Genomic DNA, 144,179 nt, shown 5'->3' with positions numbered 1-144,179 from the left:
GGCCGCACAGGCACAGAGGAGGCGGAGACAGCTTCACCTGGAGGGACACGTTCATAGTAAGGTTTCAATAAGTTGACATGACACATCTGGACACTCCGTCTACGATCAGGCGTAGCAATGATGTAGTTATGTTCAGACGTTTTTTTCTTTATTTCATAAGGACCTCCATACTTCGCCTGAAATGGAGAAGTAATGATGGGAAGTAACGCCAAGACCCGGTCCCCCTCACTGAACACACGCTTCTCAGCCCTCCGGTCATACAGTGTCTTCATCTTACTCTGTGCAGTACCCAAGTTTTTCTTTGCCAATACCCCTGCAGCATACAAACTATGACGGAACCCATTTACATAATCAAGTACATTTTCTGGTGGAGCAGCATCCTTCCATTGCTCGCACAAAAGATCCAGAGGGCCGCGCACAGTGTGCCCAAACACCAAATCGTTGGGACTGAACCCTGTGCTCTCTTGGGACACCTCCCTCGCCGCTAACAGTAACCAGGGCAACCCCTCCTCCCAGTCTCCGTCCAGTTTCACACAATATGTACGTAACAACGACTTCAGAGACTGGTGAAAACGCTCCAGGGCCCCCTGACTCTGAGCGTGATATGCCGATGCTTTATTGTGTTTAACCCCCAACTGTTTCAAAACTTGTGAAAACAGGTGAGAGGTGAAGTTTGATCCGCGGTCAGTTTGAATCACCTTCGGGATACCGAATATAGCAATGAACTGTGTCAGGGCGCGCACCACAGAACGCGCTGTGATCGTGCGTAAAGGATACGCTGCCGGATAACGGGTGGTTTGACACATGACCGTAAGCAAATAAACAGCACCCGACTTGGAACGTGGCAACGGACCCACACAGTCTATAATAAGGTGTTCAAATGGCTGACCCACAGCCGGAATCGGAAACAGAGGAGCTGGTTTAATCACCTGATTTGGCTTCCCCGCAAGTTGACAGGTATGACAGGTTTTCACATACTCAGACACATCCCTCTTTAATTTAGGCCAAAAAAAAGTGTTTCAGCACTCGGTTGTATGTTTTTCTCACCCCCCAGTGACCCGAGTCATCATGGGCCCGGCGAAGCACCGTCTCCCGGAGCTTCGAAGGCAGGACAATCTGGAGGACGGGATCCCCTACAAAATCGTCCCCGTGAGGCACCCATTTTCTCATGAGCAATCCCTTCAACAGAAAGTAACAGTGAGAGTCGTTCTTTACCTCCGACGCAGGCAACACCATGTCAAACAGTCCCTTCAGGGACGCGTCGGCTCGCTGTTCACTCTCCAACTCTTCCTGCGTAACTGAAAGGGAAACATCAGACAGGGAGAAACACCACCCATCTACTGCCTCACCATCACCCACGCCACACTCAGGCGGCTCTGGTGGAGAATGTTGGGACATAGACCGCGTCACCGCACACGCTGTGAACACTTCGGGGAAACTTATTTCATCCTCATCAGGCTGCTTCCTCACCAGGGGAACTGAGGAAACCACTGGAGACGGGGCCACATCACCCCACACACGCTCACCTGCAGCACCGTTACCCAGGATCAGAGTGACCCCCTCAACAGGCAGCGCCGGCCTCACACCCACAGCTATCTCGCCCTGGAAGAGATCAGAGTGTAATGTGATTTTGTGCAGAGGGACTTGCAAAACATTCATTTCCATACCTACAACAGGCACCCAACAACCTGTGTGAGTCTCAGCGGAAAAAGGCAGCACAGAAGCCTGAATGAAGGAATCAAAGGCCGCTGTGTCGCGCAGTATTTTAACTGGCACCTTCAACCTGCCCCCCACCAGAGAAACATGGCCACCAGAAATGAACGGCAGAAAAGACGCCAACCCCACAGACACGGATTCACCCCGAGCTGGCACACCCACCTCACTCACCGCTGGTGCGCGAGGCAACGAGACAGCTCAGCAAGCACCTTTTGGCTGCGCCATAGGACCCCCCTGGGGAACCCTGGGTTTAAGTGCCTAACAATCAGCTCTGAAATGACCTCTTTTATGACAATAACTGCAGGTTTTTTCAAAACCCCTCGAGTTACGTTCCCTGGCATCGGATTTACTTGAACGACCAACATAACTCCCCAGAGCTGCCTCAGCACGCTCTGCAAACGGTCCACCACGGCTGCCACTATGCGCGCGCCACTCACCAAAAGAGCGTTTATGCGTCAACACATAGTCATCTGCCACTGAAGCAGCTTCAGACACACGTCTTACCTTGAGATCGTTAATGTGTTGTGCAATGTTTTCAGGTATGGAATTTTTGAACTGCTCCAACACAATTAACTCGGACAAATCCTCAAACGTCTCCACTTTTAACGCGGCACACCAACGCGCAAAATGACCCGTCAGGTCACGAGCAAACTCGAGGTGCGTCTGCTTCTCCACTCTCTTCCATGAACGAAAGCGCTGACGATAAGCCTCCGGCACGAGCTCGTACACTTTCAATACGGCAGACTTTACACACTCATAATCTTGGCCATCAGCCACCGACAGAGCAGAATACGCCTCCTGCGCACGGCCAGTCAGTGCGCACTGGAGCATCACCGTGCGGGCTGACTCAGGCCACTTCCGTGACTCAGCCACACGTTCAAACAAAGAAAAAAACGACTCTGGATCCCGCTCATTAAACTTCGGAAGTAACCGCAGATTGCCAAGCACATCAAAACACTCACCTCCGCCCCCGGGACGAACGGAGGAACTCTCCTGCGCTCCCGAGGCGGCTCCACCCGAAAATCCAGCCCTCAGCAACTCCAGCCGAGACTGCTCTACCGACAGCTTCGCTTGCTCCGTCTGGTAGCGGAGTTTTTCCACTGCAATCTGCTTCTCTATTTCAACTGACTTCAACGTCTTAGCATGCTCCAACTGCAACAACAGTAACTCTTTCTGCTGCTCAAACGTGAGGTCACTCGCGCTCGCAGCCAGTGGAGCCAAACTCTCCACCCTGGCCTGGGGAGGACGCGCAGCACCCGACAATATACCCAACTCGCATAATGCAGCAAACAAAACATTCTGAATTGTCGCGTCTTTCACTCTTCTATCTGGGATATCGATACGATAATGCTCCGCTATTTTAAACAATAGTTCCCGCGTGCACTTATCCAGCAACTCCTCCGACGGAGCCTGAACAAAAAACGCCACATCCGCCATACTCTACACACAGTAATACAAAACTCCAGGACACTTACTTTTGCTGCTACTTACCAGGTAACTCCCAAACAAGGAGCTACGAAAAAACACAAGCCGAGACACCCCAACCCCTAACTACCTACCACAATACTTACTAAACCTCACGTAGTCTTCGTCGGCTTGCCGAGCTCGAAGTGACACCAACCGCAGGAAATTACATCTGACCGAGACTGGCCAGCTGCAACAACCCAAAGCCAGCGCACTCCCTCCTCAGGGTTACCGACCAAAACAAAAAAGGCAAAATAATAAAGTGGCGAGATCTGCTCACCCGGCGGCTAACTGATCAGGATGCCCGGACAAAACAATTATCTTCAAGCAGCAACAAAAGCCAAGTGACCCAGAGAAACAACACAACCATGGCCCAAAATCTACTTACGCAGTTCACAGCTAAACCGTGGCGTACAAACCACACACACAAGCCCTCGCGACTTCCGGGTTCCCACGCCACTCAATAGTAACGCCGCCAAAACGGTTCCATTCACAAACTCCCGTGAGTTCATTCACAACTCTGGCTTACTAGCGCACACGGACAACGAGACGAGCCCCCACATTTGTCACGACCCGGCTCATGGTCGGACAAATAAAAGGAACTGCGCAGGTAAAAGTAACAAAAGGATAATTTATTTCCCTAACACAAGGGACCAAAATGACGGCAAAGCAAACCAAGAGAACACAATAGAAAACGAGGGGCTGCGGCGGAGCGGCACACCGCTCTCCCTCCGGAGCCAGGCGATGTCAGGAAGAGACTGAGGCAGGAGGAAGGACCAGCTTAAGACAGGTTTGGGAATTGGCCACGCCCACCAGCTCATCACATGCAGGTTGACAAAGCAGAGGCCACCATACACGCATACACAGGCAGGAGGCCGTCACAGACCCTTTTCACATGGTATATATTCCATGGTATTTTTATTGTTACTTATTTGTTTATTTGACAGGGACAATGTACATCTCCTTAGCAGTAGCAGGGTTAGCTACAAGCAAATTTTCATGTGCAGTCACTGCGCAGGATTATTGAAACACGGCAGCAATAACAACAATACAATACAAATTGTTAACATTAAAACACCACCACCACAGCAACAACAATAAAAGCACAACATTAGGTCACCACAAAAACAACAAAAACAGGAATTCACAACATTAGGATCAACTGTCTGGGTTTATGTGTGATGGGTACATGATTGGGTGGATTTTAACCATGATCTCATTTTTTATTTAAAACCAGCAAAGCTTTTCCACTCTCTTCTCTCGCTTGGAGCTGAGTTCCAGTCGTTTGTGGCTCTAACAGAGAAGACTGATCTGCCAAGTTTAGTTGATCTGTGCCGTGCTGCACAGTCACCTCTGTCGGTCCTAGTTCTCCTCCCATTGTCTGAGTGCAGTGATATGAATTCTTTTGATGGAGGAGCAGCCAGATCCTTGATCATTTTATACTCTAGAATAACATCAGCAAGAAACACAGAGCTGTCAAAGGGCAGGAGGTCATAACTTTTAATGATGTTACATTGGTGACAACTTGCTGGCTTTTTGTCCAGCACTTTGAGTGTTTGTTTGTAAAGTGTTTGCAGTGGAGCAAGTGTTGTTTTCCCAGCTTGTGATGCAGCATGACATGTGTGAATAAATCCTTGAGTGCAGGTGTAGTTTTGCTGCATCTAGAGGGAGCTGGTTTCTAATATACCTCAAGTTCCTTAGATTGAATTTGACAGTTTAACACAGCTGCTGAGAGACAGCTGGGAGTCAAGAGTTGTTACCAGATAGTGAAAATGAGATATGTTGAATTATGTCATTATCATAAGTAAAACTCTGTCAGTTGGATTCTGGCAAAGGGATGGGCTGTCTGAAAGGTAAAAAGACAGTTAATGAGCCAAACACGTATATTTTGATATGCTCAGGGCAGGTTTACACAGTCGTCTGTGAAGATACTCAGTCATCAAGCTCATGTTTGTCCAAAACTGGTTCCATCATTAGCAACTGGACTTGGTTGTAGATACTTGACAAAGTTTCACCTTTGTTGAATGAGACGTCTTGGATGAGAAATGAAATGTCCTAAAGCATAAACCCTTCTGCTCCTGCACAGTCTATTCCTATAGGGCCTTGTGAATCTTGTTCTTGGTTCCCAGAGGAGTCCAGTCTTAGTTTATTATTTTCACTGTTGATCCAATACCATGTTTTCTACAACACTGAGAGACAATAGTAAAGTGAAGAAATTGTCCTTGAATGTAAATTTTGACTGACTGAAATGTCTTCTAACATCTCTGGAGGTTTTCTCAAGGAACAAGTTGTTAGGCTGAAACATCAACTTGTGTATCGTACAAAATTAGCTGAAGAATGGAAATATATAAAAAGTGTACTTAAATAGGAAAAGACCCAAGTTGACAAATGTTCTCCTTTATCTGGTTTGACCATGATCCTTGTGCAATTTGTTCCGACGAGGATGAAGGAGACAAGTTGTGAGTTACAGCCAGTTCTCATGGTAATTATTCATTATCTAGTTATCATATTATTCCAGGGTAAACAATGTTCCATTGCTACGACAGATTTCCTTCAGTGTAGATGTGAAGGAGAAAAAAAGTGACGGGCAGTTTATTAACTAAAAGACATACATTTTGTCATATCAATCAATATAATATTAAATAAATAAATAATTAATAGAATAATGTTGAAAGATTAAGTATTTTATATGTTCAACATAGAGACTATCAATACCACTTGCTTGAGCTGATGACAGCAGCAATAGAACCCTCTGGTGGTGGTTTGTCTTAAGGTGTGAGAACAATCTACTACTCGTTAATTATGGTTTTCAACCAAATCTATTCAAAATTGCTGATATTTAACAGTGAAAGAATGTTTTTTGTTACTCATTTTCTAAGTTTTAATTTGGAGATTGAAATAATTAGGGCCTGAGCACTGACAGGCACTGACAGACATGAGGCCCTATTGAAATTGTAAGGATTATTATTATTCAGGCAAATGAATTGGCTTTTTAAGGGCTTTAAAATGCTAAAATTCTTACCAAAATTTGCAGAAAGTTAGAAAGTGATAACAATTTATGTATTCTGGAGGAATTTTCAATGGGCGTCGCAAAATGGTTCAACGGTGCCCCCCGAGACCCCCGGAAGGTGTTCACATTGACAGATCTTCACAAAATTCGATACACATGTTTATCATGACCAGACAAACAAAAAATCTTAGGAGACATTTGAAAAACACAACAGGAAGCTTGCTTTTGTGCATTTAGTGGCCATTTTGGCCGTATTCCACATTTTTACGTTGAGGTACTTGTACCAGGGATTACATCAGATCAACTTCAAATTGAGATGAGTGTCATCAAAACAAGATGGAGATACAGACTTATTAAAAGAATGATTTTTTCCTCACACGTTGTGACCGTGGCATGGCGTCAAAGTTTGATTACACGCCATTAAAACACGATGTTCTGTATCGCGGACATACATGGACCATGAATCCTTTGATGCTGAGCCGTAAACAAACAACTCCACTCCTGCAGTGTCAGTGGTCAAAGATCAAAGGAATCTTTATGTCCTGCAAAGGTTATGTCTCTCTCTCTCTCTCAGAATTGGGACATTTCCTCAAACCGTGTAAACATTGAGGTACGGCGAAGGTTCATCCTTCGCCAAAGGAGCTGATGTTGTCATAACTCCACTGTGCATTGTCCTATCACCACCAAACTTATGAATCATGATCAGAGTCCAAGCCTGAACAGCTGTTTGTGTCAATATTTACTCAGCCATCATTTATTTTTTTCAGGCAAAACGCATGCAACGCTTCAAAATGCATGTGCTCGGGCCCGCCCAGGGCTGCTTTGCAGTCCTAGAAATTTTAGAAATTGTATTTTATAGTTGGTACTTTTTAGGGTTGAGCAATTCTGGTTAATTATGTTTTGGATTAAAGTATGTTTTTAAATTGCGTTTTGGATGAACTACAATCTACAACTAGACAACAGCACAAGTGCTGATAAAGAAGATAAAACAGGGTTTGAATGTTATTTTGCCACATTTGAGGTGTTGAACGCTTAAATCAATCAATCAATCAATCAAATTTTATTTGTATAGCCCACATTCACAAATAACAATTCGTCTCATAGGGCTTTAACATGGTGTGACATCCTCTGTCCTTAACCCTCAGCAAGAGTCAGGAAAAACTACTAAAAACCCTTTTAACAGGTAAAAATATGTAGAAACCTCAGAGAGACACATGTGAGGATCCCTCTCCCAGGACGGACAGAATGCAATAGATGTCAAGTGTAGGAAAACATCATCGGGATTAAAGTTTTTTAGCAGCATCAATGAGGGAAAACATTTTTGAAGGATAACTTCAATACTATTTATCAAGTAGTCTGCTGCATCATAGTCTCTGGTCAGCAGCCAGCAAGATCACGATCCAGCATCAGGATGAGATCCACTATAGTCCACAGTCAGTAAATGATTGTGTTGCCATATAAATTATATGAAGGTAAATATGGAGGAAGAGCATGTCATAACAGAGAGCAAGTCCTGTCCAAACAAATGTAAAAAATAAGATGTGGTAGACAACACCAATATACTTTGAGAAATAAAGAAAACGTAACAATATTTCAACACAAAGATTTTATATGAAATGCAAAATCTCTGAATAGATTAGAAAATGAAAAGGCAGGTTTTGACAGGCAACCCTTACATTTTCCATCATTAGGTTGTTGACTTACAAAGCTCCAGTTGAACCAGTCTGAAATATGCATTATACTAACGACTGGAATTAAATTAGAGACCAACCCATTTCCTCCTATTTCACTCCTCCCCTCCTCACAGGTGAGCAGATATATAAGACAAACCGTCCTGGGTCTAAACATCATTTTGGACACAGTTTCAGAAGAAAGAATGTCTCGTTGTCGTGTTGCTGTGTTGGCGGTCGTCGTTCTCATGCTGCTTTGTGGTGAGTCTTGATACAAATCTGCATGTTTTTGCAGCTCACATCTGCACATTTTTACAGTTATTTTATCAAATTCACATCTGAAGGATTTGAATGAAAACATTGTAATGTTTATCTGTGTTTTTAGTTGCAGAGAATGAGGCAGCCAATAAAAAGTTGACGTGCTCCCAGGCTAAGGGGGTCTGTAGAGACAACTGCCTCCCAACAGAGATCGTGGTTGGAAAGGCTCCCTGTGAGGGAGATGCTTCGTAAGTTCAGATGCTCATAAGTCGCAAATGAATAAACATTGTATTTTTGTTTAATTATGGAATTTAAGTTTGTACTGTTTCTTTTTTAGGACCAAATGTTGCTTAACCAAACCAACCAAACCAGAGAATGAGGCAGGCGATCAAAAGTATATGTGCTCCCAGGCTAAGGGGGTCTGTAGAGACAACTGCCTCCCAACAGAAATCATGGTTGGAAAGGCTCCCTGTGAGGGAGATGCTTCGTAAGTTCAGATGCTCATAAGTCGCAAATGAATAAATATTGTATTTTTGTTTAATTATGGAATTAAAGTATGTACTGTTTCTTTTTTAGGCCCAAATGTTGCTTAACCAAACCAACCAAACCAACCGAACCATAATCCAGCCAAGCTACAAGACTTGCCGAGTATCACAGATGATGGGACAGACAGAAGACATCGTTGTGGAGGATTTGCTTCGGCTGACTTGTTGCTGATTTGAATGCAGCTGCAATGGCTGAATAAATATTACATTGAGCATCTACATCCCATCATCTTTCATTCATTTTGATGTGAAAACATCTACATATCTGTCTCGTCTCAAAGTTCATACTTTATTTTCACTGGTGATTGCTTCTTAACGTGATTTGTGGTTCATATGAAACATGGTTGGCAGAAGCAGACAATCATTTTGGGTCCCCAACAAAAAGGAAATGAAAACATGACTTTAACCAAAACATTAACATAGAAATAACAATTCTAGATTGATGTGGTGATAAAACATAATTCACAACATACTACCTTGATATGTCACCTAAAAAGTGTTAATTTTGCCAAATAGATATAATTTCGATCAACCAATGGAGACAAGAGGTTAAAGTAGGAATCTCAGTTATCTGAGAAAAAACAAGTCTCTCGACAGTCGACTTTGGTCTTCCTAGGATCCTCAGTAATACAAAAACCAAAAAAGTGACATTCACTGGAGTTCATTAGATAACTTAAGTTTTTTAAGGGATAGTTCACTGAAAAATGAAATCATCTATTATCTAATCACCACGATGCAGAGGGAGTGGTGGGGGAAGTATTTGAGTTCACAAAACACTTCTGGAGTCTCAGGGGTAAACAGTGTTGCAGCCAAACTGATCTTTATTTCTTGGTCTGCAGAGCCTATGTGATCCTCAAGCCAAATCTTTCTTTTCCTCTCACAAACCCTTTGTACCTTATTCCCTAACTGAAGAAGTTGGTTTATGATCATTCTTCCATTATGTGAATGTGTTTGATGCGGTGTCTCCTGGACTTTTTTTTAAAGGGCAATAGTTAAGTCACTTGTTTGCATTGGATTTGGATCATGGGTGTGAGAGGGGAGCTCTGAGTTTTGTATCAGAGAATTGTGACATAACAGAGTTTCAGCCAAGCTGGAACCATCAATTTATCCATAACAAGAATACCATTCTGCTTAATAAACTCAGATAACTGATAATCCCACACTCATACATTTCATTTAAAGTAATTCCACACACCAACAGTCACATTTTGAATAGACTAAGACAACAATCACTGACATGGCGGAATCACCTCGTGTCTGTCATTTAATTTTCTTCACAACTACTCATCCAAATTTAATTTAAACGTGGTGCGTCGAAATTGAGCTGAGGGCCCTTGGAGGTTCAATGCCGACTTTAACGTCGTTTTAAAGTACGATCCCTGAAACACCAACCTTAACCCTAAACCCCCAATTATTCATATTCGCTCTTGAGAACCAGCCATAGGAAATACTTCACAGTCGACAGTAAACTTCCAAATATCCTTAGCAACACACCCACAGAGTTTGAAGTTTGTAGATTAAGCTGTTGATGAGGAAAAAAAATGGAGAGACAGATGGAGAGACAGGAGAGCTGTTGTAAGTGTGACCCTTTTCACATGGTATATATTCCATGGTATTTTTATTGTTACTTATTTGTTTATTTGACAGGGACAATGTACATCTCCTTAGCAGTAGCAGGGTTAGCTACAAGCAAATTTTCATGTGCAGTCACTGCGCAGGATTATTGAAACACGGCAGCAATAACAACAATACAATACAAATTGTTAACATTAAAACACCACCACCACAGCAACAACAATACAAGCACAACATTAGGTCACCACAAAAACAACAAAAACAGGAATTCACAACATTAGGATCAACTGTCTGGGTTTATGTGTGATGGGTACATGATTGGGTGGATTTTAACCATGATCTCATTTTTTATTTAAAACCAGCAAAGCTTTTCCACTCTCTTCTCTCGCTTGGAGCTGAGTTCCAGTCGTTTGTGGCTCTAACAGAGAAGACTGATCTGCCAAGTTTAGTTGATCTGTGCCGTGCTGCACAGTCACCTCTGTCGGTCCTAGTTCTCCTCCCATTGTCTGAGTGCAGTGATATGAATTCTTTTGATGGAGGAGCAGCCAGATCCTTGATCATTTTATACTCTAGAATAACATCAGCAAGAAACACAAAGCTGTCAAAGGGCAGGAGGTCATCTCTTTAATGATGTTACAGTGGTGACAACTTGCTGGCTTTTTGTCCAGCACTTTGAGTGTTTGTTTGTAAAGTGTTTGCAGTGGAGCAAGTGTTGTTTTCCCAGCTTGTGATGCAGCATGACATGTGTGAAAAAATCCTTGAGTGCAGGTGTAGTTTTGCTGCATCTAGAGGGAGCTGGTTTCTAATATACCTCAACTTCCTTAGATTGAATTTGACAGTTTAACACAGCTGCTGAGAGACAGCTGGGAGTCAAGAGTTGTTACCAGATATTGAAAATTAGATATGTTGAATTATGTCATTATCATAAGTAAACCTCTGTCAGTTGGATTCTGGCAAAGGGATGGGCTGTCTGAAAGGTAAAAAGACAGTTAATGAGCCAAACACGTATATTTTGATATGCTCAGGGCAGGTTTACACAGTCGTCTGTGAAGATACTCAGTCATCAAGCTCATGTTTGTCCAAAACTGGTTCCATCATTAGCAACTGGACTTGGTTGTAGATACTTGACAAAGTTTCACCTTTGTTGAATGAGACATCTTGGATGAGAAATGAAATGTCCTAAAGCATAAACCCTTCTGCTCCTGCACAGTCTATTCCTATAGGGCCTTGTGAATCTTGTTCTTGGTTCCCAGAGGAGTCCAGTCTTAGTTTATTATTTTCACTGTTGATTCAATACCATGTTTTCTACAACACTGAGAGACAATAGTAAAGTGAAGAAATTGTCCTTGAATGTAAATTTTGACTGACTGAAATGTCTTCTAACATCTCTGGAGGTTTTCTCAAGGAACAAGTTGTTAGGCTGAAACATCAACTTGTGTATCGTACAAAATTAGCTGAAGAATGGAAATATATAAAAAGTGTACTTAAATAGGAAAAGACCCAAGTTGACAAATGTTCTCATTTATCTGGTTTGACTATGATCCTTGTGCAATTTGTTCCGACGAGGATGAAGGAGACAAGTTGTGAGTTACACCCAGTTCTCATGGTAATTATTCATTATCTAGTTATCATATTATTCCAGGGTAAACAATGTTCAATCGCTACGACAGATTTCCTTCAGTGTAGATGTGAAGGAGAAAAAAAGTGACGGGCAGTTTATTAACTAAAAGACATACATTTTGTCATATCAATCAATATAATATTAAATAAATAAATAATTAATAGAATAATGTTGAAAGATTAAGTATTTTATATGTTCAACATAGAGACTATCAATACCACTTGCTTGAGCTGATGACAGCAGCAATAGAACCCTCTGGTGGTGGTTTGTCTTAAGGTGTGAGAACAATCTACTACTCGTTAATTATGGTTTTCAACCAAATCTATTCAAAATTGCTGATATTTAACAGTGAAAGAATGTTTTTTGTTACTCATTTTCTAAGTTTTAATTTGGAGATTGAAATAATTAGGGCCTGAGCACTGACAGGCACTGACAGACATGAGGCCCTATTGAAATTGTAAGGATTATTATTATTCAGGCAAATGAATTGGCTTTTTAAGGGCTTTAAAATGCTAAAATTCTTACCAAAATTTGCAGAAAGTTAGAAAGTGATAACAATTTATGTATTCTGGAGGAATTTTCAATGGGCGTCGCAAAATGGTTCAACGGTGCCCCCCGAGACCCCCGGAAGGTGTTCACATTGACAGATCTTCACAAAAATTGATACACATGTGTATGATGACCAGACAAAAAAAAATGTCTTAGGAGCAATTTGAAAAATGCTACAGGAAGCTTGCTTTTGTGCATTTAGTGGCCATTTTGGCCGTATTCCACATTTTTACCTTGAGGTACTTGTACCAGGGATTACATCAGATCAACTTCAAATTGAGATGAGTGTCATCAAAACAAGATGGAGATACAGACTTATAAAACAATGATTTTTTCCTCACACGTTGTGACCGTGGCGTGGCGTCAAAGTTTGATTACACGCCATTAAAACACAATGTTCTGTATCGCGGACATACATGGACCATGAATCCTTTGATGCTGAGCCGTAAACAAACAACTCCACACCTGCAGTGTCAGTGGTCAAAGATCAAAGGAATCTTTATGTCTTGCAAAGGTTACGTCTCTCTCTCTCACTCAGAATTGGGACATTTCCTCAAACCGTGTAAACATTGAGGTACGGCGAAGGTTCATCCTTCGCCAAAGGAGCTGATGTTGTCATAACTCCACTGTGCATTGTCCTATCACCACCAAACTTCTGAATCATGATCAGAGTCCAAGCCTGAACAGCTCTATGTGTCAATATATCCTCAGTCATCATTTATTTTTTTCAGGCAAAACGCATGCAACGCTTCAAAATGCATGTGCTCGGGCCCGCCCAGGGCTGCTTTGCAGTCGTAGAAATTTTAGAAATTGTATTTTATAGTTGGTACTTTTTAGGGTTGAGCAATTCTGGTTAATTATGTTTTGGATTAAAGTATGATTTAAATTGCGTTTTGGATGAACTACAATCTACAACTAGACAACAGCACAAGTGCTGATAAAGAAGATAAAACAGGGTTTGAATGTTATTTTGCCACATTTGAGGTGTTGAACGCTTAAATGATTTTGTTGCCATATAAATTATATGAAGGTAAATATGGAGGAAGAGCATGTCATAACAGAGAGCAAGTCCTGTCCAAACAAATGTAAAAAATAAGATGTGGTAGACAACACCAATATACTTTGGGAAATAAAGAAAACGTAACAATATTTCAACACAAAGATTTTATATGAAATGCAAAATCTCTAAATAGATTAGAAAATGAAAAGGCAGGTTTTGACAGGCAACCCTTACATTTTCCATCATTAGGTTGTTGACTTACAAAGCTCCAGTTGAACCAGTCTGAAACATGCATTATACTAACGACTGGAATTAAATTAGAGACCAACCCATTTCCTCCTATTTCACTCCTCCCCTCCTCACAGGTGAGCAGATATATAAGACAAACCGTCCTGGGTCTAAACATCATTTTGGACACAGTTTCAGAAGAAAGAATGTCTCGTTGTCGTGTTGCTGTGTTGGCGGTCGTCGTTCTCATGCTGCTTTGTGGTGAGTCTTGATACAAATCTGCATGTTTTTGCAGTTCATATCTGCACATTTTTAAAGTTATTTTATCAAATTCACATCTGAAGGATTTGAATGAAAACATTGTAATGTTTATCTGTGTTTTTAGTTGCAGAGAATAAGGCAGCCGGGGCAGCCGATAAAAAGTTGACGTGCTCCCAGGCTAAGGGGGTCTGTAGAGACAACTGCCTCCCAACAGAAATCGTGGTTGGAAAGGCTCCCTGTGAGGGAGATGCTTCGTAAGTTCAGATGCTCATAAGTCGCAAATGAATAAATATTGTATTTTTGTTTAATTAAGGAATTAAAGTATGTACTGTTTCTTTTTTAGGACCAAATGTTGCTTTACCAAACCAACCAAACCAACCAAACCATAATCCAGACAAGCTACAAGACTTGCCGAGTATCACAGATGATGGGACAGACAGAAGACATCGTTGTGGAGGATTTGCTTCGGCTGACTTGTTCCTGATTTGAATGCAGCTGCAATGGCTGAATAAATATTACATTGAGCATCTACATCCCATCATCTCTCATTCATTTTGATGTGAAAACATCTACATATCTGTCTCGTCTCAAAGTTCATACTTTATTTTCACTGGTGATTGCTTCTTAACGTGATTTGTGGTTCATATGAAACATGGTTGGCAGAAGCAGACAATCATTTTGGGTCCCCAACAAAAAGGAAATGAAAACATGACTTTAACCAAAACATTAACATAGAAATAACAATTCTAGATTGATGTGGTGATAAAACATAATTCACAACATACTACCTTGATATGTCACCTAAAAAGTGTTAATTTTGCCAAATAGATATAATTTCGATCAACCAATGGAGACAAGAGGTTAAAGTAGGAATCTCAGTTATCTGAGAAAAAACAAGTCTCTCGACAGTCGACTTTGGTCTTCCTAGGATCCTCAGTAATACAAAAACCAAAAATGACATTCACTGGAGTTCATTAGATAACTTAAGTTTTTTAAGGGATAGTTCACTGAAAAATGAAATCATCTATTATCTAATCACCACGATGCAGAGGGAGTGGTGGGGGAAGTATTTGAGTTCACAAAACACTTCTGGAGTCTCAGGGGTAAACAGTGTTGCAGCCAAACTGATCTTTATTTCTTGGTCTGCAGAGCCTATGTGATCCTCAAGCCAAGTCTTTCTTTTCCTCTCACAAACCCTTTGTACCTTATTCCCTAACTGAAGAAGTTGGTTTATGATCATTCTTCCATTATGTGAATGTGTTTGATGCGGTGTCTCCTGGACTTTTTTTTAAAGGGCAATAGTTAAGTCACTTGTTTGCATTGGATTTGGATCATGGGTGTGAGAGGGGAGCTCTGAGTTTTGTATCAGAGAATTGTGACATAACAGAGTTTCAGCCAAGCTGGAACCATCAATTTATCCATAACAAGAATACCATTCTGCTTAATAAACTCAGATAACTGATAATCCCACACTCATACATTTCATTTAAAGTAATTCCACACACCAACAGTCACATTTTGAATAGACTAAGACAACAATCACTGACATGGCGGAATCACCTCGTGTCTGTCATTTAATTTTCTTCACAACTACTCATCCAAATTTAATTTAAACGTGGTGCGTCGAAATTGAGCTGAGGGCCCTTGGAGGTTCAATGCCGACTTTAACGTTGTTTTAAAGTACGATCCCTGAAACACCAACCTTAACCCTAAACCCCCAATTATTCATATTCGCTCTTGAGAACCAGCCATAGAAAATACTTCACAGTCGACAGTAAACTTCCAAATATCCTTAGCAACACACCCACAGAGTTTGAAGTTTGTAGATTAAGCTGTTGATGAGGAAAAAAAATGAATAAACAGATGGAGAGACAGAAGAGCTGTTGTAAGTGTGACCCTTTTCACATGGTATATATTCCATGGTATTTTTATTGTTACTTATTTGTTTATTTGACAGGGACAATGTACAGCTCCTTAGCAGTAGCAGGGTTAGCTACAAGCAAATTTTCATGTGCAGTCACTGCGCAGGATTATTGAAACACGGCAGCAATAACAACAATACAATACAAATTGTTAACATTAAAACACCACCACCACAGCAACAACAATAAAAGCACAACATTAGGTCACCACAAAAACAACAAAAACAGGAATTCACAACATTAGGATCAACTGTCTGGGTTTATGTGTGATGGGTACATGATTGGGTGGATTTTAACCATGATCTCATTTTTTATTTAAAACCAGCAAAGCTTTTCCACTCTCTTCTCTCGCTTGGAGCTGAGTTCCAGTCGTTTGTGGCTCTAACAGAGAAGACTGATCTGCCAAGTTTAGTTGATCTGTGCCGTGCTGCACAGTCACCTCTGTCGGTCCTAGTTCTCCTCCCATTGTCTGAGTGCAGTGATATGAATTCTTTTGATGGAGGAGCAGCCAGATCCTTGATCATTTTATACTCTAGAATAACATCAGCAAGAAACACAAAGCTGTCAAAGGGCAGGAGGTCATCTCTTTAATGATGTTACATTGGTGACAACTTGCTGGCTTTTTGTCCAGCACTTTGAGTGTTTGTTTGTAAAGTGTTTGCAGTGGAGCAAGTGTTGTTTTCCCAGCTTGTGATGCAGCATGACATGTGTGAATAAATCCTTGAGTGCAGGTGTAGTTTTGCTGCATCTAGAGGGAGCTGGTTTCTAATATACCTCAAGTTCCTTAGATTGAATTTGACAGTTTAACACAGCTGCTGAGAGACAGCTGGGAGTCAAGAGTTGTTACCAGATATTGAAAATGAGATATGTTGAATTATGTCATTATCATAAGTAAACCTCTGTCAGTTGGATTCTGGCAAAGGGATGGGCTGTCTGAAAGGTAAAAAGACAGTTAATGAGCCAAACACGTATATTTTGATATGCTCAGGGCAGGTTTACACAGTCGTCTGTGAAGATACTCAGTCATCAAGCTCATGTTTGTCCAAAACTGGTTCCATCATTAGCAACTGGACTTGGTTGTAGATACTTGACAAAGTTTCACCTTTGTTGAATGAGACGTCTTGGATGAGAAATGAAATGTCCTAAAGCATAAACCCTTCTGCTCCTGCACAGTCTATTCCTATAGGGCCTTGTGAATCTTGTTCTTGGTTCCCAGAGGAGTCCAGTCTTAGTTTATTATTTTCACTGTTGATCCAATACCATGTTTTCTACAACACTGAGAGACAATAGTAAAGTGAAGAAATTGTCCTTGAATGTAAATTTTGACTGACTGAAATGTCTTCTAACATCTCTGGAGGTTTTCTCAAGGAACAAGTTGTTAGGCTGAAACATCAACTTGTGTATCGTACAAAATTAGCTGAAGAATGGAAATATATAAAAAGTGTACTTAAATAGGAAAAGACCCAAGTTGACAAATGTTCTCATTTATCTGGTTTGACTATGATCCTTGTGCAATTTGTTCCGACGAGGATGAAGGAGACAAGTTGTGAGTTACAGCCAGTTCTCATGGTAATTATTCATTATCTAGTTATCATATTATTCGAGGGTAAACAATGTTCCATTGCTACGACAGATTTCCTTCAGTGTAGATGTGAAGGAGAAAAAAAGTGACGGGCAGTTTATTAACTAAAAGACATACATTTTGTCATATCAATCAATATAATATTAAATAAATAAATAATTAATAGAATAATGTTGAAAGATTAAGTATTTTATATGTTCAACATAGAGACTATCAATACCACTTGCTTGAGCTGATGACAGCAGCAATAGAACCCTCTGGTGGTGGTTTGTCTTAAGGTGTGAGAACAATCTACTACTCGTTAATTATGGTTTTCAACCAAATCTATTCAAAATTGCTGATATTTAACAGTGAAAGAATGTTTTTTGTTACTCATTTTCTAAGTTTTAATTTGGAGATTGAAATAATTAGGGCCTGAGCACTGACAGGCACTGACAGACATGAGGCCCTATTGAAATTGTAAGGATTATTATTATTCAGGCAAATGAATTGGCTTTTTAAGGGCTTTAAAATGCTAAAATTCTTACCAAAATTTGCAGAAAGTTAGAAAGTGATAACAATTTATGTATTCTGGAGGAATTTTCAATGGGCGTCGCAAAATGGTTCAACGGTGCCCCCCGAGACCCCCGGAAGGTGTTCACATTGACAGATCTTCACAAAATTCGATACACATGTTTATCATGACCAGACAAACAAAAAATCTTAGGAGACATTTGAAAAACACAACAGGAAGCTTGCTTTTGTGCATTTAGTGGCCATTTTGGCCGTATTCCACATTTTTACGTTGAGGTACTTGTACCAGGGATTACATCAGATCAACTTCAAATTGAGATGAGTGTCATCAAAACAAGATGGAGATACAGACTTATTAAAAGAATGATTTTTTCCTCACACGTTGTGACCGTGGCGTGGCGTCAAAGTTTGATTACACGCCATTAAAACACGATGTTCTGTATCGCGGACATACATGGACCATGAATCCTTTGATGCTGAGCCGTAAACAAACAACTCCACTCCTGCAGTGTCAGTGGTCAAAGATCAAAGGAATCTTTATGTCCTGCAAAGGTTACGTCTCTCTCTCTCTCTCAGAATTGGGACATTTCCTCAAACCGTGTAAACATTGAGGTACGGCGAAGGTTCATCCTTCGCCAAAGGAGCTGATGTTGTCATAACTCCACTGTGCATTGTCCTATCACCACCAAACTTATGAATCATGATCAGAGTCCAAGCCTGAACAGCTGTTTGTGTCAATATTTACTCAGCCATCATTTATTTTTTTCAGGCAAAACGCATGCAACGCTTCAAAATGCATGTGCTCGGGCCCGCCCAGGGCTGCTTTGCAGTCCTAGAAATTTTAGAAATTGTATTTTATAGTTGGTACTTTTTAGGGTTGAGCAATTCTGGTTAATTATGTTTTGGATTAAAGTATGTTTTTAAATTGCGTTTTGGATGAACTACAATCTACAACTAGACAACAGCACAAGTGCTGATAAAGAAGATAAAACAGGGTTTGAATGTTATTTTGCCACATTTGAGGTGTTGAACGCTTAAATCAATCAATCAATCAATCAAATTTTATTTGTATAGCCCACATTCACAAATAACAATTCGTCTCATAGGGCTTTAACATGGTGTGACATCCTCTGTCCTTAACCCTCAGCAAGAGTCAGGAAAAACTACTAAAAACCCTTTTAACAGGTAAAAATATGTAGAAACCTCAGAGAGACACATGTGAGGATCCCTCTCCCAGGACGGACAGAATGCAATAGATGTCAAGTGTAGGAAAACATCATCGGGATTAAAGTTTTTTAGCAGCATCAATGAGGGAAAACATTTTTGAAGGATAACTTCAATACTATATATCAAGTAGTCCTGCTGCATCATAGTCTCTGGTCAGCAGCCAGCAAGATCACGATCCAGCATCAGGATGAGATCCACTATAGTCCACAGTCAGTAAATGATTGTGTTGCCATATAAATTATATGAAGGTAAATATGGAGGAAGAGCATGTCATAACAGAGAGCAAGTCCTGTCCAAACAAATGTAAAAAATAAGATGTGGTAGACAACACCAATATACTTTGAGAAATAAAGAAAACGTAACAATATTTCAACACAAAGATTTTATATGAAATGCAAAATCTCTGAATAGATTGGAAAATGAAGAGGCAGGTTTTGACAGGCAACCCTTACATTTTCCATCAACAGGTTGTTGACTTACAAAGCTCCAGTTGAACCAGTCTGAAATATGCATTATACTAACGACTGGAATTAAATTAGAGACCAACCCATTTCCTCCTATTTCACTCCTCCCCTCCTCACAGGTGAGCAGATATATAAGACAAACCGTCCTGGGTCTAAACATCATTTTGGACACAGTTTCAGAAGAAAGAATGTCTCGTTGTCGTGTTGCTGTGTTGGCGGTCGTCGTTCTCATGCTGCTTTGTGGTGAGTCTTGATACAAATCTGCATGTTTTTGCAGCTCACATCTGCACATTTTTACAGTTATTTTATCAAATTCACATCTGAAGGATTTGAATGAAAACATTGTAATGTTTATCTGTGTTTTTAGTTGCAGAGAATGAGGCAGCCAATAAAAAGTTGACGTGCTCCCAGGCTAAGGGGGTCTGTAGAGACAACTGCCTCCCAACAGAAATCGTGGTTGGAAAGGCTCCCTGTGAGGGAGATGCTTCGTAAGTTCAGATGCTCATAAGTCGCAAATGAATAAATATTGTATTTTTGTTTAATTATGGAATTTAAGTTTGTACTGTTTCTTTTTTAGGACCAAATGTTGCTTAACCAAACCAACCAAACCAGAGAATGAGGCAGGCGATCAAAAGTATATGTGCTCCCAGGCTAAGGGGGTCTGTAGAGACAACTGCCTCCCAACAGAAATCATGGTTGGAAAGGCTCCCTGTGAGGGAGATGCTTCGTAAGTTCAGATGCTCATAAGTCGCAAATGAATAAATATTGTATTTTTGTTTAATTATGGAATTAAAGTATGTACTGTTTCTTTTTTAGGCCCAAATGTTGCTTAACCAAACCAACCAAACCAACCAAACCAACCGAACCATAATCCAGCCAAGCTACAAGACTTGCCGAGTATCACAGATGATGGGACAGACAGAAGACATCGTTGTGGAGGATTTGCTTCGGCTGACTTGTTGCTGATTTGAATGCAGCTGCAATGGCTGAATAAATATTACATTGAGCATCTACATCCCATCATCTTTCATTCATTTTGATGTGAAAACATCTACATATCTGTCTCGTCTCAAAGTTCATACTTTATTTTCACTGGTGATTGCTTCTTAACGTGATTTGTGGTTCATATGAAACATGGTTGGCAGAAGCAGACAATCATTTTGGGTCCCCAACAAAAAGGAAATGAAAACATGACTTTAACCAAAACATTAACATAGAAATAACAATTCTAGATTGATGTGGTGATAAAACATAATTCACAACATACTACCTTGATATGTCACCTAAAAAGTGTTAATTTTGCCAAATAGATATAATTTCGATCAACCAATGGAGACAAGAGGTTAAAGTAGGAATCTCAGTTATCTGAGAAAAAACAAGTCTCTCGACAGTCGACTTTGGTCTTCCTAGGATCCTCAGTAATACAAAAACCAAAAAAGAGACATTCACTGGAGTTCATTAGATAACTTAAGTTTTTTAAGGGATAGTTCACTGAAAAATGAAATCATCTATTATCTACTCACCACGATGCAGAGGGAGTGGTGGGGGAAGTATTTGAGTTCACAAAACACTTCTGGAGTCTCAGGGGTAAACAGTGTTGCAGCCAAACTGATCTTTATTTCTTGGTCTGCAGAGCCTATGTGATCCTCAAGCCAAATCTTTCTTTTCCTCTCACAAACCCTTTGTACCTTATTCCCTAACTGAAGAAGTTGGTTTATGATCATTCTTCCATTATGTGAATGTGTTTGATGCGGTGTCTCCTGGACTTTTTTTTAAAGGGCAATAGTTAAGTCACTTGTTTGCATTGTATTTGGATCATGGGTGTGAGAGGGGAGCTCTGAGTTTTGTATCAGAGAATTGTGACATAACAGAGTTTCAGCCAAGCTGGAACCATCAATTTATCCATAACAAGAATACCATTCTGCTTAATAAACTCAGATAACTGATAATCCCACACTCATACATTTCATTTAAAGTAATTCCACACACCAACAGTCACATTTTGAATGGACTAAGACAACAATCACTGACATGGCGGAATCACCTCGTGTCTGTCATTTAATTTTCTTCACAACTACTCATCCAAATTTAATTTAAACGTGGTGCGTCGAAATTGAGCTGAGGGCCCTTGGAGGTTCAATGCCGACTTTAACGTCGTTTTAAAGTACGATCCCTGAAACACCAACCTTAACCCTAAACCCCCAATTATTCATATTCGCTCTTGAGAACCAGCCATAGGAAATACTTCACAGTCGACAGTAAACTTCCAAATATCCTTAGCAACACACCCACAGAGTTTGAAGTTTGTAGATTAAGCTGTTGATGAGGAAAAAAAATGGAGAGACAGATGGAGAGACAGGAGAGCTGTTGTAAGTGTGACCCTTTTCACATGGTATATATTCCATGGTATTTTTATTGTTACTTATTTGTTTATTTGACAGGGACAATGTACATCTCCTTAGCAGTAGCAGGGTTAGCTACAAGCAAATTTTCATGTGCAGTCACTGCGCAGGATTATTGAAACACGGCAGCAATAACAACAATACAATACAAATTGTTAACATTAAAACACCACCACCACAGCAACAACAATACAAGCACAACATTAGGTCACCACAAAAACAACAAAAACAGGAATTCACAACATTAGGATCAACTGTCTGGGTTTATGTGTGATGGGTACATGATTGGGTGGATTTTAACCATGATCTCATTTTTTATTTAAAACCAGCAAAGCTTTTCCACTCTCTTCTCTCGCTTGGAGCTGAGTTCCAGTCGTTTGTGGCTCTAACAGAGAAGACTGATCTGCCAAGTTTAGTTGATCTGTGCCGTGCTGCACAGTCACCTCTGTCGGTCCTAGTTCTCCTCCCATTGTCTGAGTGCAGTGATATGAATTCTTTTGATGGAGGAGCAGCCAGATCCTTGATCATTTTATACTCTAGAATAACATCAGCAAGAAACACAAAGCTGTCAAAGGGCAGGAGGTCATCTCTTTAATGATGTTACAGTGGTGACAACTTGCTGGCTTTTTGTCCAGCACTTTGAGTGTTTGTTTGTAAAGTGTTTGCAGTGGAGCAAGTGTTGTTTTCCCAGCTTGTGATGCAGCATGACATGTGTGAATAAATCCTTGAGTGCAGGTGTAGTTTTGCTGCATCTAGAGGGAGCTGGTTTCTAATATACCTCAACTTCCTTAGATTGAATTTGACAGTTTAACACAGCTGCTGAGAGACAGCTGGGAGTCAAGAGTTGTTACCAGATATTGAAAATTAGATATGTTGAATTATGTCATTATCATAAGTAAACCTCTGTCAGTTGGATTCTGGCAAAGGGATGGGCTGTCTGAAAGGTAAAAAGACAGTTAATGAGCCAAACACGTATATTTTGATATGCTCAGGGCAGGTTTACACAGTCGTCTGTGAAGATACTCAGTCATCAAGCTCATGTTTGTCCAAAACTGGTTCCATCATTAGCAACTGGACTTGGTTGTAGATACTTGACAAAGTTTCACCTTTGTTGAATGAGACGTCTTGGATGAGAAATGAAATGTCCTAAAGCATAAACCCTTCTGCTCCTGCACAGTCTATTCCTATAGGGCCTTGTGAATCTTGTTCTTGGTTCCCAGAGGAGTCCAGTCTTAGTTTATTATTTTCACTGTTGATCCAATACCATGTTTTCTACAACACTGAGAGACAATAGTAAAGTGAAGAAATTGTCCTTGAATGTAAATTTTGACTGACTGAAATGTCTTCTAACATCTCTGGAGGTTTTCTCAAGGAACAAGTTGTTAGGCTGAAACATCAACTTGTGTATCGTACAAAATTAGCTGAAGAATGGAAATATATAAAAAGTGTACTTAAATAGGAAAAGACCCAAGTTGACAAATGTTCTCATTTATCTGGTTTGACTATGATCCTTGTGCAATTTGTTCCGACGAGGATGAAGGAGACAAGTTGTGAGTTACACCCAGTTCTCATGGTAATTATTCATTATCTAGTTATCATATTATTCCAGGGTAAACAATGTTCCATTGCTACGACAGATTTCCTTCAGTGTAGATGTGAAGGAGAAAAAAAGTGAGGGGCAGTTTATTAACTAAAAGACATACATTTTGTCATATCAATCAATATAATATTAAATAAATAAATAATTAATAGAATAATGTTGAAAGATTAAGTATTTTATATGTTCAACATAGAGACTATCAATACCACTTGCTTGAGCTGATGACAGCAGCAATAGAACCCTCTGGTGGTGGTTTGTCTTAAGGTGTGAGAACAATCTACTACTCGTTAATTATGGTTTTCAACCAAATCTATTCAAAATTGCTGATATTTAACAGTGAAAGAATGTTTTTTGTTACTCATTTTCTAAGTTTTAATTTGGAGATTGAAATAATTAGGGCCTGAGCACTGACAGGCACTGACAGACATGAGGCCCTATTGAAATTGTAAGGATTATTATTATTCAGGCAAATGAATTGGCTTTTTAAGGGCTTTAAAATGCTAAAATTCTTACCAAAATTTGCAGAAAGTTAGAAAGTGATAACAATTTATGTATTCTGGAGGAATTTTCAATGGGCGTCGCAAAATGGTTCAACGGTGCCCCCCGAGACCCCCGGAAGGTGTTCACATTGACAGATCTTCACAAAATTCGATACACATGTTTATCATGACCAGACAAACAAAAAATCTTAGGAGACATTTGAAAAACACAACAGGAAGCTTGCTTTTGTGCATTTAGTGGCCATTTTGGCCGTATTCCACATTTTTACGTTGAGGTACTTGTACCAGGGATTACATCAGATCAACTTCAAATTGAGATGAGTGTCATCAAAACAAGATGGAGATACAGACTTATTAAAAGAATGATTTTTTCCTCACACGTTGTGACCGTGGCATGGCGTCAAAGTTTGATTACACGCCATTAAAACACGATGTTCTGTATCGCGGACATACATGGACCATGAATCCTTTGATGCTGAGCCGTAAACAAACAACTCCACTCCTGCAGTGTCAGTGGTCAAAGATCAAAGGAATCTTTATGTCCTGCAAAGGTTACGTCTCTCTCTCTCTCTCAGAATTGGGACATTTCCTCAAACCGTGTAAACATTGAGGTACGGCGAAGGTTCATCCTTCGCCAAAGGAGCTGATGTTGTCATAACTCCACTGTGCATTGTCCTATCACCACCAAACTTATGAATCATGATCAGAGTCCAAGCCTGAACAGCTGTTTGTGTCAATATTTACTCAGCCATCATTTATTTTTTTCAGGCAAAACGCATGCAACGCTTCAAAATGCATGTGCTCGGGCCCGCCCAGGGCTGCTTTGCAGTCCTAGAAATTTTAGAAATTGTATTTTATAGTTGGTACTTTTTAGGGTTGAGCAATTCTGGTTAATTATGTTTTGGATTAAAGTATGTTTTAAATTGCGTTTTGGATGAACTACAATCTACAACTAGACAACACACAAGTGCTGATAAAGAAGATAAAACAGGGTTTGAATGTTATTTTGCCACATTTGAGGTGTTGAACGCTTAAATCAATCAATCAATCAATCAAATTTTATTTGTATAGCCCACATTCACAAATAACAATTCGTAGGGCTTTAACATGGTGTGACATCCTCTGTCCTTAACCCTCAGCAAGAGTCAGGAAAAACTACTAAAAACCCTTTTAACAGGTAAAAATATGTAGAAACCTCAGAGAGACACATGTGAGGATCCCTCTCCCAGGACGGACAGAATGCAATAGATGTCAAGTGTAGGAAAACATCATCGGGATTAAAGTTTTTTAGCAGCATCAATGAGGGAAAACATTTTTGAAGGATAACTTCAATACTATTTATCAAGTAGTCTGCTGCATCATAGTCTCTGGTCAGCAGCCAGCAAGATCACGATCCAGGATCAGGATGAGATCCACTATAGTCCACAGTCAGTAAATTATTGTGTTGCCATATAAATTATATGAAGGTAAATATGGAGGAAGAGCATGTCATAACAGAGAGCAAGTCCTGTCCAAACAAATGTAAAAAATAAGATGTGGTAGACAACACCAATATACTTTGAGAAATAAAGAAAACGTAACAATATTTCAACACAAAGATTTTATATGAAATGCAAAATCTCTGAATAGATTAGAAAATGAAGAGGCAGGTTTTGACAGGCAACCCTTACATTTTCCATCAACAGGTTGTTGACTTACAAAGCTCCAGTTGAACCAGTCTGAAATATGCATTATACTAACGACTGGAATTAAATTAGAGACCAACCCATTTCCTCCTATTTCACTCCTCCCCTCCTCACAGGTGAGCAGATATATAAGACAAACCGTCCTGGGTCTAAACATCATTTTGGACACAGTTTCAGAAGAAAGAATGTCTCGTTGTCGTGTTGCTGTGTTGGCGGTCGTCGTTCTCATGCTGCTTTGTGGTGAGTCTTGATACAAATCTGCATGTTTTTGCAGCTCACATCTGCACATTTTTACAGTTATTTTATCAAATTCACATCTGAAGGATTTGAATGAAAATATTGTAATGTTTATCTGTGTTTTTAGTTGCAGAGAATGAGGCAGCCAATAAAAAGTGGACGTGCTCCCAGGCTAAGGGGGTCTGTAGAGACAACTGCCTCCCAACAGAAATCATGGTTGGAAAGGCTCCCTGTGAGGGAGATGCTTCGTAAGTTCAGATGCTCATAAGTCGCAAATGAATAAATATTGTATTTTTGTTTAATTAAGGAATTAAAGTATGTACTGTTTCTTTTTTAGGCCCAAATGTTGCTTAACCAAACCAACCAAACCAACCGAACCATAATCCAGCCAAGCTACATGACTTGACGAGTATCACAGATGATGGGACAGACAGAAGACATCGTTGTGGAGGATTTGCTTCGGCTGACTTGTTGCTGATTTGAATGCAGCTGCAATGGCTGAATAAATATTACATTGAGCATCTACATCCCATCATCTCTCATTCATTTTGATGTGAAAACATCTACATATCTGTCTCGTGTCAAAGTTCATACTTTATTTTCACTGGTGATTGCTTCTTAACGTGATTTGTGGTTCATATGAAACATGGTTGGCAGAAGCAGACAATCATTTTGGGTCCCCAACAAAAAGGAAATGAAAACATGACTTTAACCAAAACATTAACATAGAAATAACAATTCTAGATTGATGTGGTGATAAAACATAATTCACAACATACTACCTTGATATGTCACCTAAAAAGTGTTAATTTTGCCAAATAGATATAATTTCGATCAACCAATGGAGACAAGAGGTTAAAGTAGGAATCTCAGTTATCTGAGAAAAAACAAGTCTCTCGACAGTCGACTTTGGTCTTCCTAGGATCCTCAGTAATACAAAAACCAAAAAAGTGACATTCACTGGAGTTCATTAGATAACTTAAGTTTTTTAAGGGATAGTTCACTGAAAAATGAAATCATCTATTATCTAATCACCACGATGCAGAGGGAGTGGTGGGGGAAGTATTTGAGTTCACAAAACACTTCTGGAGTCTCAGGGGTAAACAGTGTTGCAGCCAAACTGATCTTTATTTCTTGGTCTGCAGAGCCTATGTGATCCTCAAGCCAAGTCTTTCTTTTCCTCTCACAAACCCTTTGTACCTTATTCCCTAACTGAAGAAGTTGGTTTATGATCATTCTTCCATTATGTGAATGTGTTTGATGCGGTGTCTCCTGGACTTTTTTTTAAAGGGCAATAGTTAAGTCACTTGTTTGCATTGGATTTGGATCATGGGTGTGAGAGGGGAGCTCTGAGTTTTGTATCAGAGAATTGTGACATAACAGAGTTTCAGCCAAGCTGGAACCATCAATTTATCCATAACAAGAATACCATTCTGCTTAATAAACTCAGATAACTGATAATCCCACACTCATACATTTCATTTAAAGTAATTCCACACACCAACAGTCACATTTTGAATAGACTAAGACAACAATCACTGACATGGCGGAATCACCTCGTGTCTGTCATTTAATTTTCTTCACAACTACTCATCCAAATTTAATTTAAACGTGGTGCGTCGAAATTGAGCTGAGGGCCCTTGGAGGTTCAATGCCGACTTTAACGTCGTTTTAAAGTACGATCCCTGAAACACCAACCTTAACCCTAAACCCCCAATTATTCATATTCGCTCTTGAGAACCAGCCATAGGAAATACTTCACAGTCGACAGTAAACTTCCAAATATCCTTAGCAACACACCCACAGAGTTTGAAGTTTGTAGATTAAGCTGTTGATGAGGAAAAAAAATGGAGAGACAGATGGAGAGACAGGAGAGCTGTTGTAAGTGTGACCCTTTTCACATGGTATATATTCCATGGTATTTTTATTGTTACTTATTTGTTTATTTGACAGGGACAATGTACATCTCCTTAGCAGTAGCAGGGTTAGCTACAAGCAAATTTTCATGTGCAGTCACTGCGCAGGATTATTGAAACACGGCAGCAATAACAACAATACAATACAAATTGTTAACATTAAAACACCACCACCACAGCAACAACAATAAAAGCACAACATTAGGTCACCACAAAAACAACAAAAACAGGAATTCACAACATTAGGATCAACTGTCTGGGTTTATGTGTGATGGGTACATGATTGGGTGGATTTTAACCATGATCTCATTTTTTATTTAAAACCAGCAAAGCTTTTCCACTCTCTTCTCTCGCTTGGAGCTGAGTTCCAGTCGTTTGTGGCTCTAACAGAGACGACTGATCTGCCAAGTTTAGTTGATCTGTGCCGTGCTGCACAGTCACCTCTGTCGGTCCTAGTTCTCCTCCCATTGTCTGAGTGCAGTGATATGAATTCTTTTGATGGAGGAGCAGCCAGATCCTTGATCATTTTATACTCTAGAATAACATCAGCAAGAAACACAAAGCTGTCAAAGGGCAGGAGGTCATCTCTTTAATGATGTTACAGTGGTGACAACTTGCTGGCTTTTTGTCCAGCACTTTGAGTGTTTGTTTGTAAAGTGTTTGCAGTGGAGCAAGTGTTGTTTTCCCAGCTTGTGATGCAGCATGACATGTGTGAATAAATCCTTGAGTGCAGGTGTAGTTTTGCTGCATCTAGAGGGAGCTGGTTTCTAATATACCTCAAGTTCCTTAGATTGAATTTGACAGTTTAACACAGCTGCTGAGAGACAGCTGGGAGTCAAGAGTTGTTACCAGATATTGAAAATGAGATATGTTGAATTATGTCATTATCATAAGTAAACCTCTGTCAGTTGGATTCTGGCAAAGGGATGGGCTGTCTGAAAGGTAAAAAGACAGTTAATGAGCCAAACACGTATATTTTGATATGCTCAGGGCAGGTTTACACAGTCGTCTGTGAAGATACTCAGTCATCAAGCTCATGTTTGTCCAAAACTGGTTCCATCATTAGCAACTGGACTTGGTTGTAGATACTTGACAAAGTTTCACCTTTGTTGAATGAGACATCTTGGATGAGAAATGAAATGTCCTAAAGCATAAACCCTTCTGCTCCTGCACAGTCTATTCCTATAGGGCCTTGTGAATCTTGTTCTTGGTTCCCAGAGGAGTCCAGTCTTAGTTTATTATTTTCACTGTTGATCCAATACCATGTTTTCTACAACACTGAGAGACAATAGTAAAGTGAAGAAATTGTCCTTGAATGTAAATTTTGACTGACTGAAATGTCTTCTAACATCTCTGGAGGTTTTCTCAAGGAACAAGTTGTTAGGCTGAAACATCAACTTGTGTATCGTACAAAATTAGCTGAAGAATGGAAATATATAAAAAATGTACTTAAATAGGAAAAGACCCAAGTTGACAAATGTTCTCATTTATCTGGTTTGACTATGATCCTTGTGCAATTTGTTCCGACGAGGATGAAGGAGACAAGTTGTGAGTTACACCCAGTTCTCATGGTAATTATTCATTATCTAGTTATCATATTATTCCAGGGTAAACAATGTTCCATTGCTACGACAGATTTCCTTCAGTGTAGATGTGAAGGAGAAAAAAAGTGAGGGGCAGTTTATTAACTAAAAGACATACATTTTGTCATATCAATCAATATAATATTAAATAAATAAATAATTAATAGAATAATGTTGAAAGATTAAGTATTTTATATGTTCAACATAGAGACTATCAATACCACTTGCTTGAGCTGATGACAGCAGCAATAGAACCCTCTGGTGGTGGTTTGTCTTAAGGTGTGAGAACAATCTACTACTCGTTAATTATGGTTTTCAACCAAATCTATTCAAAATTGCTGATTTTAAACAGTGACAGAATGTTTTTTGTTACTCATTTTCTAAGTTTTAATTTGGAGATTGAAATAATTAGGGCCTGAGCACTGACAGGCACTGACAGACATGAGGCCCTATTGAAATTGTAAGGATTATTATTATTCAGGCAAATGAATTGGCTTTTTAAGGGCTTTAAAATGCTAAAATTCTTACCAAAATTTGCAGAAAGTTAGAAAGTGATAACAATTTATGTATTCTGGAGGAATTTTCAATGGGCGTCGCAAAATGGTTCAACGGTGCCCCCCGAGACCCCCGGAAGGTGTTCACATTGACAGATCTTCACAAAAATTGATACACATGTGTATGATGACCAGACAAACAAAAATGTCTTAGGAGCAATTTGAAAAATGCTACAGGAAGCTTGCTTTTGTGCATTTAGTGGCCATTTTGGCCGTATTCCACATTTTTACGTTGAGGTACTTGTACCAGGGATTACATCAGATCAACTTCAAATTGAGATGAGTGTCATCAAAACAAGATGGAGATACAGACTTATAAAAGAATGATTTTTTCCTCACACGTTGTGACCGTGGCGTGGCGTCAAAGTTTGATTACACGCCATTAAAACACAATGTTCTGTATCGCGGACATACATGGACCATGAATCCTTTGATGCTGAGCCGTAAACAAACAACTCCACTCCTGCAGTGTCAGTGGTCAAAGATCAAAGGAATCTTTATGTCTTGCAAAGGTTACGTCTCTCTCTCTCACTCAGAATTGGGACATTTCCTCAAACCGTGTAAACATTGAGGTACGACGAAGGTTCATCCTTCGCCAAAGGAGATGATGTTGTCATAACTCCACTGTGCATTGTCCTATCACCACCAAACTTCTGAATCATGATCAGAGTCCAAGCCTGAACTGCTCTATGTGTCAATATATCCTCAGTCATCATTTATTTTTTTCAGGCAAAACGCATGCAACGCTTCAAAATGCATGTGCTCGGGCCCGCCCAGGGCTGCTTTGCAGTCGTAGAAATTTTAGAAATTGTATTTTATAGTTGGTACTTTTTAGGGTTGAGCAATTCTGGTTAATTATGTTTTGGATTAAAGTATGATTTAAAATGCGTTTTGGATGAACTACAATCTACAACTAGACAACAGCACAAGTGCTGATAAAGAAGATAAAACAGGGTTTGAATGTTATTTTGCCACATTTGAGGTGTTGAACGCTTAAATCAATCAATCAATCAATCAAATTTTATTTGTATAGCCCACATTCACAAATAACAATTCGTCTCATAGGGCTTTAACATGGTGTGACATCCTCTGTCCTTAACCCTCAGCAAGAGTCAGGAAAAACTACTAAAAACCCTTTTAACAGGTAAAAATATGTAGAAACCTCAGAGAGACACATGTGAGGATCCCTCTCCCAGGACGGACAGAATGCAATAGATGTCAAGTGTAGGAAAACATCATCGGGATTAAAGTTTTTTAGCAGCATCAATGAGGGAAAACCTTTTTGAAGGATAACTTCAATACTATTTATCAAGTAGTCTGCTGCATCATAGTCTCTGGTCAGCAGCCAGCAAGATCACGATCCAGCATCAGGATGAGATCCACTATAGTCCACAGTCAGTAAATGATTGTGTTGCCATATAAATTATATGAAGGTAAATATGGAGGAAGAGCATGTCATAACAGAGAGCAAGTCCTGTCCAAACAAATGTAAAAAATAAGATGTGGTAGACAACACCAATATACTTTGAGAAATAAAGAAAACGTAACAATATTTCAACACAAAGATTTTATATGAAATGCAAAATCTCTGAATAGATTGGAAAATGAAGAGGCAGGTTTTGACAGGCAACCCTTACATTTTCCATCAACAGGTTGTTGACTTACAAAGCTCCAGTTGAACCAGTCTGAAATATGCATTATACTAACGACTGGAATTAAATTAGAGACCAACCCATTTCCTCCTATTTCACTCCTCCCCTCCTCACAGGTGAGCAGATATATAAGACAAACCGTCCTGGGTCTAAACATCATTTTGGACACAGTTTCAGAAGAAAGAATGTCTCGTTGTCGTGTTGCTGTGTTGGCGGTCGTCGTTCTCATGCTGCTTTGTGGTGAGTCTTGATACAAATCTGCATGTTTTTGCAGCTCACATCTGCACATTTTTACAGTTATTTTATCAAATTCACATCTGAAGGATTTGAATGAAAATATTGTAATGTTTATCTGTGTTTTTAGTTGCAGAGAATGAGGCAGCCAATAAAAAGTTGACGTGCTCCCAGGCTAAGGGGGTCTGTAAAGACAACTGCCTCCCAACAGAGATCGTGGTTGGAAAGGCTCCCTGTGAGGGAGATGCTTCGTAAGTTCAGATGCTCATAAGTCGCAAATGAATAAACATTGTATTTTTGTTTAATTATGGAATTTAAGTTTGTACTGTTTCTTTTTTAGGACCAAATGTTGCTTAACCAAACCAACCAAACCAGAGAATGAGGCAGGCGATCAAAAGTATATGTGCTCCCAGGCTAAGGGGGTCTGTAGAGACAACTGCCTCCCAACAGAAATCATGGTTGGAAAGGCTCCCTGTGAGGGAGATGCTTCGTAAGTTCAGATGCTCATAAGTCGCAAATGAATAAATATTGTATTTTTGTTTAATTAAGGAATTAAAGTATGTACTGTTTCTTTTTTAGGCCCAAATGTTGCTTAACCAAACCAACCAAACCAACCGAACCATAATCCAGCCAAGCTACAAGACTTGCCGAGTATCACAGATGATGGGACAGACAGAAGACATCGTTGTGGAGGATTTGCTTCGGCTGACTTGTTGCTGATTTGAATGCAGCTGCAATGGCTGAATAAATATTACATTGAGCATCTACATCCCATCATCTCTCATTCATTTTGATGTGAAAACATCTACATATCTGTCTCGTCTCAAAGTTCATACTTTATTTTCACTGGTGATTGCTTCTTAACGTGATTTGTGGTTCATATGAAACATGGTTGGCAGAAGCAGACAATCATTTTGGGTCCCCAACAAAAAGGAAATGAAAACATGACTTTAACCAAAACATTAACATAGAAATAACAATTCTAGATTGATGTGGTGATAAAACATAATTCACAACATACTACCTTGATATGTCACCTAAAAAGTGTTAATTTTGCCAAATAGATATAATTTCGATCAACCAATGGAGACAAGAGGTTAAAGTAGGAATCTCAGTTATCTGAGAAAAAACAAGTCTCTCGACAGTCGACTTTGGTCTTCCTAGGATCCTCAGTAATACAAAAACCAAAAAAGAGACATTCACTGGAGTTCATTAGATAACTTAAGTTTTTTAAGGGATAGTTCACTGAAAAATGAAATCATCTATTATCTAATCACCACGATGCAGAGGGAGTGGTGGGGGAAGTATTTGAGTTCACAAAACACTTCTGGAGTCTCAGGGGTAAACAGTGTTGCAGCCAAACTGATCTTTATTTCTTGGTCTGCAGAGCCTATGTGATCCTCAAGCCAAATCTTTGTAAATAAAAAATATTTATTAGGGCCTGAGCACTGACATCAAAGTCAGTATGGTGAGGCCCTATTGAAATGTAAGGATTATTATTATTATTATTATTCAGACGCAAGGCTTTAAGGCTTTACCATGCTTACCAAAATTTGCAGAAAGTTAGAAAGTGGTGACATTTTTTTTTTTTTTAATTAGCATCATGTGACGTGACCCACTGACTCTTATTTAATATTAATAATAGTTTTTAGAAAACACATTTTTTGAATAGCTTCCAGGTCACGTGATCCACTGACTCCAAACCTCTGCTGAATTATTTTATTACTCCAGATTAAACAGGAAACGCCTCTTTTGATTAAATATTAGTGTTTTTTAATTTTACATCAATATAGATATATATATTTTGTAATAACTTTTTTTTGTCAATAGTTTCCGTGTCACGTGATCCACTGACTCCAAACCCATCATAATTATAATATTACTCCAGATAAACAGGTTAAAGCTCTTTTTATTGGATATTAGTGTTTATTTGATCTCCTATGAATTTTAATAATTTAATATATCTTGTTTTTGTCAACAGCTTCCGTGTCATGTGACTCCAAAACCACTACGTGACTGTTTTATTAAACCAGACAAACACTGAATCCAGTAAAAATAAAAGTGAGTTCCACCTGAATTAAATATCTTTAGATCACAAAGTGTAAAACCTGAGGAGGTGAAGATTTAAAATCATTTCTCCGAGAGACAGCGGGTCTGCGCGGTGCACACAGTGTGCATGTGTCCCACGGTCCGTGAAGGCGTCCTGGGTCGTGTGCATGTGTCCCACGGTCCGTGAAGGCGTCCTGGCTCTCGGTTCTGCGGCTGTGGACCCGGAGCGGCGGCCCGCTGCACCTCAGTGCCGAGCATCTCTCCCCCGGAGCCGGAGTCATGGCCCCGGACAGTAAGTACCTGCTCCTCCCGAGGCTGCATGCTGCCACAGGTTCGATTCCCCGTCTCCTCCTGCTGCCTCCTGTAGCGAGCAGGACGAGGAGGCCTCTTCATCCTCATCTTCCTCCTCTTCCTTCTCTTCCTCATCCTCCTCCTCATCCTCCTCTTCCTCCTCTTCCTCCTCGTCTTCCCCTTTCTGCTGGTGATCGTCTCTTGTGATAGAAACACAACGAAGCTGCTCCAGGATCAGCTGATCGCGTTCAGTCTATTTATACATCTCCTGCATCACAACAAGACTTTCTGATCCAGAAGCTGCTCTTCACCTCTTCATCACTTCATCTCTTCATCACTCCATCTCTTCATCACTCCATCACTCCATCTCTTCATCACTTCATCTCCTGCATCACAACAAGACTTTCTGATCCAGAAGCTGCTCTTCACCTCTTCATCACTCCATCTCTTCATCACTCCATCTCTTCATCTCTTCATCACTCCATCACTCCATCTCTTCATCACTCCATCTCTTCATCACTCCATCACTCCATCTCTTCATCTCTTCATCTCCTGCATCACAACAAGACTTTCTGATCCAGAAGCTGCTCTTCACCTCTTCATCACTTCATCTCTTCATCACTCCATCTCTTCATCTCTTCACCTCTTCATCTCTTCATCTCTTCACCTCTTCATCTCTTCATCACTTCATCACTTCATCTCCTGCATCACAACAAGACTTTCTGATCCAGAAGCTGCTCTTCACCTCTTCATCACTCCATCACTTCATCTCTTCATCACTCCATCTCTTCATCTCTTCATCTCCTGCATCACAACAAGACTTTCTGATCCAGAAGCTGTTCTTCACCTCTTCATCACTTCATCTCTTCATCACTCCATCACTTCATCACTTCATCTCTTCATCACTCCATCACTCCATCTCTTCATCACTCCATCTCTTCATCACTCCATCTCTTCATCTCTTCATCACTTCATCTCCTGCATCACAACAAGACTTTCTGATCCAGAAGCTGCTCTTCACCTCTTCATCACTCCATCTCTTCACCTCTTCATCACTCCATCTCTTCACCTCTTCATCTCTTCATCACTCCATCACTTCATCACCTCATCTCTTCATCACTCCATCTCTTCATCTCTTCATCTCTTCATCTCTTCATCTCTTCATCTCTTCATCTCTTCATCTCTTCATCTCCTGCATCACAACAAGACTTTCTGATCCAGAAGCTGCTCTTCACCTCTTCATCACTCCATCTCTTCATCTCTTCATCACTCCATCTCTTCATCTCTTCATCACTTCATCTCTTCATCTCTTCACCTCTTCATCACTCCATCACTCCATCACTTCATCTCCTGCATCACAACAAGACTTTCTGATCCAGAAGCTGCTCTTCACCTCTTCATCACTCCATCTCTTCATCTCTTCACCTCTTCATCACTCCATCTCTTCATCTCTTCATCTCTTCATCTCTTCACCTCTTCATCACTTCATCACTCCATCTCTTTATCTCTTCATCTCTTCATCTCTTCATCTCTTCACCTCTTCATCACTTCATCACACCATCTCTTCATCTCTTCACCTCCTCATCACTTCATCTCTTCATCACTTCACCTCTTCATCACTCCATCTCTTCATCTCTTCATCTCTTCACCTCTTCATCACTCCATCAATCCATCACTTCATCACTTCATCACTTCATCTCTTCATCTCCTGCATCACTACATCTCTTCATCTCTTCACCTCTTCATCACTCCATCTCTTCATCTCTTCATCACTCCATCTCTTCATCTCTTCATCTCTTCATCTCTTCACCTCTTCATCGCTCCATCTCTTCATCTCTTCATCTCTTCATCACTTCATCTCTTCATCTCTTCATCTCTTCATCTCCTGCATCACAACAACACTTTCTGATCCAGAAGCTGCTCTTCACCTCTTCATCACTCCATCACTCCATCTCTTCTTCATCTCTTCACCTCTTCACCACTTCATCTCTTCATCTCTTCATCACTTCATCACTTCATCTCTTCATCACTTCATCTCTTCATCACTTAATCTCTTCATCTCTTCATCACTTCATCTCTTCATCACTTCATCTCTTCATCTCTTCATCTCTTCATCTCTTCATCACCTCATCTCTTCATCTCTTCATCACTTCATCTCTTCATCGCTTCATCACTTCATCTCTTCACTTCATCTCGTCATCTCTTCATCACTTCATCTCGTCATCTCTTCATATCTTCATCACTCCATCTCTTCATCACTCCATCTCTTCATCTCTTCATCACTTCATCACTTCATCTCTCCATCTCTTCATCACTTCATCACTTCATCTCTTCATCTCTTCATCACTTCATCTCTCCATCTCTTCATCACTTCATCACTTCATCTCCTTATCTCTTCATCACTCAATCACTTCATCTCCTCATCTCTTCATCACTTTATCTCGTCATCACTTAATCTCTTCATCACTTCATCTCTTCATCACTTCATCTCTTCTTCATCTCTTCATCTCTTCATCACTTCATCTCTTCATCACTTCATCTCTTCATCTCTTCATTCTGTCTCATCTCAACGGCCGTGAATATAGAGTTTAATGATCATATCGTTTGTGCTTCATTAGAATAACTTTAGTGAAGATGAATTTATATAATCAAATGTTTGATCGGTGGGAAAATGCTGCAGCTCGTTTATGAGCTAAATATTAAATATGTCTGTTAGCGATTCAGCAGCAGCAGGATTTATGGCACTGAACCAGGAGCGTTTCAAGAGACTTCAGGGTCCCAGAGAAATGTGACCTGGGGCCCCTGCACCCCCCCCCCCCCCCTCCAAGAAAGACACTGATACCAAACTACCTTCAAATGACATTAATACATAAAGTACACACTGTAAATACTCTTAAGTAACAGTAATGTACAAACCTCCACCACAACAAAAGTTGAAGTTTTATCAACATCAGGGTTTTACTTGTTTTCCGGTCGTTACTGACAATAAGTAAATTTGTATTTTCATTCAGATAATATTTGTCTAACAGCTGCTGCAGGCCCCGTCAATATTAACTTTAGCACTGTTGATTTCTAATTTAATTTAATTATATTTTAATACATAATATACTGTGTCGTGTTTTTCCGACACAACATGTCGGAAAAATCTTGTATTTTTGACTCATATTGCTGCACTTTAACTCTAAACAGGTTTTTTCAGGTCAAACTGAAAAGTATCATTAACAGAACTTCATATCATGATTTGGGTGTTCGACAATAATTTAATTTAAGAACATTAGAGAACGTATGATAAAATAATAATAAACGTCCAAAGCAAATATCCTGTCATCTTACTCCAGCAGCAAATATAAACCTGCTCTGAAAAGTGGTTTAAATTATTATAATGATACAATTAATTTCTAAGTTGACGATGAGAGTATTGAGTGTTGCGTTTATTTGCTGTTTCTTGAAACTCCAAACATTACTATAACTCTTACTTTGCTCATTAAACATTAAAATATGATCATGTGTGATGATGGACAGGTGTGTTGACAGGTGAAGGATCAGAGGTTCCTGGATGTGAGATGAACGACCAGGTTCTGAACAAAGGGAACACTGATCAGAGTTTTTCTCGCTGCGGCTAAAAACACGACTTCAGGAAACATCTTCAGTTGAAAAGTAATGATACTTCATAGTATATATATTATACTTTAAGTTGTGTGTACTTTAAACCTCACGCGGACGCTAGCTCTGATCCTGTGTGAGCGCCTGAGCAGCTTCCCCCCCCGTGCTCCATTAAACAGGAGGGAGCAGTCGGCCATTGTGGTTCCTGTGGCCTAGTTACAGACTGGTTCGATGTCTAATTCATGGTTCTCTCCTCCCCACGTTGGGCCCCGGCTGCCGGCTGATAGGCTGACAGATGCCTCATGGGTAATCCTTGATGCTTGTGTGCGTGTGCATATCATTAGCTGCATCAGGAAACTGAAAAACCACGTTTGTTCCTGCTTATCTGAGATCTGTGGAAACTTCATGATCTGTCGTCGGGGGGGGGGGGGGTGGTGGGGTTTAAATTACAATGAGCGTTGATGAACACACTCAATCCTTGTATGTTGTCCCCTTATTATGAAGTTGTCAAACAGTTGTCTCCTGCAAACAGTTGGAGAGCCGTTTGTGTCCCTTATGAATCTAGATGAAATATTCCATCTCTTTTTGCTCCGTTTTCGTCTCCACCACCATTCACTTTATCCTTTGCTCTCAGGTTTATGACCAGCTGGTGAAATTTAGCTTTTAAAAAGCAGACATTTACTTCCTATGACGGTTGAGTCAAAAGAAACAAACACACAACAACAACAAATGAGTTATTGTGTTGCTCTGTAGCTGCTCGATGTGGAAATAAACAACTGCTTGAAATTAAGTTCAGTTATTTAAGGTTTCACCAAATGTACTGAATGTGCTAGAAAATTAAAACTATGAGCTGAAAGAGGCTTAAATAGAGCTGACACATGTAGGAACTCTTTCTTCAGGGTTAGAGAAGTTAAGGTTTTGTTTCCTGACACTGAGGTTTGATGCTTTTAATCAGAAAATCACAAACGAGTCAGTTTGTTTCTTGAGCTTCAAATGATCAAACTTCATCGTCTTCCTTCTCTCGTTGCTGAAAATGTTCCCAGACTTTTCAGCACTTTATTCTCCGACACTTCCGGGAATAAGGGGCCACGTTCTGCACCTTCCTCCATGTTGTTGTGTCTCGTTGGTGTTTCAGGAAGGGAACGGCCGCCTCACCCAATCAGGAGGCAGGAAACACACGATGATTGACGGCTCGCGCAGGAAAACGGCGAACAGCTCAGACCGAAGAATCAGATTTCGTAGAAAGGATAAAAGATAAAGTTTAGAGTTAAGAGGAGGAGGCGAGTTTGTCTCCGTCTGAGTTGGAGAGTTTTTATTTCTCTAAAAGAGCCGCGACATGTCCAGAGAAGAAGAAAATCCTCCAGCAGCAAAATCCAATGTTTCAACACCTGAATACTGTGAGTTTTTCATCTGAGGGTTTGAATCCTGGTTCGACCGAGGTCTGCTGACATGTTGTCCCCGTGTTTCTGTGGGTTTATACAGATGTAGGTGTTGGGTTTATGGGAGATTAATTAGTTGGAGGATGGTCGTGAGTCTCTGTGAAAAATATAAAAATGCTTCATAATATTGTTTCATTTTCATCTGAATTGATTCACAGACGTTTTCGAGTCGATACAACTTATTTCATTTCTGTGACGTGAGCGTTTTAAACTGGGTCTTGTGTCAAATTCTGCTTTTTGAAAGTTTTGCAGATTTATTCGTTGAGATGAACGTGAACACGTTGAAGTTTGAGAAGATGGATTATATAAGAGCAGTGTCTTTGTATTTTCCTTCTACTGTATAGTTAGTTTTATGTCGCTTGCAGTTGATCTGAACATCTTAGTGGTCGTTTTGCATCTTTTTCTGGTGTTTCTGATTCATGATGAAGTTCTGACGAAGCTCAACCCACAGGCCTGTGATCCGCTGGGAGCTGAGAACCAGACAGAACCAGGGTTCCTCAGGGTTCAGGGCTCGTCTCAGAATGATGTCTTCAAAGTCCAGTCACTGATCTGTGGCTTTGCTCAAAGCGTCAGAGCTGAAAGAGAACGAGGACTGTTCGTGCACTTTGCTGAATCAGAGTTACTCCACATTCTGTCTAACTGGCTCCTCTCTATGAGTTATGGTTCCTGGTTTGAGTTCTAGTTCCACTTCTGTCGTGTGCAGCTGCAGTTTAGTCTTTCACCAGCAGGTGGCGCCTCAGCATCACTCGTGTGAAGACACTGGTTCTCCGCCTCCTCCGGCTCTGATCAATAATTCAGAATAACTGATGGTGCTGTTGTGATGACGCATGTTTTATTTCTGACGCATTAGGAAGACGTGAAAATCTGAACTATTAAATAAAATCCTATAGATTCTAAACAAATATATATATATATATATATAAAATACTATGTATACATTAAATATTGTTGTGGTTAAATATATAGAATTCCACAAATAACTTTTGTGTAAATCAAAGCATGATATTTTACAGCAGTAACCTTTTATTATCAAAGATGACAGTAACTGTAATTAAAGATTAAACATAAGAATAAGAGGACGTGTATTATCACATGAACCTCATTGGACGCTGTCGTTTCCAGTGGTGCATGAAGGCATCGTTGGTTCACTTTACATTCAGTGAAGGTTTGAATGTTTTGGTGACTTGAGCTTCTCTCCTCTTCATTATCTCTCCTCTTCATCATCTCTCCTCTTCCTCATCTCTCTTCCCGACCAATCAGGACAAACTGACTGACAGCGCCATGGTAACATGAGACCTTCTTACGTGTGGGTGGGAAAAGGCAAACTCATTATACCTTAATAGAGCCTCTGGGTTGTTTCCAGGGAAACTATGATTTTCAGGTGTGTGTGTGTGTGTGTTAGTGTGTGTGTGTGTGTGTGTGTGTGTGTGTGTGTGTGTCTTGTGGTCAGTGGGTTTGAATCCGGCTGAAACACGATGTGCTGATGTTTCTCGATTGATTCGACCTCGTGTCCCAACAACAAGAACACCGGCTGTTTGTGTGTCGAGTGCATCAGGGTCAGTGAACGTCACATGGATCTGGAGGGGAACAGAGTTTCTAAAGGGGCTGTTCAATATGCTGATTTTATATATATGTGTTTATATATAGGGTTTAAAAAATGATTTCATATTATGTTCTGTAGTTTAACATCAGAAACACTTAAAGCGTCACTCAGATAATAAACAGGAGAATCTCTGTCCGTCCGTCTCGTCTGAATCCAGATTTTCTCCGAAACCACTCGTCCGATCCGACTCAGCGTTGTCTTGCTTAGGATCCCAGGACGTGTGTCAGTTAACGTGAAGTTAAAGTCAGAACCGCTACAAAAGCCGTGCAGCGTGAAGAACATTCATATCACACACTTTCCAGGGTTCGATGGACGATGGAACTCAACCGTCGACGACACAAAGAACAGAACTGTAGCTGTGTCCAGCGGCTGCAGAGGAATCTTTGCGTTCGGTCTACGAAGTCGGGTCCGACTCGCCGGGTCTACGTAGCGTTTCCTGCCCTTTCTGTTGCATCGTATACTTTGAGTCACACGCAGAGCTAGCTAGCTGGCTAGCTTCATCGCCGGCGTGCAATGAAACCTGGCATAGATTTGACTGATCCACCCGTTGGATCCTTCGCTCCTCAGGACACTTTCTGGCTGCGTTTGAAGGAGCCGTCAAAATGGCGTCGCCCAGTGGCTCTGCCGGGTTATCGCAGAGGAGCAATCACCTCCCCCCCCCCCACAGGCACAGGTTGAACGGGCACTTCACTCGTGGTAATAATCTGCAGAAGGAGCAGGAGACACACGCAGACTCCTACGAGTAATTACCAGCGTTAACGAGTGACCTGAGAACGAACTCTTTTATTCAATCGCTCAAAAAGAAGAAAGAATCGAGTACAAAGCCGCGTGTTCGTCCTTTTCGGGAAGTCTTGTGTCTCTCGTTAATGAGCGGTAACGTCGTGGCCTTCTCCTCCGCCGCTGCCACGTCGCCGTCTTCTTCTTCTTCTTCTCCACCCCCCCCCCCAGCCTAATCTAACACTCACATCAAAGTGCTCTCTTCTCCCTCTTCTGGAGATCCTCACTTCAAAGTCGGGTTGGAAAGTCAGCAGCTGCATAGTAATGAGGGGATCAGGATTAAGAATTCACACACACACAAACACAAACAGGCTTTCAGCTTCGTGTTTGTCGCAGATTAGATATCGTGAATCTTTTATTGCCGCTGCTTCGTTCTCTGCGTCTCGTTGAGTTCTGGGTCAAACGCCTCCTCAGTTCATTCATTCTCCATATTTTACGTTGGGTATGTTTGCATCATGTTTCATCAACGCAAATATCAGGACAATCTCAATCCAGTTTCTTGTGCCAGCCCACTCGTAAAAAAATCGTTCCTCCAATGTGAGAATACAACAAGAAATTCTGCAGAGAATTCTTAGTGAACTCATCGTTGACGTATTTAACGAGAATCGGGTTAAAAAAGAGAAGTCATAATGTCTATAACTTGTATTTCAAGAGTTTGTGTTTGAAAACTGTTATTGTTAGTCCTGGTTTTCCTTCCACAGAGAATAATCTAGATCGATCTATTTAGCGGTTAAACCTGAAACTGAGAGAGAAGTTGTTTTTGGCCCTAATTCTAACGTTTGTGTGAGTTTTATTATTATGATGTTTTTGGAATTTCCTTATTTCCTCAAAACAGACTTGTCCTTCCTGTTAGTTAATGGTTCTACACCATGTGAGTGAGTTTAGCATCGAGCTTCATTATTTTACTCATCGAGTTCAAGAGCGTTGAACAACGTTTCAGACTCTTTCTCCACATTTCGTTAAAAGCACAAGATGACGAAGCGTTTATCCACTTGGTGAAATCTGGTGAACGGGGATGGAAGCGACGTGTGTGAGACTCAGAGAAGAAGAGATCGCAGGGTTTTATGGATCAATATACAGATTATTTGCAATTGAACAAAAGATAAGAGGATATTGAAAAAGATCATTGTATCTCTAATAAATGTGAAGCGTGAGGAGATGTGAGGAGCACATGGAGTTGAATGAAGGGCAATCGAGTGTCTGTGTGTCTGTGTGTGTGTCAGTGTGTGTGTGTGTGTGTTTGTGCGTGCAGCAGGTGTGAGGCCAGACTTTGACCCGGGGTGTCTTCCTGTCCATCTGGGTGCAGACAGTAGGAGCCTCTGAGTCTCCAACACTGAGCTCAGTGTCCGACTGTCAGAGCAGCTGAGAGCGAAGCTCCGCTTTACGGCTGCACCCGAACACACCGTCCTTTACTGTAGTTCAGACCCTCAGGGAAACAGATCCTCATCGTCTCCTCGCTGCCGCCGGCGTCACAGACGTGTCGGCGAAGGAAAGAGTCGCTGGTGGTGATGTTTTGGTTAAAGAGTCAAAGTCAGAAAGGGTTATAACGTGTAAACACTTCCAGACGTTCCTCTGTGGGCGAGAGCAGCAGCAGCAGAGAGTCACACTCACATTAACTTTTATTTATAAAACAGCCTTCAACACAAAGTGCAGCTCAAAGTGATTTACACTCAGATCAGACACATGAGAAATAAGAAGATCAACAGGAACACGATTAAAAAAGACATAAAACTTAAAGACAGTTTGTAAAATACTTCAACATCATCAGAATCAGCTGCAGCGAGTTGAAGAGTGAAGCTGAACTGGGATCAGTGAAAAAGACTCAGAGGTTATTAAGAACCAGAGTTTCAAATATGAAGGACACACTTGTATTTGATAAATAAACAATAATAAGCAAAAAATTCAATTCATTTCTTGTCATGCAGTAACTGAATAACACACACACACTGTTACACACACACACACTGTTACACACACACACACACACACACACACACACACTGTTACACACACACAGTGTTGCTTGGTGACGTGTTTGACGCAGATTATTATAAATTCATTATTAATTAGGCTCCTCAAGTGTGTAGCTTCTTAAAACTGAGACAGAGAAAGTTATTAAAAGATTGTTATTGAAATAAGTAAGAGATAATAGTATTTACACAGACACACACACACACACACACACACACACACACACACACACTGTTACACACACAGCCTGTTGCTTGGTGACGTGTTTGACGTAGATAATTAATTAATTATTAATAAGGCTCCTCAAGTCTGTAGCTTCTTAGACAGAGAAAGTTATTAAAAGATTGTTATTGAAATAAGTAAGAGATAATAATATTTACACAGACACACACACGCACACACACACACACACACACACACACACACACACACACACACACACACACACACACACCTACGCTGTGGAGTCCTGTCTCTGGCGTCTCTTCTCAGTTGGATGTGTACTCGTCTCCATTTGCTCCCATTGATTCTCTTCTCTGCTCTGTGAAATGTTACCGTGGAAACAGGAGACGGCGCCCCCCCCCCCAGCCCCCCCGCTGTGCAGTTCTATTCATCGCTGTTGAAGGAGCCTCAGACGCCTCGTTGAGAGCAGATCCTCACGTTATCGCTCCACGTCTCTTCTCTACCTCCTCTCCTCTGCGTCTGGTTTCTATCTGTTTGCTTCTCGCCTCGGCTGATCTCTTCTTCTTCATCTTCCTCTTTTCTATTTTGCAAAATCTGTCTTCACTCCATCTTCACAATTCTTTTCAGATCTCCACAAATATTTATTTTCAAAAATAGGGTGGTACTGGATTCCTTCTTGCCAATCTCTTCCTGGCAAAAACTGTTTTTGATTCGGAATGAGTTTTACCAGCAGCGAGTCTCATCCACCAGTGAGGAACATTGTGGTTTCAGTTTATCGTAACCAATTGAAGACACCACACACAATTCCCATCCTAGAAATATGAATCCATCTACACAAATACCAGAATCTGATTTCATGTGAGAACTAAGAAATGAAAACCAAAACTGAAAAAGGGAAAAAAGTAAAGGTAAAAAACTGAGAAACACGAAGCAGAGCTGAAAAGCATGAAAAGAAAAGCTGAAACACAAAAGACAGAAACAAAGAACAACAAAATGCAAAGAAATACTGACGCACAAAAATATAACACAAAGAAAAACTGACTCAAATAAAAACTGCAAAACTGAATTGTCCATGTAGCTTTAGCCTCAATCTTTTATCATGATATCATATATGTAATAATGCCTGTATTTATGTACATATCTATATCTATCTATATAGATATTTGTACATATGTATATATATATATATATATGTATACTTGTCATGTAAATAAACGTGTGATTAGCCTCCAAAGCTAAAGTCTCATCACTGTTGCCACGGTTTCAGGCCTTAGCTGCACATGTGTGTGTCCTTCACAGTGAATAAGGGGGCGGGGCTTTTTCTTTTCATGTTACTCAGTGAAATTCTCACAATTAATAATAAAAATAAAATGTTTCAGTTCATTTCTTGATGCAGTAAACTGTTGCACTGACCTGCTGATGAGCAAGGCACTGAAGTGAACTCGTACTAAAGTGTCACTCGTTCTGTCTGTGTGTCACATATACCATGCGTACTGTGTGTGTGTGTGTGTGTGTGTGTGTGTGTGTGTGTGTGTGTGTGTGTGTGTGTGTGTGTGTGTGTGCGGGTGTGTGTCCAGGCTGTCTGTTTGTGTGGTCTGATCAGTGTGTCATTGTGTGTCCCCTCTCCCTCCTCCTGCCAGTCACCCCAGAGGCCATCGGCTTCCTGTCCGCCGTGGGCGTCTTCATCGTGGCGTTGGCCGTCCTCTTCCTCTTCATCAACAAGAAGTTGTGTTTCTCACGCGTGGGGGGGCTGCCCTGCCTGGAGGAACATGGCCGCCGCAAGAAGGGACGCCAAGGAATCCGTCAGGGTCTCGGTGAGTGAGCGACTCCAGAAGTCCTCTTCTTCTTCTTCTTCTTCTTCTTCTTCTTCTTCTTCTTCTTCTTCTTCTTCTTCTTCTTCTTCTTCTTCTTCTTCTTCTTCTTCTTCTTCTTCTTCTTCTTCTTCTTCTTCTTCTTCTTCTTCTTCTTCTTCTTCTTCTTCCTCTTCTTCTTCTTCTTCTTCTTCTACTGTTTAATTCTGTCTCTACCATAGATATAAACACTAGATGACTCGGCCGCGTTGCCGGCCAACGGAGCCGGACGTCACCACATGGCGGCCATCTTGCTAGGGGGCAGCTCGCTCACCCATAACATTGTGTTGGTAAATAACCACAACTTGCTCAATTTTCCACCGATTTTGAAACGGTTTGGTTTGTTATACACGTCAGATATCTAGTTATGACACTGCATAAATTATTATTTCTTTTTAGAAAATAACATAATTATTCATAAGTGTGCAGTGTCATAACTACATCTCTGACGTTTATAACAAACCAAACCGTTTCAAAATCGGTTGAAAATTGAGCAAGTTATGGTTAATTACCAACACCATGCTATGGGTGAGCGAGCTGCCCCGTAGCAAGATGGCCGCCATGTGCAGACGTCCGGCTCCGTCGAACGAGACATCTAGTCTTTATATATGTCTATGGTCTCTACTTCCTGTGATTGGTCCAAAAGTCCAAACTTTCCAAAAAGTGTTTTCACTGCAAAGCATCAGAACCGTGGAACCGTTCACACCTGGTTTATATTTATGTAAAAAGTCTGAAAGTCCGAAACAAACAAATACACAACATGTGAGATCCACCGAGATGAGTGTGTCTGTGTGTGTGTGTGTGTGTGTGTGTGTGTGTCTGTGTGTGTGTGACCCCAATTAAACTGTTGTGGAGCAGAGACAGAACGTGAGTGAGTGTGTTGTTGTGCAGCAGGTTTCTGTGGGTGTGAGTTTGTGTGTATCGAGTGAGTCAGACACACACACACACAGCTCATAGTATAAAACATTATCTATAAAACCGACGCACAAAACACTCTTCCATGCTTTTGTCTCTTTGCGTCGCCCGGTGACACTGTGTGTTTCCTCCCACTTGTCAAACAGTGAGAACACACAGAGCAAAGGTCACGAGAGGTCAACTGAATATCACACCCTTAAGGAGCAACAGGAGCTGAGTGTGTGATTTGTGCTCGTTGCGTTAATCGTCTCAAACAAAATGAACAACACATCCAGCTGTGCAGCTTCAGTCGCTGCTGCTCAGCCCAGATGTTCCCCAGCCGGTCGGAGCCGGTTCCAGAGGCTTCGTTATCGGATCTGAAGCGACAGCAGCAGCAGGACGCTGGAGCCCGGAGTGGGCGGAGTCTGAGAGTCGACCTGTGAGCAAACAGCGGGTTGTCGGTCGTCCCCCCCCCGCCCCCCCCGCAGCAGGTGCAGCCTCTGGTATTTCCAGTCGGTTTTTCCTGAGCAAACAAAACCCTCGTGTGTGCAGTCGCTCTGTAACGTTCACAGCTGGAAACGCTCCGGAGCAGGAGGAAGCAGCTCGGGATCAAAAGCTCAAAGTGGAAACTTCGCTTTAACCGAATCGATGAAACTCACTCGTCACTTCCAGGTAATTTGTGTTTTCTGTGTTAAAGCAGAAAAAACACTTGTGGGAAAACTCCTGCGATACTTTTCAGCTGAATGTTCTTGTTTTTCGGTTCATGACTCATCATGTTTTATGTTTTTATTTTTCAGTATTTTATTAAACTCAGTGGTTTCAAGTGAAACTCATTGATTGTTATATTAAATTGAAATGAATTAAACCTTCAGCATTTTTATCAGAAAATGGTCAGTGGGTCATTTTTGATGCCAATTCACTTTTTCACATAATTCTTTTTTGATATATTTGATTATAATGACATTTGTTCGATACTATACTTTAGTTTCTTTGTGATTTCGGCTTCATTCTGTTTATCTTCGTCATGTTGTCTGGTTGTTTCTCCGTCTCATCGTCATGTTCACGATATCTCCAGAACGCCACGAGGGAATTTCTTTCAATTTGGTACAAACTTTGATTCGGACTCACAGATAAATCACTGATTAGAACCTGGTGGTCAAAGGTCAGAGGTTAAGCTTTAAGACACCTTTTATAAATGATGTATTTTGTGTTGTGAACGCAACATCTCGTGAATCCCTTCGAAGGGAATTTCATTAAATTTTGTCAAACATTCATTAGGACTCAAAGATGAACTGATTCGATTTCAGAGGTCAAAGGTCACAGTGACCTCCTATGAATCTGGAACCGTCTTTATGTCGACTAGAGCTGGACTGATTGACCCAGGGATACAGCTGCAGTATGTGTAGGTGTGTGTGTGTGTGTGTGTGTGTGTGTTTGTCTGTGTGTGTGTGTGTGTGTGTGTGTGTGTGTGTGTGTGTGTAACAATCACTGATCCACGTCACTTCGCTGCCGTCTTTGAAAAGCTGAAGAAGACAGAAGTAAACCGACCAATCAGCCGTCGCTCGCCCACTCACAGAGCGGCTTCCTGTAACCATGGCGATCGCTCAGGTAGCGACGCTGACCTGCACTTGAGGGGGGGGGGGGGGGGGCGCGTCATTCATTCAGCTGTTGCTATCCAATTATGGTCATGTACATGTGATCATCAATCAGCTGCTGGAGATTCAAAACTGTAATAACTAATAACTACGGTTGACAGATCATTTACGATTCTACTACTGCTGCATTTATTTTGAAAAGGTTTGGAAAAGGTTTCGACTCTGAACATGTCTACACAACATGTGCATTTGTTTTGGAAAAAGAAGACACACATCTAAAATATTAAATTGAGAGAAACCAATTGATGTTTCATAACCAGTTCCCTGTAAAACCTTTAAGAATGATCCTTCTCAGTCTGTCCAGGACCCAGCGATGAACGCTGAGGATCCTGTTTGAAACTCACTCCGCTCTCATGCTCTCCTTCCTCCTGGATTTCCTCTCCTCTCTCTCCTCTCTCTCTTTTCTCTCACTCCTTTATCCCCAAAGCTCTTCCCGGTGGTCACCCCCCCCCTCTCCCTGTGTTTCTCCAGTGGACAGCTTCGGGGACGACGACGGCCTCAGCTCGTCCGACAGCGAGGACGAGGTCCTGAAGCAGTTTGAGATCTCCGTGTCGCGCTCGCAGAGCTTCCGCTGCACGGCGCCCGGCGGCGGGGGGGCGGAGCAGCCGGCGCAGACGTCCCAGCTCGCGTTGGGTCGACGCCACAAGTTCACACGCCTGTCGGACCAGGAGGAGGGGAGCACCGAGCCGTCGGACTGTGAAGGTGAGTCTCTGATCTCCTCCATAACTCCAACTTCCTCAGGAAACATTACAGCACCAGCACCATCAGGGGGGGGGGAGGAGCCGGGAGGAGAACCTGGGGCTGGGAGGAGCCAGGAGGAGAACCTGGGGCTGGGAGGAGCCAGGAGGAGAACCTGGGGCTGGGAGGAGCCAGGAGGAGAACCTGGGGCTGGGAGGAGCCAGGAGGAGAACCTGGGCCTGGGGGGAGCCTGGAGGAGAACCTGGGCCTGGGAGGAGCCTGGAGGAGAACCTGGGCCTGGGAGGAGCCTGGAGGAGAACCTGGGGCTGGGAGGGGCCGGGAGGAGAACCTGGGGCTGGGAGGAGCCGGGAGGAGAACCTGGGCCTGGGAGGAGCCGGCAGGAGAACCTGGGGCTGGGAGGAGCCGGGAGGAGAACCTGGGGCTGGGAGGGGCCGGGAGGAGAACCTGGGGCTGGGAGGGGCCGGGAGGAGAACCTGGGCCTGGGAGGAGCTGGGAGGAGAACCTGGGTCTGGGAGGAACCTGGAGGAGAACCTGGGCCTGGGAGGAGCCGGGAGGAGAACCTGGGCCTTGGAGGAGCCGGGAGGAGAACCTGGGCCTGGGAGGAGCCTGGAGGAGAACCTGGGCCTGGGAGGAGCCTGGAGGAGAACCTGGGCCTGGGAGGAGCCTGGAGGAGAACCTGGGGCTGGGAGGGGCCGGGAGGAGAACCTGGGGCTGGGAGGAGCCGGGAGGAGAACCTGGGCCTGGGAGGAGCCGGCAGGAGAACCTGGGGCTGGGAGGAGCCGGGAGGAGAACCTGGGGCTGGGAGGGGCCGGGAGGAGAACCTGGGGCTGGGAGGGGCCGGGAGGAGAACCTGGGGCTGGGAGGGGCCGGGAGGAGAACCTGGGGCTGGGAGGGGCCGGGAGGAGAACCTGGGGCTGGGAGGGGCCGGGAGGAGAACCTGGGGCTGGGAGGGGCCGGGAGGAGAACCTGGGGCTGGGAGGAGCCAGGAGGATAACCCGGGCCTGGGAGGAGCCTGGAGGAGCACCTGGGGCTGGGAGGGGCCGGGAGGAGAACCTGGGGCTGGGAGGGGCTGGGAGGAGAACCTGGGCCTGGGAGGAGCCGGGAGGAGAACCTGGGTCTGGTCGGAACCTGGAGGAGAACCTGGGCCTGGGAGGAGCCGGGAGGAGAACCTGGGCCTGGGAGGAGCTGTGAGGAGAACCTGGGTCTGGGAGGAACCTGGAGGAGAACCTGGGCCTGGGAGGAGCCGGGAGGAGAACCTGGGCCTGGGAGGAGCTGGGAGGAGAACCTGGGGCTGGGAGGAGCCGGGAGGAGAACCTGGGCCTGGGAGGAGCCGGGAGGAGGACCTGGGGCTGGGAGGAGCCGGGAGGAGAACCTGGGGCTGGGAGGAGCCGGGAGGAGAACCTGGGGCTGGGAGGAGCTTGGAGGAGAACCTGGGGCTGGGAGGAGCCTGGAGGAGAACCTGGGGCTGGGAGGAGGACCTGGGGCTGGGAGGAGCTGGGAGGAGAACCTGGGGCTGGGAGGAGCCTGGAGGAGAACCTGGGGCTGGGAGGAGCCTGGAGGAGAACCTGGGTCTGGGAGGAGCCGGGAGGAGAACCTGGGGCTGGGAGGAGCCGGGAGGAGAACCTGGGGCTGGGAGGGGCCAGGAGGAGAACCTGGGGTAGACACAGAACTTACTGGAGGTGAAACGTCTCCCATCAGGCCTCTGGACACCTCGGTACTCACCAGTTCATCAGGACTAAAACGTGAACTGATTCGATTTTGTTGTCAAACGCAAAAAAAATCCTTGAGGGTGGTCAGAGGTCAAAGGTCAAGGTCACTGTGACCTTACAACACAACGTATATGAGCAGCTGGTTGTTGAAATTGTTTTGTGCAAGACACTTATGTACAAGGTAGAGTACACACACACACACACACACACACACAAACACACACACACGGGCTGGTGACTCACTTCAGCTGGTTGCCATGGTGACCTCCTCATGCAGCTGTGGATGTAACACTTAGAAGAATCTTAATGACAATGAATTGGAGATAATTGCTTTAGAACGGTTTGAGGTACGACCTGTTCCCCGAGTTCTTCTGTCTCCTGAAGGCCGACGTGAGACAGGTCACATGACAGGTCACATGACAGGTCACATGACAGGTCACATGACAGGTCACATGATCACACAACCAGGTTCAGGAAGCTTCTGATTCTCACTCGATCGTCTCCTCTGATAAAACATCAATCGATTTCTAGCAAAGTAACAATTCCTGTTTTGTTTTTTTGTTAAATCTTTACTTGTACAGAATATAAACACAACTTCTGTCGTTATATTTGTGTGAATGTGTTTCCTGGACCGTCGGCAACACATTCTCTGCATATATCTTTATAAGGTAAATTATAAAATGGAACACATATTTGCTGTGTGTTCACAAAGCTGCGTCACCATCCTCGTAGTGGTTACCTAGCAACACGGCTGAAGTTAGACAAGTTTTAACACATGTAGTGTTAACGTCTCAGAATGGTTGAAGCGTGAATGAGTCCTGGGATAGGTCGAGCCGAGAAGGATCCGCCCACTGGAGCCGAGTCGAGCCGCTGAGATCTCCCCCTGGTGGTTGTCATAGTGAATTCCCTTGTGTGGCTGCAGGGGGCGCTGTTGCTCAGTTACTGTTACGTCGTGTTGCTTTAATACGTCACCTGAAGGCCACTCAGAGCATCGTAACTTGTCCCTCGGTTCAGTCGACTGTACGTACAGAAGCTAGCGGGACATGCCCCCTCCCCCCCCGTGAGAAGACGTCCTTCCCGTCAGTCAGTTGTCCTTTGACCCGCAGGTTTAACACCAACCACCAGGGGGGCTAATGCCGACTTTCCCACCCTGTTGCCTTCCCTGTGCAGAGATGGCGGCTCAGAACCAGTCGGGCTTCCAGGACCCGCTGTCGGCCGCGGTCGAGGAACTGGAGAGGGCGTCGTCCGCCCCCCCCGACCACCCGTCTCTCCACGACACATCGGACGCCAGGGAGAGTCCCGCCCCCAGCACGAGGCGACCGGCCGCGGACGGCAGCGAGGACACGCAGCCGGCGGCGCAGGATCGCGACCAACATGACATCACGGACAGCTCCTCCACCTGGAGCCCCGAGGTACTGCAGCCGGACACTTAGCATCATTGAAGCTTTTATCATTTACAGTTTAACAGATAAACATAAAAAAGATCAGAAATGAATTGTTTCCCACGTTAAACCAAATACACCCGGGGGATTATTTAACGGGGTCACAGAGCTGTTTACCCATCATGCTTTGCAGAGGTGTCATCATTCAGCCGAGGATTATCACTCGTTATCCAATCAGGTTCATTTGGACACGAACCAATCACGGATCCAGGTTTTATATAAATAGTTGATATTTCCTTCACTCTCACTACGAAGCTTTGGGGAATAAACACAAGCTCATGAATAATGTGCACTGTGTGTGTGTGTGTGTGTGTGTGTGTGTGTAAGAGTGTACAAGTAAATACATAAATACATGCACTACATGTATTTCTGGTGGATGCTATTTTCAAGTGGGTATTTTTACACAAGTCCAGGGTTTGTCTTGTCTTTGTGTGTCTGTTTTTGTGTGCATGTGCGTGCTTTCAGTCACCAAACCACACTTGGAAATTCGGAGCAATCCTCAGGAAACCACGTTGGAACAGTTTATTTTTACAGTTACATAACAACAGTGCGACTGCAGCTAATAATACTAGAACCTCTACTCTGATTACTGCCACTGTAAGTACTGTACTTTATTACTGTGGTAATAGTACTTTAACAGATGCTGCTTCCTTTCAAAAACACAACACACTGTACCTTACGCTCAGTAAACGTTGACATATTGAACAAAGTGACACCGAGGGACACAAACATATCAGCAAAGATTCAAAAAAACTAACAATATATTGATTGAAAAGCCCATAATCAGATCAGATCCATATTATTAATATATATCTATTGAAAACGCACTGTATAGATGTTGTCTATTGGTAATAATGGAAGATAAGGAAATAATAATTAAACAGGATAGATAGAAAGTGAGGAGGATAAAACAAAAATATCTCTCTGCTGTTCGATGTAAAGTCCGTCTGCTGCTTGTGAGTTTCTGGTTCTGAACAATAAACAACAAATAATAAAACATAACTGGAGTGTTTCAACACCTGCACATAAAAGATAAATCCTCCTGAATCTGAAACGTTTGGGTCTATGGGGACGAGCGTGAATCTGTTCTTCGAGCCGAGGAGATTCTGTTCAGAAGGTCTTTGTGCTGGGAACACGTGGGCTGAAGGAATCAATGCTCGAAACCGTTTCTTTGTTTGCTCTCGTTCGGCTGCGTCTCTCTTCATCTCTCAGCCAATCACGTGTCCAGGTGTAAAGGAAGCGCCTCACCAGGCCGGTGGGAACGTTCTCTCTGTCGCTGGAATCGATTCTCACCTGATTCACTGATGCTTGGTTTTAATTCAGACGTTTTTCTAACCTGTGAATGTAAATATTCCATCTGGTGTTGGCCTCTTGTTGTTGTTGTGGTGTTTTGCTGGTTCCCGTGTTTCTGTTCCTTCCCAGATGCTTCTGACGTTAGCCTCATCGGAGGTTTACTGTAAATCGCTAAGCCTCTTTGTAGATCCTAGCTTTTGTTTCAACAACACGAAGAAGCCAGCGACTTGTTCCAAACCTCAAACTGTAACAAACCAGGAGTTCGTTTCAGCTTTAAAAACAGAAACTATCCGTGATGCTCTGGTTTGTCTGGATGGTTTCTCTCTTTGACTCCGGCTGAAACACAAAGGAACAGGTTTTTTAAATTCTCTCTTGTGACCCTCCTCAGCAGGAGCAGCCTCCCAAAGAGGAGGTCTCGTCCCAGCCGGTCAGCTCCTTCCGCCCCCCCATCTGCACCTGTGGAGACCTGGTCCTGTCGCTGGAGTACCGGCCCGAGGTGGAGAAGCTGCTGGTGTCGGTGGTGGCGGCCCGGGACGTCCCGGACAAGGCTCGCAGCGGGATGGACTCCTGGCAGGTGCACATGGTCCTGCTTCCCGCCAAGAAGCAGCGGCACAAGACCTCGGTGCAGAAGGGTTCGCTGCCGCACTTCAACGAGACCTTCCGCTTCTCGCGCCTGGAGCCGGCCGACCTGCAGATGTCGGCCGTCAGGTTCCGTCTGTACGCTCTGGGAGGCAGGATGTCCCGGGAGAAGATGATGGGAGAGAAGGTTCTGCGTCTGGGGGGACTCCACCCGGGAGGAGGGACCATGGAGACCACGCTGGTCCTGGAGCCGCGCAGTAACCTCAAGGTGGGACGGAGTTCTACTTGTTTTGCTTTGGACTTAACTTAAAGGAACGATATGTAACATTTAGAAAATAATTTTGAATGAATGACGCCCCCAGTGGTCGTTAGGTGAACTGCGGTCGGCATCCTGTTCCGTGCTCATACTCACGTTGTGTAGCCTCGTTGTTTTATCAGCTGCTTCACACAAGAACTAATTAATTCGACCACAAGGGTCACGACCTTGTTTTTAGAAACCAAGGAAGTCAAGGAAGGTTTAATTTTAAAAGTTAGGTTCACACAATTGTCATTTACAGGACATGTAGTTCAGTTTCCTACATAAAGTATAGAACCGTTGTCATTTGAGAATTATGAGAATAATAACAGATAATGAAACTATACATATACTACAAAGAATAGATAGATAGATAGATAGATAGATAGATAGATAGATAGATAGATAGATAGATAGATAGATAGATAGATAGATAGATAGATAGATAGATAGATAGATAGATAGATAGATAGATAGATAGATAGATAGATAGATAGATAGATAGATAGATAGATAGATAGATAGATAGATAGATAGATTACTTTTTTCATCCCCGAAGGGAAATTAAGTTGTCATAGCAGCCGGTATATTTGAATACAATAAAATACAATACAATAGAATAAAATTAAAAATAAAAGGTAGAAAGAATAAAAAAACAGAAGCACAAGATAAAAATACAATAAAATAGGTAGATAAGGTGCAGTGGCAAGATGATGGTAAAAGTACTGATGATATGATGGTAATGTTATTGTTAGACAGTATATAAGAATAGTACAGTATATATAGTATATAATATAATATATATTTATATATGATAGTAATTATACCAATATAAAAGCATATGAATATGCAAATACGCACATTTTTTTGGTGCAAAGTGATATTTGAACCCCCCCCATTGTAGTGAGACCTGCTCCCTGTGTGTGTGTGTGTGTCCCTCAGAGCGTGGACTCGCTGCTCAGTCTGTCCGCGGTGTCTCAGAGCGACAGCGCCTCCTCCACTCAGTCCCTGACGCACGGCGGCGTCCCCGAGCTGCTGGTCGGCCTCTCCTACAACGCCACCACGGGGCGCATGTCGGTGGAGCTCATCAAGGGAAGCCACTTCAGGAACCTGGCCGTCAACAGACCCCCAGGTGAGACCCCTCACCGACAAACAGGTCAACCAGTGCCGCTGCTGGCCATGTTGGTGCCCTAAGCATAACTCCTTTATGATGCCCCGCCCCCCCACCTCCCGAGAAAAAAACGTTTGTTTCTGCCAGTTTAACATTTTATTAAAACGAAAAAGGAAAATCTACTTTGTAAACACAGAACAGCCAAAACATACATACACACAAGTATTGGGATGTGCAAAATCTTCGTAGAAATTAAATAATCATCCATAAATACAAACTTAAAAGCAGAAGTATACAAGTTAGCAATCTTCTTCAATAAAGCAAAGATTTAGAAGCAGAAAATTCCCACAATTTTACTTTACTTTGTAAACACACTGTGTAGAACAAACACACACATTCAAGTATTGAGAAAATCTTCACTGCTTTGCTGACTTTGTAAACATATTATGTAGAATAGCCAACACACACTATACATTTGAAAGTGCAAACTTTTCTTCAGTAAAGACAATCGTATCAAAATAATTATTGTTGAGGGTTGATTTGTATTTCCTGTTCTAAGCGGGTTGTTGGTAGTGACTCTTATTTTGAAACGGGGGTTTTAGAGGAAGTGGGTTCTGTGATGAGTGAAGTTGTAAAGTGAGCGGAGAATCAACGGGTGTGCTGTCCCGAGCGCATGATCTGCTCTCGTGTCCTTTGAGGTCGGACCTATGATAGAACCAAACGCTCGGCTACATAATTATTATAACTATGATGATTTTTCAGTTTCCTATTTTCTGGTGCCCCCCCCCTCAGGACTTGGTGCCCTACGCACGGCGCGTAGTTCGCGTTCTGGGAGCGGCGTCGCTGAGTACAACACAAAACAACAAGATCACTCACATCTGTTCTCTCTCTCCTCTTCTTCTCCTCCGGTCCAGACACGTACGGGCGTCTGTCTCTGCTGAACTCGATGGGTCAGGAGATCTCTCGCTGTAAGACCTCGGTGCGCCGCGGCCAGCCCAACCCGGTCTACAAGGAGACCTTCATGTTCCAGGTGGCGCTGTTCCAGCTGTCGGACGTCACTCTGCTGGTGTCCATCTACAGCCGGCGCAGCATGAAGCGCAAGGAGATGGTGGGCTGGATCTCTCTGGGTCAGAACAGCAGCGGCGAGGAGGAGCAGCTGCACTGGCAGGACATGAAGGAGAGTCGAGGTCAGCAGGTCTGCCGCTGGCACGTCCTGCTGGAGGCGTAACGCCGGGCCGGAGCCGGGTTCTGATCTAGGTGGAAGTTTATTCTTTATGAGAGGAAAGAAAAGGACTGACAGGACGATGCATGTGGAGCTTCACCTCCGTCCAAACCTGGAGGGGAATCCAACCTTGTTCTGTGGAGACCTGAACAAATTCATCTGCTCCTGGAGGCTGATGGACCTTCAGAATAAATACATATTTACTGATGAATCAAATTAACTAAATCAAAGACAGATGTTGCACAATGAAGCTTTTGAATTTGGATTCTGTTGCACGATTCTCCAACTTTCTTTTTGTCGTCCAATCGTTAATGTTTCTGTAGACTTGAAGGTTTAGAGCAGAAATGGTTTTAGCTCCATCAGCCTCAAGGAGCCGGGAACTCGTCCTCTTCTGTCGTTGTCTTTGTTTCTGTCACAGGATCCTTTCAGAGACATATTTCCGTTAAAAACAAAAGCTGTAGTTTAGTTTGGGAAACTTCTGGAAATGAATGCAAGTCAAGTTATGTCCCCGAAAAAATGACCTGCGATAAGATTTGCAAATCAAAGATGCACAAACGTGCACAGCAACCGGCTCTCAAACGGTTCAAGTCTCCTGCAGAGCCACCGGGTCTTTATCAAACCGCCTGAACACAAAGAGACCGAGAATGAAATGAACGAGACCAATGAGGACGGAGATACTTTAGCTTTTTGTGCATGAGCATGTCGACTGCTTCATGCTCCCGTCGGTTTCTGCACATCCTCAAGAAGTCCACATAGACACTCGCAAAGAGAATGAAGCTGTTTTGAGACTGTTTTGTTACGTTCGTGCACGGCAACAAACCCTCAGTCGTCTGAGCTGTTATAATAAAGAGAAGAAAGTCCGTAAGATGGGATAAAAAACACACAAAATATTAACAGACAGATGTTAACAAAATCAAAAGCAACAGATTTGATGAAATGTCTGAAACGTTTCCTGATCTGAAGTCAGTTTAAAAAAGATCTGGACTTTTAAAACGATCGGATGAATAACACGAGAAATGTTTAGCCGGGTGTCCTGGTTCCTGTGGAAGGAAACGCTGGAGAGTGGAAGTATGAGGAAGAGGAGATGTTTCATGAGGAAGAGGAGGAGGAGGGGAAGGAGGAAGAGGAGGAGGAGGAGGAGGAGGAGGAGGAGGAGGAGGAGGAGGAAGAGGAGGAGGAGGAGGAGGAGGGCGTCTCATTCATATTCAACATTCATTCATATCCTCCTGACACTCGTGTAACTGCAGGAAGACCAGCAGCTGGAGACTCTTAACCCCGATGGGATGAGAGCCCTCACCCCCCTCATCCTCCTCACCCTCCTCACCCCCTACACCCCCTTCACCTCCCCCCCCCCAGTCATCAACACTGAACCATGTTGTTTGGCTGCGTCTCCTTCACGAGTCGGAGCTCATTCCAACACCGTCCACACTGAGCTGAAAAGAGGCTTTAAATCTCTCACTGCAGCTGTGAATAACATGCAATGAATTACCCTGTGTGTGTGTGTGCGTGTCTGTGAGTGTGTGTGTGTGTGCGTGTCTGTGAGTGTGTGTGTGTGTGTGTATCTGTGTGTGTGTGTGTGTGTGTGTGCGTCTCTATGTGGTAATTGGTACAGTTACAGCTGTAGCATTGTACAGTGCGATGCCATTAAGGCTCATCCTCTTTCACTCTTGAGTCATACGCAGCAGCTCAGCCCAGAGGAGGGGGGGTGGGGGGGGGGGTGGGGATTATAGCTGTTTACTGTAGTTACTCCAAAACCCTCGGGGGTTCAAACACCCGCCGCAGCAGAGATGTTTGTGTGAGCGTCCGCCGCTTCCACACCCGTGACGACGAAGCCTCGGTGGTAAATTCATCATCTTCTTCAAAAAGGAAACAAGCTAAATAACACAAAGTCCTTTCAAATCAAATACAACAAATTAGAAACGACAGATGAGATGATAACAAATCCCAAATGATATCGCACAAAATCAATCATTTGAAAGTACTGGCAACACAACAGGATAAAAAAAAAAGCACAACTAATATAAAAGAAGTACACGTTTCAACCAGAGAACAAAGGCATTAATTTGTTTTAACCATCAAACCTCAGCTGAGATTCTTCTGATCCGTTCGTCTCATCGTGGATCCGATCAATCAATCAATCAATCAATCAATCAATCAATCAATCAATCAATCAATCAATATATTCATTCAGCCCATAATAACAACGACTCCTTCAGGAATAAGTGAAGCACGCGTGGAGAAGTTCTTTAAATATAAAACTATTTCATATCACTTTGTTTATATCACTTTTGTCTTCATCATCTTCATCGAGGAAGATGAGTCTTATGAGCTGTTATAAGATTTTAAAATCAGCTTCAGACGTGAGTGCGAACCATCGACTGTGAATAAATATGGACGACACATCGAGAAACTAAAGACACAACGTCCCAGACACGAGTCACGTGGAGCCGCCACACGCTCTCGACCAATCAGGAGCCAGTCATCAGCCGGTTTATGATCAAATAACTTATGAAAACCACACTTATTAGGGACTTGAACACTTGAACAAACATCAGTGTGATCAGAACTTCCTAAAATTCATTCAAAGAGTACTTCTTAGATGTTTTAGTTGGGTCCATGTCCCATCTGCTGACATGGAGGAGGCGGAGCTATGACCTTCAGAACGTGGCGTCCATCTTTGTTTCCAGTCTGATTCGTGTTCTCTGCATGTCCACTTGTACAGAATCTATAATATCTATTCTTTATATTTTTTAAATGGTCGATGTCGAGTGTTCCTGAACGTCTCCAGGATTCCTCTGGTGGTTGCACATCTGCATGCTGCTGTGTACCCCCCCCCCCCCACCACACACACCCCCCCCGACTCGTATTACAGATGTGACACAGCTGTGCAGACTCTGATGAAGTGCCTGTAACATTTCCAGATGAATCGAATCCACACAGAAGACGTTTGCATGAAGCCTCCGTCCTCCTCCATGTTGTTGTCCCGTGGGACGAGGACGTGTTGACCCGTGGCTCCTCCCCCCTGGCCCGGGCCGCCGTGCATGCCCCCCCCTCCCCACCCACCCCCCCCCCAACCCACAGCATCCACAAAAGCACTTTTTGTACCAAGTTTTTTGTCGTTGCCAATAAAAGCCAGAAGCCCCCCCCCCCCGCTGAGGGCCGGTCTGTCTGCCATCTGCTTTCTCCTTTTTCCTTCTGTCCGTTCTAATCTCTGCTCAGATGTCTGAGTTCTGAGGCTTTGATGCTCACACAACACAACACCACACAACAATAAACAACTAAACACCCACACACCCCCCCTCTTTGTTGGTGGTGGAGTAGAGATTTCCAGTTTTAATTCTTTGGAGAGAGTAGACGAGAGATTACAGGAAGAATCTCGTGTGTTTTTAAAGACAGTTAAATCAAATCTCTGGCAGCAGAAGCTTCGTTAGATTCAGTTTGTTTCTGTTTCTTCATTTGTTCATGTTGGAAAAATCACGTTTTGTCTTTTTCAGTTTCATGTTACTTTTCAAAATGGCTCATGAAAACCTCATCAATGTTCATTTGTCGTGACGTTAATGTTCCGACGTGATCTTTCCATTATACTTTTAGAAATAAGATAAAGACTTAGATCAAAGTATTTAGATTGAGGATAAATCAGCTCATTTAGATCCTTCTAAACATTATATTTGTCATTTTATTGTCAAAATTGTCAAAAAACGTTTTATCTTATTTTTCACATTTATTTCAATGTAATATGCAAAACAACCACAGATGCTAAAAATTAAAAACGCACAACATTAATGAAGCAAAATGATGCAAAATGACGATAAACAATGCTTTAATAAATGATAAATGTAAGAAATACAAGTGACCAATCAATCAGATGTCACTTGTTTAGCTCATATTCACTTATAGAAGCTGTGACGTCTTCTGCTCTTTATCAACAAGAGAGAAACTACAAGAAATAAAACTACAACAGGGAAAAACCTGCCAAAGAAAAAGATGAACGTTGCTCTTCCTCTTCGTCTTCTCCTCCTCATCTTCATCGCGTTCTGCTGAAGTCAGGAAACCTTCCTCTCTGTCGCCGGAGAGATGAGGAGGCGCTGACTCTGTCTCCTAGCAACAGGACACATCTGCCTCCGGCTGGACCAATCAGGGCGCGGGGGGAGCGGGATATTTCAGGATGCTGCTCGCTGCTTCCGTCCGTGTGTCTGCAGGAAGCCACCGGGGGAGGCCACGACTTCAGGCCGAGCGGGAGCGTCGCTGAGTCGGGGAGAGGACGGTGGATGTCTCGCCGAGGACCGGAGGAATCAGGAGGGAGGGACCGAGAGACACCTGCTGCTGGACGGAGGGACGGACAGGCTGTGGAGGACAGAGACAGGAGGACATTGTTCGGATGTATCGGCTGCAGCAGCTGCATGTTAAACCGCAGTGAAGGTAAGTGTATCTATGATGCTCATTTCACAGGAAACAGAAATGCACAAGGACAACACATCATTTTAAAAATCAAAGTCTTTATGGAATCAAAGAAACAGAAAAACATTTAAAAACCCAGAAATAAACATTTACTCTCAGAAGTTAAACCTTAAAAATACAAAATGTGAACCTGCACAAATCCAGTGATTGTTGTTAAGATAAACAATTTGTTCACACAGACACACAAACAGGTGGTTTGTCTCACAAGCAGCTTCGTGTTCTGCAGATTGTGTAAAAAACATAATTTTAATTCTGATCTTTATCGTTGAGTTTTTCCTCTTCTGTGTGTTTCACCTGAGCTGTGACACAGAAAGACCAGTTTCTAAAGAAGGAAGCTCATTGGGAATTTATGATTCTGCTTTCATATCTGCTGCAGAAGGAGCCAGAGCATGAACACTCACACACACATACACACACAGACACACACACACACACAGACACACACACACTTCCCACGCACCCTCACTGTCTCCGCTCACACTCGTCCATCATCGTTCTCCCACAGATTAAATATTCAGTTGCATGTTAAAAACTGTGTTAGTCACTGCAGCAGCTTCAGGGAGCGAATGTTTCTGTCAACGATAAAGCTTCATGATTGATTTATGGCATTTTAAATAACCGCACACACACACACACACACACACACACACACACACACACACACACACACCCTCCTATCTCTCCTCCCTCAGCTCTTTCATGAATCCAAATCAGCTTCTGAGGGCAGCAGATTATTTGGGTTTGTTCATTTCGAGGTAAAGATGTGAATAAACGGATAAACAAGGACGTTCCAGTTACACACTTAATGTGCAAATATACACAATACACACAATAAACAGCACACTAACAACTTACGGATCAAATCGAGTTGCTATTCATTTTTTTAAATGTGCAAATAAACTAAAAAAAAGAGCAAATATTGAGAAACATAATGAAACAAATAAAACATTTAATAAAATAGTTTTATTTGTGGTTCCTTTCATTACTTATGAATAATTTTAAATACTGTTTTTTTGGGTTTTTGAGGGCTGTTGTCTGCTTTAAGTTATATGTAAAATCAGGAATTCAATATGTGTATATGTATATATATGTATATGTATGTCCAGGTTTCACAGGTTGGTCATTGTGGGATAATAAGTCAAGTTCCACATATCAAAGATCACATGTTGACACCAATGGGACGACAGAGGAGTTATTTTTACTTTCTGTGCCTGTTCAGATGTTTTGGTTCATTCAGTCTCATCCTCTTCCTCCTCTTTCTCTTCCTCTCCCTCCTCTTCCTCCTCCTCCTCCTCCTCCTCCTCCTCCTCCTCCTCCTCCTCCTCCTCCTCCTCCTCCTCCTCCTCCTCCTCCTCCTCCTCCTCCTCCTCCTCCTCCTCCTCTCTGGACTCCTGCAGGATCCTGAGGGTGATGTGGAGGCTCAGATCGGATCAGACGCTCTGATTCACCCTCTCGTCTGCAGAGCTGAGCGCCGGCTGAGGACCCCCAGCAGCAGGTGACCCTCGAGTTTCTCCAAATTAACACTATGCATGTTCACGTGGACCTTACAGGGACCCCTAGTGGCCACTTGGATTCATTTGTCATTCATTGTTTGAGTTTAAAATGAACAATACACTGTTTAATATATGCATTGTGGATCGAGTTTTTGGTTGATACAGATTTACTCAAGAAAATCAACATGTCTATTAGTGTCTTTAAATCCAACTCAGGTTTAAAAAGTCTAGTTTAGCTCCGTCAGACTGTAAAAGTTCCTTTGCCGAGCGTTTAGATATTTCAACATGTTTCCCGATCTTCCTTCTGTCGGATGTGTCGTCTCATCCGTGTTTTCTCGCCCTCCGCAGCCTCCTTCCCCGTGAGAGAGAGAACCAACCATTCAACAACGTCGAAAGTTGCCTACTTCAAGAGGAAATATGCGGAGGAGGAGGATTTACACGGAGGCCTACATAGATATTTTCAAAAAGTAAGAACAATCTTCAGCGTGATTTGATTTGCTGTGTTCAGGAACCCTGAGCTGAAGCTGCTGGTTCTTCATCTCTATGGATTCAACCTTTATATTCATCACAATAAAATCCAGATCATGTGTCACAGGGATAGTTACAGGACAGATATGATCAATTGAACCTACTGTGATGAGTAGGAGGTTCCTCAGTAGAGCTCGTTTCTCCACCAAGGCCCATTTTATTGGATATTAAACCTCTATGAATTATTCTCTGGGAAATCTGTTAAGAAACATCAAACTACTTATCGTGTGATGTTAAAGAGTAAACCTGTGTGACGTGTAGGGTTGCAAAATTCCGGGAATATTTAACGGGAATTAACAGGAATTAACGGGAATATACGGGAATAAACTGGAAATGTTGTGGGTAATTTATACTAACTGTATTTACATCGTCATACATAAATATAAACATTTTGTTGTGTCATAGGCTGATTTGAGCCCTGAGGAAACTTTGGGCACTTGACTATATGCTTCTGCATCGTTGTGTCATTCTTAACATAGGTCTTTGCACAGTATTTGCAAATGTACACAGCCTTTCCTTCTACATTGGATGGGGTGAAATGTCTCCACACATGAGAGAGTGCACGTGGCATTGTTCTGTAGAATAAGATGAGAAAAAAGTTTGTAAAAAAACACTAATGCAATGCCAGAGATATAAATAGTTAGCCAAACAATTGGAATCGTCTGTAAACATATTTTACAATTGATGGATAAATGAATGGAAATAGTCTAGATGAACAGATGAACAATCCTCAATCAGCATGCTAATATATTTCCCCAGTAATATCATGGAAACTTACCTGACTAGTCCTTCACTCTACAGCAGGCCTCAGTAGCCCTGCTGTAGAGTGAAGGATGCTGGGAGTTATCTGTGCATGTGATGGAAGAATGACCAGTGGAGGGTTGAAACTCAACGTTCCATACATCTTTAAAATAGAGTTTTGAATGATGTTTTTATTGCTCAGCGTTAAATTTGCGTAGTTTTCTTTTTTCAAAATTCCAGAGCTTAACTTTCCGCCCCTAGTGACGTGCCACCTTTGTTTGTTTGGACTCTCTGAACTGTTCTGGTTAAAGTTGCCAAGTCTCCAGTTTAAAACCCGTAACCGATCCCCCGATGTGTTCTCGGTCCTGCAGCACCTGATCCTGCAGGAGGACCGCGGCTGCATCCTGAAGCTGTCCCTGGAGAAGCTCCGGTTCCTGGACGACCCCGAGGCTTACCTGCGGCGCTCCGTCCTCATCAACAACCTGCTGAGGAAGATCCACCATGAGGAGGAGGAGCTGGAGGCTGAGGAGGAAGAAGAGGAGGAGGAGGAAGAAGATGATGTAGAGGAGGAGGAGGAGGAGGAGGAGGAAGAGGAGGTCCTGGGGGCGGGTGGGCAGCGGCGGCTGATGTACCCGGACAGGAAGCGGGTGAAGGTGCTGGTGACAGACCGCTGCTCTCCGGCGTTCGGCCTGGAGGACCTGCAGCACTACGGCCTGCTGCCCTGCTGCCCGGCGGCCGGGTGCCTGTACGGCCTGGGCTCGGGTCCCGGCCCCCCCCCGGGCCACCAGGTGCTGCTCTACAACCTGGACGACCACGGCTGAGTCCACACAGCTCCTCCTCCGCCAGGCCTTCACCAAGTCAGGAGGAAAGACGAGCACGCACCGTCGGCTTGAGGAGAAGCTGCTGACCTTTCACCCCGTGGGGTCGCGTGGGCGTCGGCTCCTTCCTGGGCGTGGCCTCCTCTCGTCTCCTCGACAGGAAGCAGCAGCAGAGGAATCGTCTCCTGCCTCGGCATCAACAGGTTCCTCAAGTTGATGTCAATAGTATCCGTGCAAATGTGAAGGACTTTGATCTTTGATTGAAGGGCTTTGATCTGATTTGATTGAAGGACTTTGATCTGATTTGATTGAAGGGCTTTGATCTGATTTGATTGAAGGGCTTTGATCTGATTTGATTGTCTGTTGCTTTTCATTGTATCCGTTGCTCATGTGGACATTGAGCATCTTCAGGGATTTACAGGCTCTTCTTCGGATGCACCTCCGCTTGTCCACGGACGATATGCACTCGTTCGCTTCTGTTACCTTTTGATGCTAACGTGTGATTTATGAAATATTCTCTGGATCCTCATCCCTCTGAGGTGCGTTCACTGCCTGCGGGAGAAACGACTGTTTCCGGTCCTGTATGATGTCCTGTGTTCATTCTATTGGCTCTCGGTTGTTTTCATTCATTTTATCACGTTGCTGCCCTCTGCTGGTCAAAGAATCACTTGGCAGCTCCTCTTCATGTCTGATGTGTTGATATGATAATGATGAGAAGAAATATGCAGTTATAAGCAGATTCAGTTTTATTAATGTATTTATATACAATATGTCATCAATTGAGGTGTAAGGATATGACTTATATCTTCATAGACAAAGTTAAATGAATGATAAAGTCTTTTAAAATTATTATTATTATTATTATGAATGTGTTCTGACGGCTACACTCATAAATGCTTATTGAAGAAGAAGGTGAAAGTAAAGTTGTTGAAAAGGATAAAACATCGAAATGACATCTCGTCCAAAAATTGTTTTGCGTGAATAAGTTTCAGCTTTTTCTGTTTGTTTTAAAAGCTGAATATCAAAGAGCAGAATGTCTTTAAATTGATTCTTATATTTCATATTTTCTACTTTGAGTCCTGATTAAAAACAGCGCAGGTGACTGAGTTCTCTCTAGAACTGTCACAAGATGTTTTATTATTCAATGCGGCGATGACTCATCCTCTGTTTCTCTCTGTGGTTCGTCTCTTCTGTGCGTCTGCGAGTTTCACTGCTTCTTGAAAACACTGAGAAAACGACACAGTGACAAAGTGACTATTAAAAAAAACTTGAAATTTTAAAACGAGAATTTATATTTTGATGAAATCCACATTTAAGATAAACTATTTTGAAAAAGGGGCCATTGAACTTTATTTCAGGTGATTGATTAACTAATAAAGTCTGAAACGTGACAATGTTTACTAGTGTGATGCATTTTTCTCTCTCTCTTCCTCCCCCTCTCTCTCTATTTATCTCTCTCTCTCTCTCCCCGCCCCCTCCCCCTCTCTCTCTTAATTTTTAAATAAGGCTTCATAGTAAGCGTGGAGACGCTACGTCATGACGTCATGCACACGTTCAATGTTATTGTGCGTGCGCGCCAGAACCTCTGGTGCCTTCAGGTGCACTGAAATAACTCGAACATTACAGAGAGCTGAGTCCTGACGCATAAGAGCCCATCGATAAACTACAAATTAATTGCAATTCATGACTAAATGTTCCTCATGTGATTAATGTGCTGATTGATTGATTGATTGATTGATTGATTGAATAAACGACCAATCACAACCAATCAGAGACCCCGACAAAGATACAAGGCTACGCACATATTTGTTTTAAGAACTAAGGAACTACCTGTGCCATAAAGTTTATGACATAACGTATACCTTATTAACCCTTTCCAAGTCCTCATATCGCAGCATGTCACAGAGAGAAGTCATGGTCACCCTGCGGTAAGCGTAATGTAAACATCGTTGTAGCCAAATACAATAATAATTGAAGTAACTGGCGACCACTTCTTCAAATGTAAAAAAACAACAGAAAAAGAATCAGTCTTGTTTTGTCACTTTGAGGTGATCAAAAAAGAGGATTTGTAGCTGAAAGGTGATATTTCCGACGGTCAGTGAAGGCAGCACGGCGGGGGCGCGCTCCCGGGTCTGTCAGTCCCGCACTGAGCTCGAGCTGCGGAACCTGAACGCACCACGACTGGGAGACTGGCCGGCTCGTCCGTCACCTTCCCGGGAGAAAAGCATCCGATACACGGCTTCACTAGCGGCGTCGCACCGGCCCTGGAGCTCTAAACACGGATCCGGCTTCTCTCGTCGTGATGTGCGGGTCAGCCAGCTAACGTTAGCCGGAGAACTAGCCTCCGCCGCCCGGGTGTAGAAGCAGCCGGGTCCGAGCTCCGGTCCTCGGCTGCGTGAGGGCGAGTCCTCCGGGGGGAACTCGCGGGGGAACGACGGGCCCATGGAGGCGCTGCGGTACCTCCAGGACCCGCAGCTGGTCGCCCGCTTCCAGAACATCTGCGGGGTCCGGGGGAAGTTTTCCAGAAGCTTCTCTGGGGCCGACGGCAGCGGAGCTCCGGGGCGGACCGGCTCGCACCACACCGGGGCATCGAGTCCCCTCACCGGGGCATGTAGTCCCAAGACCGCCGGGGAGGAGGAGGGTGGAAAGCCCGCCTTCAGTGGAGCTGGTGCTGGGGACTCGGTGAGAGAACTCCCCGGGGCTCGGAGGAGGACTACCGGGGCTGATGATGACCACAGCCCCGGGGAAGCTCCTCAGAACGGGGCGCCTCTGGGCGGCGGAGACCCGGGCAGCAGCGCGCCCTGCCCCGGGGAGCTCGGTCCCAGCGACCCGGTCCTCGTCCCCACGGTGAAAGCCCTCCGGAGGAACTCCCTGACCGGGGACGCCGGGCAGGAGTTCCTGATCGAGAACCGGTTCCTGTTCTACCTCTTCACGTTCGGGACGGAGCTGGGCAACGAGCTGTTCTACATCACCTTCTTCCCCTTCGTGGTGTGGAACCTGGACGCCTTCGTGGGCCGGCGGCTGATCATGGTGTGGGTGTGGGTCATGTACCTGGGCCAGTGCACCAAGGACGTGATGGGCTGGCCCAGGCCCAGGTCCCCCCCCGTGGTGAAGGTGGAGATGTTCTACAACTCGGAGTACAGCATGCCGTCCACACACGCCATGTCCAGCACCGCCATCCCCTTCTCCCTGGTCTTCATCACCTGCAGCCGCTGGCAGGTACAGTACCTCATCCTCACTGGGAGGTCCACAATCCCGTTAGCACTTCAACAACCAGGTCCAGACACGACACACTTCTAGAGAAACACAACAGTTCCCCACAACTACTGTGCAGAGAGAAGTCTCCCTTTTTAAAGGTACAGAGTGTAAAATGTAATGGCCCCTAGTGGTGAAGTGTCATATTGCAGCTGAACGCAACTCACTTCACCGTCTTGTTCCAAACATGAGACAGAACCTGTCCTAGCTTCAGTCGTCATCGAAACTCAAAAGACGTTAAGTTTGTCCAGTCTGGGCTACTGTAACAAACATGGCTGCCTCCATGGAGAGGAGCCGCTCCTGATGTAAAGATAAAGTTTTTAAATATATGGTATTTAAATATAAACGGACCATTCTGGAGTATAGTAAACAACAATTTGTACAATGTAGATGAAACACAGCAGTGAAAACATCACTAGGATACCATTATATTCACTTTCTGTGCAGAGAGAAATCTCCCTTTTTAAAGGTGCAGTGTGTAGAGTGTAGTGGCCTCTAGTGGTGAAGTGTCTTATTGCAGCTAAACGCAACTCACTTCACCGTCTTGTTCCAAACTTGAGACAGAACCTGTCCTAGCTTCAGTCGTCATCGAAACTCAAAAGACGTTAAGTTTGTCCAGTCTGGGCTACTGTAACAAACATGGCTGCCTCCGTGGAGAGGAGCTGCTCCTGAAAGATAAAGTTTTTAAAATATAAACGGACCAATCTGGAGTATAGCAAACAACAATTCATACAATACAAATGAAACACACTTTTATATTCAGTTTCTGCTGGTTGACCTTTCACCTAAAGAAAGACGTCTGAAGGAGAAGTGGACACCAACCACTTCCCCTCCGGATTCCTCCTGACAACGTTTCCTCCGATCTTTCACAACCTCCGTTCTCCTCGTTCCGTGCAAACAAAACCAGAAATGATCACTTGATGATCAAAATAAACCGCAAAGCATCATGGGTAAGAATTGAAAATCGTTGCTGACCTTTCACCTCCTTACACAGGCCGTCCGAACAAACAACCGGTTGTAGCCTCGAGACCTTTGAACAACTTTTTATTGCAATGCTTTATGAACTACGCAACTTAATTTTACACTTTTGTAAAATTCTGTAAAATTCTGTAAAAACTTCTGTAATTGCTTAAAAACTTAATAATCAGCCCTGGTAACAAGCTCCATTTAAAACTTATTTAATACAAACACTTTACACATTAAGTTTATATCAGTTTAAACTTTTCGTCTTTTATGCTGAGTTTTATACTTGTTTGTGACTAAATGTGACACGTGCACGTTCAGCTGAGCGACTGTACACAAACTAAAAGACTCTTCGGCCTAATTTCCATTAATTATTTATTCTGTTGGTTATTGTTTAACGTCACTGAATGTACAAACCAGTGAAGAATGTCCACAACGTCTTCAAATGTCCTGTAGTGTCCTAGGAGGTTATTATCAAACCCTCATAACAAAGACATTTAATTGAGGTTCTTATATTTTCCAGTTTAACTTTATAATAGAAGGAAAACACAAAAAACAACCACATGTACATTTCTGATGTTGTTTATTCTGAATAATAGAAGTTTGAAAGGTTTATATCTGCAGATTCTTTATCTCTCGGTTCTGCTCCTCTCTCCTTCACCAAACCTTTGAACAACTTTTTATTGCAATGCTTTATGAACTACGCAACTTTATTTTACACTTCTGTAATTGCTTTAAAACGTTATAATCAGCCCTGTTACAAGCTCCATTTAAAACTTATTTAATACAAACATTTTACACATTAAGTTTATATCAATTTTAACTTTTCGTCTTTTATGCTGAGTTTTATTCTTGTTTGTGACTGAATGTGACACGTGAGCGGTTGTACACAAACTAAAAGACTCTTCGGTCTTATTTCCATTAAGTATTTATTCTGTCGGTTATTGTTCAACGTTACTAAATCTGCAGATTGTTACAAACCAGTTAAGAATGTCCACAACGTCTTCAAATGTCCTGTAGTGTCCTAGGAGGTTATTATCAAACCCTCATTACAAAGACATGTAATTGAGGTTTTATATTTTCCAGTTTAACTTTATAATAGAAGGAAAACACAAAAATCAACCACATGTACATTTCTGATGTTGTATTTTCAGAATATATAAAGTTTGAAAGGTTCATATCTGCAGATTCTTTATCTCTCGGTTCTGCTCCTCTCTCCTTCACCAAACCTTTGAACAACTTTTTATTGCAATGCTTTATGAACTACGCAACTTAATTTTACACTTCTGTAATGTTATAATTATAATTATTATATTATTACTACTATTATTATATATACTGTTGCTGCCATTATTACTATATACTGCTATTTTATTGGTATAATTACTATCATATATAAATATATAGTATTTTATATTATATACTATACTATAACAACCACATGTACATTTCTGATGTTGTATTTTCAGAATATATGAAGTTTGAAAGGTTCATATCTGCAGATTCTTTATCTCTCGGTTCTGCTCCTCTCTCTCTCCTTCACCCACTCGGCGTTTACTCCTCCTCGTGGTGGTGATTTCAGGTCGGATCTGTTTACGTGTAAACAATTACAAGGCTCTTATCTACAGTAGCATATCAGTGTCAATGTAGAAAAGAGGCTCTAGATATTTCCTCCAGTCCCACGTCCCGACTGCTGCCCCAGGATCACAGGGACTCTGTCCTCCGGAGGCTTCGTCATTAACAGTTAATGAGCGGCCGGCTCGGGGGGGTCCAGTGACAGCGGCCGGGTCGCTGTGCGCTCGCCGTACGACACGGGAATCGAACTCGCCGTGGCCACAACAAGACGACAAGTCCTCGACCGTTCAGTCTGCTGTGAAACTCTGAAAGATTCAGCAACTACGTTAGGAATTCATCAACAGTTCAGTTCACTGGTTTTTCCACCTTCTCATATGTGAATATCTGCTGATTCATCAGAATCAGAATCAGAATCAGAAAGTATTTACTGCCAAGTAGGTTTACACCTACCTGGAATTTGCTTTGGTTATTGGTGCATACAATGAACATAGAAACATAAAAACACAATAAATCCACCACACATAATAAAAACAATATTAATAATAAAAAAAAAATATATATATATATATATATATTTACTCACTCTTTACTTCTTATTAACTCACTTTTTCTAATATTTATACAAGGTAGCATTTATTTAGACATAAACATATCTATATAAAAAAAGATAAAAGATATAAAAAGTGAAGTAAAAGGTGAAATGCACAATGCAAAAAGCAAAACAGTGAACAGTGTCAAATTGCAATATGCAATGTAGTACAGTGTAATATATATAATATAATAATATGTGTTTATTTAACACATCTTAGGGGTGTGTGGTCAGGTGGGGGTCCCGGGCCTTGTTGATAAGGCCCACTGCAGTCGGGAAGAAGCTGGTCTTGTGGCGGGAGGTTTTGGTCCTGATGGTCCGCAGCCTCCTGCCCGAGGGAAGAACCTCAAAGAGTTTAAAAATATATATATATATATATATATATAAAACAACAAAAATATATACATATATAAATATATAAGAATAAGTAGTGGTAAAGTCCGTGCATGGGGCTAGTAAAGCCAGTAAAGGGATGGACAGTTGGTTGGTATATAATAATGAGATGAGAAGAGGGGGGGGGCAGTGTTTGTGAACAGATGAGAAAGTGCTTGTTGTAAAAGCTACGTAATCCAGAAGATGCCTTTTGAAAAGCAAACAAACCATCAGGGTGTTAAATTAAGAACCATTAGAGACTCGGTGAAGTTCGTCCTGCTGACCTCCGACCTCCTCTGCTCCCGGCTGCAGCCGCTCGCTCTCCTCTCGGATTCTCTGCCTCGGCCGGCTGGTCTGAGCAGAGCAGGAATGTTTGGATTTGGACGAGCTGCAGAGACGCTCCCGTCCCGGCTCCGACAATAACTCTAACCAGATGTCTCGACGGAAGATAATCCAAACAGCGAAGGAAGAGAAGACGACCAGGGACAGAGAGGAGCAGTTCAAGGAGAGGAAAGGAGGAGATTAGACAAGATGAGACTGGAGGGAAAGAGGTGGAGAAAGAACAGAGGATGAGAAGTGGTTAATCCAGAAAAGAAATGGGGAAGAAAACAATAACATGGACTAAAGGGCAAAGAGACGCCCGGAGAGGGAGATAAGAGGGAGAGATGAGAGAGTGTGAAAAGAGGAGCGGAGGAATGAAGTGATAAATCGCATTGGATGATCTTGGTGAACAGGCTTTGTGTTGGACTTCCTCTCTCCAGCTGTTCCCTCCATCAGGGAGGTCTCCTCTGTTGTGTTCACCAGATGGACAAAGACAACAGAGAGACAAGAGTTTCACTTTTTCTAAGATTCAAATTCATGTTGTCGAGCCCGGTCCCTTCTGGACCAGACAGCGTGTTCGTTGATTCGAGGTTCAAGTGGGAAAGGTTAATAATTTAGACAAGTTCAGTGTTCAAAAGTTTCACAGTAATACGTTTATTGTATAAGAACCATACTTACAGAGAGTCTCTGGAGTTCTCCTGGACACGTCACCAGGTCACTGGATCATGTCGAGAAGAAGCCCCCACTTTTCCAAGTCCACAGTATTTGTAAAAGACACAGAGTGCAACACAGAGGCGGGTCTTTTCTTGAGGGCACGCAGCAATTGGCCAGATGTGTACTGTCTCTCAAAGTGCAGTTTTTTGCAAGCACATCATTGTGAGAGAAGGTTTACTCCACCAGGTGTCTCTATCAAGAAGGGAGTTTTTTTACAGTGGAGAGACCAAGCAGATTAGACCTTAGAGGAGGATTTCATATGTTTTTCCCATAATAATTCATGAAATGGTTTCTTTGTTTTAGTCCTCTCTCCTTCCTGAGAATCCATGCTTTCATTAGCAGTCAGTTTAACACTCGAATGGTTACGCTCTGTGTTTGACCCTGTGCCTGAGTCCAGAAGTTATACATCACTCCAGATGAAACAAACAGTTGTAATATTGTTAATTCTATAGACTATACAGCTAATATTGATTCACAGGGTATAAATGTAGGTAAAATATAGTAAAATATATTCATAAGATAGAGAACAAAACATAGATATCTCAACAATGTGCAGAAACCAAACGTTCAGACGCAGCTCAGTTTGAACAAAGTCAAAGAGACGCACCCTGGAAATTCATTCATCACTGTCATTCTAACCCTACGTGCGTGCGTACGTGCGCGTCACGTTAGCGAGCTCAGAGCTAACCGTGCTCTGAGGCTAACAGGCAATAAGCAGTGAGCCTAGAACCACAAGCCACACAAGAAACACACCACGTCCATGAAGCCGGGCACGAGGCGGCCGCGGCTGCACCACCGTGGTCCCGGGCGCTGGGCCAGAGCCAGCAGGCTAACATGGCCGTGTGACCCCGGTGACCTTCTGTTGGCACACGGCTGGGATGTCCATCATGTTTGCAGATGGTTTCCTCAGTGTTCCGTGTGTGTGTGTGTGTGTCGGAGTAAGAGTAAGAGAGAGGTAGATAGACAGAGACGAGTCAGGAGTGCTATTCAACAGACGATACACCCCCTCCCCCAAACGCTGTAAGGTCTGGGAGTCACGGTGATGTCATTTATGTGTGTGTGTGTGTGTCTGTGTGTGTGTGTCTGTGTGAATCTGAGCTCTCTCAACACACAGGAGCCACAATGAGGAGAACAAAAGGCTTTTTAGTGAGTGTGCAGACCTCAGCAGCAGCAGCCTCTGATCCGTCCTCTCTGCCCAGCTCCTCAACCGCTGCTGGATGTCCACGGCTCATAATGGAAGTGTACCAAAGTAGTTGGCAACTGTTTAGAGTTTTGTGTTGTTGTTTACTGCACACTGGCACCGGCGTGGTCCCTTCCACGTGCACGGCTCCTCTGCTATTCGTATTCTTACGTCATCATCGCCCAGTTCACAGAGTCCTGCACGAGAATCTCCCGCTGTGTTCTCGCATGCGCTGACTCGGACAATACAGGGTTTTTTTTTACCAGAGGCTGGCAGAAGGAACTCCAGAGAATGTCAGCAGCACCTGTGTTCTCACACACATCATCACCCCCCACCCCCCCCCCCCCCCCCCCGGATAATTTCAGGTTATTATATGAGATAAGTGCAGGTTTGAAAGCAGCTTTAAAGTGACGCAAGACTGGTTCCTCTCACGGCTGCGTCGACGTGTCTTTGCCGAGTCGAGCGCTGAGTCACGCTCCTCACGTCGGTCTCACGGCTCTCCACTCGCATCAGAAACTGAAGAACAGTGAGTCACTGTGGCTGTTTGCCATTGATCGTGATTAACAAAACAAAGGCTCTGAGTCACATGAAGGAAATGAGATCCGAGTCTGGACATCTGTAGCTGTACGGTGAATCCAGCCTTCAGGTTTAAGTCCCTCCCTTCGGTCTCTTTGCCACAGGACGAGTACATTTGATAAGGAAACGGCTGAATTGCTGAAATATTTACGAGCTCCTCGGAGTCAGATAATCGTTCTGCAGCATTTGATCGAGGTGACGAACCGAACAAAGTGTAGCTGAGCGTCAGGTTGTTCTTTAGGTCTGAATAATTAACATGAGGCAGTTTGATACGTGCGCTTGGAGGCAGCAACTCATTATAAGGTATTATTGCGTGATAAAAAAATGGCACAAATACAAATTAAGATTTTATTTTAGACATAAAACACAAACATAAATACACACATAGAAAAATGTTTAATATTAATGCATAATACCATAAATGCTGATTTACAGATTAGTGTGAAAATCATCAGGCTCTAGTTTATTTATATTGAACTTTTATGGAGTAACCAGTGAATCCCAGAGGAATTGGATTCATTAATATTGGAGGTTGTTATTTTGCTGTGGTTCCTTCAAGTTTATGTTTTTTCTGCTGTTGATTATCAAGCTGTGTGACTTCTACTTTGGGTTGATGATCGTGTCCTGTCCTCTCCACAGTACCCGCTCCCACTGGGCCTGGGTCTGGCTCTCTGCTGGTGTCTGTTGGTCTGCGTCAGTCGAATCTACATGGGAATGCACTCAGTCCTGGTGAGTCTGAACACACACACACACACACACACGGTGCCAGCGTTGCCACCTGCAGTGCCAATGTAGCGTCACTGTGTGTTTGAACATGATAGCCGACCTGCAGGAAACACTATCTGACCTGCGGCGGCTCCAGAACTGGGTCTGCAGCAGCTTCTGGTGTCAGCAGCACCATCACCAGAGTAACTATAGAACCACGCTGCACAGAACAGCTGCTCATGATGACGTGATTCCACAAACTGTGTTCAGGAGGTGGATGTGATAAACTTCTGAGGCTCAAACATCACAGTGAAGTAACACACACACACACACACACACACACACACACACACACACACACACAAGCAAACCCCATTTTGAAGCTTTAAGATGTAAACTACCCTCTCAGTCTTTGTGTGGTGTGATCAGCAGGCGGGTGTGAAACAGGAACCTTTCCACCCGCTGATTTACGCAAGAGGTCGAATCTGAACTTGTGGAATAGTGTTGTCGACCAGTGTCCAGCTGCTGCTCATCCGCACCCAGCAGGGCCGTAGCTGTTGCTACTGGAGGAATTTGACTGAGATGATGAACACACTGTGTTTCTCGACAGTCTATCAGCCGTTCCCTGAAATTACTTCATGGTTTATCGACTGCTTTTTCATTCTGGGCTTTTTGATCTGTGCACAGAATAAAGTTCAGGTACGATAAGTGCAAAGACCATCGAGGAAAAGTATTTTACTCGAAATTAAATGGCTAAATATGAACCTCTCATGTATCCGCCTCTTCATTTTGGCGAGGCGTCACGTCCTGGACATGCTTAGGCCTGAACACGTCTGTGCCCAGCGCAGGTGTGTGTGTGTGTGAGTGAGGTAATGAAAGGCAGCAACTCTCAGACCTACTGGAAAACCGTTTTGCCCACAGCAGAGCTCAGCTGGGTGAGATCACTGCTGTTACGTACAGGTGCTGTCACGAAACACAGAATCCAACACCGCTGGGCGGGTGTGTTTAAACCTCAGGTTCCCCAGCAGCTTGACAGTGTTTCTCACAGTCTGGAAACCACCCTCTGGTTGTGAGAGAGCGACGGTAACACAACACACAAAGGGAAACACAATGGGAGTGTGCTCACTTTACCTGGGAAGAAAAGCTCCTCAGTGCAAATTTACCAGTCGTCATGTGGGAGTTATGGAAATAGAGTTGAGGCTTCATATGTTATCGTTTAACCATACATTTACGCTTTGGCAAATTTAGAAAGAAAACACTGTAAAGGATAATCGACAGCATCGAGCATTAAACTGCAGCAGGTTGACGGGACTGTGCTCTTTTACAGGACAATGAAGATAGTCCGGTGTCGACTGACCAGCAGTAAACAGCCCCGATCAAATCCACCTTGTTTATTGGACGACTTTTCTGGTTTTTATCCAACATTACTCCGGTTATCAAATTTTCCGGACCCCCTTCCGTTTCTCCTCCCGACATCTAGAAGACAATAAACTCAAAGGGTCTGAATTTACTTAGACTAAGTAACTTTAAGGAAAAACCTGTTCTCCATAGATTGCTCTGTGGTGTTTTCTGACCACCTGTCAGTCCCGTTAACCTTGAACGTGCTCATTGCTCTTGTTGGTAAATGATGTCAGTCTCGGTGCGCTGTTGGGGTTGGAATTGTCTGTCGTCGGGGCAACGGTCTCCGTGGTCACGGCTGTGTCACGGGGATGAAGGACGGTGGTGAGGCACCAGCCGTCATGACATCATGCTGGCTCTGCTGGCAGACACTCTACAGAAGGTAGTTCCACATCACAGGCTTCTTTTTAACGGACTTTCTGCGGCTGCCCACAGGTGGCGCTGCAGTCAAGACGTCCACCTCAGGAACCTCAGACAGATACGTCAGTCCAAGCTGTCTCTCACCACCACTCAGACTACTCAGTGACAATATTCCTGTTTCAGATAAACAAGACCCGACATAGAAAAGTTCTAAAATGATTAATTCAGCTGTTTATTAGATTTACTATTCACAAAGAGTAAATTACAACAAAGGTCTGAGTCATCCTGCACTGAGCCGCCTGCGGCCGGCTGAAGATTTGTGTGTTTATCCGATTCCAACCCTCAGTCTCTGATGAGGACTTTAATGTTTCCTAAGAAGTCGCTGAATGCTGTAATTATGGTTCCGACAGTGACACTACACTTAAATCTTCATGAACGCGACAAATACACATTCACTCAAGAATAATATATCATTTACACAAAGTAGTGTCACTGTGTTCATGTTCCTCACACAGTCATTCAGGCTGGTTGTGAGAGGAGGTCAAACACTCCGCTGTTTGGTGGAAAGCCCCAGGTTTGTCACCGTTGCTGCTCTGTAGTAAGTCGTCTAACTTAAATTTGCACCTTATCTCTTATATTTATTTGCTACTTTGTCTAACCTAATCCACACAACACAATGTAAAATACTGATGGCATGCAAAAGGTTAGCAGTAGGGCTGCCGCGATTAGTCAACGTCATCGATGCCTCGAAATACAACAGGGCCTCCCACCGCTCGATGCTCAGGTTCTTTCAAATACATTCATGTCAGTGTAATTATAGATTTCTGTCTTTACAAAGTGAGAACTAAATATGTGTGATAAAGGAAGGTCAGTGTTTGATTGACAGCTGATCTCTGTGCGGAGCAGAAACGTCTCCACAACGAACTTTGATCAACAAACGTGGAGACAAAAGAAGTTAAAGAGTTACATACAGAATCTAAATCACTGCTTTTAATGACTCAAGTCTATTTGAGTTTACAGAATTCAGCTGTGGATTCATACCAAAAAACCTTAACTCCAGCATAGAGAGGCTGAGTGAATGTGGTCTGGACTCTGTGGAGGAGAGTCATGGTGTCAGAGACGCTGTAAAGGGACAGAACACCTGCACTGTGATCCAGGTACACTCCTACTCTGGAGAACACAGGACCTGACACTGGAGTCTCGATGCTGTTGTAATAAAAGCTATAACCGTTTCTACAACAATATAATGACCAAGATTTATCATTGGATCCAAATAAACTTTCATCTGAGTCTCCTGCTCTGCTGATATTCTTGTATGCGACTGCTACACGAACTCCTCCTCTCATCCCAACCTTCATCTCCACCTCCATCTCCCAGTAACAACGTCCAGTCAGACTCTCTCTACTCAGGACCTGAAGCCAATCAGTGAATCTGTCTGGGTGATCAGAATAAGACTGAACTTCTCTCATACGTGTTACTTTTCTGTTTCCCTCAGATAATAACAGACGTCTGTGTGCTGTGTTTGGATCCAGTGTGATTTCCTGTGAATATCTTAAGAAGTCAGCTCTGGTCTCTGGCTCTGGTTGTTGCAGTAAAACATCCACTTGAGACACAATCTGTAAAATCTTTGTCTCTGTCTTACTCAGAATGTCCTGAAGTCGACCTCTGACCTGTGACACAGCTGCTGTCACATCCTTAAAGTCCCTCAGAGGACGGATCCTGATGCTGGATGAGTGTGTAGATCCACTGAGTGGTGACAGTGAGGGGTAGTTGTGTAGAAGCTGGTTGTGATCCTCTGTGTCTGAGAGCTGCTTCAGTTCATGGTCTTTCCTCTTCAGCTCAGTGATCTCCTGCTCCAGTCTCTCTCTGACTCGTCTCACTTCAGTTTCCTGCTGGGATCTGATCTGCTGCTCCACATCAGAGCTTCTTTTCTCCAGCAGAGGAATCAGCTCAGTGAAGATCTCCTCACTGTCCTCCACTGCTTTATCAGCAGAGCCATTGACGGCCTCCTCCTCCTGTTGAAGCAGCTTCACGTCTTTCTCTGTGTCCTGGACTCTCTGCTGGATTGTTTGTCTCCTCAGCCCGAGCTCTCTCTGCCTCTCAGTCCTTTCTGCTGCAGCTGACACTGTGTCGTGGTCTTTATGTTCCTCCACAGAGCAGAGATAACAGATACACTGCTGATCAGTGCGGCAGAACATCTTCATCACCTCGTCGTGACGAGAGCAGATGTTCTCCTGGAGCTTCTCCGAGGGCTCCACCAGCTTGTGCTTCTTAAAGGGAGGTGACTGAATATGAGGCTGGAGGTGTTTTTCACAAAAAGAGGCCAAACAATCCAACATTACGTTCCACCCCATCAAGTTAGACCCCATAGTGAAAACTTTATCTTAATCAAATTTAGTTTTGATTTAGTTTAGAATCATAGATCTGTTTAGGTCAAAAACACTTGTTTCTCTCTTCAGATCTTATAAATCTTTCAACTTTACATCTAAGACATCAAAGGATTATAACATCACTGACACTGTGACATTAAAGCCAACAAATAATTATTTGCTTAATGAATCCTTTGAAGTGTGCTTTTATATGTACAGCTCATTTGAGCTGTATATTGTAAAGCAGCCAAGAGCAGTTCATCAAAGTTTAAAAACATGTCACTTCCTGTAGCCAGCAGGTGGCGCTGTAATGATGAGTCAATATTGATATAGATCTGATCAGGGCGGGACTGTGAATGTGCGAATGAGGTTTGAGGCTGAAAGAACAATGCACAGAGGAGTTATAATAAATCCCTCTTTTTTGGCGAATCATCAAAATGTCACTCCACGCCACAGTTACACCGTGTGATGAAATCATACCGAGGTAGTTCATATCTCCATCTTGTTGAGATGACATTCACAGAACTTGAAGTTGATCTAATGAAAGCCCAAGGACAAGTTCATCAGACTTATTTGTTTGTCATGAAAAGACAAATGTCCCTAATGATTTTTGTACATGTCGGCCAATCTTAGTGCCTAGGCTTCACTTTAGGTGGCGCTAGTCAGTTATTTTGTCACGCCCATTTCTTAAAACCATATAAATAACTTCAGGGGGGTGCTGTTGTTACAGAAATGTATTTTGAGGGAGACTGAAGCATGAACACTGAAGTTACAGCAATTTCGTGTTTAACGGTGAATTGATGAACTGTGACGCCACGCCAATATGGTGTTTGATGAAAAGTCACAGTAATGTTATGCCATTATCAATGTCTTGAGACAGTTTTGACACAGTTTGACATGGTTGCAGTCAGTGATGAGGAGGAATACTTCCAAGTGTTAGATGTTCCAAAAACAAGACATTTCCTGTTGCCAACCGGGGGGGCGCTGTGATTTTAATTCATAATTTCTGTGTAGATGTCATCAGGCCGGGACTCTTGTCTTACATTTCTAGTTTGGACTCGATTGCACCATGTATGTCTGAGATACAGAACATCGTGTTTTGATGGCGTGTAATCAAACTTTTACGCCACGGTCACAGCGTGTGATGAAAACAATAACTTTTTAGGGTTTTGAATTTCCTGTAAACTTTGGTTTAATTTGAGCGTCTAGGCCCTGAAAAAGGCCAAAAGGGAAATACAACCCTTCAAAATACAATAGGGCCTCCCACCGGCTCGGGCCCTAACGAAGCTGATATCATTTGTTTCTAAAACCAGGGAATCTGTCTCCTATCAAAGGCCATTTCAGTTTTTCTAACATCTTTCCAGAGGGAACACACACATCTCTCTCACCTCTTCAATGTGATGGTTAGAATCGCTTCTCAAATTCTGAAGGAGAGTTCAGCTTGTAGTTTTGAACTCTCTCACCACGGAACCCGCCTGCAGAACATTGTCTCCTTCAGAATGCGTCTGGTAAAAATCGGCCTGCTGGAAACCGGACCTCAGCCGCAGAGGACTCCCTTTATTTCACTGTGTTCTTTTACCTGCAGCTTTCCAGCTGTAGTAATGTTGTGTGACCAGAGAATGTGAGTGACACAGTGTGCTTCAACTTGAGCCCCATTGTTTTCAGCCTTCTTTTGCTAAATTGCTATCATCAACACTGCAAACTTTCTATTGCTAGTGCGATAAGAGTTGTTACGAAAAGTGTCACTGGTTTACTTTGATACCGAAGAACAATTAAATGTGATGATTCTCCGGCAAGTTGTGTAGTCGTGAGGAGCGTGTTCTTCCTCTCAGTCTTCTGGGGATGAATGGATGATTATTGGAAACTGGAGGTTAGATATTTGTATCCTATGGAAGTGTAAGTCCTTCTGAATCTAATAACATGTCATTATTCTGAATGGACAGAATTGACTCCAGGAAGAAAGAGTGTGAACTTCCAGATGGTGAGATCAGGAATCAGCTTCGTGTTTTCTTTAACCACCACCTTGTTTAAAAGGAGAGGTCAGAAACAGTCGGTTTGGGTGGAGACCTCGGAGCTGACGTGGCGTGCGATGGATCAGAGTGTGGGCGACGTGCACTGAGCTGATTTCCACCTGATAACGCGGCCTGATGTTTGCTCCGAGGGCCGGAGGGTTAGGGTTAGCTGGGTTTCAGGAAGTGGAGCTCCAACACATGGTGAGCCATTAGCGGTCGGCTGCTCCAGGCCCGCTGGGCTCTGAACGTGTTCTGGAAATCATCACAGCCAACGGAACAACTTCCTCCTCCTTTGTTCTGCAGGAAGAGCTCGGAGACAAAAAGCTGCTCCGCTGATGATGATGATGACAAACCCCATTGAAGGATGAATGAGCACTCTCGCTCTCGCTCTCGCTCTCGCTCTCCCTCTCTCTCTCTCTTTCGCTTTCGCTCCTGCTCTCCCTCTCCCTCTCCCTCTCCCTCTCGCTCTCCTTCTCGCTCTCGCTCTCTCTTTCTCTCTCACTCCCGCTCTCCCTCTCCCTCTCTCACTCTCCCTCTTCTCTCGCTCTCGCTCTCTCTCTCTTTCGCTCTCGCTCCTGCTCTCCCTCTCCCTCTCCCTCTCCCTCTCCCTCTCCCTCTCCCTCTCCCTCTCCCTCTCCCTCTCCCTCTCCCTCTCTCCCTCTCCCTCTCGCTCTCCCTCTCTCTCCCTCTCCCTCTTGCTCTCGCTCTCCCTCTCTCTCTCTCTCTCTCTTTCGCTCTCGCTCTCGCTCTCCCTCTCTCGCTCTCCCTCTCTCCCTCTCCTTCTCCTTCTCCTTCTCCCTCTCCCTCTCCCTCTCCCTCTCCCTCTCCCTCTCTCCCTCTCGCTCTCCCTCTCTCTCTCTCTTTCGCTCTTGCTCCTGCTCTCCCTCTCGCTCTCCCTCTCGCTCTCCCTCTCGCTCTCCCTCTCCCTCTTGCTCTCGCTCTCCCTCTCTCTCTCTTTCACTCTCGCTCCTGCTCTCCCTCTCTCCCTCTCCTTCTCCCTCTCCCTCTCCCTCTCCCTCTCCCTCTCCCTCTCCCTCTCCCTCTCCCTCTCCCTCTCCCTCTCCCTCTCCCTCTCCCTCTCCCTCTCTCGCTCTCGCTCTCGCTCTCGCTCTCGCTCTCTCCCTCTCCCTCTCCCTCTCTCTCCCTTTCGCTCCTGCTCTCCCTCTCCCTCACCCTCTCTCTCTCCCTTTCGCTCTCGCTCCTGCTCTCCCTCTCCCTCTCCCTCTCCCTCTCCCTCTCCCTCTCCCTCTCCCTCTCCCTCTCCCTCTCCTTCTCCCTCTCCCTCTCTCCCTCTCCCTCTCCCTCTCGCTCTCGCTCACACTCTCACTCAGTTCACCGTGCTTTTGTTTGATTCCCTTATTCCAGACGAGAAGCACAGTTCCCACTCTTCTTTAACGAGTGATGCAGTCCTGGTCCTACTCTGATGTAACGTGAAGATTTAAGGCTCATTCCTCACTGTCTGTGATTTTATATTAAATGATATGCAGTTGCAGCGACATTGAAATACAGTTGCTCTGCCTGGAACACATGTTAGAAGGAAGCTGATAGCAGGATCCATTAAGTCATTATGTGCTCCAGAGGAACAGCACTGGGTCAGGCTCCATATTCAGGACTATTAGTGGTTCTGTTTCCACTGAGGCCACAATACACACACTCATTTATTTTCATTATCCGATACTTTAGGTAAAAGCTTCTCTGACATGAGCTGAGCCGTTCCTCCAGCCGTTCCTTCTGCTCTTGTTCTCTCTGGATGCTGTAGGTTCTTGTTCCAGAGCTTCCTCGGCTCGTGTCAGCAGAGGAGAAAATTACAGACGGACGCCAGCAAAGTTTTCACTCAACTCGTGTGTGTTATTGGGCGAGAGAGGGCAGCGAGAGAGGGCCGCGTGAGTTCGCAGCGGCTGGAGCGATAAAGCTCTGTAACCTTCAGAGAGGTTTCCCCGTCTGTTATCTCGCGGCTGAGTTACCGTTGACTGCTCACAGTAAAACGTGTCCTCGTGGTTTCTCCGCTGGAACACGAGAACCCGCTGAGCCGTCTCCAACACGTGAGGCGGCGCTGCAGCTCCGGCCCTCGACTCAGGTTCATGACTGACGGACATCAGGACTCGTATCAGGGGCAGGAACCTTTCCTCTGATGTGGGACGATTTTTTACAACGTCCCTGGCAATCACTGAACTGCTCGTCTGATGTCAGGTGGTAGTGATGATGATACCAAGCATCACCCTCTGTAGTGTCATTTCCAAACTCATAAAATTAGTAAAGCATCTGGATTTGTCGCAGAAGTTAAACTGTATAATGAAAATCAACAGTCGATTTTCTTATTTTGTTGCTGATAGCAGGTGGTTACTTAAAATAATAATAATGATAATTATTAAGATGGTGACCAGATGCAATAAGATGTCTTATTTTAATATTCAGGGTTAATCCACATGTAGGTTAGCTGCTCGGCTCAATTAATAAACTGTGGTAACGACCTTTGAGTTTGTGTCCAGAGTTCACCTGAGCTCGCTGATTTCCTGTTTCTTGTCAACAGTCCTCAACTTCCTTCATCCTTCACAAGGAAATGCATCAACAAATATTTATCTCACATGATTGTTATCTGGGAACCTTTCTGACATCGACTCATTTGAATACAGTTTTGTTTTGAGTGTATTTGAACCGTAACGTCACAAGTCCTCATCCATCCATCATCTCCACCGCTTAGACTCAGAGTTGAGAGATGAAGCATATCCCAGCTGACGTCGAGCGAGAGGCGGAGTTCCCTCTGGACAATCAGCAGTTTATCACAGGGACAGTTGAGTCTGACAGATACAATACAAGCGCTCAGAGGTCAGGAATGTTCTGTTTCACCTTGTTTTTACATCATCCAATTAAAACCAAGCGTATTAGAAACATGAAGACTCTCAACATCAGTGAGATAAAACGGTTTCTGTTTCCTCCAGGACGTCATCGCTGGAGTTCTGTACAGTGTCCTGATCCTGCTCCTCTTCCTCCCGGTCCTGGACCTGATTGACGGCTTCAACCTGACCCACCGCTATGCGCCGCTCATCATCATCTCCCTCCACCTGGGCCTGGGCCTCTTCTCCTTCACCCTGGACACCTGGAGCACCTCGCGGGGCGACACCGCTCAGATCCTGGGCACGGGCGCCGGCGTGGCGCTGGCCTCCCACGTCAACCACTACCTGGGCCTGCTGCCGGACCAGACGCCGGACCAGCTCCCGTTAGCCTTTCCCGCCCTCGGCGTGGGCCTGGTGGGTGCGGCCCTGCTGCGGCTGGTCGTGGGAGTCCTGGTGCTGATGGCCACGCGGGCGCTGATGAAGGCCGTTACCATCCCGCTGGTGTGCCGGGTGGCCGGCGTGCCCAGCGGGGACGTGAGGAAGGCCAGGCAGCACATGGAGGTGGAGCTGCCCTACCGCTACATCGTGTACGGGGTGGTGGGCTTCAACGTGCTCTTCGGGGTCCCTTGGCTCTTCAGCTTGGTGCAGTTCTCCTGACTGGACGTCGGCTCACTTCGTGGTCGTTGAAACGGTGAAGTGACGCCCCAGAACTTGACCTGCTGCTGTTGTCAGATCAGTTCTGCTGCTTCTTCTCATCTCCGACCACTTCCTGTTCCAGAGGCAGCTGCGTCGAGGTCGGAGAAGATGAATCAAAGCCTCGACAACGATCCGCTGCCTGTTTCACAGTTTCTCCTCTCCTTGGCTCAGAGTCACACTCAGAACAGACTGAACAGGAGGAGCTGCTCCTCACGGCTTCCCAGTGTTCGTCCTGATGACCAGGACCTTCTGCAGATTTAACCTGGAGCCTCTCAACCCGCTCTTCTTTAGATTTATTTCAAATATAACGGCTCTGGTCTGAAGCCAGGAGACGCTGCAAAGTCAGAGCCGAACATCCACTGCTCCTGCTCGTGCTCCTCCTCCTCCTCCTCCTCCTGCTCCTCCTCCTCCTGCTCCTCCTCCTCCTCCTCCTCCTCCTCCTCCTCCCCTCCTTCTTCTTCCTCCTCCTCCTCCTCCTTTATTCATTTTACAAGCAACAAAACAAAAATATTTTTTTCACAGTAGCCTCTGAAAGACTGAAAATGCCACTGATTGCTGCTGATAGCCGACCTGTGTCTATTTACTTTTTTATTAATCCTATTGTAATAATTATTTTTTTCAATAAGGCCACAGACAAAGAACCATACTGGTAAGAAGACCTTTACATTTAGTTGATGGACCGGTGTTAGATGCAGTTTTCAATGTGAGGCTGCAGCTCACGATTATTTTCATCCACATTAATCTGCTGATTTTTCTTTTCAGTTCATTGTAATGTTTGAAAAAGAAAATCTGAAACATTGATGAAAGAAAATAGAAAATGATGCAACCTGAAAATATATATTTGATTAAAAAAAAGAAAAGACTGATTGAATAGTAAAATCAGAAGCTCAACTTTAACGTCTGAACTTTGCGGTTCTTTGTCTGAAGCTTCTGGATGTTTCCATTCGACCTTCCTCTCCTTTGTCTCACGTCTCAAAGCAATAAGAGGATTTTATCAGAATTCCTTTTTCCTGTGTGGGAGTTTCGTTCGAATGCGAAAAGGTTGTAATCATTTCCTGTCTCAACTAAGAGACAGATTCCCTTCAGACCCTTTGGGAATCGAACGTTTGATCGCACGTGTACAGTGTTTTATTAAAGGGCTCGACCTCCTGTGAGCTGAGAGAAGCAGCGACGAGGCACATATCTGATCCAGAGGGAAGTTTGGGAAATGAACAGAGAGGATTTCATGATGTTTGTGTTTTAACACTGTAAAATCTGATTGGTGGTTTGATAACGTGGAGCTGTTCTCGGGAACATGCGTCCACGGTGATGGAACTCCCTCTCTGATGTAGATTCACTGGTCGAGTTCGGACCAATGTTTCACTTTGAGTTTTTTTTGTGCCTGCTTTACTTCTGTCTCTGGTTCTACATGTAGATTCCAGCAGTTATCTATTACAACACTGGTTTGGACCCTCGTGTTCTGTTGGAGTTGAACAATACAAGGGTCGTGAACTTAATTCTCTCAGTTTGTCCTCGGTGTTCTGATCCTGAATCTGCAACGATATTCCATGTCCACACACACACACACACACACGTGATGTCATGTCTAGGGCTGCCACTAATGACTATTTTTCTATCGATTAATCTAAACGATTAATTTTCCTCCAAAAAAATCAAATTGACCATTCCATTTCAGTTAATTTTCAACAAACTGTATGTCATCGTATAATGCAGCACAAAACTAAATGTAAACAAAGGCTCAAATATTAAAGTGCAAAACTGTGGGTTTAAACCAGGTTTAAACTAGCAACTCGAATGTGATAAAATTAAATCTAAAGAGGGCTTATAAGTTGAGTCAGCAGTGCAACTCAAAAAGATATCAAAGTTTTAACCCCTTATCAAAAAAAAAGTTAGGTCTGCATATTAAACAAAGTGCAACATGTTTAAAGTATTAGAAACAGTGGTGTCCAGCTCAAAATCCGACTCAAACGTTAGTTAGACATGTGTGTTTATATATACATGTCACTGATCGCTTTCAAAACACTGCACGAAAAATGTTTTAATTACAGTCAAATTCCCCATTTCGGTTCCAAAAAGTTAAATTTCAATATGACAGAAAACATTTGTTAACACAGAAACAGACCTTGGTTAATAAATACCTGAATTTTCTTCGAGAGAGTATTTGAGTCAAAGAAAATTCAATATTCAAGGTTCATTCATTCATTTAAAGCTTTTTTTACAGAAGGGCAGTTGAAGGAAAAAACCACGAGTTTATTCTTTTCTCCTCTTTGTTATTTTTCATTATATAAAATGTGATTTAAGTTGTCTAACAACTTCAGAAAACTTAATTTGGATGAAAGAAGTTGAGTCAAAATCCCAGTTGTGAGAATTGGTGAAACTACAGATCTCTGTGATCGTGGACTTTCATCAGAACGTGCTTCAGACACACGAGTTCGATTCCTTCTGTTTGAAACGTGTCTCTGACAGTTTGTCCTGAATCTGTCCTCGAGGAATAAACCCAACATCTGGTCGAGGTCTGATGTGTCCTTCACTCAGGGAGAAAAACCTCCTGCTGAGTCATTCTCCTCTGCAGCAGCTGTGGCTGAAGTGCCTTGCTCCAGGGCACTCGCGGGACTTTACTGGTTTTCCAGCTGGTGACGTGCTCAGGTGCTTAGTTTGAGCACAGCAGGTTCAGCAGGAAGCTTTTTAATGTCTCTTCTCGTCCTAATATTATAAAATGAATGCACTGTTCCCAGAATGCACTGCCTCGGCCTCGTGCACACGTGCTCTCTCAGATTGTTGTGGTGTTTCGTGTGAATGTGGTTTCCTCTCTGCAGCAGTGAAACCAGACGCGTTTCCCTGTTTCATTTGTTGTTTGACTGACGTAACACACGACCTCTGTTGGTTCTATCGTCACTTTATAAGGTTTGTTTTTCTGTTTGATAATCCCCAGGTTGTCAGGGTAACCAAATTATTTCAGAGTTTGGTTTAAAAACTGCACGTTCATTCAGACAAAATCGATTTGTGTTGTGAAGTTTTTGACACAAACTAATTTTGTTAGGACGCTGTAGTGATCAGAGAATTAAACAGGAGGGAAACACTTTATCTATTTGTGGTATTTATATCCTGGTGCTGTTTCCTGCAGAAAATCTGATTGTCAGACGAGATTAAACCAAACATCCTGTGTGTGTGTGTGTGTGTGTGTGTGTGTGTGTGTGTGTGTGTGTGTGTGTGTGTGTGTGTGTGTGTGTGTGTGTGTGTGTGTGTGTGTGTGTGTGTGTGTGTGTGTGTGTGTGTGTGTGTGTGTGTGTGTGTGTGTGAATTTACAGATTTTGTCATTATGTTTGTTACAGTCCAACATGATGTTCAGAATTAGAATACATTTAGTTTTATAATGTGACATAATCCCAAATTTTATTATGTTAGTAAAATCACAGATTTTGTTATGATCCTAAATTGTTTATGATCTTTTATAAAAAAAAAAATTGGTAAAATGTCAAATTTTTTCATAATCCTACATTTCATTATGTCACATTTCATTGTATAATTATAAAATTCTAGAATGGGTTATGTAGTAGAATTTGAAACTATTCTCCTGAACAGTATTTATTTGACATTTGTTATAAAACCTATTTTAATCACCAAGTTTGATAAAATCTCTAATTTAATTTATCATAATCCTAAACGTTCTTTTGGAAAAAATTCTTATTTGGACATTTGGCCAAATCTATTATGCAAATTATGTTACCAACATTATTTTAGACATGAGACAAATGTTTTTTTGTCGAATCCCAAAAATTGTCTCTACTGTTTCTCAAATTCAATCACTAATCACCTGATGGTAGTTTTTATAAAATTCCAAATTTGATAAAATTTTCATTATAATCCAAAGCAAAATAGTAGCACTGTGTATGTTTAAATGAAATGACTTTTGATATGAAATCCTTTCTGACCAAACCCCCGGTGGTTGAACCGTGTCGCTGCAGCTCCGTTAGCGTGACTGTAGCTTCCGTTTAGTGCCTTCGTTCAGGACACGGAATGTTTTTACCGTTCACGTGGAAACTCCTGACGTCTTCTCTCACTCTCTCTCCTGTGGCTTCGCCTTTTGCACTTTGTAGCTGCAGACACGTTTACCCCTGGAGAGAAAAATAGATAAATAAGTAAAACCATTTCCTGGTAAATGTCATGACGTTTTCTACTGAAGGTTTGAAGCCGATTCTCAGTGTTTCCTACTGTTGCTTGTCTGTTTTAAATTCACTCACGTAAGCAGCAACTCTATGTTGAAGAATTTTTTTTTTACCCTTTGGACATTTGTGTTCACTTGCATGAAAAAAAGTTTAAATGAGTTTTGACGCGTATTCCAAATACAGCACAAATGAATCTGTAAAAAACAAGTTCTGAGTTTCTTCTTTTGCGTCGTTCACGTCCGACTGACGGGAACTTTTCAAGATTTTTGCTAGTTTCACAGTATTTCTTTTTTTATATATCTATAGATTTTATTGTTGAATTGAGTTTTGATTACAAAATTTGGCTCCAGTTTTATGATTGTTTGTGTGAAATTAAAAAATGATGTTAAGATAATTCCCCTGCTGATGTTTGGTCCTCATCACTCAGATTATACAAACACTGAATAAAGACAATAATTTACCTTCGTAAAAAAAAAATACATGAATTGTTTTTTTTCAAATAAATAAAAACAACTGTCTTAATATAATTTGTGAACTTTTAATTTGCATTTTACCAATCAAAAGTATTTTTTTGAGGTTGTTTCAACGACCACTGATTTTCATCAGTGTAGATAATATACAGTTTATATACAATAGATTATATACAGTAGATAATATACAGTTAATAATGTACAGTTTATATACAGTTGATAATATACAGTTTATATACAGTAGATAATATACAGTTTATATACAGTTGATAATATACAGTTTATATACAGTAGATAATAAACAGTTTATATACAGTTGATAATGTACAGTTTATATACAATTGATAATATAGTTTATATACAATTGATAATATAGTTTATATACAGTTGATAATGTACAGTTTATATACAGTTGATAATATACAGTTTATATACAGTAGATAATATAGTTTATATACAGTAGATAATATACAGTTTATATACATTGATAATATAGTTTATATACAGTTGATAATGTACAGTTTATATACAGTTGATAATATACAGTTTATATACAGTACATAATATACAGTTTATATACAATTGATAATATAGTTTATATACAGTTGATAATATACAGTTTATATACAATAGATAATATACAGTTTATATACAGTAGATAATATACAGTTTATATACAATTGATAATATAGTTTATATACAATTGATAATATAGTTTATATACAGTTGATAATGTACAGTTTATATACATTTGATAATATACAGTTTATATACAGTAGATAATATAGTTTATATACAGTAGATAATATACAGTTTATATACATTGATAATATAGTTTATATACAGTTGATAATGTACAGTTTATATACAGTAGATAATATCGTTTATATACAGTAGATAATATACAGTTGATAATGTACAGTTTATATACAGTTGATAATATACAGTTTATATACAGTACATAATATACAGTTTATATACAATTGATAATAGTTTTTATACAGTTGATAATGTACAGTTTATATACAGTTGATAATATACAGTTTATATACAGTAGATAATATACAGTTTATATACAGTAGATAATATACAGTTTATATACAATTGATAATATAGTTTATATACAGTTGATAATGTACAGTTTATATACAGTAGATAATATACAGTTTATATACAGTAGATAATATACAGTATATCCGACTGGGATTGAGTGTGAAGTTGATATGAACAGTTCTCGAGATTCGTGAGCATCGGACAGACTGACAGAGTTTTGTGAAAGTAATATGGAGATTAATCAATATCCGATGATGTCAGCAACTTGGCAACTCATTTACTAAACGTTATTTTGATGGCGTTCACAATAATTCACCTAGTTCCTATATAATATGCAATAAAACGATGTAGGACCCCGAGGTAAATATCAGTCCTTCCTCTCAACATGTTTTTAAATCAAGATCCATAAATAATTCTGTCCCGCTGTTTTATTTAAATTCTGATTCTCAAGCGGCAGTTAGCTGGCCTGCTAACATGATGCTAGCTGTATCCACCAGGCTCCATCATGGTTTTTCCTGGTGCTGAACAGAGTTAATCACCCGTCTCTTCCCTGGGGTTCATGCTCCTCGTGGAGCTGGTTCTCAGTCTGTGGCCGACGGGACGATCTTCTCCTCCGGGCACTGAGCCGGAATCCAATCTGTGACGGAGCACATGTGGCCGAGCGTGTTTGAATAAGACCACGAGGGGTTCGGGATGACGTGGTTTCTCTGCACTCGCTCCACAGAAGGCCATGTGGTGACGGTTTGTCAGTGGACTTCACTCGCCACCAGCTGCAGAGAAGGAGACGGACTCCAGCTGCCGAAGCCCGGGGAGACACAAGCTGAGAGTGACTGAAGAGGAAGAAGTGAACCAGAGAACCAGAGACATTACATTACATTACATGTCATTTAGCTGACGTTTTTGTCCAAAGCGACTTACATATTTTAGTACACTCAGCATTTTATGGGGGGCCAGTTAGGAGGGTTCAGTATCTTGCCAAGGACACTTCGGCATGCAGATGGGGAAGAGTGGGGATTGAACCTTCTTGTTGGAGAGCGCCCACTCTACCCCCTAGGCCACACCGCCCCCCATAGACACCTGCTGCACCTCAGCACTGCACGTCTGGTTGATGCCTCCTCTGTGGACCTGTGGACAGGTGGATGATTCAGGAGCACTCAGCTGTTTTGCAGGATTTCGATCTCAACATGTCAAGAGGCCGCTCGCCGTGCGTGTCAAACCAGAGGCAATGAGAATCTGAGGCTCCTGTAATGAACAGCGAGCAGCAGGTGAAGAAGGACGGCCGCTCCTCCCTCGGCTCCCTCAACGCTCTTCCTCATTAATTCCACAACGTGAGGGAAACTTTCCTCTGAGTTCGGAGACGACTGCATCTCGTTATTTCTGCAGATTTTCCAGCTGCACACTGAGCGTTTATCCTTCAGGAAGGAACCTTCAAAATACTCTGATTCCTGTTTAACTCTGTTTTTACAACTGTTTCACATGCGTAGGAGACGATTCTGCAGCAGCAGTGAGGATGAAACCTGAGCTGGAGCCAGCGAGCGGCTGTGGCTCAGGGGGTCGAGCGGTCGTCCTGTAACTAGAAGGTCGTTGCCCCCTGTTTGAGTGTGTGACCTCGGTCCCCTGTAGGTTTCTATCATCTCTCTGAAGCGTCAGTGGTTGGTCAGTGGGTGTGAATGAGGCGTGAAGGTGAAGTTACGTTTCTATGTTTTCAAACGTGTGAATCAATGACACGTGAGAGGGTTTGACCTTCGACCTTCGACCCTGAACCCACAACGGGTCACAGTTTGGTTTCTTGGAGTCTGAAGGTTTTAAAACATTCTGATCTCCAGTTCCTCTTCGTCCTGAGGCACCGAGGCTCGGTGGAATCTGTCTGTGTGGGACTGAGCTGCTCCTCTTCAGATGTGGGTCAGACAGGAAGCTTCACTCCAAGCAGGCCTGGTTCCCACAGAGCTGCTGCTGCTGCCCCCTGCTGGACGACAGAGGCTCTTCACTCCATTTATCCACTTGAGTCGATGGCGTCAGTTTGTTTTTTATTCTTTCTTGAAAACTTTATAAAATTCAGTGACAAAAAAAGACGATGTAATAAAAAGTTGAGTCACTGATCGAGATATAGAGAATGAAATATATCATTTATTCTTTTTTCTGCTCCCTTTCATTCAAACTTAGAGATTTTGTTTTAGCATTTAAATTGATTGGTCGATGAATGAAATAAACTTATACATAGAAACTCTTTTCTTAGAAATTTTAATATGAGTATTTGAACCAAACAAGATTCTGATCACACTCATATATGACTTCAGTTTAGAAATGAAAATTTAAATAAAATATAAATTTAATATAAATTTGTATTTTATTAATATATATATGACAATGATTATTATAATTATCATGTACACAAATTAATCACTGAAAGTAAAAATATATAATAATCAATAAAAACAAAATAAATTGAAACGTCCCTGCAGCAGCGGAACCATTTATCAGGAGCGAGTTCTTAGCCGGACAACAACACTGTGACACAAAGTGAGTCCTCCATGTGTAGCGTACAAATAACGTGGTTACGATGTTAGAGTAAATCAGACGAGTTTATATTAACGTTAACTACGTTGATCTCGTTAACTACGTTCGTTACGTGTCGGTGGAGTAACGTGTTTTTTTTAAAGATGGCGACTGACGCGTCCGAATAGTTCCCGCTGGTTTGAACTCCGTTTGTCATCATTTCTACAGAGAAGGTGAGTTACACAACAACAACACACAACTACACACCTTCAACAACGCACAACGACACAACACAGTAGGAACATAACATCACACACACCTACACAACCCACACACAACTAGACTAGTATAACAACACAGTAGGAACTTAACATCACACAACAACACACGCAATAACACACAACAATACACATAGTATCTAAAACACACAAACACACACATATAGCAACACAACATCACACAACAACACACACAATAACACACTGCAATACACAAAGTATCTACAACACACACAGCAATATACTACACACATATAACAACACAACACAGTAAGAACTTAACATCACACACACCTACACAACCCACACACATCTGGACACGTATAACAACACACAACAACACGGTAGGAATATAACATCACACAACAACACACACAATAACACACTGCAATACAAAAAGTATCTACAACACACACACAGCAATATACTACATACATATGACAACACAGTCACAACATAACATCACACAACAACACACATAGTATCTACAACTCACACACAGCAATATGCTACACACATATAACAACACAACACAGTAAGAACATAACATCACACACACCTACACAACCCACACACATCTGGACACGTATAACAACACCCAACAACACAGTAGGAACATAACATCACACAACAACACACATAATAACACACAGAAATACACAACATATCTACAACACACACACACATACACAGCAATATACTACACACATATGACAACACAGTCACAACATAACATCACCCAACAACACACATAGTATCTAAAACACACACACACACACATATAGCAACATAACATCACACAACAACACACACAATAACACACTGCAATACACAAAGTATCTACAACACACACACACACACAACAATATACTACACACATATAACAACACAACACAGTAAGAACATAACATCACACACACCTACACAACCCACACACATCTGGACACGTATAACAACACACAACAACACAGTAGGAACTTAACATCACACAACAACACACATAATACTAACACACAGCAATACACAAAGTATCTACAACACACACAACAATAAGCTACACACATATAACAACACAGTCACAACAGAACATCACACAACAACACACATAGTATCTACACATGTATCTAAACAAACACATATATAGCAACATAACATCACACAACAACACACACAATAACACACTGCAATACACAAAGTATCTACAACACACACACACACACAACAATATACTACACACATATAACAACACAACACAGTAAGAACTTAACATCACACACACCTACACCACCCACACACATCTGGACACGTATAACAACACACAACAACACAGTAGGAACATAACATCACACAACAACAAAACACAGCAATACACAAAGTATCTACAACACACACACACACCAATATACTACACACATATGACAACACAGTCACAACATAACATCACACAACAACACACATAGTATCTACAACACACATATAACACCATATCATCACACAACAACACACAACTACACAGTAACAACACACATCACATGAAGCAACATTCCTGTCCCTCCACGTCCTCACACCAGGACGTTAACTTGTGTTGCTGTTGTGTGTCCTCCTTCCCCGTCAGTGTGTTGGTCTGTGTGTCATGGAGTGTGTGGAGGAGAAGTTTAAAGGTCTGTCCCTGGCCCGGCGCTCCCGCCCCCCCGAGGCCACCTACCTGCTGCACGTGGCGCTGCAGCCGTCCGACCTGCTGGCCGTGTCCTGCTCCAACTTCACCATCCAGCTGCACAACAAGCGCACCCTGGCCCGGGTGGGGCAGCACCGGGGCCACAGCGCCCGCATGTGTGGGGTCACGTTCGCCCGCAGCTCCCCCGACCTCCTGTACTCGGGCTCGGCCGACGGGACGGTGCGGGGGTGGGACGTGCGGCGCCCGGGGACGGAGGCGGTCCAGATGTTCCGCAGCGACCCGGCGCACCTGTTCTGCAGCTTCGACCTGAGCTGCAGCGACCTGCTGCTGTGCGCCGGCACGGAGAAGGTCGGCGAGGACAGCTACCTGGTGTTCTGGGACGCCAGGAGGCCGGGCGCCGGGCTCCTGGGCTCGTACTCGGAGTCGCACAGTGATGACATCACACACGTGCGCTTCCACCCCCGAGACAAAGACCGGCTGGCGTCCGGCTCCACCGACGGCCTGGTGAACGTGTTCGACCTGAGCCAGGGCGCGGAGGAGGAGGCGCTGCTCGCCACGTGCAACGGCGTCTCGTCCACCGGCGCCCTCTGCTGGTCGGGAGCAGACTACACGCAGCTGCTGTGCCTCAGCCTGGACGAGGGGCTGCACCTGTGGGACCTGAGCCAGCTGGACACCGACCAGCCCCTCGCCGTCTTCAGCACCGGGGACGCCCGCGGCCTGACGCTGCTGGAGGACGGGGGGGGCGTGGACTACCTGGTCGGGGGGGCGTGGCTGGAGGAGACTCAGACGCTGCTGGTGCTCGGGGGGAAGGACAGCGGCGAGCTCCACCTGATGGAGTGTGACCACGGGGGGCTCCGCCTGCTGAGGAGCCTGAAGGGAGGCCACGCCTCCACCGTGCGCTGCTTCCTGTGGGACGCGGCGGAGGAGGCGCTGGTCACCGGCGGCGAGGACGCTCAGCTGTTGCTGTGGAAACCGGGAGGGGTGGAGCTCACGGCGGGTAAAAGGGAATCGATGAAGAGCCAATCAGATCTCAGACTCAAATCCAGAGCTCATAAAAAATACAGCTACCAGAAGGAGAAGAAGAGCTGATTGGACGCTGGTGGATTCTAAAGTTTGTGTTTTCTACAACAAATTAAAAACCTTTTCATCTAAAGTTGGAAAAAACAAATAAAACGATTCAAGAAAATCACAGAAACCAACAAAATTAAATATTGTTTAAGTACAATAAAGTAAAGTTGGTTTCTTGTACTAACTATACACACATTAATATTACTGCACTGTTTATCTGTGATATGAAACTGTGACTTCTGAGTTTTCCATTTTAAATTAAAGTTGTGTGTTTTGCCAAAATGCTCATTTGTATTATTATTATTATTATTATTAGAAGTAGTTGTAGTAACTTGTGAGTTATATTTGTCACAACTACACATCTTTAACAACGCACAACAACACAGCACAGTTGGAATATAACATCACACTCCTACACAACCCACACACATCTAGACACGTGGACAAAACAGTATAACATCACACAACAACACACATAATAACACACAGCAATACACAAAGTATCTACAACTCACACACAGCAATATACTACACACATATAACAACACAACACAGTAAAAAGTTAACGTATAACAACACACAACAACACAGTACATAACATCTCACAACAACACACATAATTACCCACAGCAATACACAAAGTATCTACAACACACACACACACACCAATAAACTACACACATATGACAACACAGTCACAACATAACAACGCACAACAACACAGCACAGTAAGAACGTAACACCACATACACCTACACAACCCACACACATCTAGACACGTATAACAAAACAGTAGGAACATACCACCACGGGGGGCTCCGCCTGCTGAGGAGCCTGAAGGGAGGCCACGCCCCCACCGTTAAATTAAAGATGTGTGTTTTGTCAAAATGCTCATTTTTATTATTATTATTAGTAGTAACTTGTGAGTAATATTTGTCTTTAAAGCTGCAGGGTTGAAATGAAAGATAGATTTTGTTGAAGCATTTGCTCTCTCAGTGTTTACTACAGTTGCAGACAGCGCCACCAGCTGGACGAGCACTGAACAGCAGGACGTCTGTTGCTCTCCCTTTTGAAATGTCAACTTTACTTTTTAATAGTTTGTCACTGACTCCTTATAGTTTTCATATTATACGGTTTAAAAAAAAAACCGCCATCACCAGTCACTGATGCAACGGTATTCTATATCTTTCACTCTTTTTTAATCGTTGTTATGCATCTAACAGTTGATATCAGGTCAGCGTTTAAAACTTATAGAATCCCAGTGAATATGGGGATGAAAAGTTCCTCAGGTGAAAGTCACATCCTGATGAAACCTCCTCAGTGCAGACGTGACAGATCGGGACATTTAAGAATCATACAGGGACATTCAAATTTCATCATCAGGGTTGCAAAGGGGCGGAAAGTTTCCATGGGAAGTTTAGCTCGGGAATTTTGGGAATTTTGAAAAAAAAAACGCAAATTAAACGCTGAGCAATAAAAACATCATTCAAAACTCTATTTTAAAGATGTATGGAATGCAGCACACGCTCCAGCAGGACTATTGAGACCTGCTGTAGTGAGCAGGACTAGTCAGGTAAGTTTCGATGATATTACTCGGGAAAATATATTAGCATGCTGATTGAGGATTGTTCATCTGTTCTGTGCAAAGACCTTTGTTAAGAATGACACCACGATGCAGAAGCATATAGTCAAGTGCCCAAAGTTTCCTCAGGACTCAAATCAGCCTATGACAAAACAAAATGTTTATATTTATGTCTGTATATGACAAGGTAAATACAGTTAGTATAAATTACCCACAACATTTCCAGTTTGTTCCCGTATATTCCCGTTTATTCCCTTTAATTCCCGTATATTCCCATTATTTCCCGTTAATTCCCATGGAAAGTTTGCAAACCCTAGTCTTCATATAAAACCATGATATGACATAACAGGGGCATTTATGAAGAGCTTACTCAGTAAATCATCTTCCTCCGGCTCTGATGCTTCCACACGATGAATCAATCTACTTCTTCAATGAGCTGTTTGAGGGTTAAGTCTTTTTTTTAGGGTCAGATTTAGGATTAGGTTAGAATTGGGTTAGGGTTAAGGGTTAAGGGTTAAGGTTTAAGTTAAGGCTAGGGTTAAGGGTTAAGTTAAGGTTAAGGTTAAGGTTAAGGGACACGGGAACTAACCCTAACCCTAACTCGATTAATTATTTTATCTCGCATTAACTCAGATTTTTAATATTTATTGTTTTATTGTGAAAGTCAGGCTTTTATTTTGTGAAAGTCTGTTGCTGACTGCTGCAGAACAGGAAAAAAGAAAATAATTGGCGGATAAACAATCGAGTTAACGCATCACTTGAGTTAACTCGATTAAAACAAGTTAACTTGCCCAGCCCTAATTACAGGTTTAACCTCATTCCTACACACTGTGTGGTGAAAAGACAAACACACACACACACACACACTTGTCTCTCAATAGTTGTGATGACACTCAATGACTTGTCACATTCCTTATCCCCTTAGCCTAACCCTAACCATCACGACTAAAAGCCTCACCCAAACCTAATCTAATCTAACCATAAAACAAGGTGTTGACTCAAACAGATTATATATTATACATATTATACATATGACATAACTATATTGATGTTTTACTTGTGAGGCACCAAATCATGATATTCATTATCTCAAGGCTAATTGATGTAGAAGGTGAAGACCACTAACGACCGTGGAGGGAAAGAAACTCCTCAACAACTGGAAGAAAGAGAGAGAGAGAGAGAGAGAGAGAGAGAGAGAGAGAGAGAGAGAGAGAGAGAGACAGAGAGAGAGAGAGAGAGAGAGAGAGAGAGAGAGACCCTTTCAATTAGTGGGGACCGGTCAAAATGTCCTCAGAGTGTCAAGATGTACTGATAACCAAAATTGCCCCTGATAACTAAAGACTTAATAGACATAATACAATCCTGAACCCCTAATTTTAACTGTAACCATGACAACTAAATGATTAACTCTAACCTATCTCTAATACTAGTCATAATTTAAACCGAATTCTAACTCTACAACCAGGTCTTAACCCACAAACAACCATTTGAACACGTTTGGTATTGAACCAAAATTGGCTCTTATAAGAGATAAGACACACACACACACACACATACACGCACACACACACTCACACACACACACACATACAAACACACACACACACACACACACACACACACACACACACACACACACACACACACGCCAACACACACACACAAACACACACACTCACACACACACACAAACACACACACTCACACACACACACACACACACACACACACACACACAGTGACACACACACACAGTGACACACACACACAGTGACACACACACACACACACACACACACTCACACACACACACACACACACACACACACACACACACACACACACACACTGACACACACACTAACACGCACACACACACACACACACACACACACACACACACACACACACACACACACACACACACACACACACACACACACACACACACACACACACACACTCACTCCTCCTCCACCTAACCCACGGATCCTGAGCCTCGCTCCCCTCCCGCGCGGTGACTGACAGCCGCCGCCGTCCAATCACAGCGTCGCCCGGGCCGCCGGCAGCCAATCAGCGGCGCCGCTGAGCCGCCGGCAGCCAATCAGCGTGCCGGCTGCCCCCTGGCGGCCAGCACGCTGCGCTGTGTGTGTTATGTGCCGCGGTGCGAGCAGCAGCGGTGTTGACAATAGGCTGAAGAGAACCAGCCCCGGACCACACCGAGGAAAACACCTGAATCCTGGGTCTCAGGGGCCGAGCAGCTCGCACAGCAGCACCGGGACGTGAAGCGTCTCTCCCCCGCCCTGTGCGCTGGTTAATGGACGTTTGAGGATTATTCCGTCGGAAGGATTCGGCTGCTTCAGGCCAGACTTCCCTCCTGCTGCCCGGCCGCTGCTCCGGGAGAAGCTGTCCGCACCGAGGAGCTGGAGGAAGCGACCCCGTAGCCCGATAGATTCCCCCCGGAACACAGGATCGCTCCCCGCCGCCGTCTCCGTCGCGACCCCGCAGAGGATCCAGGTAAAGTCCTCCGATCGGACCCGAGCACCGAGCCCCGCGGCCGGCTGCAGCCTGCCGGGCTCCGGTGTGTGCTGCCCCGGTCGCTCTGTCAGGCTGTGGGCGCTAGCTAGCGGTAGCAGCATTAGCACAGCGCCTGTTATTCACCAGTGGGCTGATGTGGGATCGCACCAGTCCGCCCAGTTAACCCAGTTCACCCGACCCCACCAGCACACATGTGCACCGGGAGATCTGACCCATGTGCTGTGGTTTTACCCGCTTCCCGAGCGAGCTGCTGGCGGCTAACGAGCTACATGTTCCTCTGGAGCTAACCCGCGGTAGCCGGAGCAGCGGCGCTAGCTAGCTAGGTAGCTAACCCTAGCTAGCTAGCCAAACCGTCGTTTCCACGAGTCCAGATGGACGGATTTGGTAAATCAATGTCTCCCCTGTCTCCCCCTCGATGGCATGTTGGTGTCTCATGTGTCCCGGGGAGACACGCAGCTGCCGGCCAATGCGTCCGATTCATGGGGGCTTTGCTCCGGTAAATCTGGGAGCTAACGCGGCTAGCTGGCTAATGCTAAGTCAGGAGCTATCGCGCTGTCAAGTTTTGAATCTTCTGCTGGTTCCAGGCCCAACATGGCCCGACCTGGCCCGGCTAGCAGCAGCTCCCTCCCGGCTCCACACCCCCCCCCTGCAGCCGCCGGCCTCCTGCGGGGCTGCAGCAGCGGATCTGGGGATGAATATCATCTTTATTTCTATATTAGCGTTGAAATGATCCCGTCCCTCAGGTTGTGTGTGTGTGTGTGGGCTGATCCCAGGACGGTCATGGGCACGTTGGAGACACAAAACTGAAAGTGTGGTGCTGCTGTCAAGTGGAATGTTGTGTTGAGATATTCACCTGTGAACTGGGAGTGGATGTGTGTAGACGTGTGTTGTGTGACTGACCTTTGAACACACCACAGGACATGTACAAGTCCTCAGAGCTCCTTGTGTCCAAGCACCATCACCAGCAGTGTCTCCTGTAGTGAGGAAGAGGAGGAGGAGGATGATGAAGGACATGGTGGATACAGGAAGAAGAAGTCAGGAGTTGATGGTTAAACTTGTGTTATTTACAGCAGCGTGCCAGGGAGCAGGTGTGGCGTTGTGCACTGCACCTGATGGTAATTGCCGAGGTGCACTCCCTGGCTGGGCACTGACTCTTCTTCAGGTGTTTCTGAATGGCACGGCAGGTTCCAGGGCAGGTCCCTCACCCTCCACCTAACCCTCACCCTAACCCTCACCCTCTCCCTCACCATCAGCGTGTAATAACTGCATATTAGCAGAACTTTTGGAACACTTAACTCTAATTTGAGAAGACAGTCATGACTCCACAACCAAGGACTCTTCCTATTTTTAACCCTAACCATAGGACCCTCTACCCTAACCCTAACCATAGGACCCCTTGCCTAATCCTAACCCTGGACCCCTGAGCAAGGCAAAAACCCTGGAAATACTTACCCAACTAATTGAAAGCAGGGATCTAAATGACGATCGGTCTAAAGTCAATTCGACACAGTATATGAAATCTGGACACAATTGAATACTCCACACCAGTTGGTTTCTTCAGTTTTAATTGGAAGAGCATAAAAAAACAGGAAGAAAGACCTTGAAAAGGCAGTAAGTCCTCAAAAGAAGGCAAGTATTTCCCTGAAACACCCCACCCAACTAGGTTAAAAATAGTTACAGTAGAGGACAAGGCATCCCATGAAAATACGTAACTGGAGCTTGTGATCTGGATCCATATAATATTGCTATTTTAGTTGGTTGAAAAACAATTGGGACCAGGGAGCCCCCTGGAGTGAAGGACCGGGCACCTCCCGCCCCCTTTTTAAAGGAGGCGGGCTCGTTTTCCCCTTACCTACCTCACCCTAACCCTCACCCTAACCCTCACCCGGCTGAGGGATCCGACCATCCTCACCCTAACCCTCACCCTAACCCTAACCCTCACCCGGCTGAGGGATCCGACCATCCTCTTCCTTACCCTCACCCTAACCCTCACCCTCTCCCTAACCCTCACCCTAACCCTCTCCCTAACTCTAACCCTCTCCCTAACCCTCTCCCTAACTCTAACCCTCTCCCTCACCCTCTCCCTAACTCTAACCCTCACCCTAACCCTCTCTCTAACTCTAACCCTCACCCTAACTCTAACCCTCACCCTAACCCTCTCCCTAACTCTAACCCTCTCCCTAACTCTAACCCTCTCCCTAACCCTCTCCCTAACCCTCACCCAACCCTCTCCCTAACTCTAACCCTCTCCCTAACTCTAACCCTCTCCCTAACCCTCTCCCTAACCCGGCTGAGGGATCCGACCATCCAAAGTCTCCTGTGTCTGTTATCAGCTCCGTCTGGCCTCCAGTGCGTCTGTGCTGGAAGTCGCTGAGATCATTTGTTCTCGTCTGTGAACGACACAATCATCCCCTGAATGGATCGGACCCATTAGACGTGCTGTCACATCTCACCATCCGGTCAACAGTGGACTGGGATTCACACTGATCGTATTAATGGCCGGACCAATTATCCAGTAATAATCACCAACTCTAGGAAATTGATCAGTGAAGAAGCTTGTCCTCTTTTCTTCATGTGTAAATAATGTCTTGCTTCACTTTGTTCTGGTTCCTGTAGTCAGTCAATGTTTGGCAGCTCCAAACCTCAGGATGTTAACAGCGCTATTGAATATTAATCTTTATATATACTGTATATAATTATATGTATATAGTACATACAGTCAGTGGCCACACCTGCAGGCTCACATTCAGTATGAAACAGCTGCTCTGCTACAAACTCTACGTTTATACAAAGGTAATAACGTGTGGTGACATTCTTTGTATGAATGTAATAACATGTTTATTACTAAGGTTATGTTTATATGGGATGTTGTGCTGCATCACATTCAATGGACACGTTTCTAAGTTTGCCGTCCATATCTTAAATTCATCAAGGAAGTAGAATATTAGAAACACACCTGAATTTTCATGCAGTCCCACAAACAGCATAATTCACTATTAATGCTGACTTAGACTCAGAACAGTTGAATTCATATTTAAACTTAATTAAAATAGCTGCTGAGTATAGAGCTGAAACAATAAGGTTATTCACATTAGTCAGTCATTCAACCTGCAACAAGTTACATAATCTATTTTTAGCACTTATCTACTATCATCAGTGAATTTTGAAGCTGAAAATATTAAAAGCCGAGTTATTTAACTCTTTGATTATGATGACTAACATATTAAGTTAGTCAGATTTGATACCGCTGGTTTAAAGATGTGTCTGAGGACAATGATTATCTGCCAACATTTTATACATCCATGTCGACCATTGTAATATAACAAAAGTCCAATATATATATTCATATAATGCTGCGAACACAGTGAGGAGGTTGAACACATAATCCTTTGACCTCAGATTTAAAAAAAAAAAAAGGTTATGAAGTGTTTGTTATTCTCTAACCATAGAGTTCAAAGCCACCAGAACAGAAATCATTCTTTAAAATTAACAGAAATAATAATGTGTCATTTATCTTTTTAATTATCAATATTGACGGATATGACATTTTTTGATATTTTTGGCCATATTGCCCAGTTCTAAAGTTTAGGGATAATATTCTCCATGTTTCTAGTTCTCCAAATGTCTTGCAGATATAATATTCATTACTTCATAAGACTAAATATCAGCAGAGATCTTGTGCTGTATCTTAAATGTTGTTTTTTCCTGGTTCTAAAAGCTGTTTAATTCATATTTAAATCGTTTAATAGGATTCATACCTAAAGTTGAGTTAAAGTAAAATTTTTGCCGAGCTCAGGGTTTTGGATTTGTAACTTTGGACATCAGACGGGATCGTGGATCTTCCTCCCTCCAGCCTCCTCTTCCTCGGCTCCTTTCGCTGTGTTGACTTCCTGTTGAACGGCAGCTCCCTCCCTCTCTCCTCCCTCCCTCCCTCCCTCCCTCCTCTTCCTCCCTCCTCTGTGGCTCTCCCCGTTGCTGGCCGTGCCCCCTCCTCTCTCCTCCCTCCTTGTTTCTTTAATCCCACCCTCCCCGAGCCAGTGTGGATGTCATCTGCTCTCTTATGTAAGAGGCCTGGGCGGGGGGGGGGGGGGGGGGTGGCTCTGGTGCTCCAGCAGCACAAGCAGCGATACACCACCTGACCGGCCGCCGTAGCTCCGCCGTCCCTGGCGAGTTGTGGTGCCACCGGAGTGTCGTGGTCATTAGTCGGCTCGTCAGGGAGAGAGAGAGAGATAGAATCTGAGGCTCTGATGGTTGTACGTGGGGATTCCAGTTCCCCTTTGCAGAGGTAAGTGAGGTCTCTAGTGGATCCGCTTCCCCCCCCCCCCGGTGCAGAAAGAGCAACAGTGATGTCTCTTTGAGTTGATGTGTTGTTGCCCGTGGTGATGTGGCGAGCAGAGTCCATTGCTAATTGCTGCTCGCTGAGATGAACAACTTCTCTGGGCTGGTTGTGGCTGAATGAAGCAGATTCGCTGTGTGTATTCGTCCTGGAAGAGACTGAAAGTTGCATTAGGTTGTAACAAGTCTGTGAGGACTGTATTTGAAACTGCGACTTACAATTATTTTCCTTATCTAATCATTTTCTGATCAATCAATCTATAAAATGTCAAAAGTTTGCTTTCCTGAGAGAGGTGACATTTGAAGAACTTTGTTATTTACTGTCACTTGAATAAAAGAGTTGCATCAGATGAAACTGCAAATATTCAGCACTTAAAATAGAATATTTATACAATATAGTTTATTTGTTATCAATGGACTAGCTAACTAATTAAATACTCAAATTTGCATGTGTAGGAAATACATTTTTTGTAGGTATTTGACGTCACCTGTTGCTTCTAATTAACGTCACGACTCCTGTAGTTGTGGCTTTAGCTGTTTACTTGTGGAGCGTTAACAGAAATGAAACCTTGTGTGTTCATCAGAGCCGCTCGACTTTAAGCCGTTAGCTTCTCGGAGGTCATGCTCTGCTTTGTGTTTATTTATCTGAGGCTCAGCACAAAGCAGGTGTTCAGGTGTCGATTTGCAGGTTTCTGTTGTTGTTGTACACTGGGCTCGTGATGAGATTAGACCCAGTTTGTGTAAGTTTGAGCGAATTGTGCCTAATTTTGAAAAACACAAAATTAAAAGCTGCTTTCACACATGCACTGAACTCCACAGGTTCTCCGTATTTTCTCTGGAGGAGGAGGAGGAAGTGCATGTGTGAACGCAAATGTCCGAGTGAGACGCTCCGGAGTCTCTACAGACTTTCTCCTCCTGAACTGTAGAAATCCAGGATAACCCGAGAAGACACTGATGGAGAAACTCAGAAGAATTGGCTACGGAGTCTGAAAAACACTGTTTCCATGCTGCTGCTTATTTAGCCACGGTTTTATTTTTAACTACTAAACAGCAACACAGCAGGACACTCAGATTAATGGTGAGTTACCTGCCAAAGCGTCTGCTGGAGAATTTAAACCTAGCAGCCACTGATGGGACAGATCAGAGCTGAGCTGGAGGTGTTCCTCCACCCGGGTGGAGACCAGACTGATGCCCAGCAGAAGCACTTTAAAGCAGATGGATCATTAACAGCCGTCTCGCTAAGAGAGACATGACAATGAGCAGTGGTGACAGATGACTCTCCTGCTTGTAATTTGATATTGTCCCATGTGAATCTACATCTGTAGGACACAGTGTTAGTACATTGGAAACTGGCCACTGAGATCTGTTCTATCCTATGTGTGAGATCAGATGGCAGGTAAAAATTGTCCATAATTTTTATTTTATTGGAAAGTTCTCATTGATCAACAGACAAAATAATGAAATTATCCAGGAAATAAGTCATATTAATCGATTAAACCCCTGATGAATTCACATGATATTAGCATAAGTACATATCTGTTGTTTCTGACAAATACAAAAAAACAGTTAAATGTTTTAGTCTGTGACACGTTGTGATAGAAAATTAAAGATTCCTGCAGCGCTGATGAATACAGGGCACTCCTGTTAACAGAAGAATATAATATTAAATTAAGTGTAAGCATTATTTGTCAGTGTGAAACTGACTCAAACTCATTGTTCCCATGTCAATATAATGATATTGAATTCATAACGCAAATATCAAGGTATGCTTTACAGAATCAGGAAAACATTTATCAAATTTCTTATTCTGGAAGTTTGTAGGAGGATGTAATGATTTTCAGGTCCTGATAAATTTAGGAATTGACCAGAAATGTGTGTTTCTTAAATATCTATAAGCTTGAATCCATTTGTCTCATTCATAGAAGAGATGATGTAGAAATGACCCTGAGAAGTGACTCGTTGAAACCAAATTCACATTACATTTCTTTACTAAGATGAAATTGTTTAGGAACGCTGCTTGTTAATTACTCCCAGTCGTCCGTCTGGATCTTGATCTTCCTCCACTTACAAGTGGTGTTGCATGGACCCCCCCCCCCCCCCCCCCCCACTGGTCTCTAACCACACATGGACTCGCTGCTGCTCTGGAATCATGAATCACTGGTAACTCTAGCGTGTGTGAGGACGGAGGATCACCTGTGCAGCCTCACGAGCTTCTAAATGGCTTCCACAGTCGGACAGTTCTGTCCATATCCTCAGGCAGCGGGACGGTGTGTGTGTGTGTGTGTGTGTGGACTGAAGACTGAGTGTGTGTTGTTGTGTGTCCACTCGGTCACACACAAAGCCTGGTGGACGTGCTGTGTGACTTTGACAGAGCGTTAGAGAAGCAGCCTGCAGCGTCTCATTCACATTTCTGTTATGTAATGATTGTCGCTGCAGCTCGAATTCATCTCTTCATGTCCATCGATGTGTAGTGAGGACCGGGTTTGTCATCAGTGTCCAGTTTGTCGCTGCTTGTGTCATGTAGAAGTCTAGACGTGTAGTTAATTACATGATTAGAATATAAATTGATTGATTTTTAGATTATTTAGCTGTAAATCGAGCAATAAATTGAGATTAATTCCATTACTAGGAGCTTATGATGGATTTTGAAGGTTTATGATAACATCAGCGTCGTATTGACACAACAGACATTTGTTAGAGGCTGATGCAATTCCACTATCGGGAAGGAAAGAATTTCAGTTGCAGACATATCAGCTAATGTATATTTAAGAAATGGGCAATATCTTTGAGTCTTTATCTTACAGTTTAACCACAAACTTTATTGTAAATAATTATGAATAATGACAAAAAACAAGGCAACCAAATGTATACAACTGGAATTAAGAAAATAAACATTTGACCCTTTTACTTAAAATGTAAATTAAAACTTCACATCGGTTCCATATTTGCCCAAAAGACAGATTTATTATCCAAACACTTGCCAACTGGCAGAGGAAACACCTTGAGAAAACAAAAATTGCCATCTAGTTTATTAAAAAGGCCTCTGCTTCTACGAACAATCTATTAAGAATTCAGCCTTTTCAGTATAATAATGAATTAAAATCTCCTTAACATCGACTACAGCAAATTTACAGTGAGATTTTGTCCTCAATGTCGATTTCCAAGGTCACAGAGAGAATGAGCCTCTGCTTTATGAAAACACGACCTGAAAGTCATGTAAGTTCTCAGAAAACAAAGAATCTAAAGAGCCACATTATGAGTGTAGTTTGCTGAGGAAGATTATGTGATATGAACCAAAATTTAGATTACGTGAAATGTTATTTTTAATCTACACAGCAGCTCGTAGAGGTCAGACTGAACTTCATCTTATTTACATTAGAGTCTGAAAACAGAGAATTTAAAGAGCCACATTATGAGTGTAGTTTGCTGAGGAAGATTATGTGATATGAACAAAAATGTAGATTACGTGAAATGTTATTTTTAATCTACACAGCAGCTCGTAGAGGTCAGACTGAACTTCATCTTATTTACATTAGAGTCTGAAAACAGAATCTAAAGAGCCACATTATGAGTGTAGTTTGCTGAGGAAGATTATGTGATATGAACCAAAATTTAGATTACGTGAAGTGTTATTTTTAATCTACACAGCAGCTCATAGAGGTCAGACTGAACTTCATCTTATTAACATTAGAGTCTGATCCTGAAAGCACTTTGAGGTTATGAAATATCTTGATCACGATATGGTTCTCTGTGTCACGTCTCGTGGGCGTGGTGCACGCCGGAAGTCGAGCGGCAGAGAAAAAGAGTGATGGTGTCTGCGGCTTGTTGTTGTTGTTACCAGTTTGTTGATATTTTTACATGTGTGTGTGTGTTTTTTTTTAACACGTAATCTACAGCAAACACTCGGCGGACGTTTCCTCAGCTTCCTCCCGCTGAGGAAACGGCTCGCTGCTGCCGGGCCAGCTCCATTGTTGTGGGTAGACGCTGGTGTTTTGCTGTCTGTGTGTGTGTGTGTGTGTGTGTGTGTGTGTGTGTGTGTGTGTGTGTTTTGCTGTGTGTGTCTGTGTGTGTGTGTGTGTGTGTGTGTGTGTGTGTGTGAACAAGCCGGTTCATTGCAGGTATGACGGCGGTGTGTTGGTGCACAGTGACCAGGTCTCAGGAGCCAGTCATCATCAGTCAGCATGTTGTTGGATGTCTTTCTTTTCATTGGACATATTTCTCTTTCTTTTCATTGGACATATTTCTCTTTCTTTTCTTCTCATGAGGTAACGACCCAGAATAAACGAGTGGGCTGTGAGCTGCATGTTAATGGCTGAAGAATGTGTCTGCGGTGATGAGGAAACATTCGGTTTCTTGTGCTTGAATTTCAAACTCGAGTCAAATGCACCCAAGAGAAGTTCGATGTTTGGGTTCAGCTTTGATGAAGGAAAATGTAACTTTAGGTTTATAGTAATTATTATACATCAAGTCTTCTTGTAAAATGAGAATGAAGGGATGAGGCTGTGTTTTAATTGTGAAATGTTGTTTTTTAAAGACTTGAAACTTCTTTTATGAATTAAACCAGTTACACAGATTTCTGGGAGTTTTAAACGTTTTTCTACTTTATTAATGATGATTTACTGATACATTTCTATGAAGCTACAAAGAATGAACATTGTGATGACATTATTAATAGTGCACAATGAAAAATTGTGTAAATATGAACCAGTAAAAATAGTATAATAATAACTTTAATTACTGAAACTCTAACTCCTGGAAGTGAGAGGGCGGGGACTGTTTATAACACCTCCGCCATGATATTATGACAATATACAGTTTTACCATAAACCTTTAAACAAATGACTATAAATATGAACTGAATTTAGAAACTAAAAATAAATTCTAAACATGTAAAGCACATATTTTCTGCCTTGTATATTCTTTAAAATACAACTTTTCATATTGGTTCATATCTCAAAAGATCAACAGAGGTCTTTCATTTGTTTTGACATAAATACAATTTGGCCTATTGGTATTTAATATTCTCTCCATCTGTAATTAAACATATCTTAAATGATATACTTGCTTTTGAAACTCCACATCAGCTGAAGTCCAGTTTAATTCTGTAACTCTGTGGTGAATCGCTCTGTCCCCAGTGGCCTGAGAGCTCGTGTCTAATGTGCTTGTCCCTCCTCTGTGTCCTCCTCCCAGCAGGGCTATGTCCTCGGCAGCCACCACATCTCCATCTGTGGACAAAGTGGACGGATTTTCCCGGAAGTCTGTCAGGAAGGCCAAGCAGAAGCGGTCGCAGAGCTCGTCCCAGTTCCGCTCTCAGGGCAAACCCATCGAGCTCACGCCCTTGCCACTGCTCAAGGGTAAGAGGAAGCCAGCGTGTGAATGTTGGGGTTGAGACTGAAGGGTGACAACTGAAAAATAACATGAAGCTACTGCAGAAATCCACTTTGTCGCAGTGAAAATTAGGGGTGTCACGATACCAAAAATTCAGTAGTCGGTGCCAATACCAGTAAAATAACACGATTCTCGATGCCAATTTCGATACCACGGTAAAAAAAAAGTGCATTATTTGGATGTTGTTAATGTCATATACGGTAGTTCAATGTGCTTGCGCTGCGCATATACTGAGGGTTATACGGTAGTTGCGGACGCATGTGAGTGACGCTTTGTTGTGAGACACGTTATGCATTAAATGATAATGCCACGGTCACCTGCCTCACGCCGGGTTTACACCGGACGCTGAAGCGACGCCAAAGCGACTCATAAGCGCAGCACCAAGCCTTAACTAACAGCTGGCTCCCGTCCACTCCCATGCGCCGCTTCAGCTTCCGGTGTAAACAACCATGTGCCAGCGCGCTAAGGATTAGCGCGGAGCGGCGGCGTTGCTTCCGTGTCCGGTGTAAACCCGGCGTCAAACGCAAAGTACTTCCATACACGACCCTTTGTGCCTTTTTAATAAACAAGTCGAGGTGGGGCGAACGCTGCAGCCGCAGTTGCCGTCTTGGTTTTCAGAATGTAAACGTTGACTGGCGCAGCACCGATGCTAATGCTAAGTTGCTAACAGATGCTGGCATCGAAGCTGACGGTGCCTACGGTGCTTCAAAAACTTGGGCATCGGCATCGTTTTGTTATGTTAGTATCGAAAGGTATCGTAGGTATCGGTTCTCGTGACATCCCTAGTGAAAATATGTTTAAATAATTCTTAGCTGCACAACGTGGTTCTGTAAACATGGAGCCACCAGGGAGTCTGGGTTCTAGAAGAAGGTCTGAGACCAGACACTGAGATTCTCTCCATCTGCTTTCATCCCCTCATCAATCTGCCATCAGGACATTTCCACTGGAACTGCTCGAATTTGAGTCACTTACTTTCAGTCCAGAGTCTGGTCGGACTTGTTCTGTTGTCTGAGTGCTGTTGGTGTGTGTGTCTGTGTGTGTGTGTTAAGTGCCCAGACAGGAAGATCACCACAATTACAGACGTCGGTGCCAACATGGCATATCAGAGTCTTTGATCTGCAGATTCCAGTTCAGGGCCAATTTTTATGACACAATGTACTAAGTTACCAATTCATCATTCATTCATATTTCTCTCTCTGTTCTCGAGGACGTCTCGCCACCACCTGACTCACGCCTGCAGATTAAACCGATGAATGAACAGTTGCTGTAGCTGTCAGAATTCATATTCCCAGGGAGGGAGTTAAAAAATGAAGCAAACACCCCTGAGTGCAGGATGAGTCCTCCACCCGTCTAACAGGAAGTGAAAGGACAGATTTATATGTAAAAATAGATGAAAGATAAAATGAACAGAGACACAGGATTAAAACGAGGAATGTGTACTTTTCATTTCACCGGGCTTTCTAAGAAATACCGGTGTGTGTGTGTGTGTGTTATGGAGCCGAGGGGGTGTGGTCATACATCACGCTTCATATCATTTGGCATGTCCTGATTCAGATCAAAGAGAACTGGGCAGCGTGTGGTTGAGTGCTGATGACAGGAATGCTGCCAGACAGAAACCAGACGGATCCTCCACCTGTCGTCTGAGCCCGAGGGAAAACCACTTCCTGGTTCCCTCCCAGTATGAGGAGAGTGTCCACCATGGGAAACCACTTCCTGGTTCCCTCCCAGTGTGAGGAGAGTGTCCACCATGGGAAACCACTTCCTGGTTCCCTCCCATTTAGAGGAGAGTGATCACCATGGGAAACCACTTCCTGGTTCCCTCCCAGTTAGAGGAGAGTGATCACCATGGGAAACCACTTCCTGGTTCCCTCCCAGTATGAGGAGAGTGTTCACCATGGGAAACCACTTCCTGGTTCCCTCCCAGTATGAGGAGTGTGTCAACCATGGGAAACCACTTCCTGGTTCCCTCCCAGTATGAGGAGAGTGTTCACCATGGGAAACCACTTCCTGGTTCCCTCCCAGTATGAGGAGAGTGATCACCATGGGAAACCACTTCCTTGTTCCCTCCCAGTTAGAGGAGAGTGTTCACCATGGGAAACCACTTCCTGGTTCCCTCCCAGTATGAGGAGAGTGTTCACCATGGGAAACCACTTCCTGGTTCCCTCCCAGTATGAGGAGAGTGTCCACCATGGGAAACCACTTCCTGGTTCCCTCTCAGTATGAGGAGAGTGATCACCATGGGAAACCACTTCCTGGTTCCCTCCCAGTATGAGGAGAGTGTTCACCATGGGAAACCACTTCCTGGTTCCCTCTCAGTATGAGGAGAGTGATCACCATGGGAAACCACTTCCTGGTTCCCTCCCAGTTAGAGGAGAGTGTCCACCATGGGAAACCACTTCCTGGTTCCCTCCCAGTATGAGGAGAGTGTTCACCATGGAAAACCACTTCCTGGTTCCCTCCCAGTATGAGGAGAGTGTTCACCATGGGAAACCACTTCCTGGTTCCCTCCCAGTGTGAGGAGAGTGTCCACCATGGGAAACCACTTCCTGGTTCCCTCCCATTTAGAGGAGAGTGATCACCATGGGAAACCACTTCCTGGTTCCCTCCCAGTTAGAGGAGAGTGATCACCATGGGAAACCACTTCCTGGTTCCCTCCCAGTATGAGGAGAGTGTTCACCATGGGAAACCACTTCCTGGTTCCCTCCCAGTATGAGGAGTGTGTCAACCATGGGAAACCACTTCCTGGTTCCCTCCCAGTATGAGGAGAGTGTTCACCATGGGAAACCACTTCCTGGTTCCCTCCCAGTATGAGGAGAGTGATCACCATGGGAAACCACTTCCTTGTTCCCTCCCAGTTAGAGGAGAGTGATCACCATGGGAAACCACTTCCTGGTTCCCTCCCAGTATGAGGAGAGTGTTCACCATGGGAAACCACTTCCTGGTTCCCTCCCAGTGTGAGGAGAGTGATCACCATGGGAAACCACTTCCTGGTTCCCTCCCAGTTAGAGGAGAGTGTCCACCATGGGAAACCACTTCCTGGTTCCCTCCCAGTTAGAGGAGAGTGTCCACCATGGGAAACCACTTCCTGGTTCCCTCCCAGTATGAGGAGAGTGATCACCATGGGAAACCACTTCCTGGTTCCCTCTCAGTATGAGGAGAGTGTCCACCATGGGAAACCACTTCCTGGTTCCCTCCCAGTATGAGGAGAGTGTCCACCATGGGAAACCACTTCCTGGTCCCCTCCCAGTATGAGGAGAGTGTCCACCATTGGAAACCACTTCCTGGTTCCCTCCCAGTATGAGGAGAGTGTTCACCATGGGAAACCACTTCCTGGTTCCCTCCCAGTTAGAGGAGAGTGTTCACCATGGGAAACCACTTCCTGGTTCCCTCCCAGTATGAGGAGAGTGATCACCATGGGAAACCACTTCCTGGTTCCCTGTCAGGTGGTGGTGGACTTGAGTTTCTTTCTCTGAAGTGACAATTCAAAAATATAAAAGGAACTCCCTCGTGGAAATGAAATCAATGTTGTCTAATGAGTTTTTAAATGATATCTAATGTGGGTTACTAACAGTTGTGTAATCGAACAATGAGCAGTGTGTGTGTCTGTGTGTGTGTGTGTGTGTGTAAACCAACAGACAGAATGTACTCTCAGTTCTCGGTGCAGGTTATTGTTATTGCCCTGTATTCCTCCGTGGCCGAGCCGGCACACGTTCTGTCTTTGGCGGCACCGCGCCGCTTCACTTTCACACGTTCACTTCACATTCACACGGCGCCGCACATTTGACACCTTCCCCAGTACAGTCCCAGTCTGGAGCTCCTGAGCCCCAGTACAGTCCCAGTCTGGAGCTCCTGAGCCCCAGTACAGTCCCAGTCTGGAGCTCCTGAGCCGCAGTACAGTCCCAGTCTGGTGCTCCTGAGCCCGGTCCACTGGAAGTCTGCTTTTAGCCCCCGAGCAGTGGCGTCGGGGGGGCGGTTTGCTCAGAGCAGCGCCGGGGTCGTCCTGAATTAGAAACCCGGTCGATAACGGACTTCGCTGCCGGGTGTTATTCACTCTCTGCTGCTCCTGTTCTGTGTTGTGTTCCTGCTGAGACGTCCTGAACATTATGAAACATAACATGGAGATGAGAAGCTCCTCATGAAGTCATGGGCTCAGATCCTCGCTGGTGATCTGGATGTGAGGAGCTGCTGCTGGAGGAAGGAGTCGATGTAGGTTGTTTTACAGCATTTTGAACAATGTGCTCATATTTAAACAGGAAGTAGATTTTTGTACTCTGCGGTTGGTTGCTTAGTTACAGAAAATACTACAAACATTGACGAGCAGGGATTTCCTGTAGAGGAGGTGGAACTGTAAGAATTCATCATGTTTCTATCACAGCTGTTCGTGGAGTTGTGCCAGGACGTGAATGTGGGCGACTTTGTCATCAGTTTCCAAACTTCTCCGTCTTGGAAACCTTCAGATCAGTGTGCGATTGTGCGTCTTGTGTCTCGTTCACGCAGGAAACATGTCTGCTGCAGAGCCTCCTGGTTTCTGGTGTGACTAATGTGCCAGGACTGACTGACCCTACTATAACAATAACATCTTTGTAAAACAAGCGATAGGATTCAGTCCAAGTACTTTTACTGTGAAGTGGATACAGGAAGTGGTGTAGATGTACATGTTTGTGTCATACTCGACAGATAAGACATTAAAACTGAGGTGAATGATCAGTTTCCTGTGAACAACAACCGGGTCTGTAGAAGAGCGTCTCTCCTCAGGTGATCGGGACGTGCCTGAGATGTGTGGATCAAACAATGTCCATCACATCAGATTCAGAATCAGATCAGAATCAGAAGTATTTTATTGCCAAGTACGTTTACACATACAAGGATTTTGCTCTGGTTATTGGTACATAATGAACATAGAAACATAAAAACGCAATAAATACAACATACATAGGAGAGCAATAAAAAATAGGAAACCAGTATATATTTACTCACTATTTACTTCTTATTTACTCACTTTTTACCAATATTTATACAAAGTAACATTTATTTTGACATAAACATTTCTGAATAAAAATATATAAAAGATAAAAGATATAAAAAGTGAAGTAAAAAGTGAAATGCTAAATGCAAATCAGTGAACAGTGTCAGATTGCAATATGCAATGTTATGCAGTATAATATAATATGATATGATATAATGTGTTAATTTAACACATCCTAGAGGTTTGGGGGTGCAGCTTGGTACCTGGACTATGATATGATAAATCACAGAGGAGGTTTTTTGGATGATCAGGTGTCAGCGCTGCACTGATGCGATCTGATTTGCTGTTGTTTCAGTTTTGATACCAGAACAATATTCACATTTGCCCCTGAGAAACATGAACAGGTATTTCTAGCTTTCCAACAACAACCTGAGGGCATCAACCGAACCTTCCACTCCCAGATGTGACCACGTCAACCAAGTGGAAGAAACAGGATTAAGTTTTCTCTTCCTCTCGTCTGTCGTGAACCTCGAGCTGCAGATAAACACTAGACTCTCTGTTAACCCACTAACCAGGAAGATTGAATTAATAAATGAAATCAGCCGCTGTCGACCTCATACGACCACAACGCATGCACGGCCTTCAGGTACGCTACACAACGACGGCCTTTTGTGGTGTCTTCTCCTCACGGGCTCGTCCACCTCTAATCTCTCAGCGTTATGTAACAGCCAGGGAGACGTGCTTTACTTTATCAACTGACTGTGAGTGTCTGAGGCGCCCGAGGCTCAGCTCATCTGGGATGGGGTTTACTCTAGTGTTCACAGAACCAGGTCAGAGTTATATATTTTTTAAAAAACGATTTTTATTTTGTTCACGATTGTTTTACTTCTTCTGCAGATGATTCTATTTTTATTTGCTGCTTCAAGGCTGCATGTACCATGTGTAAAGTGAACATGGATTGTTGTTCCACAGTCTGCAGGGACTTCTTCTTTCTTTAGATTCTCCCTCCACGGGTCGTTTGAGGTCCTGTTGTGTGAATGTTGCTGTTCGATTTAAAGACAGAACTATACAACACTTTTATTTTTATTTCTAGGACACGTTCAAAAGCTCAACGTCCGCTGTTTTTGAAAAAAGGATTTCCTGTTCTTTCGCTTTCTATCGTTTCTTAACACATGCAGAGGATGTTATCATTCATTAGAACGTGGGCATTCAGGACACGAGTCCTAGTTTTCAGTTTATATCGTCAGTCCACAACTCTGCAAAAACAAACCCTGTTCACCTGCTTGTGCTTCAGTTCATCTTTCTTGTTGCGGTGCATATCTTTTTAATATTTCCCTTTTTTCCCTCCGCCAAGGAGGTTGTGTTTTCAACTCTGTCTGTCCATTTGTTTGTAAAACTACAGAACAAACTTCCACGAGTCTTTGTGGAATGACGTTGTTTGAGTCAGTGAAGAACTTTGGTGCAGATCCAGAAATCACTTTCTTTAACATTGCGAGTCAGAATAATTCTTAATCTTGAGGAAAAAAAATGAGGAACATCCAGGAAACTGATTTCTATGAGTGTGTTGCAGTTTGATTGAATTGAGGCCTTGGCAGAGGTTTGCTCTCTGCTGAGTTCTCCTCACTCCTTTTAATGGAGGAATCTGCTTTGCTGTGTTTTTCTTCCTCTTAAATTCCATCATCTCTCTCAGTTAACTTCCCTCCTGGAGTTGCTCAGCAGCAGCGGAGGAGGTGGGCGTATATCTGAACATCTGTATCCTCTGCGCTGTCAGTTCAACAGACTGCAAAAGCACATCATCATCATCATCATCATGATGCACAAATCCTCCTCCTCCTCCTGGGTCAGTCACCGTCACAGGTCAGACTCCAACCAGAGACGACAGGCAGGGTCTTGGTAAGGCAGCTGGATTATATAAATCCCACCGCTGGAAGGGCAGATCATTGCCAGACGTTTAGAGGAAGAGGAGGAGGGCGCAGCTTCCTCAGGGGGGATCCCCGGGACCGAGAGGAGGACGGGCGCTCAGGAAGTCTGTCTCCTGAACAAGTCGGGCTCAATTCATACCCAAACTCGCTTCCCCTGGTTCAAACAGATAGTGACCATTGTTATTGATTTTGTTTTTGGGGTGATTTTTCTGAAAACTGCAACTGCCACACAAGGCGCCATTCCAAGCTGACAAACTCTCCAACCCCCCCACACACAGCGCAGAGTGTCATTTCGGAAACATCTAGCTCGTCTTAAGAGGAAGTCATGGTCAAGGCGTTCTTTTCATATCATTACAGTTTAAAATTTTATAGAAAATAAGGACAAAACCTCATCTACGGACAAGTTTTCTTTAAACTAGGGATGCACCGATCCGCTTTTTTCACCTCCGATACAGATACCGATATCTGAGGTTTAGTATCGGCCGATACCGATATAGAAAAACAGCGCGAAATTATGGTAAGAAACTGTAAGTTTCATTTGGGGGAAAAAACTGGGATCATGAGACTTGACTTAAACATTTCTTTCCTATTTTTTAAAAAACAAATAAACAGATATAAATGTACTGAATTACTTATTTATTTAATAATTGTGCACCAGAAAAACAATCTTAATCATAAAAATATAGTGTGACTGGTTCAGTCGTTGCAATTAGGGATTCAAAATACACTCACAGCGCACAGCATAGAATAACACTGAATAGATCAGCCGATATGGATCGGCCCATTGTCACCGATACCCGATCAAGAAATTTCTTCAATATCGGTACCGATACCGATACAAATATCGGATCGGTGCATCCCTACTTTAAACTGTAAAAGTATTAGTTTAACCATCACCTGACATGATGGAGTAGCGGTGTAACTGAAACACTAAATCCATTTCCCTGTATACTCTTAGTGGTTTGGTACATTTTCAGTAATTCAGTCAAAATTAAGAAGTTTGAGTCCAGTAATGAAATAAAAAAAAAAGGACGATTCTGTTTAGTGCTACTGGCAGACTTCCCTTGAGCAAGGCTCCTAATCTGTCACAACAAGACTGAGATTTTACTACACAACTGGGAATACATACAACTGTGTGTAGCAAAAACAAACATGGACACTCCTGAGTCACTAGAGGATAAATCGTCTCGCTGTCTGAGCAGATCATGATGTCTGTGCTCCCGCTACTCGTGCCTGGAGGAAAGTTTTCTGCAGAGTAGTAAACATTCACAAGGAAAAGGGCATGGGCGCCTGCCAGCCAGCTCCCTGGTTACCACCGGAGTCGGCATAGCAACGACCACATCACAGTGTCCGGGTGAGTCCAGCCTGCGTGTGGCGGTGTGAATGGATATCGCTGCGATATTGTAACCATACAGTAGGAATGATATCATCTAATTTACATACCCGTGACAGCTGGCGACATAGCTGAGGCTTCATTAAGTGTCTCCACAGAGATGGTCGCTTAAGGAGGTAGAACGAGGGAGGAATAAAGAGAGAGAGAGAGAGAGAGAGAGGGAACGAAGCTGGCGGGAAACATGGAGGAAGGATTAGGAATCTCTTAAATGTTCTGTAGCAGAGGAAGGAAAAGAGGAGGAAGAGGAGAAAGAGGAGGAAGAGGAGGGGAAGGAGACAGATCCTGTCAGGCAACGGATAAACACAAACTCAGCTCGTGGTCTGACCACTCCACTCCTCCTTTATTCCTCTTTTCTAGTGTGTAAAATACAAGCAAAACCTGCTAAAACTTTGAAACAACCCTCCATGTTTGTTTCTTCACCTCTATTTAGTTTTCATGAAGCACTCAATTTTTTTGTTATTATGGTAGAAACATTAAATTAAGACTTGTAGTGTCCTTCCAACAAATGACATCATACCGCTAATAAATATTTGGGGTTATCTTTTTAATCTGCAGCCAGTTTGTCCTGAATCCATCTCTTACAACTCCCCGAACTTATTAAATAAGCAAAAATGTGATTCTGTAATATCCATTTTATTGTATTAAGCATTGAACATGAATTTATATGATAGTTTATCCCAGTCAAAGCAAACCTAAGTATTAGCTTTGCCCCCAAAGACAAAATACATCAACAGAAACATTTCAGTGAGAAGTCAGACCAGCCGGAACGCTTCCTGTGTTACCTCGTCCCCAGGAAACTGAAAACACCTCCGTTCATAAGAAGTCCAACATCGTCCGAGTGAGGAGAACGAGTAGAGAGTCAAGTCTCAGGTTCCTGTCTTCATGCTTCTCCCAGTTCTCCTGGAGGAGCTCACTTCTCACGGGTCTTCTCCCTGGATCCACCTCCGTCCCCTCAGAGATGCTGTGGCACAAACTGGGAAAAAACACCACGAAAGCCCCGTTGGAGAATAGAAACCGCTCCAGACCCCGGACCCACGTTGGCTCCGCCTCCCAGTGGCTGAAGGTTCTCTCTTCATCTCCAACCTGAACCCGGCTCCTCTTAACATCTCAGACCCACGTCCACCTCCAGCAGGACCGATCTGCCTCTGACCTCTCTGAGCAGCCGGCTTTAAAAGAGACAGGAGCAAAAAAATAGAAAGACAGAGCGAGATGTACAATGCTGTGCAGCCCGCCCCCCCCCCCTCTGGCCTCTGTTGGACCAATGAAGCCCCCCGACACGCTGCCTTGCCCCCCTCCTCCTCCCCTCAGGAGCAACCTGATACAGGAGGTGTCTCTTTACATGTTTCCAGCCTCACTCGCTTCCCACACGCCTCAGGACGAGCACGACTCCTGGCGTCCACATGTTCGGCTCAAATCCACCGATACGGCCACGTCCATGCCCGTGGCTCGCTGCCGTCGGTGCCTAAGAGGGAGCGGCGACTCGACCGAGTGAGTGACCCGTTGTTTTTGTGTGGGGGGGAAGCAGGGGGGGGGAGCACATAGTTGCTAGCACGGGAGCATGGAGTGTTAAAGTTAGCTCCTGCTGTCACGGGCTGTCGCTCCCAGCAGCCGGCCCGGCCTGGCGTGTGTGTGTGTGTGTGTGTGTGTGTGTGTGTGTGTGTGTGTGTGTGTGAGGCAGATGGAGAGGTAGACTTAAAATGGACTGTGGGGGGGGGGTAGGTAACAGAAGACGAGTGTTTTCACTGGCCGGGGCGCTGAATGGAAAGTGCTCTGGCAGAACGAGCACATTTCATCCCCTCGGTTTCCCCGTGGGAGAGAAGTGTTGTGGTGGAGCACAGATCGTCTTCAGTCTCTGGATGAAGATCAAACCGGGTCCGAGTTGAAACCGGCGCCAAATGTCAAAGAACCGAGAGTTCGCCAAGAAATCCTCCTTCTGCTCTGGAAAGATTCCTGAAGTGAAGTGTGGCCGCTCTGAGCTTCCATCTCCTCGGCTGTGACACATCCAACAGGAAGGGTTTTACTAATTAGGGCTGCGACCGTTAATTAACTCAACCAAATGTCAGGAAACCCCCCAAGAAACCTTTGCCACAGTTTCTCGCTGCACAAGTGTTTTTAAGCAAAGCTTGTTTTTTTGAATTAAACATTTATTTGATAAAAATATAAAACAGAAAAGCAGCAAATCCTGTTGCTGATCAACTAGTGAATTAATGAACTAAAACTTTTACTATCAAGACACTAAACTGTGTAAAGACAAACGACTGTTCAAGAGCGGCAGGACAAAATATTTATAGATTTAAAATCAATAACCATGTGACCAGCAAGCGATTACAGCAAATCAACCCTAATTCTGTATAATTTTTCTAAAATTGATGTTGGGCTTGAAGTCTTGGACAGCAAAGCAGGGACATGTTGATAAGAACTTCTGATGGACATAGTTTATTATGTGTTACAATTTATTTTGGGCTAATGAATAAATCAAAAATAAACACATGTTTTTAATACATAGAATTAGGGTTGGTAATGAATAATCAATGATTGATTATTCGTCATTAAGAATTCATTTGAATAAAAAGCCTAATTAATAATCATTCTAGTCCAGCGCATTATGAGAACAGTCATGCCGTAGCAAAATAATCGATTAATTGTTCAATAACATTATTAATAGTCGAACATGTCCCATCCCTACTTAGAATAAGTCTTAGTTCGAGATCCTTGTGGTTTTTCGGTCAAGTTAATCATTCTTTGGGTGAAATGTTCTTCCCCGAAGCAGCGTTGAAGTTTCTCTCCAGTAGATAACATCTAAACGAAACCATAATCATGAAGATTATCACGTGCTGACTGACGCCACACACCCGGGTCCACATGTCGACCGGTGTCTGTTGTGTTGTGAAGCCTCGGCAGCAGAAGGTGCTGATGGAGCTGAAGTGAAGGAGGCTCCGTTGTGTTGAGTTCGGTCCCGAGCGGCTCACAGCTGGAGGAATCTCTGCTATGTGTCTCCTGTGAGCGGCGTGGCGAGCGGCGTGGCGAGCTCACCTGGACCCGTGAAGGACGTCTTTGTCTTGTGAGCTGATGCTCTGACACATCAGCTGTCTCAGGGTTCGAACCCGTGACCTGTTAATGTGTCCGGCTACACAACAGTGTAGCTCTGCCACTATAAATGTTTACGATGATTTATTCCCCAGTAATATGATATCCGTCTGTTATCAAGTCATGAACAGTAACCATCACGTTTACTGGGAACTCGAGGGGACGTTTTAAAATGTTTTGTTTACAGTTCAAACCCAAAGATTTTCTCTTCCAACAAAACCAGAACATATATTCACATTTGAAAAGTAGAACCAGTATCTTTGTTTTGAAAAACCACCTGAATCACGAGTTGTTTGTTGATTTATCTTTAAGTTGATTAATCAAATCTTCCTTTCAACCATTCAGTTATTGTAGTGCATCATGTGACACTGATATCATTGGATGATTTACAGTAGTGTGTAGAAAACATGGAAGAAATTATCCACCAACCCAACGAGCATTATTAACAACTCGAGAAGTAGAAACTTTGACACAAGGAAGCTGGAGGTTGTTTTTATGTAATGTTTATTGGTTGAACTGTACAGAGGGAATGTGACCTCTGACCCCGGTGAGTGTTCACACCAGACTCCAGCAACACAACGGCTGAACAACACAAACCACAGGCTGCTACTGCTGTTTGTTTGTGAGCTTGATTCTCCGTGAATATGATTCATCAGAAGTTCCTCAAAAGCAAATATTTAAACCAGCTTGTGTCCGTCACTGAGCTTGTATCATAGTCTCTCAGTGAGGAATCTTTTTAGTACCTGTGACACCTTGGTCCTCCTCTGTGGATCTGCCACCGCGGCGCTGGTGCAAAGTTTACCCTGGACCACGACGTGTGTTAATGACTGACAGCAGCCTGGCGCCTTGCAGACACGCGTACATGAGACCTGAGAACTCAGAGCTAAGGAGGGCACAGGGAGTTTGTTTCTGAGCCCTATAGATATATATATACTGTATATATACACGTTGGAGTTATTCCATTACACAAACCTGAAGTGGTGCCTACACAGGGCCGGTACATATCTGTAGTGTAGAGGAAGTTCTGGGCCCTTAGTCCTGTCTCTGGACTGGATATTTAACTGTCACGCTTTGTTTTCACAATATCAGAGTCTGACGTCAGTGCATTAACAACTCTGGTATCTGAAGTCTAAATCTACCACAGTGCAGTCAAACGAGGATGTAACAAGAAACGGAACATTGAATACAAACACACAATAAAGATGAGTCTATCAACGAGTGGCCGACAGTCTGAACTGTTATTTAATCCTTAAAGTCAGAGCGTGTGTCTCCAGATCAGATGTGTGACTGGTCTGTGGATCAGGAGCTGATTGAGGTGATGATATCAAACCAACACTTCTAGGTCAGTTTGTAGCTGCAAAGACATTAACTCTACGAAAGTCACTTTATAGACTCAACTCACGGGTGTTTGTGAGAGAGATCGATACCAAGGAGCTCCTGCACTACCTGCTCATCCATGTATCTGTGATCGCTTCACTGTGTCTGCTCCTCAAAGTGACATAACAACACTGCAGCATATCGAATATGTAAGAGGGGACACGTGCTCAGTGTTATGAAGATTGTTTCCCTTGGAGAAGTTGTCTCAGTTGTCGTGTGGACGTCGTCTCTGATCCCAGACCCGACTCCATGAGGCTGGGATCAGGTCTCCTGGTTCTTCATGGCTCTTTGTAGCTGTGTGTTTTGGGGATCGTTGTCATGTTGCAGAGTGAATTTAGAACTGATGACTCTTTGCTTGAAATCTCCACATGTCAGATTCTCAGTGAGTGAATGAGGAACAAACGTTACTCAGCAGAAACGACCAGAACACAGAGTTGTGTGTCTACTAACATTTAGTGACAATAACAAAACAACAACCATGAACTTGAATTGAACCTGTAGCTTTCCACTTGTAGCAGGAGGCACGTGGACTGTTGTGTTGTGTGTTTAGCACACTACACACATGTGAATGTCAACATCCCAGCATCATGGCTGTGGAGCAGCTGGTCCTGTGCCAGCTTCCCGTGGAGATCTGCAGCGAGCGCTGGCCGAGGCCGTGGCGCCGGGTCATGTCCGTGTTCCCGCTCCGAGGACCGAACAGAACAGATGTTGTGACCGTCAGCGTTTGTCATCTCTTGTCGCTGTAATCCTTTATGTAATGTTTAACCTCGGTGGCTTATAGGCCCAGTGGAGACAGCAGTGACGGCTGGGAGAGGAAACACAGGATAAACACATCTTCAGTTTATCGTAGAGGACGTTTGGCTCTAGGGGTGTCACGATACCAAAAATTCAGTAGTCGGTGCCAATACCAGTAAAAAAACACGATTCTCGATGCCAATTTCGATACCACGGTAAAAAAAAAGTGCATTATTTGGATGTTGTTAAAGTCATATACGGTAATTCAATGTGCTTGCGCTGCGCATATACTGAGGGTTATACGGTAGTTGCGGTCGCATGTGAGTGACGCTTTGTTGTGAGACACGTTACGCATTAAATGATACATCTGCCTCACGCCGGGTTCACACCGGACGCTGAAGCGACGCCAAAGCGACTCGTAAGCGCAGCACCAAGCCTTAAATAACAGCTGGCTCCCGTCCACTCCCAGGCGCCGCTTCAGCTTCCGGTGTAAACAACCATGTGCCGGCGCGCTAAGGATTAGCGCGGAGCGGCGGCGTTGCTTCCGTGTCCGGTGTAAACCCGGCGTCAAACCCAAAGTTCTTCCATACACGACTCTTTGTGCCTTTTTAATAAACAAGTCGAGGAGCCGCAGTTGCCGTCTTGGTTTTCAGAATGTAAACGTCGACTGGCGCAGCACCGATGCTAATGCTAAGTTGCTAACAGCTGCTGGCTTATGTTAGTATCGAAAGGTATCGTAGGTATCGGTTCTCGTGACATCCCTACACAGGATAAACACATCTTCAGTTTATCGTAGAGGACGTTTGGCTCTTAACTCGGAGCCAGAACCTCGAGATGTAACTCCACCACAGAGTCGGTTGTTCTCCACAGCAAGAGCTGATTCCTCTGTAATGTGTGTTTTAATGGCCGTTAAACAGCTGAATCATTAACAGGACACTTCATTTGATACGTGTGTGTGTGTGTTTGATTAACTTGAGCTGTGGCTCACTGGCACAAATTATATTCTGTTAATGATTAAACTAAAAACCGCCGCCCTGCGATAGTTGAGCCTCGGTCAAGTTGCAGTTTGCATCCACGTCCGTCCCGACTCGTAAAAACATAGATTGTAATATATGTAGAGACGATTGAATGTGCAGTGACATTGATGAGAATTTGATTAGAAACATGATTATTCCTGAGATATCGAGTCCGCTGACTGATCCACTCCCGGTGAACGTTTAGGATTAAAACAGGTTGTAAATGATCTAGTTTCGAGTCGTATATAAACGCTGGGGCTTGTGGACACTTGGATGTTTAACTCGAGACTCAAACACTTCACCCGTCCTTCGAAAAAGTGCTGAGTGGATAAAGAGTGAATTTACATCTCTCTGTGAACTATCCCTTTAACATCCTCTGTTGATACCTTTTATATGACGACTGGGAACATGGAGTTTGTGTTTATACATAATATGGTCTCAGCCGACACATAACATCCTACACACTGACCTTTAGGCCGGGGTTCAGTCCCCTGCTGGGTCCATCTGTTGGAACAGCTCTCTCTCTCTCTCTCTCCTGCTGTAACTCAAGCCTGCTCGCCCAGACACACACACACACACACACACACACACACTCACACTCTCACAAACACAAACACACACATCTTAGAGAGACAAGGGGCTTTCCCCTTTACACTGAGTGTGTGTGTGTGGACTGTTCTGAAGGAGTTGGCCTCCTGGTCGTCTTACACCCCCCCCCCCCCCCCCATGCTTCTCTTCCAGGTTGTGTGTTTCCACTGAGTCTCTGCCTGCGTAACACAACCAGCTTTGAATAGTGCAGCACAGCAGTGAAGTGTTTTCCATAATACACAGAAATAACTTTCTTTTTTTAGAAGCTACAACATCGTGGAAGTTAGAGCCCGACGGACGAAGCTGATGTGAGGGAGAAACCTGAAGAGATCTGATATATTACAGTTTCACCATAAACTTTATTATAAATAACTAGGGTTGCAAAATTCTGGGAATATTCAAAGTTGGAAACTTTCCATGGGAATATACGGGAATATACGGGAATTAACGTGAATAAACGGGAAATGTTGTGGGTAATTTATACTAACTGTATTTACCTTGTCATATACAGACATAAATATAAACATTTTGTTGTGTCATAGGCTGATTTGAGCCCTGAGGAAACTTTGGGCACTTGACTATATGCTTCTGCATCGTTGTGTCATTCTTAACATAGGTCTTTGCACAGTATTTGCAAATGTACACAGCCTTTCCTTCTACATTGGATGGGGTGAAATGTCTCCACACATGAGAGAGTGCACGTGGCATTGTTCTGTAGAATAAGATGAGAACAAAGTTTGTAAAAAACACTAATGCAATGCCAGAGATATAAATAGTTAGCCAAACCATTGGAATCGTCTGTAAACATATTTTACAATTGATGGATAAATGAATGGAAATAGTCTAGATGAACAGATGAACAATCCTCAATAAGCAGGCTAATATATTTCCCCAGTAATATCATGGAAACTTACCTGACTAGTCCTGCACTCTACAGCAGGCCTCAATAGCCCTGCTGTAGAGTGAAGGATGCTGGGAGTTATCTGTGCATGTGATGGAAGAATGACCAGTGGAGGGTTGGAACTCAACGTTCCATACATCTTTAAAATAGAGTTTTGAATGATGTTTTTATTGCTCAGCGTTTAATTTGCGTAGTTTTTTTTTTCAAACTTCCCAAAATTCCCGAGCTAAACTTCCCATGGAAAGTTTCCGGAAATTTACTGGAAAGTTTCCGCCCCTTTGCAACCCTATAAATAACTCTGAAGAAACAGAAAACCAAATATTGATCTTGAATAAATATGAAAAAATATGTTTTTGTGAAAATGTTTTATCAGGAATGTCCGGAGGGAATTTAATTACACAAATATTCACGAGGATGAGTTGATTAGAGTTTTAGGGTGAAAGGTCAACGTCCCTGTGAACTCAAGTCACCTGTTTATCAGGACAGAATTGAATTCAAAAGTTCCATAAGATGAAATGGCGACTTCTTATATCCTATAGGTCAAAGGTCAACTTCAGTGTGACACGTGTTGAGGCTGGAACTCCAGATTTAAAATACTTAGTTTGTAATTTGAGTCTCAGTAATTTTGTTCTTTCTTATTTATGTCTGGTTTTACTGTTCCTCAAGTGTTTCTTTTTCTTTGCTGCACTGTGTTATGGGGGGGGGGGGCGCACTTAAAGTTCATGCAGGGGTCATTTAATACTCCACTGAAGCTGATAGCCACTAAGGATGCTTATGGGAGCAGGTCTGTACCATCACACATGTAATAATGTGTCATGATTGACTGACTCCACTCCATGTTTAATACTCTATGATAAATTGAAGATGACAAACAACATATTTGTATTTACTTCTTTCCTGAAGTGGGATGTCTACACACGTGAGCTGCTGGACTCTGACCTGTGCTCAGCAGATAAACGCTGTCATGTAATTAGCCGTTCGGTTAACGGAGCTGCTGTGGAGAGCTGCTCCGTCTCTGGAGCTGCGAGTCGTTAAGCTTTTTTTCCAGCATTAATTAAGGAGCCGCGACTTCTCTCTTCCTCTGCCAAGGGAGCGTTAATGAGAGTGTCTTCCCCGGCCGAGGAACAGAACAGGAATGGAGAGAGAGAGAGGGGGAGAGAGAGAGGGAGAGAAACCAGGCTCGGACTGCGGCAGCCGGAGCAGCCGTGTTTCCACCGCACTCGTAAAGCAGCTCAGAATAGTCGTGTTGATATGAGACCGGTTTGCTTCACGAGGAATAGGAATGCTTTTATAGTTTTGGTGATCTGGCATCAACAGTCATCTTCAATATCTTCTCCATGTTTCTATATAGTAGTGGATCTGTCAGCTCAGGTCCATGTGCAGCAGCTCCAATCGTTTCTCCAATTATGAAAATTCGTCCCTTTGCCCAGAGATATTTCGTCATTCAACAGGGTTGCGACTAACAATCGTTTTCTTAACAATTAATATGTCGGTAATCTTTTCTATTAAACATCTTAATCTAGAAAATAATAGTGGTGGGGGAAAAAATCGATTCTGTTCAGTATCGCGATATTTTGCCCCCGTGATTATATCGATACTGTAGCACAAAGTATTGCAATATTTAAAAAAAATAAAAATGTTCTGTACTGAATGTTCAAACACAGTTTTTGCACTTCAGTTAATGTGTAGAAGACAATATTGTTCACAGAATTAAATGTGACATTTGAAGTGAATTGAGCAGTCTTATTTTCCTCATTTTTTGTAATGCCTTTGAATAATATTGGGGACATGAATCGCAATATATCGCAGAATCGAATCGCAATACTTGCAGGACCGCAATATATCGCAGAATCGCAATACTATTGAATCGTGGCCCAAATATCGCAATACTATTGAATCGTCACATTTTTGCCAATTCCCACCTCTAGAAAATAATGAACATTGCTTATTGCCACCTGGGTGTGCAGATCTCATACTGTCAGATCAACACTTTCCACAGTGACTCATCAATGACAGGATTAAAACGTCCTGGTTCTCACTTGGTCATTGTCATTTTCTTGGACTTTTTTTGGGGTCAAGGATCAATAAGAGAAGGATGACAAAGCTCTGATTGGCTGTTTCCTCTCCAACAAATAACATGTGGACCTTCACTGGTCTAAAACAAGGCGTGTGATTCCCACAAATAACCTCAACCCAACATCGTCAAGTCAACTTTTGCTGCCATGTTGGACGACCAGGTTTGCGTCTGCAGCTCAGAGTAAGATTAGATTAGATTAGATTAGATTTATTTATTTATCCACACAACGGGGAAATTCACTTGTTACAGCAAATAAGAGAAAACAGAATTTAAGTAACAGTGCCGAAGCACAATAAAAAATAATTTGTACATTACTAAACTACACATAATGAGAGTACAGAAACAAACAACCTGCAAAACAGACACTGTGCAAAAGCAGGTACTGGGGAGAAAGTGGAATGATGTAAGTGTTATTGTAATGAAAACAAAAATATTAAAAGTAATATTGCAACATTAGTGACCATGATACAGAAAATAATTAAAAAGTAAGTGACCACAATATAAATAATACTACAAGATAGCATAATGGAAATATAAATATTGCAATGCCAGTAAATTTACTTTAGTTTATTTTTTTTTTAGTTTATTTAGTTTATTTTAGTTTACTGGACAGTAAATGTGAAACGACAAAACGCAAGCGGAGACAATCCAGTAATGGAGTCGAGCGCCGACTCCTTCCTCGTCCAGCTGACACAGATGCTGATGACGCCCACGTTCCACTGAGTGATGTCCTCTGTGATGGAGTGGTAGTAATCCTCTAAATGACGGTTGGCTCGTGCACCGCGGCTGACGGAGCGGATCAGAGACTCGTCCTGTGGTCACAGCGGCCGCGGGATTAAAAGAGGAACATCACATTTGTGTGAGCTAAATGGATTTGGGGATAAAGATGGATGGTGGAAGTAAATGCCCTCAGTGATATGGGTAGTTTCAGTCATGGAGAGCTGGGGATCAGGTCACATTGGTCTGGTCAGATGAAGTTATAATATACAGCCTGTGTGGTTGTGTGGTTGTGTGGTTGTGTGGTTGTGTGGTTGTGTGGTTGTGTGGTTGCAGAGTCCCAGTCGCTGCTGCTTCAGAGCACTGCTCACCTGTCTATTCAAAGTTTATTAATATTGTATCATGTGTCCAAATTGCACCAACCTTACCAAGAATACCAAGTTTGATTTTTGAAATCAAATTCCTGTCCTGTCGTTTCTGTGATTTTCGAAGAAGCTTGTTTTGTGTCAACACTCCTCTGTTCTCATGACACCTTCCTGCTGGAAGCCTCAGGTGTGTTGATGTGGTTTGACACTGGGAAGCAACACAATTTCCATGAATATTTACCCAGTTATTAATGTGCACTGGTTTCCTTTAATCGCGTCTGGAGAGGAAACATTAGCTGATCAGACTGAGGTTCTTAGAAAACACGTTTAACAGAAGCAGAGGCAGCATCAACAGATTCAAGAAAAGTGATCTTGTGTAATTTCTTTTGCCATCCTGAACGTATTAATTTACGCATTGAGCCTTAGCTAAAAATGATAATAATTAGCACTGAAAAGGTCAATTATAATCATATCAATATATAATTCTAAAGCCTGGTTTTGCTGTAACTACTTTGAGTCTCCCACAGTTCTGCGTTTTTCCTCTTCATTCATACCCAGGTGTTGATTTTGTTCTCATATTTACAACTTCACTTGTTGTTGACACAAGGAGGCTGATGAGCGAGTGTGTGTCAGTGGATATTACAGTTGTGTTTCATACCAAGCTGTTCCACATGTGATGTTTAGAGGTGCACAAGTTAAAGTGTCATCCACATCGAGTCCAGCTGCACATTACATCACCATCTGAGGGAGAGTTTTGTTTAAAATATGACTTTTTATGATTTAATATCTTGAATATCTAAACAAAGAATAGAGTTACAGCCTTGTCAATTCTCATCTCTTCAATATGTGAAAGGTCTTCTCCATTATAAACCATTAGCCACTGATTCCCTCCCTTCATGAACCGGTGAACAAAATAATCCTGGTGTTTGATTTGTGAACTCAAACAGCTTGACAGGCGGCTCCCTGTGCTGATACATCAATCTGTGTGTGTTTGTGTGTGTGTGTTACTATTTCTGTGTGTGTGTTACTGTTCCAAGATTCTCTCTGATGTGTATGAAGGGTAGATTTTGGGATATTCTAGGTCACACATACACGTTCATTCTTAAATACCATCACACACACACTCCTCTCTGAGCACAGCAGCAGTCGCTCTCTTTGTTCCTCACTCGCTGAAGCCGGTTAGCCGCTCTCTCTCTGTGTCTCTGCAGAGGGATTACTGTGTCCTGTGTGATTATCTGTCTATTAATAACTTTCTGTAAGACCGTGCACGTGCTCATATAGCAGTGGAGCCGCAGGGTCCCGAGGCCCCGGGCTCCTGAGGGTCCCGAGGCTCCTGAGGGGTCCCGAGTCCCCCGGGCTCCACAAGCACCAGCAGACCCCGGATCCTGCAGGCGCTAATTACTGTGATGAACTACAGTGTTCTGTAACACCACTGTATCTAGAGGAGGATGAACCAGAACACACACTCTAACACACTTTATGCAACTATAACAAGTGTGCATTATGCATTCCAGTTGTATATCCTGGCTCCTGTCTGCTGCTCTGTGAAAACCTCACACCACACTGCAGATTTACTCACTTTTACCTAAGCGTGAATGGAGTTTAATAATGTAGCGTGACCTACATGTTTACATTACTTTTTCTAACTTATTTTACTCTTATTGTAGTTTTGTACACAAGCCTAAATAATATGTCTCCTTGTATTTGAGCATGACACACAGACCTCGAAGCTGAAGGTGCACACACACCTTTTTAATTTCTACATTTCACAATACGCCTGCAACAGCAACGCAGGCTGTGCACCTTATTTTTTAATTCATATCAGTTTTATGAGCTTGTCTGTGTCATAAAGTTTAAAGCTGACATGTTTGCACTTTGATACTTGGAGCTACTCACCAGCTGCTTGGTATCTAGGACGGTTTATTGTACTAGAAAGACAAGTTTATTCTAGTTCTTCCTGATTGGTTTTCCTAGTTTGGGTGGTTACACAGGTGCCTGCAGGGAATTTGCATGAAGGCAAAACAAACAAATATGGCAGAAAGTGAACGTGACACCGAGCAGTGGAAGGACAAGTCGATATACAACCGTGAGCTCGTAGCTAAAAGAGGAGAAACGTCGACTGAAGGACCTGGTTTGAGTTTTATAAAAGTCTGACACGGAGCAGAACCAGACCGTTGGAAAACAAACGTATGCAGACGGAAACTGCTCTGGTTGATGGAGGCATTAAACTGTAGTGTGTTAATTCTAGTTGATAGAAAACAGAAATCAGACGGAAGATGATTCTCTCAGCACTGGTTGTAAAAGTCAAGAGAATGAAAACAACTGAAGTTTCTGGAGCACCGATCAGAGTTTGCAGATCCCAGTCAGGACTCTCTCCAGTCACTCTGGGTTTGGGTTTGTTTGGTGCTGGTCTGGTTGGACGCAGCCTCACTGAGCTGAAGCAGGAGTCCAGCAGGTCGTGAGCAACCAGTGGCATTTGGATGAAAACACGTTCAAGTATAATCACTTTAAATGCGCTTGATGAGATCTGCTCAGGTTTGTTTCCCAGGACAGGAAACGGCACTTTCTCTGTGACTGGTCCGAGCTTCAGGAAGAGAGTTGAAGCTTTTCATTCCGACCTGATGATCAGTTTAGGATAAACAAGCAGATCCAGGAATCATTATAATTACTTTCAAGGACTTAGGTCTAGTTATGAGCTCCCTTAGCATATTTGTTGCATGAAGTCGTAACTACCAGGCTCACGATGATTTCTGCTTGTCTGTCGAGGATGGTAAAAACCTTATGGACGTTTTAACAGGCCACAGACACAGGAGGGTTTTCTCTGGTCTGACTGTGACACAAGGGTCAATGTGTTTGTGTGAGGGAGAGCGATCAACAATACATCATTTTATCGTAGCAGATTTGATGGATCACATGTAGTTCATGTAGTGTGTGTGTGTGTGTGTGTATATTAATAAGCCTTTATACAACGTATGTGCAGGGTTTGCATCACCGTTCCAATACTTTTCATCATTACTCTTGCTCACAATTTACCAGATCCCAGCAGTGACTATAAATCAATGAATCAACAACTCTCAGATTATGATGAGGTGAAAAGGTCATTTCTTGGTTGCTCGCAAAGTTTCTCATTAATTTATATCCAGATTTGTGCGGTAGAATTAATTAACAAGCACCTCGAAGTTTAATTTCCAAACACACACTCACACACACAAAGACACTCTGCCTCCGGAGCAGCAGCAGCTTATCTCTTACATAAGAACCCCCCCGGTCCTGCTGGGACGGGACGATCAGGTCTTGAGTTGTGTTGAACAGGGACGAGCATCCAGCGTGTCCCTGCAGCTCTGAACTCTCAGCGACCCCCCCCCCCCACCACCTTGTCTGTCGCTGTGCAACCAGAACACAGACGCCTGTTGCCTGGTTCTGGTTGTACATGCACACGGGTTGTGACAGCTCAGCACACGCTGCTCCACAACGAGGTCGTCTCACTCATCCTGTGGATTCACAGGGACGATGAATAAGTAAGAAGCAGGAAACTGACTTCAGTTCACTGGAGGACTTAGTTTTCTGTGACTAACTCTGTTGAAAATCCATCAAACAAGAATGAGATTTCATAAACTTGCTTCTCGTGCGCTAAAGTTAGAATCTGCAGGTTTTTTTTGCTGCTCACACCAACCACCCGCTTCATTCTCTGTTTATACCAAACAGTGGAGCTCTGCTGCTGGTGAACGAGTCACTTCCCATGTCGGGAAACTGCGTCGTCAGCAACTGAGAATAGAGTCTCGTGTAAAAAATCTCAGATTGCTGCTTAATGCTCAATAACTGTAAAAACTTCCTTCACATCACATGAATCATTGAATTCTAAAAGGGGAAAGCAGGAGAATCAGAATCTGAAGTATTTTATTGTCAAGTACGTTCACACATACAAGGAATTTGCTCTGGTTATTGGTGCAAACAATGAACATAGAAACATAAAAACGCAATAAATACAACATACATAGGAGAGCAATAAAAAATAGGAAACCAGTATATATTTACTCACTGTATACTTCTTATTTACTCACTTTTTACCAATATTTATACAAAGTAACATTTATTTTGACATAAACATTTCTGAATAAAAATATATAAAAGATATAAAAAGTGAAGTAAAAAGTGAAATGCTAAATGGAAAAACAGTGAACAGTGTCAGATTGCAATATGCAATGTAATGCAGTATAATATAATATGATATGATATAATGTGTTAATTTAACACATCCTGTAGGTGTGGGGGTGGAATAAAAGTCCGAGTAAGAGAAGGGAAATGGAAGAAATGCACAAACACACCAACATATGTGACAATAAATACTTGAATAGTAAAGAATGAATACAAATAAGAAGATTAGTTGATTTATCTTTTGATCATTAAAGAACACACATGGAGAGTGGAGTTAAATGAAACGTTTTTTATTAAATGAACTTTTCTCTCTCCCTCTCCGTGTGGATCCAGACGTGCCAGCGCCGGAGCAGCCCGAGCTGTTCCTGAAGAAGCTGCAGCAGTGCTGTACTGTCTTTGACTTCATGGACACGCTGTCGGACCTCAAGATGAAGGAGTACAAGCGCTCCACGCTCAACGAGCTGGTGGACTACGTGACCGTCAGCCGGGGCTACCTGACGGAGCAGGCCTACCCGGACGTCGTCAAAATGGTGAGGAGGTCGCACACACACACACACACACACACACACACACACACACACACACACACACGGAGTCACAGAGTCACTGTGTAGAGGTCTGGGACTGAAGAGAAGGAACATGTGTCTGTGCCAGAAGCTTGAGTGAGACTCCAGTACAGATACAGACACAAAATGAATCTCATAACCAGTGTTTCCTCTTTGTTTATTGCAGCAACATTTCAGTCATTTTCACAACAATCAGGCCTCGTCTTTAAGTCTCTGGATGTTATTTGATCTGATATCTTCCCGTCTGCTCGTCACTTGATCGTAGTGGTGGGGGAAAAAATTGATTCTGTTCAGTATCGCGATAGTTTGCGCCCGTGATTATATCGATACTGTAGCACAAAGTATTGCAAAGCATGACGAGGAGAGTTTCAGAGTTTAAAAGATACCTAGTGTGTCTGTGGAAAGGATGTTCTCCACTGCAGGAGATATAGTAACGTTCCAGAGGAACTTTAACATCTGAGCATGTTCACCAACTCCTTTTTCTGAACAAAAATGCCAATATTCCCAATTGAATTTAACATTTTGGGTCATGACCTTGCGGGTCTCAATTTGATTGAAGCTCTAGGTTCCTCTTATTTATATGATTGAGCTCAGTGTTCATGTGAGAGGTCTCCTATTCAGAAAATAATTACAAAGGTCCTGTGTCCTGAAGGTTCAAGGACAAAGTTTTTGCACTTCAGTTAATGTGTAGAAGACAATGTTGTTCACAGAATTAAATGTGACATTTGAAGTGAGTTGAGCAGTCTTATTTTCTTCATTTTTTGTAATACCTTTGAATAATATGGGGGACATGAATCGCAATATATCGCAGAATCGAATCGCAATACTTGCAGTATCGCAACATATCGCAGAATCGCAATACTATTGAATCGTGGCCCAAATATCGCAATACTATTGAATCGTCACATTTTTGCCAATTCCCACCTCTACTTGATCATGAGTCGTATTCACTCACACAATCACTCTCACTTGTGTAACTCTGTGTTGTCGTCCTCCAGGTGTCTCACAACATATTCCGGACCCTTCCGCCCAGCGACAGTAACGAGTTTGACCCGGAGGAGGACGAGCCCACGCTCGAGGCCTCCTGGCCACACTTACAGGTAAACACAACCAACGTGCTGCTGTGTGTGTGTGTTGGTGAATGAACCACGTTGCTTCTCGTTAGAGTGACACACAAACTGAGGATCAGAAACGACGACGTGTGACCAGCTGAGCATCGTCTGTGCAGCATCTGCTAAACCAGTGTTTCCAGTTACAGTGGCTGAGCCCAGCTTTTAGATGAAGATAACAAAAAGCACACAACCAATTGTGACCAAAATAATCCATTCTGCTTGTTTCCATGATCACGTAATTCTCAAGTTCAACTTTTGGATTAAGAAAATCTCTAGTTCCAGCTTATTAAACTAAAAAAGTTTTAGACAAAAGGAAACTTCTTTACATTGAATGTACAAAAAATGTAAAGACAAGAAACCAGGCAGATTTTTATTTAAAATTGAAAAGTGTTGCAGCCTCAGTTGTGAGACAAGTTTATATTTTGCTGGACTAATCTCATTGAAACTAGGGCTGCAACTAACGACTATTCTGATAGTCGATTAGTCACCGATTATTGAAACTATTAATTGGATTATGAATGACACAAATTCTCAATTGCAATTATTTAGCAAACAGCTTTTAAATTTAGCTTGAGGTTGTTAGAGGCATGTGATGACTGAAAATAAAGGCAATAAAGATCGATACTTCATTCCAAAAAAATGTCTTTTAATAAACTTTGTTGCATATAAGGGTACTGTTGACGCAAAAGCAAAGAAATCAAGTTTTTGTCCATTTAAAACCAAGGACAGGCAAAGTGCTAATAACATTTTTTAAATTTAAATTCAAGGTTCCCTTTTTCCTGTCAACTAAGAACAGGCCAAGTGCTGATACTAAAAATAAATTAAAAATCAAGTATCCATTTTTCCTGTTAACAAAAATAACAGGGAAAATAACAGCAATAAAAACATCAACAAACAAAACTACAGTCTTCTTCAGACTAAATAATTGTGATTAAAAAAAAGACGTTTGTCAGGCAATAGGATAACATAACGCTTTTAAACTCGTTAATAAAAAGTTTAAACCATATTTTTGTAATGGATGCTAGAATTCTGCGCGCAAGTATATACGTGTATATATAACATCTGACAGAGGCGAGTCCGCATCGTCTCCGTTACGAAGTCACACATGACTCCTCCTCCTCACGCATTAGCGTGTTTTTGCCTCCTCTCATATCTTCGGCTGGTTCGATCCCAGTCTTCCCATCTGCCTGCTGAAGTGTCCTCGGTCAAGAGACTCAACCCCGAGTTGCCCCTCATAGAAAAGAACTGCCCGTAGATTCACCGTGAGAGTGAATGAGACTAGAAAAGATCTTTATGAGAAACAATGAGAATTAGGATCTTTCTCTAAATACAACACACAACAGACACAATAACCATCGGTGCCATTGACCTGCTGGTTGGATTTGGCTCCTGGGTTTTGTTTAATACACTGTGATGGTCCGGTTTTGGGGTCCAGGTCTAGAGACTCTCATGTCCCCTCCTCCTTCTCTGTGTGCCTGCTGCCCAGGACTCCTTTAGAAATGAGATGCAAATCTCAAGGAGAAGCTTCCTGGTAAAACCTTTTTTTTTTTACCTTTCGTTGTCCCATTCGCACACAACTTCTCCAAAGTCATAAGACATGTTTCTGATTTCCCCCGATCACCAAAGTCCCTCATCGCCCACGTTCAGGCCAGTCCTGATGTTCTTCTCTTTACCTGCTTCCACCCTCCTCAGTCCCTATCGTGACCTTTGACCTGCCGTTACCCCTCCTTTGACCCCAGTCCAGTCCCGGTGTTTCAGGGTTAGTTTGACGGCTCTCGCTTTTTAAGAGGAACCCGTCAGTGTTTGGGTTTTTGTTGATGGAAGAAGGTGGGCAGTGAAAGACCAGGAGGACGTTTTTATTATTGTTTTAACATAAACAACTTTTTTCTCTCTGTCCTCTTTCCGTTCCCCATCCTCCCTCTCTTCTTCTTCTTCTTCATCCCTCTCCAGTTGGTTTACGAGTTCTTCATCCGGTTCTTGGAGAGTCAGGAATTCCAGCCCAGCATTGCCAAAAAGTACATAGACCAGAAGTTTGTCCTACAGGTGAGTTGCTCCGTCTAGTCCCTCAAATACGAGGATCTGAAGCAGTTCCTTTGTCACACATGATGAAGTGAAGGTCTTTAGATCTTGGACGAGACATGTGATCATCTGTGTCTCTTCTGTCTCTCCAGCTCTTGGAGTTGTTTGACAGCGAGGATCCTCGGGAGAGAGACTACCTGAAGACAGTCTTGCATAGAATCTACGGCAAATTCCTGGGGCTGAGGGCTTTTATACGAAAACAGATCAATAATATTTTTCTACGGTGAGTGGATTCGTTTTGGTTCCCAGCTTATGTGTGAATAATTGTTTGTCTTTGTTGGGACTTTTCTCTGGTTTTATTTATAGATCATCAGCAGCCTCCTGCTCCTGGTGATGGGATATAAAGAACCTTCTCAGAATTGAGACGTTTTCTAAGAATTCTCCTTCACAGTTGAGGCGAGATCTTTATTGAAGATAAAAGTTATTAACAAAACGTCTCAGCCCTGAAGAGATCTCCTGAGGTGGAAAGTGTTCAGAGTCCTTTAGAGAAGCTTAACAGTTTCTTAAGCAGAGGAGGAACTGGTTCATGAAGTTCTTTAAGGTCACTTACTTGGCGGTTTTAAATCTATGGGGTTCACTCCCCACACCCTGTGAGTGAGTCTTAATAGAGATTCAAAGTTATGATCGGGCCTTTGTCCATTAAATACCTGTTTTTATTAGGATGGAGATATACCTGCTGTGTGCGATGCATGTTACACAGAACTCTGAACATGTAGACGTGTGTACACGACTTTAACAGCAAGTGTGATCTCCAACCTGAACAAGATATTTCTAATTATTTTCTTTTCTTTTTCTTTTTTTTATAAATCTGTTTATTGGAACACATCACATCATGTTACATGACCTTTACAAATAGATGCATTATTTTTTGCCAAATAAACAAACATACAAACAAACAAACAAACCAACAAGTAGAAAACATACAAAACATTATCCCACCCCAGTTGGTCTTCCCTTTTCAAACAGAATATCTCATCAGCCACCTTACATTTGTACATTCACATTGATGTAAGAGCACAGCGGGACAAAAAAAAACAACAAAAAAACACAACATAATATGTTGTTCACCCCTACACCGTAGGAGTTGTAGCTACATTATTGAAATATGAGATAAGAGGTTGTCATATAGTATAGAATTTCTCAGTTGACCCTCGGAGTGAAAATTAGATTTTTTCTAATTTAAGGAATGACATTAGGTCAGTCTGCCAAGATTGTTCTGCCGGGGGTTTAGGCATTTCTATTTATTTTCAATCAAACCATTTTAAAATCAAGTGTAATGGGCAGCGTCAACGTCTTAAGTTCACTAAATCCTTGTAAGAAATCTTTACTTCTCTAGTGAGGAGGTTTCCCAGAACGTTTGTGAATACCACTTCTGGTTTTTGCCAACTTTGCTCATTTGTTTTACTTGTTTAACCTTTTCCTTGTCTTCTGTCTTTTGTCTCCTCTGTTCTCCGGCCGCTCTGCAGTTTTGTTTATGAGACGGAGCACTTCAACGGGGTGGCTGAGTTGCTGGAGATCCTGGGGAGGTATGTGGAGGCCTCTGATACACACACACAGACACACACACACACACACACACACACACACACACACACACACACACACACACACACATTAAACTCTGCTCTGTTAGCTGAAGCTTGGCATCGTTGGACCTGAGAGCCGCAGCAGAACTGAACCTTGGTATCTGCCTGTTCTCATTTGATATATCATGTTTTCCTATCTTTTATTTAATCTGGCTGTTTTATGGAGATAAAAACTTGAGTGTGATGAAGATTGATAAGAAGAGAGGAAACCTGAGCTCAGTAATTTGACTCCAGAACAACAGGATTTTCAGCGAGCAGAGATGAGAGGTTCAGGTCGACTCGGGAGCAGTTTGACATGAAGATAAAACATGAATTAATCCCTCTGCTCCGAGCTCGGGTTAATCCAGTAATAAAAAGAGCTGTGATCTGCTCAGACACTTCATCAGGAGCTGCACGGGGTCGAGGGCCATTTCCTTACTGAGTGTATTCAGAGTTTTGATTTTGAAGAAAATAAATCTGCATAATTCTGTTCCTGAGTATTTAACATACTCAAACTATACAGTAGTAACTCAACAGGTTTTGTTTTTAACCTGTTGGGTTTCATTCTTTTAATTTTAATATAATCAACAGCTTTTGGTCAAACATGATCCAAACCAGACCTTTATTTGAATAGTCTTTTTTTGTCTTGTGAGTCACAGGATGATTTCACTTCCTCTGGTCTGTCAAAATGATCCAGATAAAACAGCCTGAAAGAGAAGAATCTCTTTTCCACTCCTCTGTTCAGAACTTAACCTGTGACGAGGGGTCACAAGAACACGGCTTCGTTTCAGGGTCACGTGTCAGAAATGTGATTTCATGGCCGAGGAAGATGAAGAATAACCAGACGAGAGAATAAAGAGATTGAGGGTCTGAAGTTGTGAAGCATCGACGCATCATCTCTCAGCTCTCAGATCCCAAATAAAACCAAAACACAGAATAAAGTTGCAGGGATGAAGTTTGCTTATCAGAGCAAATTGGAAAATAATAAAAGCTTAAATCACAATGCATATCGAGTTTATTCGTAAAGAACATTTCAACAGAAATTTCCCAAAGTTACAAAGCAAGAAAACACAAAAAGACTCGTTTAGAAAAAAATTAAATTGAGAATAACACGAAAATGAAATCCAGGTAGAAAAGTAACTGTAAGAAATGGAATATTCTGATGAAACAGAAGTTCATGTAAATAAACCAGGAGCTTTAAAGCTTCATCAGGTTTTCAGGCCTCGGGTCAGATCATCAGTCACATCTCTTCATTTCTCCTCCAGGCTCCAGCGCCTTCTAAACAGATTCTATTCATCCACTGCTCATTGATCCTCCGCTGGATCACAATGAAACGCTTTCATGTGTTAATGTTTGATTTATGTATTTCCTCTCTCTTTCTGTCTCCCCTCCTCCTCCTCTTCCCCTGCCTCTCTCTCTCTCTCTCTCTCTCTCTTCCAGTATAATCAATGGCTTCGCTCTGCCACTGAAAGCAGAACATAAACAGTTTCTGGTCAAAGTGTTGATCCCCCTCCACACTGTCAGGAGTCTGTCCCTCTTCCACGCACAGGTAACGTGTGTGTGTAAACTTTATCCTATACTATTGGTTTAATATCTTGATGTTTAGGTTTGAAAATGTATTTCTTCTCTATTTAATTGTATTGACACTTGTAGACTCTACATCTCCGGAGGTACTTGTGCTGAGTCACTAATCGTCTTTATCTGTTAATTCAGAATCAGTTGAAAAGTCAGTTTGCTCCAGTTTTTATTCCAGTTTCAGAACAATTGATATTAATCAACATGATATTTTCATGTTGCAGCTTTGTGTTGTCAGGATTATTCAGCTGAGATTCTTTAACGTTAATTTAACTGGTCCCAGATCAGAGCTGAATCTTTGACTTTATTATCATTGCTTGATTATGGTGCAAGTTACTTCATGAGACAAGAGATTTTAAAGAGTTCAGACTGTAGAAGTGGATTTGAAGCTGGATTCAGATTCAGTGAGAAGTTTCCTCCATTTTCATTGAAGTATTACTGCTTCAGATTTATAGTGAGCGCCCTCTGCTGGATTCAGAGCAACACCACATCAGATTTCTGAATATTTACAACAGGTCATTACACTTTGAAACATTAACGTGACATTAACTCTCCTCCTCCTCCTCCTCCTCCTCCTCCTCCTCCTCCTCCTCCTCCTCCTCCTCCTCCTCCTCCTCTCTGCAGTTGGCGTATTGCATTGTACAGTTCCTAGAGAAAGACCCAACATTAACAGAACCAGTGAGTATCATCTCTCTCTGAATCCTCCGTGTTTGAAAGAAGCTGACACGTGACTTTGGTTTTAAACAGTTTGTTCTGTGCTCCATTGCTTTTCCCTGTTTGTGTCACAGTGAAAACTATGTTACAGCGAAATATTTAGTTTAAGACAAAGTGTGACTATTGTGCTGATTTGAAGAACTTCACATCACTGATGGTGAAGCTTCTTTTTAGACCATGGAAACAAATCTGTTTAAAGCTCAGTTTAAACTTTATGTCCAAATCATAAATACTTATTAAAAATCCTTATTACAGCAGAAACATAACTTTGTGAATTCTGTCTCCGTCCTCAGGTCATCAGAGGCTTACTGAAGTTCTGGCCGAAAACCTGCAGTCAAAAAGAGGTGAGGCCGTCTGTTGTTCACATGTAAACCCTGTGTAAACAAGTGTGTGTTTCTGTGTTTGTGTTTGTGTGTTGACATGTGTGTGTTGACATGTGTGTTGACACGTTGCTCCTGCCCCCAGGTGATGTTTCTAGGGGAACTGGAGGAGATCCTGGACGTCATCGAACCAACACAGTTCGTGAAGATCCAGGAGCCGCTCTTCAAGCAGATCTCCAGATGTGTCTCCAGCCCACACTTCCAGGTCAGTGATGATCAGCAGGTCCAGGATCAGTGTTCCTGCTCGTTTACTCCTGTCTGGACGTTCCTCTGAGTTTGCTCCTCTGTGTCGTCCCAGGTGGCCGAGCGAGCTCTGTACTACTGGAACAACGAGTACATCATGAGTCTGATCGAGGAGAACTCCAGCGTCATCCTGCCCATCATGTTCGCCAGCCTCTACAGGATCTCCAAAGAGCACTGGAACCCGTGAGTCACCTTAGAGAAGCTCAACAGCTTCTAGTGTTCTCTGGTTTGAATGATTTCTTCCCTGGTTGTGTGTTCTCACAATGAGTTGTGTGTAGGGTTGCAAAATTCCGGGAATATAATTAATGGGAATTAACAGGAATATACGGGAATAAACTGGAAATGTTGTGGGTCATTTATACTAACTGTATTTACCTTGTCATATACAGACATAAATATAAACATTTTGTTTTGTCATAGGCTGATTTGAGCCCTGAGGAAACTTTGGGCACTTGACTATATGCTTCTGCATCGTTGTGTCATTCTTAACATAGGTCTTTGCACAGTATTTGCAAATGTACACAGCCTTTCCTTCTACATTGGATGAGGTGAAATGTCTCCACACATGAGAGAGTGCACGTGGCATTGTTCTGTAGAATAAGATGAGAAAAAAGTTTGTAAAAAAACACTAATGCAATGCCAGAGATATAAATAGTTACTCAAACAATTGGAATCGTCTGTAAACATATTTTACAATTGATGGATAAATGAATGGAAATAGTCTAGATGAACAGATGAACAATCCTCAATCAGCATGCTAATATATTTTCCCCAGTAATATCATGGAAACTTACCTGACTAGTCCTGCACTCTACAGCAGGCCTCAGTAGCCCTGCTGTAGAGTGAAGCATGCTGGGAGTTATCTGTGCATGTGATGGAAGAATGCACAGTGGAGGGTTGAAACTCAACGTTCCATACATCTTTAAAATAGAGTTTTGAATCATGTTTTTATTGCTCAGCGTTTGATTTGCGTAGTTTTTTTTTTCTTCAAAATTCCCCAAATTCCCGAGCTAAACTTCCCATGGAAAGTTTACGGAAAGTTTCTGGAAATTTACCGTAAACTTTCCGCCCCTTTGCAACCCTAGTTGTGTAACATTTAGCTTCTGCATCAGCTTCTTTATGTCCCACTGTCCTCGGAGTCAGAAGCTGTTCAGGGCGTTTAAAGCTGAAAACACACAATCAGTCTGAAATGTTTGAGCTCGGTGAATAAAGACGTGTCGTGGCCTCGTGATGAAGTGAAGCGTGACCTCTCTCTCTCTCTCTCCTCCCTCCGCAGGGCGATCGTAGCGCTGGTGTACAACGTCCTGAAGGCCTTCATGGAGATGAACAGTACTTTATTTGATGAACTCACAGCCACTTACAAGTCGGACCGCCAGCGGTAAGAAGCTGTTCACGTCCTCATCTTCATTATGAGTAATATCAAAAGTTCCAGGAGCAGAATGACAACGAGGAGTCGAGAGACGATAAGATCCGAGTGTTTGTTCAATGTTTCCCGTGGTAGCTCCGCCTCCACGCTGGTTTCAAAACTCCACTGGATCGTTCTCACAAATAAAAGATTCAAAATCCATCATTTCTGTATTTATGTCTGGTGGTCGCCCACGTTTTTATTCCTCCTCTCCGGAAGGTTTCTACCTCCGTCTCATTCTTCAGCTTCGATTTCTAAAGAACATCTTCAAATTCATTACAAACGATCAGTTGATGTTTTTAAAGACGAACTGGTTGGAATTTGGTTAAAGATGAAAGTCACTGTGGGATCTGAGCTCTTCACGTGTTGACCACTCGTCTCCTGGACTCAGAGATGAACCGATTTAGATTCCAGGGATCAAAGGTCACGTGACCTAGTAGTAGTAGTAGTAGTCGTGTGTGTGTGTGTGTTGTGTGAGGTTAGAGTCCCGCGGCGCTGTGGCCGAGCGGCCCGGCCGGACGCTGGGACCCCGCGGGTGAAGCAGGTTTTGGTTTCAACCTGTGGCTCTGCTGCTGTTTTCCAGTGAGAAGAAGAAGGAGAAGGAGCGGGAGGAGCTGTGGAAGAAGCTGGAGGACTTGGAGCTGAAGCGCGGCCTTAGGAGCGACGGGATCATCCCGACTTAACGAAGACAGCGCCGCGCTCCCCCCCCCAACCCACCCACCCACCCACCCCCTCCCACTCTGACTCCCCCTTCCCCCCCCTTGCCCCTTCCCTCCACATCAGCCATGTCTGCCCCAGAGCTCCGCCCCCCCCCCGATAAGGCCCCGCCCTCTGGACGGACTCGGAGCGCCCGCTGGTTTCTTACTTGTGTTTATTTCTCTTCTGTTATTATTTTTTTTGCTCCTGTGTTTATGCGACTTCCTTTACAGTAGATTCATCACGTCTGTTTTCATTATTTCAACAGCACTGTAAATAATTCTTTTTTTTCTTTTTTTTTTCCCTTTAAAACTGATATTATTGCAAAAAACAGAAAAACAAAACAATAATAATAATAAAAAAAAAAGGAGGAAAAAAATAGAAAATGAGAAAATGACTTGTGTGGGAAGGGATTCGAACGACAAGAAGGAAAAACTGTTTGGACTGTGGGACGTGAAATGAACTTGAGAAAATTGAGAAAAAAAGAGAAGATTTTAAAAGCTTCATCCCTTCTTCTTCTTCTTCTTCTTCCTCTTTGTCACGTATCTGACTTTTATTTTCCTGGTTCTCCTCTTTGCGTTTCCTCCATTTCTCTGTTCATCGGTGCATCTGTCATTTCTGTCCAAACTCGGGGCGTCCGGACGGATTGTTGTCCCCCCCCCACCCCCACCCCCCCCCCTCCAAAGGTTCCTTAAGGACCACCCCTCCCTCCCCACCCCACCCCCTCTCCTCCTCTCTTCCTGTTCAAAACAGGAAACAAAAGAACAAACCCACATTTAAAAACCTTCTCAGTACAACAACACGTGTGAGTGCGTTTACATCGAGTTCTTTCAAAGTTCAACGAGTCCAACAAAGAGTTAAAGAAGTTTTCTCCTCAGATTCATTGTTTTTGTTTTTTTAAATTGA

The 144,179-nt window shown here is 43.1% G+C and overlaps 4 protein-coding genes across 4 annotated transcripts; all 4 read left to right on the top strand.

The window, feature by feature from the left end:
* The first annotated feature begins 8,066 nt into the window (after positions 1-8,066).
* On the top strand, positions 8,067-57,050 carry syt16 (synaptotagmin XVI). Its single transcript, XM_061082209.1, has 12 exons — positions 8,067-8,121; positions 8,246-8,350; positions 32,099-32,219; positions 34,167-34,348; positions 45,525-45,698; positions 46,925-47,067; positions 47,201-47,300; positions 48,755-48,985; positions 51,862-52,103; positions 53,815-54,273; positions 55,243-55,432; positions 56,326-57,050. The coding sequence occupies exons 1-12, from the start codon at positions 8,067-8,069 to the stop codon at positions 56,637-56,639; spliced, it is 2,316 nt and encodes a 771-aa protein (XP_060938192.1). The 3' UTR covers positions 56,640-57,050.
* A 9,761-nt stretch (positions 57,051-66,811) lies between these two features.
* Positions 66,812-84,975, top strand: sgpp1b (sphingosine-1-phosphate phosphatase 1b). The gene is made up of 3 exons (XM_061083230.1): positions 66,812-67,890; positions 74,856-74,945; positions 84,000-84,975. Exons 1-3 carry the CDS (start codon positions 67,114-67,116, stop codon positions 84,549-84,551), a joined length of 1,419 nt encoding a protein of 472 aa, XP_060939213.1. The 5' UTR covers positions 66,812-67,113; the 3' UTR covers positions 84,552-84,975.
* Positions 84,976-92,794: 7,819 nt separating this feature from the next.
* On the top strand, positions 92,795-96,040 carry wdr89 (WD repeat domain 89). Its single transcript, XM_061083138.1, has 2 exons — positions 92,795-93,008; positions 94,669-96,040. Exon 2 carries the CDS (start codon positions 94,687-94,689, stop codon positions 95,815-95,817), a length of 1,131 nt encoding a protein of 376 aa, XP_060939121.1. The 5' UTR covers positions 92,795-93,008; positions 94,669-94,686; the 3' UTR covers positions 95,818-96,040.
* Positions 96,041-99,553: 3,513 nt separating this feature from the next.
* ppp2r5eb (protein phosphatase 2, regulatory subunit B', epsilon isoform b) lies at positions 99,554-143,276 on the top strand. Its single transcript, XM_061082455.1, has 14 exons — positions 99,554-99,895; positions 109,442-109,605; positions 133,272-133,468; positions 134,503-134,604; positions 136,567-136,659; positions 136,788-136,918; positions 138,162-138,221; positions 139,701-139,809; positions 140,460-140,513; positions 140,843-140,893; positions 141,015-141,134; positions 141,228-141,355; positions 142,449-142,550; positions 143,161-143,276. The coding sequence occupies exons 2-14, from the start codon at positions 109,449-109,451 to the stop codon at positions 143,258-143,260; spliced, it is 1,404 nt and encodes a 467-aa protein (XP_060938438.1). The 5' UTR covers positions 99,554-99,895; positions 109,442-109,448; the 3' UTR covers positions 143,261-143,276.
* The last annotated feature ends 903 nt before the right edge of the window (positions 143,277-144,179 follow it).

The sequence above is a fragment of the Limanda limanda genome, chromosome 12 (genome assembly GCF_963576545.1).
Source record: "Limanda limanda chromosome 12, fLimLim1.1, whole genome shotgun sequence".
Classification (NCBI taxonomy): Eukaryota; Metazoa; Chordata; class Actinopteri; order Pleuronectiformes; family Pleuronectidae; genus Limanda; species Limanda limanda.
The sequence above is the reverse complement of the archived record's forward strand: the minus strand, read 5'-3'. Positions and strand labels throughout refer to the sequence as shown.

What these genes read in the sequence shown, in the direction of transcription:
- wdr89 (XM_061083138.1), top strand. Translation starts at nt 94,687, where the DNA reads ATGGAGTGTGTGGAGGAGAAGTTTAAAGGTCTGTCCCTGGCCCGGCGC.
- ppp2r5eb (XM_061082455.1), top strand. Translation starts at nt 109,449, where the DNA reads ATGTCCTCGGCAGCCACCACATCTCCATCTGTGGACAAAGTGGACGGA. An exon ending in TTGCTGGAGATCCTGGGGAG is followed by an intron (nt 138,222 to 139,700) that starts GTATGTGGAGGC and finishes TCTCTCTTCCAG; the next exon opens with TATAATCAATGGCTTCGCTC. An exon ending in TACAAGTCGGACCGCCAGCG is followed by an intron (nt 142,551 to 143,160) that starts GTAAGAAGCTGT and finishes GCTGTTTTCCAG; the next exon opens with TGAGAAGAAGAAGGAGAAGG.
- sgpp1b (XM_061083230.1), top strand. Translation starts at nt 67,114, where the DNA reads ATGGAGGCGCTGCGGTACCTCCAGGACCCGCAGCTGGTCGCCCGCTTC. An exon ending in TCACCTGCAGCCGCTGGCAG is followed by an intron (nt 67,891 to 74,855) that starts GTACAGTACCTC and finishes TCCTCTCCACAG; the next exon opens with TACCCGCTCCCACTGGGCCT. An exon ending in TGGGAATGCACTCAGTCCTG is followed by an intron (nt 74,946 to 83,999) that starts GTGAGTCTGAAC and finishes TGTTTCCTCCAG; the next exon opens with GACGTCATCGCTGGAGTTCT.
- syt16 (XM_061082209.1), top strand. Translation starts at nt 8,067, where the DNA reads ATGTCTCGTTGTCGTGTTGCTGTGTTGGCGGTCGTCGTTCTCATGCTG. An exon ending in AGGAATCCGTCAGGGTCTCG is followed by an intron (nt 45,699 to 46,924) that starts GTGAGTGAGCGA and finishes CAACACATCCAG; the next exon opens with CTGTGCAGCTTCAGTCGCTG. An exon ending in AACTCACTCGTCACTTCCAG is followed by an intron (nt 47,301 to 48,754) that starts GTAATTTGTGTT and finishes GTGTTTCTCCAG; the next exon opens with TGGACAGCTTCGGGGACGAC.